This window comes from Ictidomys tridecemlineatus, chromosome 12 (genome assembly GCF_052094955.1).
Source record: "Ictidomys tridecemlineatus isolate mIctTri1 chromosome 12, mIctTri1.hap1, whole genome shotgun sequence".
Lineage (NCBI taxonomy): Eukaryota > Metazoa > Chordata > Mammalia > Rodentia > Sciuridae > Ictidomys > Ictidomys tridecemlineatus.
This window is the reverse complement of record NC_135488.1, coordinates 84,298,642-84,442,820: the sequence shown is the minus strand read 5'-3', so window position 1 is coordinate 84,442,820 and position 144,179 is coordinate 84,298,642. Positions and strand designations below refer to the sequence as shown.

General features: G+C 40.8%; 5 protein-coding genes and 1 long non-coding RNA gene across 8 annotated transcripts; 3 read left to right on the top strand and 3 right to left on the bottom strand.

Moving 5' to 3' along the window:
* The first annotated feature begins 7,950 nt into the window (after positions 1-7,950).
* Positions 7,951-29,372, top strand: Tmem247 (transmembrane protein 247). Its single transcript, XM_040271320.2, has 5 exons — positions 7,951-8,067; positions 8,662-8,979; positions 11,982-12,170; positions 28,940-29,065; positions 29,337-29,372. The coding sequence occupies exons 1-5, from the start codon at positions 7,951-7,953 to the stop codon at positions 29,370-29,372; spliced, it is 786 nt and encodes a 261-aa protein (XP_040127254.1).
* Positions 29,373-39,284: 9,912 nt separating this feature from the next.
* Atp6v1e2 (ATPase H+ transporting V1 subunit E2) lies at positions 39,285-40,138 on the bottom strand. Its single transcript, XM_040271099.2, has one exon. The coding sequence runs from the start codon at positions 40,049-40,051 to the stop codon at positions 39,371-39,373; it is 681 nt and encodes a 226-aa protein (XP_040127033.1). The 5' UTR covers positions 40,052-40,138; the 3' UTR covers positions 39,285-39,370.
* A 17,995-nt stretch (positions 40,139-58,133) lies between these two features.
* LOC144369384 (uncharacterized) lies at positions 58,134-62,409 on the bottom strand. Its single transcript, XR_013428994.1, has 2 exons — positions 61,720-62,409; positions 58,134-59,676 (listed from the first exon to the last, which is right to left on the bottom strand). It is a non-coding gene; the product is annotated as an uncharacterized LOC144369384 (long non-coding RNA).
* A 188-nt stretch (positions 62,410-62,597) lies between these two features.
* On the top strand, positions 62,598-98,123 carry Rhoq (ras homolog family member Q). Its single transcript, XM_005324501.4, has 5 exons — positions 62,598-63,165; positions 63,720-63,778; positions 92,570-92,734; positions 93,021-93,116; positions 94,822-98,123. The coding sequence occupies exons 1-5, from the start codon at positions 63,024-63,026 to the stop codon at positions 94,975-94,977; spliced, it is 618 nt and encodes a 205-aa protein (XP_005324558.1). The 5' UTR covers positions 62,598-63,023; the 3' UTR covers positions 94,978-98,123.
* Pigf (phosphatidylinositol glycan anchor biosynthesis class F) lies at positions 95,175-131,606 on the bottom strand. Of its 3 annotated transcripts, none has more exons than XM_078029266.1 (6): positions 131,448-131,606; positions 129,952-130,200; positions 128,807-128,898; positions 127,321-127,437; positions 108,572-108,684; positions 95,175-95,486 (listed from the first exon to the last, which is right to left on the bottom strand). In XM_078029266.1, the coding sequence occupies exons 2-6, from the start codon at positions 130,177-130,179 to the stop codon at positions 95,401-95,403; spliced, it is 636 nt and encodes a 211-aa protein (XP_077885392.1). In that variant the 5' UTR covers positions 130,180-130,200; positions 131,448-131,606; the 3' UTR covers positions 95,175-95,400. The 3 variants fall into 3 exon arrangements, with proteins under 3 accessions (XP_077885392.1, XP_005324559.1, XP_040126894.1); XM_005324502.4 differs by having other exon boundaries at positions 108,576-108,684; XM_040270960.2 differs by lacking the exon at positions 108,572-108,684.
* A 40-nt stretch (positions 131,607-131,646) lies between these two features.
* Cript (CXXC repeat containing interactor of PDZ3 domain) lies at positions 131,647-141,176 on the top strand. The gene is made up of 5 exons (XM_005324500.5): positions 131,647-131,800; positions 135,724-135,789; positions 136,522-136,576; positions 139,960-140,063; positions 140,269-141,176. The coding sequence occupies exons 1-5, from the start codon at positions 131,785-131,787 to the stop codon at positions 140,331-140,333; spliced, it is 306 nt and encodes a 101-aa protein (XP_005324557.1). The 5' UTR covers positions 131,647-131,784; the 3' UTR covers positions 140,334-141,176.
* Positions 141,177-144,179: the final 3,003 nt, after the last annotated feature.

Here is a 144,179-nt window from a genome sequence, read left to right as displayed (position 1 = left end):
GGGGCATCCCCACCTATCTCAGGCACTTTCCAAACAGGGTCTCTAGGTATTACCTGGACATCTTCAAGCACTGTTGTTTACCTGAAATTCAAATGTGGCTGGTCCTCTCCTATTGTTAGCTCCCAACCCTAGCAATCCTACTTCCAATCCCATGCTGGGCCTACAACCTTGACCCAAGGTCATCAAGGGAGCTAGTGAAAGTGGCTTGGGGCTGCCATGGGAGCCCTTGAAGCTGCAGGAAGTGCATACAGAGGCCTGGAGCTTTCTGGAAGGTTTTTTTTTTTTTTATGACTCATGTGAGGAAAAAGCAGGTTCCCCATGAGCTCTGCAAGCAGCTAGTTCCACAGGAGGAACACACAGGGTACATGGGGAAAATGAGTCTAGACTCAAAGAAATTTGGGAATATTGCATTAAACAAAGGGCACCTGCTCCTTCTTTGCTAGGCTTCTCAGGCCCTCGGATATGCCAAGGTGAGTGTGAATTTCTAGTGAATTCCTAGTAAGGAATGCGGTGTACAGTAGTTTCCAAAGTTACCTGGTCAGGGAAACTCCAAGAGTATTGAGAAATGCCCTCTGGGAAATGCTGCCCTGAGGCTGAACCTGACGTCAATGCCACGTCAAGACTCCCATAAACCCCAGGCCCAGCCCAGGCACTTATTCAATCCCACCAGCAGCGAAGGCAGGCCCTTAGCCAGTAGACAGTCAACACAGCCCTGGCAGATGTTTGGGGTTTTAAGGAGGGTCCCACTTAAGTGCTTGTATTTTAAGCTGCTGGGGGTTCATCATCTTGGGCATGATGAAGGGATCTGGGAAGACTTCCTCTAACTCTCAGCCATCACCTCTTCCACTATTCTACTTCTGCACCTAAAGTTTCATCCTTTGGGTTGAGAGTTCAAATGCTAATACACCTGAGAAGAGGTGCATGGCACCTTGAGCTGTTACCCACCACCAGGACTAAGTGGAGCTACGTGATGGGCTCCCTCTCAGATCACAGCTCCCCGGAGAAGGATACTACTGAGGCTCAATCTAGACAGGTGAGCTTCAGGAAAGGGCAGGTACCCTGCCAGGACTATAGGCAACAATCACAAGCCAAGTGCTTTCAGCATTGGCCACATTCAAGCCTCACATGGAATCTTACAAAAAACCTAAACCCAGGGCTGGGATGACAGCCCCTCCCATCCAGCTACAGCCACTTAATTCTTTCCTATATATTCAGCTCATCTCTGGAAACTCTGATCCTCGTAGGGACCTCTAAGCCACCTGTGAGATTACCCAGAACTATTAGGCCCAGGTCACCTTGGTCCAAGTCACCTCCGTCCAGGCCTACTCTAACCTCCCTATTTTGGTGACTGAGTCCTACTGGCTACCCCACTTTCAAGACCTGAAAACTTATTCTTGTCTCACCTTATTTCCTGAGCCCCATACAAGACTCCCTACCAGACCCTCCCTTTGTTACCATCTAGGGCTGCTGGGTTCATTGTGTTCATCAAAGAACACGGAGAGATCCAGTGAGAAGTAGCTTCACTGCAAAAGAGATACACATTGGAGACAAGGGGTCCCAGAGCTGGGAATTCAGTGGGGGAGTTTGGGCTTATTCTTTTTATGGTCTCTGGAATCCCTCCTGTCCTTTCTCTTCCCCTGTCCACATGCTCCTCACTATTATTGATTGGTGCCCCCTGGGTCCATATATGTTTTAGTTTTACTGTTGGATCCCCTGCTTAGGAGCAGGACTACAGAAGTCCCCTGCCTGTGTCCAGGAGCACTTTTGTCAACCAGAGAGTTGACCTCATCAGAAGACTCCCCCCCCCATGCTCCTTTGTTCCAGCCATGTTCCCCACCCACTCACTCGACATCTTGCCCTGGCTGCCTAAGCCCTTCTGCATCTCCCACACCTTCTTCCTGCCTCAGTTTCCCCCTGCCATGCCCCTTAGTCCCACTCCAAACCCTAGGACCATCCCAGGTATATACAGCCACAGCTCACATGGCCTCCAGCGGTCATGCTCCACCCACCTGATGGAATGGCTGCTGCCTGCTTCCTGCTGATGTCCCTAAAGTCCAATGCCCCGTGGCCCTGTCCGTCGTCAGCCTCACAGGCCCAGCTCCCAGGGACTCCTGTTGATGACGTACTCCATTCCTCCCTGGAACACAAACCTCCCCAGATAAGGATTGCTGTCAGGTAGTCTCTGGAGCTGAAACCCCTTCCAAAGTTCTGTGGGTTCAGCTTTTCTGGGGTGGCCTAATGATTTTGCAAATGGCCAGGAGAAAGAATCCCTGGGAAAAAAAACTGGGCTGAAACCCTAACAGAGACAAGCTGTAGCCACAAGGGGGCAGTGTTGGCCAACACTTGCTTCCAGGAGTTGCGGTGGCTGTCCTACTTACTGCAGGAGGGTGGACAGGCAAAGATGAGGGCAGGACTCCATATGGGAGTACGTTTATGCTAATTTATATAAATGAAAAAAAGGTATCAGATGAAACACTCTAGGAGCCTTTTCTGAGGGAGACTTCAAACCTGTCATCAGGTTGACCCTCCGTCACCTCTACTGGCTGAGCTGGTTTGAACCCCCAGAGCCAAGAAAGTACATTCTAAAAGGTCAGGTGACAGCAGAGCCATAGCAGGTGTGTGACTGTACTCTAGCCATGTTGTGAAGACAGAAACAATGACAGGCCTGTATGACACAGGGCAAGTTAATCGTCCTGGTGGCTTAAATGCAGAAGCTCCACTCTTAAAGGGCTTCAATGGCTTGCCAGTTGGCAGATCTGGGGTCCCCCTGGTACACGCCTTCCACTGAACTCACCGGGCCCCTTCTCTGATCTCAAACAAATCATTGAGCAAGTGGCTACTGAACGCTACTGTGAGCCCTGCCTGGAAGGTCTCCAGGACCTCTTCTAGCCCTAAATGACAAAAGCCCAGGATTTTAGCCTGACACAGGCTCTTCCTTGGGACATTTCTAGGAGAATGCCAACCTAGCACAGGGTACTTCTTCAGGTTTTTCTGAGGTCACCATAAGGGAGCCATGTTTTAACAAACCCACTGTATGAGTAGCCACCGAGTTCTTATAAATTATAAACGAGGAGACAGCAGTTTTGTTAAATTATGCACAGAGTTCCTTTAAATAGCAAAGTTCCCACACCTGTCACCCTATTCCCAAGCATTCAAAAATCTAATTAAATTTACCCAACTTGGATTTCAAAGCAACTTGGTGGGATTCACCTACTACCAACTCACCCACATCAAGGCAGGGAGACGGTGGTTAGGGAACGAGGTCTCTGGTTCCTCTTGGGGAGTCTAGACCCAAAAAAGAGAAGGTAAGTCTCCACAACCCTCTCATCTGCTTGCCTGTGTGACACTCACTAGCCAAAGGGGGGGCCAGCAGCCTCGCCAGGGCCATTGATGAAGCTGCCCCTTCACTGGCAGCTCCTGGAAGCAAGACCTTATGCTCTGCCCTCAGCTGACCTCTAATCCAGTGGGAGACAGTGGACAAGCACCAGCCAGAGAGATATAACGCAGTTTCGCAGGTGGTAGTAGGAGCTGGAGGCCAAAGGGGACGCTCACATGTGGAAATAAGGAGACAGCATTTTCTAGACTGTGGAAACCACCAGTGAAATGGCAGGCAGGCCAAGTGGGTATTTAGGGAGCATTGGGAGGTACTCCCCCTTTCTCCAGTGCTGTGATATACTCCACAGAGGCAAGAGTTTCATATCATCCTTGGTACTTCCCTGTGCAGGGTCATGAACCCAGAAGGGACTTGGGAAATATTGGTTTGAGGTGAATTCTCAAAAGGCAGGGCAATGACACAGGATGTTAAAAGGGAATTGAGCCAGGCACAGTGACACACATCTGTAAACCCAGTAATTCAAGAGACTGAGGCCAGAGGATTGAAAGTTTGAGGCCAGCCTCAGCAATGTAGTGATGCCCTAAGCAACTTAGTAAGACCCTGTCTCAAAATAAAATAAATAAATAAAAAGGCCTGGGGATGTAGCTTAGTGGTTAAGCACCCCTGAGTTCAGTCCTGGTACCAAAAAAAAAAAAGCAGGGAGAGTGGGGGAATTGACTTGCTGGTCTGCACACACTGAACCCATTATCGTTTTATTGCTGCTCAACTACAAATCCACCCTTCATTGCCCTGCTTGTGATTCTGAAGCGAATCCCTATAAACATGTCTCTTGCCTGCTGGCAGGATATTGAGCTTCTTCAGTAGAGGGCGCTAGAGAGACATTACAGGACTAGGGGCTGCTCTTTTGCCTGAAATGTTGCAGTGCTTGGCCTTCGTGCAGAACATCTACTGGCCTTTTAGTACACTTTCACCTCCAGAGAGTTTGAGTAGCACTTTGGGGGCAGCTGAGTTTCCCAAATGAGGTTCTCTCGAGAAATTTCTCAGCTGAGGTTCTCTCCAGAAATTTCTTGATTAGTTCAGTATACCCTAGGTGATCTCCCAGTGAGTTCTGTTGGCACTCCAGAGGGTTTGCCAGATGACCTGCGGTACCTTGACTTCAGTGAACTTATATACCATCTAGTGGCTCAGCCACGTTCTCTTCAACGAGGTCAGACTCTCGGCCTCAGGCAGCACCTCTCTCAATTTGATTCTTTTTTGCATTTCTTAGAGTTCTGTCTGCTACTTAAATAGTCTCTCTCCTGTTCCTAATTAATAATTCTTTATAGTCTACTTTCCCTTTTGGAATTGCTGTGTGGTTTCCATTTCCTGAGTGGGCCTGAGGAATTCACGCACACACCTGCATTTACACATATTCCTGCAGCTCCCAGGAAGGGTCCTCACTGGGCAGCTCCTTGCCCAGGCTTCAGGCTCATTTCCCCTACAAATCCTTGGAGCATCTTGAATCACCTCCTTCTCCCAAATCCCCCATTATCAACAGAATTCAACCAGGAAAATAGATACCATTCTAGGTATTTCAAGCAGAAAGGTATTTAATTCAGGGACTTTAGTGCTTAAATCCTGGTTTGGGTGCTCAAAACTTGGTTTCTCCCAAACTGTATTCCTGTGGATAGGTAAGTTAGCCTTTATAACTGAGTTTCTGTTTCTATGAAAATAGAGATAATGATAGTACCTGATTTATAGGTTGCTCTTAAAATTAAATTAAATAATCCATGAAAAATTCCCAGTGGCTGGTATATGTTTAATGCCCAATCACTGTGAGCTATTATTATTGTCACTACTATAATCCTCTGAACACTACAATACACCTGTGTACAGGATCATGAAGCCACCGAGTCCATAGCTAAAGCAGCCAGGAAGGAAAGAAAAAAATTTGCATATTTCAAAAAATATTTCATCCCTGGTTGAAATACAGGTTATTCAGGAGGGAAGGGGGGACAAAGGGATGGGGTAGATGATGCACAGGTTTGATGTGACTCACAGATCCCTGCCTGTCCTCAACTTCAACAAGTTACACATCCTAGACTTCCTTCACCAGCATCTTCCAGATACCTTTGGGAATTTTAACTGAAACTATAATATCTGAATGCTTTTTAAGTCAGAAGTACAAATGGTATAGAGTTAAGAATAAGTCCCTCCAGCCCAACCCCAGAATCTCCCCACTCCATCCCCTCAGGAACCAGTTTCTCATGTCTTTCCAGATATGTTCTAGACACATGTGTTTTCCTACTTTAATACACACAGGAGCACTTTCTTTGCACCTCGCTTGTTAGTATTCTTGACATCAATATAGGACCAATTAAAACCAGCTCCCTTCTGGTAAAATTTAAATTTTGCTTTAAGTCTCTTGCAATTATAAGCAACATTGCCATAAACCTCTATGCCCATATATTTTTTCTATCTATGAGGCATAAATAAATACCTCTTTAGAGTTGGAGCACCAAAGACCATCTTTGTGGTCTGGTATTAAAACACAGGGGCAGGATCTGGGAAGCCTGGTCACTTGCTGACATCCTGTGCAGCCACACACGCAAATCCCCCATCTCTCTGTGTGACAGAGGCTCCCTGCTTTTTAGGCAGCAATAACTGGACCTGCTTTAAATTGCCCCACAAGGGCATTCTGAGGATCCAGTGAGATGATTTACATGAAAGTTTACGAGTGCTGTACTAATATACAAGTCTATCATCTGGTTATTTGCCAACCCTATAGTTGATCTATTGCTCTATGAATGTGCCCTTTAATCTCCACCCCAGCTGCCCCTGCAAAGGGAAATGAACCCTCCTGCAACTCCTGCTGGTGGATAACCTGAGGTGGTACCATGTGACCCTGGCCTCCCTGTCCTTCCGCTTCCCAGATGACACTGGGCTATCCAGTGGCTGAATGAAACGCCAGGTCATTCTGAATCCTTCCCTTGGAAAAGTTTACTAGGAATCCATGAGTGACTGGGTGAGGACAAACACAACACAAAGGCACAGAGAGAGGCGCATGCTCAGGACCACTAGAAGCCAAAGTTATAGGTAAAAACAGTCTAGGATTCTCATTTCCCCTCTCCCAGGATACATCAAACTCATGGGTTTAGGGAGCTCCCTGGGAAGTTGGAGAGATGAGTGTCATGAGCCTTGGGTTGGGAGGAAGCAGAAACCTGAAGCTATGAGGTAGGAAAATACCCAAGGACCTAGGTGAGAAGTGAGAAGACACAGCAGAAATAAACCAGCCAAGCAGAGCAATGAGAAAGCACACGTGAAGGTGCACAGCCCTAGCTGCCGATCCCCAGGACCTCCTGAATCCAGCATCAACTGTCCCTCTGAAGCCAAGTCATCCCAAGTCCCTGCTGCTAGGCTACTGTGTGACCCTGTCACCCATGTTCCCTCACATGGCTTTACAGCACGTCCCCTTCCTCTAAGGCTCTTTTCCTGCTGCCACAAGTGCAAACCAACCCAAGGCTCATGACACCCATCTCCCCAACTTCCCAGGGAGCTCCCTAAACCATGAGTTTAGGGAGAGGGAAAATGAGAATCCTAGACTGTTTTGTTTAATGAATGAGATGCTGCTTCATGGAGGTCAGCCTCCTGGAAAGGGCAGGGTAGGGAAGAGCAGAGAGTGGAAATGGAGGGGTGAATGGATAATGATCATCAACGGAGACTGCGCCATACTGATCCTTTCCTCTTACTCAAATCCCTCCCACCCTTCATGTCACCTCTTCCACCAAATCTTCCAGTCACATCATCACTCACCTCTTGACTCTTGGGTACATTGCCTGACTGTTCCCAGATATGTCCTCTGTATCCACACCTTCCTGTCCTGTATCTTTGCAGTCCCCTCAACCAAAAGAGTAGAGAACATTTCCCTATTCTTCAACTTTGGGTTTGGCCATTGGATGAGATGGAAGTGATGGTGTGTCAGTTCCAAGGTCTCTTGTGCTTCTTTCGTTGCCTTGGAAAGAATGTGCCCAGGCTAGCCCACTGTTTCCAAGAGGAGGGTAAGAGATGCCCAGAACAAAGCGCCTCAGTCAAGCCCCTGGCTGGGTCCAGTCTAGATCAGCCAACCTTTAGCTAACTGAGCAAAATCAATGTTTATTGTACGCCATTGATATGTTATGGTTATAACTGCTCCCTATGACCTCTTTTTAACATAATAACTTCTGTAAAGATCCTATCTCCAAATAAAGTCACGTTCTGAGTTACTGGGGGTTAATATTTCAACCTAGAGATTGGGAGGAGGGGGTTCAGCGCCAAACAGGGTTTAAGGAGCCAGTTGTGACTTATCTCAATAAAATCCTTTAAAACAAGAAACCAAGAGATTAGTTTTATATGGTGGGATTCTGTATTTCAAGGGGTGGAATTCCAGTTTTCAAAGCAGTCCTTAGGGGGGAGAGTTCTTAATAATAGGCACCTCAAAGGTGTCACACCCTTTACCAAAGGGGCCTTAGCAACTGGTAGAATGTGGATCATTATGAGGGGATTGTGATGGCGACTGGGCTGTGGAATCTGGTGAGGCCAAATGTGACTGTCTCAAAAGATGTCCTCTGGCCTTAGATGGCACCACTGTGGTTATTTAAATGGCAACAGAGGACAGAGAAGTGATGGAAACCCGGGGGGCAGGAGAAAGTTGCCCCAACTTCTCTAAGTTGGTGCCTAGTGACTCCACATCTGAGGGGAAGCCCAGGGCTTCATTGGTAAGAGGGTTGCCCCAGCTGGTTCCATCAGGGGACAAAGGACACTCGGAACAGGGGGTAAGAGATGAGTTCTCTGAGGTCCAGAGAGCTACCAAGACCAATCCCCATAACTGGCACCCCGCTGTCACTAGGGATCAGGTGGCCCTGCGCAAAAGTGTTAAGTCCCTTGAAGCGGGCTTTGGTCTCACCCATCTGAGTCCTCATTCGAAGCCACTCCCCACTCCGTCCCTCTTGTTGGTTCCTCTAGGTTTAGATTCTCAGAATGTTTGAGAATCTTCTATGACCCCCAGAACACCTTGTATCTGACAGTGTGGGCAGTGGGAAGTCCTCCCTGAGGGCTTGAAAATCACTAGGGCTTGCCACTTGAGGGCAGGGTTCCTGTGTGTGCATTTGCCTCCTCCTCTGCAGCCCGAGGGTGCTGATAACTCTGCCTACCTACGCGTCTAATAAGGATGCACACAGTCTGAATCTTTGCAATCCAGGACAGTTTCCCACACCCTAGTCCACTGTGGCTTGGAGCTGGCAGGGCCGTCTGGTCAAGGTGGGGGCAGCCCCCTGACTCCCCACTGGCCCCCACCATCTTCCCTTTCCCAGCCCCAGGAGGCAGAGTCCCCCAGGCCAGACTCCAACTACCTGGAGGAGATGGAAACGGACGAGGAGAGAAGTTCCCCAGAGCCCCCTAAGTCAGTGACCCCAAATGCTGGACCTGCCACCAAGGGTCAGGCGGGTGATGGACCCGAACCGGAGGAGCTTCCCCAGGCCTCGGGGATAGAGCGCAAGGAGATGGAGCTGGAGAAGGCGCGCATGGAGTTTGAGCTCACGCGCCTCAAGTACCTGCACGAGGAGAACGAGCGGCAGCGGCAGCACGAGGAGGCAATGGAGCAGCTGCAGCAGCAGGCCACACCCCGCCCGGTACGTGGGGAGAGGGGCACTGGGCCAGGGGCAGGGCTGACACCAGGGGCGAGGGCACAGAGGCTACCCCGCAGTGCCAGGACAGGAGTGAGTCCACCCTCCCTGTTGGCCGTGTGTCCCACTCTGCAGATCCAGGGTCTCCACTGAGTGGAATGACCATCCCAGAGGCCACCTCCAGCTCTGCTGCCTTGGGTCACTTCCTGAGATGGACTGAGACCACTACCCCCCATAAGATGGCTTTGCTGGGGCTTCCAGGTTAAAGCTGAGAGCCAGCTCTCTAAGGCTAGGAGGGGACCTGGAACCACATGGTCTACTCAACAGCCCTTTTGATAGCCTCAGGGGAAAGTCTTCAACACTTTGCAACACTCTCAATTCCTCTTTGCATCTCATACAGTGTGACCACTGGAAACTAGACCCAGCATCCTCCCTAAAGTCCAGCCCCACCACCTCCCTGACCGGGGCTGTGGTTGCTATAGGATGATAACTGAAATTTCACAAGAAATGGACACTTGATGTTGATCTGTACTAAACAGGGATAAGAACGCCTGATGAGATGGGATGGGAAATACTTAGCACAGTAGCTAGGTCATCATAATCACTCCATAAGGAAAGAGTTACTGCTTCACACAGTTATTTCCTGGGCTTTTGAGTCCATCCTGTGTTAAAATCTTGCCTCTACCTTGTGTAAGCTACTTAACCTTGGGCAAGTTACCGATCCTCATTGAGTCTTGGTTTGCTCATCCCTAAGGTGGCCCCTGCCTTGTAGGGTCATGAGGATTAAAGGAGAGAATGCATGTAAGGTGCTTTGCAATGAGCACAATGCATTAGGTAAGCACTCAATAAATGTTAGCTATTACCATTTTTATGTACTCATGCAATTCACTTCTTGACCCAAATGCAACAACCTACATTCATCACTTTTCAATTTTATTGGGATATAATGTATTAGCTATGCTTCCCAGCTCTGAGTCATCCTCAATTCTGAGAAGCTTGCTTTCTGTCTTTCTCCAAGTCATTGCTCTAATTGTTGAGGAGGATATGACCTAAAGTAAATACCACTAAAAGATCTCACTACAGGTTAGCAATGTTGCATTAATCAACACCCTGGAGTTACATTTTATCCAGCTCATATTTCTCCAGCTTGGCCAAAAAAACTATCCCAAGACACACTGTCAAATGGTTTCCCAGAATTAAGATATTATATTACCTATAGCATTTCTCCAATGGACTGGTCAATTTAAAAAAAAAAACACACAGAAAATAGACTTGGTTTTATATGATTTCTTCTCAATGAACACATGCTGACTTCTTAATTATCTTTTTTCCTCTCACAAAATATCTTCTTAATTATATATTAAATTATGTCACTGAGCCAAGAAAGCTTTATTAAATCAGGACTTCCATATCCATCTTTTTCTCCCTTTTTGAAAGTCTGGAAAATATGTGCCTGTCTTTAATATTCTGGCACATTTCCTGATTTTTTTTTAAATTCTGCAAGTTCCATTTTCACATAAGTTTTCACAGTATCCTAGGATAAAATTTGACACAAATTTGAGCCTGAAACTACTGAAAGTAGGTATGGTGATGTACTGTGCCTTTGGTCTGTCTCCTCCTAACTATATTCTTCCCTTTTTCATTTGAAAATCTTTCTCCTCGCTAGATGAGATGGGAACCCATGGTATATCCATCCTCTGTACTACCCATCCTCAGTCTTATGTTCAAAAGATAGGCCATTGGAAGTGTTTTGAAAAGTCTACAGGGTTTTACAAATGCATGTTTTGTTATTAAAAATCACAGTTACCACCCCACCTCCCACCCCATCAGCATTTCAGACTGAAAACACATACAGACTGCAGAGAGAGGTGGAGCCCACAAGTCCAGAGCCAGTGTCTGCAGAGCATGGCCCCTGCTAAGAGAATGTTGGATTTCTTCTTGGGTCTCCAACCTTCCTAATCACTTTAGAGGCTCACCACCAGAGCCATTCTGAACCTTTCTGAGCTTTAGTCACCTTCACATGCCCTGTAGCAGTTTCGACAGTTGGTGTGTCCAAGCCCTCAGATCATTAGTAATAGTTTCCCAAAGTGTTTTACTTATAAGCTTCAGATCTTCCCCTCTTTTCTTTTTCTGGGAGGCTGGGAAGGAAGATGGTTGAATGGGTAGATTTCATTACATCGAAAATTCTTCTTTGAGTGTATTTATTGCTAGTTCAGTCCTTGTTATCTGCTGCTTTTAAAAATATGACATGATTTTAAAAAATATATTTTAAAGAATAAATCATGTCTGATGCCTTAACTGCAGATCAGAGTCATTGTATCAGCTTTGCTTTACTTATACACTGATGCTCTCTACAGTTAAAATAGGTCTGTCAGATCCCAGTTATACAGATTCCAGAAAAGAGCAACTTAGAGGCAGAATCAAATCACTCAAGCTGCTTTGCCCAAGCCCAGTGCCTTCCCTGTGGGTGTAAGGAGGCCCTAGGGCTCATCTCTCAGCACCGGCCCCCACAAGAAACCAAACCCTGCACTAAATAACATACCAATGGATTGGACAAGGTGGTCTGTGCCAGGACCCAGGGAGTCAAAAAACAGTCATCCATACCCCAGGGGATGCCCTCTCATTCTGCCTGTCCAGAAATCCAGGTTGATATCCAGATGTCCAGAGAACACTCCCAAAACCCAGAGTTCAAATCTGAAAATCTTGGACTGAGAGAGAAATTGCTCACGTGTGCTCCAATGCACAGTGTAGGGTGTGAAGAGGAAATGAGGTGTTGGCCTGGGCCCCCCCCCCTCCCCGCCAGGAGGGATAAAGCAGACTCAAGATGGGAAAATGAATGAGCTCCCTCTATGGGCCAGTGACCTGACCAGGAATTGTCTCATTATTTTTTTCCTTCTCTTCCTCATGCTTTTGGGAAGGGAGTGCTATTACCCTTTCCTTAGGTGAGGCTGATAACGAAGTCACGTTCAGGAAGTGGCGCCAGCTCCACTGTCTTCTTTCCCCCACAGTTCTCGGGAGGCCTCCAGGACCTCCTGCTCCCCCAGAACCAGTTTGCCATGTTCCTGTACTGCTTCATCTTTATACACATAATCTATGTCACCAAGGAGATGGTCTTCTTTCTCTTCTCCAAGCACTACCTGTTCTGCATCGCGGCCATTTTGCTGTGTCTGATTAAAACTTTGTGGTCCTACTTCCAAGTGCCTTTGCTCTCTCCATCACTGGGGACCCCCATGATTGAGTGCTATTAAGATCCAAGTTATGCCCAGCCTCCCTGGCTGATCTCCCTACACAGTGCCTCTTTCCATCAGAACCTGCCCTCAGGCTCAGCTGTCAGCCATTGACACCCGAGTATGAAGCAACATGTCCAAGCCCTTGGCCCTGAGCCTGGTTCTCACTGTGGCTAACCGTGCTATACCCAGCAGGATTTCAGAAGGTTAGGAAGGTATCTGTGGGAAAGAAAGGTTCAGAAAGCTTTTCCAGAATCATAGACTCACACTATGGCCAAGCTGGCTTGGGTTCCACCACGTCTATACACATTCATGATTTTCTGACACGTAGGGAGCCTGTCGTAGGTTTGAGGATAGCTCCCCCTGCCCTCCAACAAAGATGTCTATGTCTAAAACCCCAGCATTGTGAATTTGTTACCTTGCACACCAAGAGACTTTGAGACACATTAAATTAAGGGTCTTGAAATGGGGAGATGACCCAGGATTATTCAGATGGACCCAATGTAATATCGTCCTTATAAGTGAGGCAGCAGGGTGTGAGGGGAAAGTGACCACTGAAGCAGAGGTCAGAGGAATGCAGGGGCCACAGGTCCAGGGATGTGTACAGTTTCCAGAAACTGGAAAAAAATAAGAATATGGATTCTTTCCTCGCGCCTCTAGAGTAAACCAGCCCAACCAGCCCACTTTAGACTTCTGACCTACAGAACTGAAAGATAATAAACCTATGTTGTTTTAAGCCCCCAAGTTTGTGGTAGTCTGTTATAGCAGCAATAAGACACTTATACAGGAGCCAAGACTACAGGCTGTTTTGCAAACGTGTCAGGATAACACTGGCAAGGTTCCTTTAGCACTGGGCCTGAAGCAGAGCAGCACACAGTCGGCCATGCAGACTGGGAGCCTGTCTTTAGACAATATCTGATTGTAAAGGAGAGATGCCAATCTCCAGGGAGCTCAGGATGGGCTTCTCAGAACCTGGTGGGAAGGAGCATCCTTATCATCAAGCAGAAGGGCATCCCATTGGTAAGGCAGGTGGGGCACACTCCTAGGGACATAATAAAGAAGAATTAAGCATTTGATGGGGCCCAGAGGAAGTTATCAGTGGTACTCTACTAAAAAAAAAAAAAGGAGAGGAAAATAGAAAGCAACACACACACAACCCGAGGTGCCCCCCCAACCACCAGCCCAAGTACTCAGTCTTGCAGAAATGCAGAGATGCTAACTCAGAAACCAATATATTAGCTTTACAAACCCACAGATGCAAAGCAAATAAGCAGCTGTTAGCAACAGAGATGTTTACCCCAGCTCCCACCCCCCCACACACCAAATAAACATGCAGCAGCAACCCAAAGGACCACTGTGGACATTAGAAGGCTCAGAAGGAGGCAGGACAAGAAGTTATTCAGCATGTGCACCACAAAGAAGAGGAGTTCAACTCCACTTGCCGCCTCTTCCCTCTTCTCCAAGGCACACCTGCTTTCCGACTGTCAGCTGCTAGGCCCCGCCACCCAGGCCCAGCAAGGTGGGTGGTTAAGACACAGGAGACTTTAATGTGGCGATAATGCAGCAAACCAAACAAGGCTGGGCACAGCTGAGCACTAAGGAAGTCTATATTGACCGTCTCCCCGTCTCCCACATAGGGATCTGCCTTAAGAGGGACCAAAGAATAAGTTTCTGTCTGGTTGGGCTCTGACTGACACTCAGTGTAAAAAAGAAGCCTACTTGGGGCTGCACTGCCATTATAAATTAGCATCATTAATGTCCGTTTCTCATTTTCCACCCAATTCAATGCATCCACCACCGTGGATCACTGTGTGTGACAGGTACTTAACTCAAGTGGTAAAACTGTCACTTCTCATTAAATTTTCTATGTTAGCACTTTTTGCTATGGGTCACGTCTCACAATTGATGCTGCTTTCTGGTGTGGAATTGAGCTGAAAGAAAAAGGAGGAGATTGCAATAGCAAAGGGTTCATCTAGTCACCACAGACAGAAATAGAAGTTTGTAAAACAAACAAAAATCAAAAAGTAAACAAACCCCAAGTGCTATACAGCCATTCAGTCAATCCTCCTGTTGCCAGTATCACTAAATGGAAACACTTCCATTTTCCTTAAAAATCTTTAGAGCAATATTTAGTTAACTCTCTTGAATAATTAAGTTAGCATGGCATCTCACACCCATAGCCAGAGACGTGAACGCTCTCCCTCTATCTTTGCTATTGCGTTTGAAAACTGAAGACAACAATTCAAGATCTGCCCGCTAAGAAAATAAGAACAATTCTTGGTCAACCCTGAAAATTAGTACAGGTCACCTGGTTGAAATGCAAAGCAAGAAAATGAGAGAGAGGGAGAGAGAGAGAGAAAGACATTCAACACTCAAGCACTTCTTGAGCACCACTAATGCACCAGGAACCCCGGTCAATGCTTATGATGGAGGCTATCTTTGCCAAAATCCTGGGAGACAGCAATGTATATTATCACCGTTTCATAGATAAGTATACTGCATTGCATCTAAGATAGTGTTTTGCTTGGGCACTGTTGCAACTTTGAACAAAATTACAATTCAGATAGTATGGGTTGTGGGAGACATTACATAAGCAAATAACTCTGTCCACCATTCCTACTTTCTAAGACCCAGCTCCAACTCCTGGAGCTGCAGAGCCTGATTCTTCCTGGGGTTGAACAAGTGGGTGGAGCACAGCTGCAGCTAGTCTCAGGAGAAGCACCACAGGCCACAACCACATGCCACAGCGGGGAGGTCATGGTTTTCCCTGGACACACGCCTGGAGCCACTCTGTCTTCAACCCTCCTGACCCCTGCCTGAGGTCTCATGACCTCCACCAACAGGCCAGTGGCCTTGCCTGGGGACTTGGAAAGACATGCTTCTCTGTGCCCTTACAAAGCTGCAAGAGGAAGCAAATTGAAGTCAAGCATCCCTCCCTCTCCTGATCCCAGATCCCACAGGACACAATCCAGGCCCAGTTGGGGGATTTGCTCAGCCCCCTGACACTGAGATGCTTAAGACTATAACACGTGGAATGAATTACACTCAGCTTTAGCCCAAATAATGAAGTGCCAATAGTAAAATTTCAGGGCAGGCATAGGGGGAGATAAAGATGGTGAATCTTGCTTGCCCTCCAAGTGGAATCTCAGGTTGCAACCCCAAGCCCAGGGACAGGCTAGAGTCAGGAGAGAGCTGACATCTCTAGGCAGGCAGGGAAGCAGGCTTGGTTCCAAAGACCTTCGATCCCAGTTTAGCAGTTCACTACTAGGTTTTCTTCATTTGGGTGACCTATAAATTATCTAGACTCTAACTCAGTGCAAAAGTAAAGAAATAAGGACCAAAGCCTAGTGTTTGAAAGTGCCCCAGTGGATTCTAATGTACAACCACAGTTGAAAAGCTAACTTCTTGTTCCTCAAAGTGGGGTCTGTGGATCAGCAGCTTCAGGATGTCCTGGGAAGCCACTTAGGAATGCAGTGTCCCAGGCCTTGCTCCAGACCCACTGAATCAGATGCATTTTGACAATCTCCCTGGCAGTTCACAGGCACGATCCAGGCTGGGAAGGCTGTTCCAGTGATGAGACTTCATCCCGCCAGCCCCCTGCTGTGAGGGCACTGCTCTCTGCCTCAAGGGCCTTCTGGGAGGATAAGAGGGGTCAAGACAGAAAAGGAGGAGAGGGACAGTACTGAATAAGGCACCTTAGAGGTGCTCTGAAAGTTTCTATCAACACCAGGCACCAACAAAGGACAGCAGAAGCTTGCTGTGTGACGTCAGGACGCTAAGGCCGGAAGCAGCATGCCACCCCTCTGCGCTCATTCACCTGTGCTTGCTCGGGGCTTCTGAGAAGCCAAGTGATTTCGACCGGCACCCCAGGAATCACCATGAAGTTCTGGAACCCCTCCAGGCCTGTGTCTGCCTTTTGCCCTGTTTTGATCCGGCTCTTGTGTGTGGCTTAGCGAAAATCTTGCTAATATACATTCATTCATTATTTAAAGGTCGCCACTGTTCCTTCAGGAAGGATAAGCATGATTAAAAGACGGGATTTTTCCACAGGGCGCAGCAGAAAACCTAGGACTCACATTTTTAAGCTGTTTTGGCCGGGCCTTGTTGCATAATTCAAAGGCTGTGACTTATTTAGATTTAATTAGCCAAAGGAACAGCAGTGGTAGGTTCATTAGTCAGTATTTATTAAGCACCCTCCGAGGCTTTGTGGGCTCCAAGAACAAATGGAGGACAGGCTTTGGACTTCCAGGTCCCTCAGCTAAACTAGGAGGGGATCACAGATGGTGCAGGGGTAGGCATTATTTGTTCCTCAGAGAGAACCAGAGTGGCCCAGGTTCACTGGGGAAATCCCCACAAAAGACCTGCAGTGGGGGATGTCAGCCCCTCCCAGGGTTGTATTGACCAGCCTTGTGATAATGAGGCCAAAAACCAGCGTGAAGACAGGTTACCCAGAAGAGAGGGATTGGCAGGAGATGAGCTGAGAAGAGAAGTGACTGACCATCTGAATTTCAAAAACTGGGAGAGGTGGAAAGATAGGCTCCAGAATCTGTGGGGCTCAGTACAAGAAGGCAATGCAGGGTCCCTATAAAGAATTTCAAGGCATGGTGCTGCACCCCTGTGATCCCAGCAACTCCTTAGGAAGCTGCGGCAGGAGGATTGCAGGTTCAAGGCCAGCCTCAGCAACTTTTAGCAAGACCCTATCTCAAAATAATAAAAAGGGCTGGGAATGTTGGGAATGAAGCTCAGTGATGGAGTGCACCTGGATTCAATCCCCAATATCACACACAAAAACCATAATTTCCAGAGAGTGACAGTAGAGCATTAAGCCAAACTGTACCCCTGCATGCTCAACTATACCCCTGCATGCGTATTCTTCAAGCCCTGGGGGTAGATGAAGGAAACTGGGATTGGGGACTCTTAAATCCCACTCTGAGAGAAACTGTCCTTGGCCCCTACTCCATCAACAGGAGGGAGGGAGCCAGTTCTGAGCATAATGAGAAAGATGGGGACCACTGGAGTAGGCCCAGGGGTGGAGGACACTGTCTGGTGGTCTGAGGCATGGGGCAAAACCCCTCCAAGTCAAGCAGCCCTTCCTACACTCCCCAGATCTGGAAGCAGAATCTGCCAGGCAGGAGGCACCTCTTGGTAATCGGGTCACACTCAGGGGCTCCCAGCTGTTAATCACAGGGCTAAAGAAGCCGGGAAGTCTCCGCTTGGTGACATTTCCTCTCCTTCCTGGCTTCCGCCCCTAGACCCATTCAGCTGACCATTTTTCTGTGGATTAGAAAATCCAAAAATAGGAGAAGAAAGCTACACTTTTTACCCTCTTGAGCCTCCTGTATCAAATGGCACAGTCACTTTGACTCAAAGTTTTCATGAAAGGGGCCTTTGTAAGATCCTGGGGCAGAAAGCCTTGGAAGAGAGCCATCAGGAAGCTGTACAGAAAGTGCTGAGCAAGGGGACCCTGGGTAGAGGAGGTGGGGTGGGCAGGGTTCCCTCCACCCCAGAAAGTGTCAGTGCCAGATACATCTCCTCCACAGGCAACTCTTCTCTGAACACCCTGCTCTGGCTTCGGCTCCTGGAGATGCCCAGAGCAGCAAAGTGTGGCTTCATAGTCCACCCCACTGCTGGGGACCATCGGAGTCAGCAAAAGCTTCACCATGGCCTAAATGCATCAGAGAATAAAAGAAAAAATGCGACAGGCAATGCCAGAAAGGCCCTGTGAGCTCTAATATTCTGTGCAGGCTTCTAGAAAGGGGAGAAGGGCGAGCCCTCTACCAAATACTTAGAATGTGCTGCACCCTGTCCAGTGTGCTGTGTGGCATTCATCCTTGGAAGCAGCACTGTTACCCGTCCTAGTGTATTAATCTGTTCCAGCTGTCATAACAAATACCATAGACTAGGTGGATTAAACAATGGACATTCATCTTTTCTTCTGAGGCCTCTCCCCTGGGCTTGCAGGTGGCCACCACCTCACTGAGTCCCTACATGGTTTTTCTTGTGTGCCTGCACTCCCGGTGTGTCTCTGTGTGTGCAAATCCCCCTTTTTATAAGGACACCAATCAAACTGGATTGAGGCCTCATTTTAATCACTTTTTTAAAGGCCCTGTCTCCAAATCGAGGTCAAGTTCTGCAGTAGTTGAACTAAGGATTCAACATTTGAATCCGGGGGAACACAGTTTAGCCTGTAACACCCACCAGACGGTTGGGAGTCGCCTGAGCTCACACATTCAGAGCTGCTTGGCTCACATGTGAAGAAACTTATTTATTTCAGGTGATAGACACAATCCGTCTCTCTGTAAGTGTCCTAGGGTAGCAGAAGCTTCAAAGTTGTTCTACCTGTAAGCCTACCCTTTATTCTACTTCTCCCATTTCCCCTCACTGAAGGCTGAAGAGGGAGGAACATGTCTGTTTTAGTTAGCTTTTTGCCACTGTGACCAAAACAGCTGACAACAATAAGTTAGAGGAGGGAAGGTTTCTTTGTGGGCTCTTGGTTTCAGAGGTCTCAGTCCATAGTCAGATAACTTCATTGTTCTTGGCCTGAGATGAAGCAGAACATCATGGTTGGAAGGGTGTAGAGGAGGGAAGCAGCCCAGGACATGGCAACAAAGCAGCAGAGAAAACTGTGCTCACCAGGGACAAAATATATACCTCCAAAGGCATGTTCCCAATGGGCAACCTCTTCCAGCCATACCTTACCTGCCTACTGTTACCACCCAGTTAGTACATTCAAGTGGATTCACTCATTGGTTAGGTTAAGGCTCTCATAACCCAATCATTTCACCTCTAAACTTTCTTGCATTGTGTCACACTTGAGCCCTGAGGGGACATCTCAGATGTAAATCCTAATAGTGTCCTTGAGAGGGGTTAGAAGGCACTTTTTCATTCACGGGCACATCTTTTCTACACACCTCAAAAGGGTATAAAACCTTTTTGATCGACAGGAATGCCACGCTTATATGCCTGAATAGCTTACTCTGGACCCCACATCACATTCTCTACCAGGTTCCCTAGTCAGGACAGTGAGTCTGTAACTGGTAACCTGGGGACAGGGCTCTTCCTTCTTTTCTGAAGACCAGGATGCTATGGCCCATTATTAGATAGGATCAGGTACAGTAATTAGAGCAAGAGAGAAATCTGAGTTCACTCTCACCGACTTTCCCTTCTGGCAAATTTCTTTACCCTCACATAACATACATGCTATGAGCCAGCCTGAGTTGGTTTCTAGAAAATGATATTTGATTGGAAGACTCTGAAAGCACCGTGGGTAGTAGAAAGCTCACCCTGTCAGGTTAACTTGAGAGGAACTCCAGGAGACTGCCCTAAGCAAACCTCATATACCACAGGACAATGCTAAGATCTAAACAGAACCATCAGGGCAAGGGTCACTCATTGCCAGGAGGGCTCAGGTGGGTCAGATAATTAAGGCAAGCTGGCCAGGTAGAGCTGACAGGAAATGAAGAGCCAGTTAAAGTAGGCAGCCCCCACCTTCACCATGTGGAGGTGCAGGCCCCATGCCCAAGTCAACAGTAGCCAGAAATCCAGGCTTTCATGTGATACCTGCTGGTTTTTAAATGTTAGTTCCATTCTCTTTGGCCACTCTGTGCACTTAACATAAGTCTTCAGGGCCACCGGCTCACAATCTGAACTTGAGATGTTATTTCTTTTATGATAGAGTCTCTGTTTCACTCAGAGACATGCTGGGGGATTTCTTTAAACAGAAAACACTTGCAGTACAAAAATAGAACGTGATTCACTCCCTAACAATGTTGAAGCCCAGAAGCAGCAGGAAGGGATGCTTCTTCCCATCCCAAATTGCCTCACCTTGAGATGTTCCAAGAGACAGATCTCCTAATGTATTTCAAATCAGGTTAGAGTGGCAAAAATCTAATTTTCATACAACTTCTTGAAGGGAGATGGGAATTTAGCTAAACCCTAGATCAAGATTAAGGAAGGTGCAAAGCAGAGGCCAGGGAGAAGGGAGCGTGTTAGGGTGGAAGTCAAAAGAATTAAGCTGGCTACCCAGGTTGAGTGATCTGGGAAGGGGCTGGTAAACTGCTCAGTGAAGTTGGTCAGACAAAGACTGGTGGGACTTGGGGATCTGAGGGAGCCAGAGTGGGGGAAGAGGAGGAAGGAGCATCATTAGTTGCCATGGTAACAAAGAAACAAGAAAGGGAGGGGGCGAATGAGGGAGTATCTCGGGAAAGAGCCTATTGCACTGCTCCTGTCTACCCCCTGCACCCTTGACCTTTATCAAGGATTCTGCAGCCCCTCTCATACCTCCCCCACCTGACACAGCTCATTGCTGACATGAAGTAATTACTATGAAATTAAGTCAAGGATGTTAGATCTTAAAAACAAGGAAGATGAATGGGTACCTATTTAGTGAGCCTTTGGGTCTCCAAAAGTCCTGCTGGGTTCAAAATATTTTCTTCCCTGTCCTGCCATAAAGACTATGATTTCACCATTAGGGCAATATTTATTGGACCAAGACTTTGTTCACGTTCAGTTATAAATCCTCATTAGGAGGTTCAATATCTTGGCCATCAATTTTTATCATCATATGAAGCATGGATCTCAGTTTTGGTCTGGGGATGTCCATACTACAGCTTAGGCATATCTGGCTCTGTAAGACCCCAGCTAGGCCATATCCTGGGTTGAATTCCAGTGACATTGCCGTGTGTGTCCAACTTTTGTTTCCCCTTGATTTTCTTTTTGGGAGCTCCTTCTTCCTCAATCTTAGTTCATGAGATTCCAGTGAACTAACTTCCAGTCAAGAGTTGGACCCAGGACTCAGACATGGCCAATCAAAACATTCCATCTTCTGGTAAAAAATGATTGGTTCTGGTGTGGTCACATGACCTAAGCCTGACCAATGAATCTCAAACATAGGACCTTCTGCTGGAACTCTTGAGAAAGATGAACTCATAATCTGGTAAAAATATATGTTTGGAGCTACTTGTGGCAGCCCTGTTCCACCAGGGGAAACCCTCCCTGAGAATAAAGCCAACATAGAGAACACAGAGCCAAGAAATGGAAAGGCATAGATCAGATCGGGGGAGAAAGGAGTTTTCATTGAGCCCCTAGATCCACCTGAAATAAAAGACATCCCTAAGTTTTTTCAGCTTCCATTTTTTCAAACTTTGATTGAATTGGCTTTTTATCATTTGCAATCAAAAGCTCTGAGTCATACAAGGACTTTCCCATTACATGACTTGTCACCTGGTCTCTGCAGCTGCTGATAAAGGAGATATCATACCTTCTGCTCCCAGAGAGTTATACAGAGAAAGACGTGGAGTTGACCCTGAACAAGGGAGTTCCAGGGGCACAGGGAGATGCTATAGGAACACATGTGAGAACACGTACCCTTCTATAGGGAAAGGTGGGGATGTTTTCTCTCACTTCTTGAGAGAAAACAGGCCTGCTCTAATTCTTAGGGGATGGGGAGGATGGACCATTGACAATGGGACCAAGGGAAATAGTGGCAGGGACTGGCTAAGAGATGATGCCCAGGGGGCAACTCCACAGGCCAGTGTGTGTGTGCACTGCCAACATACAGTACACTGTGCTCACAGGAGCGTCCAAAAAAGGCCTAGAAGCAATCCAAACATCCATCAATTGATGGGTAGATAAAAAAATATGTGGGATATCTACATTATAAAATATTATTCAGCAATTAAAAAAGAATAAAGTACTGATTCCTGTTACAACATGGATGAACCTTGAAAACAAGATTTAATATTATGCTAAGTCAAAGAAGCCAAGCACAAAGGGCCACATATTGTATGACTCCATTTATGAAATATCCAGGAAAATCTATAAGTAGAAAGTTACTAGTGGTTGCCTAGGACCAGGGTGACAGGGAGATTGGTTTGTGTGGGAGGTGGAGGTGGTAACAGCTAAAGGGTACGGAGTTTCCTTTGGGGAGATAAAATATTCTAAAATTGATTGTAATGCCAGTTGGCCATACAAGTTTGAATATTAAAGTCATTGAATTGTACACTTCAAAGAAGTGAAATTATATGGCATATGAATTATTTCTTTTTTATTTGTTGCTTTTAGGTATATATGACAGTAGGGTGTATCTTGACATATTATACATACATGAGGTGCATAATTTCATTCTTCTTTATAGCTGAGTAATATTCCATTGTGTATATATACCACATTTTCTTTATCCATTCATCTGTTGAAGGGCACCTAGGTTGCATAGCATGGATATCGTGAATTGAGCTGCTATAAACAGTGATGTAGCTGTGTCACTGTAGTATGCTGATTTTAAGTCCTTTGGGTATAAGCCGAGAAGTGGGATAACTGGGTCAAATGGTGGTTCCATTCCAAGTTTTCTGAGGACTCTCCATACTGCTTTTCAGAGTGGTTGCAACAATTTGCATCCCCACCAGCAACGTATGAGTGTACCTTTTTCTCCACATCCTCTCCAACATTTATTGTTACTTATATTCTTGATAATTGCCATTCTGACTGGAATGAGATGGAATCTCAGTGTAGCTTTAATTTGCATTTCTCTAATTGCTAAAGATGTTGAACATTTTTTCATATATTTGTTAACCATTTGTATTTCTGAAAACTTATCCCTGATAAACAGAGCTACAAAAATTCTTAGTAAAATCTAGGCAAATTGCATACAAAAGCATATTTAAAAAATAGTGCACCATGATCAAGTGGGGTTCATTCCAGGGATGCAAGGTTGGTTCAACATACAGAAATCAATAAATGTTATTCATCACACCAATAGACTTAAAAACAAAAACCACATGATTATCTCAATAGATGCAGAAAAAGTATTTGATAAAATTCAGCATCCATTCATGTTCAAAACACCAGAAAAACTAGAGATAGTAGGAACATACCTCATATAAGCTATATATACTAAACCCAAGGCCGAGTCATTCTAAAAGGAGAAAAATTGAAAGCATTCCCTCTAAAAGCTGGAACAAGACAGGGTTGTCCTTTTTCACCACTCCTATTCAACGTAGTCCTGGAAATCCTAGCCAGAGCAATTACACAAAAGAAAGAAATTAAAGGGATATGAATAGGAAAAAAAGAGCTCAAACTATCCCTATTTGCCTGTGACATGATTCAATATTTAGAAGACAGACCCACAAAACTCCACCAAGAAGCTTCTTTAACACATAAACAAATTCAGCAAAGTAGAAGGATATAAAATTAACACCCATAAATCAGCTGCATTTATATATATATATATATATATATATATATATATATATATATCAGTGATCAGTCAGCTGAAAGAGAAATAAGGAAAACTATCACAATCGCTTCTAAAATATATATAAAATACTTGGAAATCAATCTAACAAAAGAGGTGAAAGACCTCTACAATGAAAACTACAGAACACCAGAGAAAGAAATTGAAGAAGACCTTAGATGATGGAAAGACTCCAATGTTCTTGGATACGCAGAATTAATATTGTCAAACTGGCCATACTACCAAAAGTAGTATACAGATTTAATGCAATTCCCATTAAAAATTACAAGGATTTTCTTCATGTGGAAATAGAAAAATCAGCCGTAACATTTATTTGGAAAAATAAGAGGTCCAGAATAGTCAAAACAACCCATATTGAGAAAAGTAATGCAGGAAGCATCACAATACCAGACCTTAAATTGTACTATAGAGTTATAGTAACAAAAACTGCATGGTATTGGCACAAAAATAGAGTTGAACACCAGTGGAACAGAATAGAAGACACAGAGACATACCTACCTAAATACAGTTATCTTATACTAGCCAAAGGCACCATAAACATACACTGGACAAAAGATAGCCTCTTCAACAAATGGTGTTGGGAAAACTGGAAATCCAAATGTAGTAGATTGAACTTGAACCCCTTTACCTCACCCTGCACGAAACTCAAAGTGAATCAAGGACTTTGGCATTAGAACAGAGACCCTGTGCCTACTAGAAGAAAAAGAAGGCCCAAATCTCATCATGTCAGCTCAGGAACAATTTCCTCAATCAGACTCCTAAACCACAAGAAGTAAAATCAAGAATCAATAAATGGGATGACATCACACTAAAAATCTTCTTCACAGCAAAGGAAATAATCAAGAATGTGAAGAGAGAGCCTACAGAATGGGAGAAAATCTTTGCCACCTTCACCTCAGACAGAACATTAATTCCCAGGATAGATAAAGAACCCAAAAAACTTAACACCAAAAAAACACTAAACTTAATCAGTAAAGGGTCAAAGGAAATGAACAAGCACTTTGCAGATGAATTATTTTTTAATAAAGCTATTTAAAACCAAAACAAAAATACAAAATAAAATAAAATAAAAACAAGGCAACAAGGCTCTGAGGTTCCTGCCCAGTCTGTGTGTGGTGTGGCAAAGCGAGGGTGTCACCCTCCAAAAGCCCAGGCACATGACAGCTGCCACTCTGGGAGGCAGTGCTGGCCTTAGAACTGGACAAGAGAGACTTTACTCTGGGCTGGCACTTTAAGAGGCTTTAAGAAGCCCTTGCTCCGGCTTCCCCTGCCTTGCCCTTCTCAATGGGATAAGGAAACTAAGGGACTCAGTGTATGTGCACACTTTCTTCTTCCTAGACCTTACTCTGAGCCTACAGAACTCTGGAATTTCTTACCCCCAAATACTTAGAACCTGTTTCTAGGACCTGACAGCCTGTTCCCCACCTCATCCTCCCCAGGGAAGAGTGAATTACCAGTGAGTAGACATTGGTAGGGAGGCTGGGGAACTTGGATATGTAGGCTGGATGCCTGGAATCACCTACCTTGGAGGAGCATGCAGGATTGAGGGTAAGAGGAGAGGAGGGCAGGCCCCTAGCTTTGAGTGTAGGCAGCCGGCAGGTAGGAAGGGGGCCTGGAGCTTGCTCTCCTTACAACCACCAAGTTCCAGCAAGGAATATGTGAAGTCTGAGAATTCTAAATTCAAACTTGACCTTCCGGGCCATTAGGAAGACTAATTTGTCAAGACAGGAGACTAGAACACTGGAGGTTTTTAGTTCACTTTATAGTTGCAACATACTCGAACAAAGGGTTTGTGGACCTCCCTTTGTCCTCTTGTTCTGGGACCCCACCAAGGATAGGTGCTGTGATTAAGAGAGAAACTTATCCAAGCTTTTCTTTCTAGTGAATCACGGTGTGAGGTTTTCCCAGGCCACATTTACAGATTTGAGAACGATTTATAGATTTCTTGCTCGGGGCTAATGAGAAGGCTGACACGTGGCTGCCAGTAACCTTGAAGAGCAGTGGTTCCTCTCATCCAGGTCTTCTCTCTTCTCAGCTGAGCCCAAGGAGTTGGACACGTAGTGAGGCACTGACTGAGGCAGGGGTGGTTCCGTGAGTCGTACCAAGGAATTCTGGGTCTGCTGGGCTCTCCTGACTTTTATTTTTTAAAGATCGGATGTCATAGAGTCAAGTTGGCAGGAAATTCCCAAAGAAGCTCCTGAGAACTGTCTTGAGAGGGGCATGCCAGAGAATGTCTGTCCATCCTTTTTCTACATCTTTCCTGAGTGTCCATAAACACTGGGGCATGTGGTGCTTAAAGGGCCCTCAGGTTTAGAGACCTGCAAGACACACGATCTGGCCTCGAAGAAGTCACCATCTGGTTGAAGAATTAACACTGACCCATTAAAACACAAATGTATACACACACACACACACACACACACACACACATACACACAAATGTAATTTAAGGTAGATAAGAAAGTGTTTTGAAGACTAGAATTTTAGCCCAGAATCAACCTCGGCATGAGTGACATTTGGAACCAGATAATTCTTTGTGGTGGCTGTATTGGTGTGTTGGTGGACAGCCCTGTGCTTCATTTTTTTGGGTTTTTTAGGTTTTGTTTGTTTTGTTTTGCCATGTGCTTTGGACATTGGCAGCCTCTTCCTAATAGATGCCAACAGCAGACTCCATGCCCCAGATGGGACAACTAAAAATATCTCCAGACACTGCCCAATGCCCCCAGAAGTTCACTGTCCCCCTCAGTTGGGAAACACTGCTCTAGAGACCCCATCATTTCCAGGGTAATCAATGCCTATAGACTCAAAGTACCACAGGAAGGCACAGAAGGTAGAGGTGATTGTGAGCTGGGGGAGCCTGAACTGGATCTCAAAGGGTGGGGCAGCATCAGTTAATCTAGCCAGAGCGACAGCGCTCCAGAGGTAGAACGGCATGCTCAAAAGCAGAGCAGCAAGGACAACACTCAAATGGTTCAAGTTGTGCAACACCAAAAGGTGTCGAGCTGAGGGGACAAGTGGGGGCTGAAATACAACCCCACCCCACCCCACCCCACCCCTGGCTAGGCCTTGCCTCTCAGCACTGGCTGCGTCGTCTGTCAGGAAGAAGGGGAGCCTTTTTCTTAGTACAAAGGTGTCTTGTGCTCCCCATCCTCTGGGCTCATGGTACTGCATCTGCCTAAAAGGGGCCTTTTTCTAATGGCACAACGGTGCCTCAGAGGCCAGCAAAGTTCACCCCCACCCCAATGAGCATACTCGGGATAGCAAGGAGAGGCAAACCAGCAAAGGAAGAAGGCTTGCACTCATGTAAGGGTCTAGAAGACTCTAGATTTCCTGGCTCCAGTTGACTCCTCTCTGCTGCTCTCTGACTAGTCTGGAGTAAACGGCACCCTGCCCTCCAGAGCCCCACATGGGAGAATGAGAACTGCTTTCCAAGCTCAAATTGGTCGAAAGGAGAAGACAGGCTCTGAGAGAAGTCTGGGTCAGACAGCAGCCGGGTATCAGCTCACTATTGCTTTTGCCCTCTCTGAGGAAAGACCCTGCTGGGATAAGGCCACACCTAGGGGGCGTGGTTACTTAAGCACCTTCCCTCCTACAAACAGACCTTCAGAACCTGCAGCCCTTCGCCTTCCCCTCCTTTGTTAACAGTGTAGCAATGGACCAGTCCAACTGAGGGTACAGGTGCGGGGGGGGGGGGGGGGGGATACTGGAAGATTTTTCCAAAGGATGCAGGTTTTGCCCTGGCTCATTTTGAGAATCACATGACAAGTTCTTAACTTTCGCAAGAGCTTTTTTGTATAGATGGTCTATTGAGCCCAAGCATGTGAACCTGCCTCCCTTTCATGGTCCCCCTCCCTTCCTCTATTTCCTTAAAAGAAAGGTAGACTTACCCATCCCAAATCTTAGCCTGGTGCAGAGACTTGGGGACAAAATGCTTCGTGCAATGAAGGGACAATCTAAATCCTAGTGTCAGGAGAGTAATCTCATGACTGGGTAAATCAAATGGCTTCCAGTTCTCTGCTATCATTCAAAATGAAGGACAATCCATTCTAGTTGTCATATATTGGGGTTTTAATTATCTACTCATATTGGTATGTAATTCAAAGGGAATTTACACAGTTGAGTGACGTTGCTATCACAAAAGTCCTTGTATTCCTTTGTAATTATGTGAAAAAGATTTCTGAGCTTGCCCCTGGTATCAATTAAAACAGAGAGAAAGAAAGAGAAATAACGCTGAATCTTGTCTCCTTCTAGCAATAAATAATATTCTATTCATTCATGGACACATGAACTAACTGGGGTGGAGGAACACTTCATCTCTTTAAGAGATGCACATTATTGCCAGGTGCAATGGCATATACCTGCAATCCCAGCTACTCTGAAAGCTGAGGCAAAAGGATCCCAAGTTTAAGGTCAACCTCAGCAACTTAGCAAGATCCTTTTTCAAAATAAAATATAAAAAGGGATAAGGATGGAGCTCAGTGGTAGAGCACCCCTGGGTTCCATCCTCAGTACCACAATTTAAAAAAAGGAGAGAGATGAATTTTATTTCTATGCTTCCTTATTACTTATTAAAAATCAGGAGCTGGGGATATAGCTCAGTTGGTAGAGTGCTTGCCTTGCATGCACAAGGCTCTGGGTACGATACCCAGCACAAAAAAAAATCATAATAGTATTTGTTTTGGTTAAATGTATACTAGTTATTATGCTATAAATCCAGACAAAATAATCTTTAACACTGGAGTCTATGGTCACAGGAAATTTTAGAAATAAGTTCATTTTATGTAGTTTTGTTGCAAAGAAGTATGATAGGATGGTATATAAAAGACTGTCAGCCATAAGATTATAATTGTGCTGAAATTCTGTAAGAGAAGTAGAATGGAAATATACGTTCAAAGAGAAAAAAAAGAAATGAAAAATGTCCGACTTCTCATGTATTTTTAAAAGAGATGATGATGAAGTATCCAATCACTATAGCATTACATTTAGAAACATTTTCAGAGTACTATAACAGTTTTGTTTTAAAACGTCAATATTTGTAAAGCAACGGAGACTTTATGTAGCTATTTAAACTTATGAAAAATGTTTAAATGTTCTTGCCTAAAAATGTGCCAGGGCGAGTACATAGATTTTTAAAATTCTTTTAGGAGTTTGCGAGAAAAATATTTGAGAGGACTGGGTCATGGAGCCTGGCACTTGCCTGCATGAGGGTCCAGAATGAATGGAAAACCAAGGACTTTGGTCAACCCTGGGCCTTGAAGGTCAGGGTGGCACTCTCAAAGGGGCAGAGCCACACTCTTCCACCAAGGACAGTGGGGAAGGAGGCAAGGGGCTTCCCCTTTATCCTACTAATGCTTTGCTCTGGTCTTTTGGATTTTTTGTTTTATTTTAAGCTTTTCTCTAAAATTCCATTTTCGCACTCCAGATGCTCTGTCAGGTCCTGAGGAGTTCTGCGTTTTCCCGTTCTCCTTCATTCTTCCCTTTCTTCCAGGAAGATGCCTCCAGCAAACAGGACACTCAGCCCACCCGGCTGCCCCAGTCCCCTGTCTTTGGACCAGTCTTCACTCTGCGGCTGGATTATAAGCTTTCTGTCCCCCCGGTCTCTGTTTCCTTGGCAGTAAGATGTGGATGGGCAGAAAGCAGTGAGATGAAATGGGTAAAGCACCTGGCACCGAGCTTGGCCTGCAGCCAGTTGCATTTAGCAAATAGTTGCTAATGGTAGGTTAAATCTCATTTCCCAGCGAATAGAGAAGCCGGGGCTGCGCAGCGTCTTCCTCCTTCTTCTGCTCCGGGAGAACCTAGAAGAGTTCCCAAGCCCCAGGTCTCTCTCCTTTAAATAACTCGCCAAGCTGGGGTGACAGAATGCCCTCCTGCCCCTCCTCCTGCAGCTGCGGAGTCCCCCGGCGCCGGCCCGGGAGCTATGAGGTCATGCTCAGGCCACGTGACCGCGGCTGCCTCTGTCAGCCGCGATACAATTACTAAAACAGTCTGGGCTCTCCTGACATTCAGACCTGCTCCCTACTCCTCCTCCACCTGCCTCTCCCCTACACCGGCCCCTTTCGCACCAAGGGACCGTCTCAAAACTCTAGCAATCTCAAATGTATGGCTCTCAATGCTACAACGTAAGAAAGGAGGAGGAAAAAGTGGTGAAGTCCGAGGTTGCAATTCTTATGGCTGCAGTTTGAAAACCATGCTTAAGTCCCTGTTCTTTAAAATCTTTTCGGCCAAAGCATTTTGGCATAGGTATTAACAGTCTTTGAAAACTCATCATACTATCTTTAACCCATTAATTACAATTCTAGGATGCTCTCCTATGGAAAAAAATCTTTGCCCAAGCGGGGCAAAGATTTAGGTACATACAATTCACTGCCTTGTTAGTGAAATAAACAAAATTATAAAAGAGCAACATAATACTAGGAAGGCGTTAAAAATAATGATTTCCAATTTTTTTTTCTTGACGTGGAACAGGCATTAAAAATGGCTATGGCTAGTATTTGTGGAAAAATTACTATATGCCAGTTTTTCTCCTAAATGCTTTCTGTGGATTGATTCTTACAGCCTTCAGAGACAGATACTATTATTATCTTTCTTCTAAAGACTGTGACCTAGAGAAGGAAATTAACTAAAGCTAACCAGCTTAATCAAGTGTGAAAAATTGAGGCTCAGAGTTTATTCAAAGGGCTAAATGGCAGAGGCTGGATTTGAACTAGGTCTTAACTGTCCTGCCACAATAGTTTACTAGGAAGAAATCACCATATGTCAGGGGCAGTGGCCCATGCCTGTAATCCTAGTGGGTTGGGAGACTGAAGCAGGAGGATTGTGAGTTCAAAACCAGCCTCAGCAACTTATCAAGGCCCTAAGCAACTTAGTGAGACCCTATATCAAAATAAAATAGAAAAAAGGTCTGAGGATATGGGCTCAGTAGTTAAGCATCCCTGGGTTCAATCCCCGGTACCAAAAAAATCACCATATAATATTGCACATACCATCAGGCCAGTGATGTGTGTGTATATATGTATATACATATGCACATGAAGAGAAAAAGAATGAAGAGACAGACTCCATATGTTCACTGTGTTATCAGTGGCACAATTACTAGGGATTTAAATTTTCTACAATGTATATGTATTAATTGAATAATTAGACAAAATGTCATACACAGATTGATTCCGCTAAAAAGCCATGGGCTAATTACAGCTTAATTCATTGTAATGAAAACCTAAAAATAGCTTGAAAGTCAATTACTATTAGACTAGTTAAATTATAAAAATAACTCATTGCAATAGTTTGCAGATATTGGAAATGAAAGTCACAAAGATTCAGTGATGCCATTCTGTGAAAAATCAAGGCACAAAATAGTAGGTACAATATGCATAATTATTTGAGGTTATCATTGTGAAACCTCTAAGGAAAGAGAAAAATTATAACTGGAACAAATGGTGAAATTTAAAACTTTAAAAATTTTGTTTACAAGTTAAAATTTTGAAAAAGCTAAAAGTAGTTAAAATTTTGAAAAAGCTAAAAGTTTTGAAACTTTTTGAACTTCTGTGAGTTTTCTATTTCTTGCATGATACTGTAATAAAAACAATTTTACTAAGTTCAGGTTTAGTATCAAAAGTAGCATAGAACACATGGACTCTTGCTTTTTTAAGAGAACTTTCTGTTTTATCATTTCATTGCCAAAATGCCCCAAGGAAAATAAACATTTATCTTGCATTTACCAATAGGTAAGTTAAGGCATAGAGAAGGTGATTGAATTACTTGGAGTCAACCAGCAGATGAATGGCAACCCTCAGCCATCTCCTGCCCCAGTTCTCTGGCCTAGACACACACTGATTTCTTTATATAAAGGGCTACTTGGTGCTGCTGGAAGAACACAAACTGCTATTATATCAAGACCCCAAACTCTGAGACATAAATGTGGATCTCTCCAGGGCGTGATCCTGGAGGCAGGAAGCATGCCCTATTCATACTGTCTTCATGTGGGAACACCTAAAGCCTGAAGCGTTCTGCCACCTTTCCCAATGCCATCCCCCCCACCCCCCACCCCACCCCGCAATCATACAAACACACAGCCACCTTTGTCCCCAAAAGCAGGCTTTCTGAGAACAAGCCCTGCCCTGCCCTAGGATAGAGGGAGAGGCCATTAAATGCAGTTCATCCTCCCCCACGCTCTTCAGGGTACATCCCTTGGTGCCCACAGCTCTAGTAGGAGGAGCAGAGACCCCATCAGTGACTATTTGTCAAGGGCCAGGAACAAACAAGGCAGGTGCCAGTAACACAAGTGTGGAATGAGAGACCAGCAGTGGTCAATGGTCAGTGACAGCTGGCCAGCAATGGGGGGCAGAGTCTGGGGGAATTGAACCTGAGGACACTGCAGATGTGCTATGGCACAAAAGGCTAAGAGGGAGCACTAGGCCAAGGTTTATCAATCCTGCTGGCAAGGCAGGGTCCCCAGTAAGGAAAAGAGGATGTGGGAGTGTGGGGATGATGGGATTGACAGACCTAAGGATTCTGCCAATGGTGCATTTAAGTGTTTGCTTCCACCGCAGCGGTGGAGCACCTGAACTTTACCAGTTCCTGCTACTGAAAAAAACTGTTGCCTGTGAAGAGACCTGTGTATTGGTCTGAGCTGGCTGCTCCCTGCACACTAGCTTCCCATTTCTGTGGAGCTGGTGAGATGGCTTTTGAGCTAGGAAGGTGAGGGGCAAAATGCTGAATTGGGCACACAGTAAAATGTGGTTATATCCCTTCCACACTTACAAACTCTGAATGGCTTCCCCTCATACTTAAAACAAAACCAAAGGCCTTCAATACCACTCACAGGACCCTGTGAGATCTGACCCTGCCCTTCCCTTCTGTCCTCCACTCACTCAGGGAAGCCCTGAAGGTCACCTTTATGCTTCTCAAAACTGCACAGCTTTTCTTGCCTTGATGCCTTCATAATTCAAGGTGGTTCAGATGGTGTCGCTATCATCTGAATGTTTGAGTCCCCCTAAGTTCTTATGTTGAAACCTAATCACCATGTGATTATGTTAGTCAGCTTTTCATCCCTGTAATAAATACATGAGGACAACAACTTAGAGGTGGAAAGATTCCTTTTGGTTCATGATTTCAAAGGTTTCAGTTCATGGTCAGCAAGTTCAAGTCAGAAATATCATGGTGGAAAGGCATGGCAGAGGAAAGCTGTTCATCACACAGCAACCATGAAGCAGAAAGAGAAAACAGAAAGGGACAAGGACAATATATAATGCCCAAGGGTGTGTCCCCAAGGGCCCATTCCTTCAACTAGGCTCTACCTCCCATAGCCTCCGCCACCTCCCAGTAGTCCTTCCAGCCATCAGTAGATTAATCCACTCATGAGTTCAGAACTCTCAGGATCCAATCAATTCCCCAAAGCTTCACCTCTGAATGTTGCTGTACTAGGGACCAAGCCTTCATCCCATGAGACTCTGGAGGACATTCCAAAAAATGTAAGATTGTACAGTATTAAGAAGTGGGGACTCTGGAGTTGATTAGGTCCAGAGGGCCCTTGCCTCATGAAGGGAATTATTGTCCTTTTAAAAGATAGCCAGGGAAGTGCTGGGGAATGATATTGGCCAAATTATATCATTGCATTGTGTGCACATATGAATCTGTAATAACAAATCCCACCATCTTGTGAACTATAATGTGAACTAAAAATTGTGGAAGGATAAACAAACAAACAAATGCTAGGGGGAGATGGTTGGCCTCTTCTATCATATGGGAACCCATAGAAGGTGCCATCTATGTAGAATGGCCCCTCACCATTCATACCCAGCTACCCTCCTTCTCATCCTCTAGAGGCAGGGGACATTTAGAAAGGAGCCCCACCTGAGCTGGGGTCACAGAAGTCCTCTCCACCCATAAATTTTTACTTAGAGCTTAGACCTAAAATCATCCACTGCCTACCTGTTTAGTGATCCCTGGTGAACCCTGACCCCTCCCACTTGTGCCCACCCCCATCCATATCAGAATTCTCTTTTGTGAAGTCTGGGACCTTAATTATCCTGTTCCCTGCAAAGGATGCAGGGCCAGCAGAATGCCTGGCACTTGATAACAACTCAATAAATATTTGCAGAATGAATGGATGGATCAGAGGTCTGCTGATCTGAATCTGAGAACTCAGAGCTCAAAATCCAAAGGGGCAAAGACAAGAACCTTCATACCCCCTATTGTTCTCCTTCCACCAGCGAAGCCTCTACCCATCTCGTTTCCATTCTTTCCTCCCCTGCCCTCCCCCTCTCTGCCTGCTCCTCCTTCCTTTCCTTCCTTCCCTCCTTTTCCTTTCTAAGGTTCACCCACACCTGGCCCTGAGCCAGCCTGCTGTATGTGGGGCTCAACTTCCCACCCACTCATCTCCTGACGTGCTCCCAGCACTCTTTATACAGGGACCTGGTCTTTCCCTGGCTCCTCAAGTTTGCATATCTGTGCAGTCACCCGCAGGCACTCCATCTCTGTGGGTCCTCACTGTGACTGAGCCCTGAGGTCAGCATGAGGTCTGGGAAGGACAGAAGCAGCCTTCTCCGAGGACCCTCTGTGACCGTGTATTTTCGTCATATCTATCCTGTTGGCCAAAGTTCTCGAGCTTCTATATGGCATGCTTTTCATTAAATGAGTGATGATAACTGAGGTCTTTTCAGGCTTTTTGTTTGTAGTCCCATGAGTCTTATTAGCTAAGTCCTTGCTTCCTTTGGGCTTTGGATTCAAACCACCATTCTGCTCTCAAGTTTCCCTAAAGCTCTGAACCTTCTGTAATCTTCAAGACATGAAATCTGCTCAGGTCTGGTAGTGGCCAGGGTGAGTCCAGCATCACCTTTTGCAGACTCATCTCCCTGTGATGAAGTCTGTGCTCAATTCCATCCCTCCAAAGAAGTAGCTGAGGCAGGCGATGGGTCAAGGGTTTGCCAAGGCTGAATCTCAAGAATTTGGGGTTCCCTTTTGCTGTGTCTGCAGAGAGAAGTAATTTGCCTCTCAATAAAAAGAGCGCTGTCCTGTAGGACAAGTCCATTGGGTGAGCCATGAGCTTGCTAATGAAGCATGACAGCTTGAGAGCAAGGATTCTCAGACTTCAAACAGAGTGTGGGAGGTGGCCATAGGAGGAGACACAGAGGTCCTCTCCCTGTCCTCCAATAGCAGGTGTGACTTCAGGGATCATGAATTGGAAGGGATACAGGGATGTCCTGGGAAAGTTAAGGAGTAGGGCAGGAGGCAGTGTTCCCAAAGAGTGCAACAAGGGGCCATGGTTACTCCGTGGCTGAGAGTAGATCAACTGACCCGCTTCTGAAGTTGCAGTGACCCCGGGGTCAGAGAGAAAGTCCTGCATTTTTGTGCTGCTGGTCTGCTCTCCCTGCCTTCTCTGAGGGCCTGACACATGGTCAAAGCTTCAGTCCCATCTCTGATGGCCAGGAAGTTCCAGATCAGAATTCCATCTATCCTCCCCTCCACCAAGGGACCCTGGCTGAGGGACTTGACCCACAGGTTGGCAGGTGCCTGAGAAGGGCAAGACCAAACCGCTGCTGTGAGTTCCGGTTCTGGCTCCCCCAGCTCCCCAGCAGTGCAGCTGGGAGTGTGTCTTCAACACCACGTTACCACAAGCAGAGCCTGTGCCTCAGCAGCAACAGCTTCCCTTGCACCTCCGGAGGAAGTGTTAATGAGGAGAGCGGATGGGAAGGGCTGTGCCTGGCTGCGGTTGTCACAGTTCCCTCCTTTTGGCTCAGGGGACTAAGGCGCTTACACAGGAACGCGCCTTCTTAAGGGTAGAACATTAACACAAAGAACGCACTCGCACTCGGGTTTGCACCATTTGACTGAATTGCCCAGAGCAAGCATTTCTGTAGTGAAGACCCTGACAGGATGCAGCTGTCCCAGCTCTGCAGCATGGTGACCGCAGCCTAGGCCAGATGGCAAGTCTAGGACAGAAGGCCACACAGACACACGCCCGCTGCTGTGGCTAAGGCCCCTGTGGAGGACACAGTCCAGGCCCATCCCCCCAGAGCGTCCTGCCTGTGCACCCTGCTCCAGAGCAAAGCCCTCCCCTCTTGCTTCCCAGGGAGGGAAGAGGTGCAGTAAGCCCCAGGCACAGCCAGGGGGTCATCAATCCAGGACTGAAGTGACAGCCAGCATATTCTTCCTTGGATTTAGGGGCTGCTCCCATCCACAGTCTTTCCCAGGAGAGTAAAGAATTTTCTTCTAGAAACAAAGATCAGTCCCCAGATCTGCGCAGATGCCTCTCCTCCCCAACCCCCTGCCGACCCCCATATCATATTCTTGCCACTTTCTATGGACCAGAGGACAAGCAAGACCCTGGAGTCCTCCATCTGGAAACCAGGGCCAGGCTCCGGAAGAAGACCAGCAACCAACATTGCTCATCTAGAGCTCCCATGTGTGTACCCAATGTCACGCACCAAAGTGACAAAGCTGCAGGGACACCAAGATCAAAGATCAGTCCCTGCCCAGGAAGCAAGGTCAGGAAAGATCGGGTGGGTGGAAAGTAGCTAACAGTAAGCAGAGGCAGCACGTGAAAAGTCCTCAGGACGTGAAAAGTCCTCAGGACGGGCACAGTCCTTGTGCCCAGGGCCTTGGGGACATCAAGGCTTGATTCACCACCAGGTTGCTGAGGGGTCGTGGTGAAGGAGGAGACTGGAAGCCACAGGTGGGAAGCTGAGGAGGAAACAGAAAGAGAATGTGTGGCTGCTCTGGAAAGAACATCTGGGAAAACAGAGATGTTTGGCTGGGTCTTAGGGGAACGTTTGTCCCATGGGCTTCTACTTGCCACAAAACTTCCGTAAAAACCTACGTGACTAACCATTTTGGTAGGGGATGAATCAATAGCTGGAGCAGATCACAGATAAGGGTGGCTCAGAGGGCCAGACGGGTGCTGGCCAAAACGTTCCTGGGTTAGAGCAGGAAGTAGGGGAACGGTTCCCAGAAGGCAAGGCAGCTGGAGGCTTGGTCAGCTGGGAAGGGGACACTTTGCTGGCTTGGCTAGGAGAGAAGGGGATGGTTCCAAGACTTACAAGAAAAAATTGTAAGTGATAAGACCTTAAGTCCTGAACAAGCGAAGAGATATATGGGGGAGGGAGAGGGTACATAGGACACGGGGTCTGAGCCTACTCTTTCCTAAGAGGCCTAAGTATCCTGGAGTTTCATCTGCCTCAGAAAAAAGCTGGAGGGGGCTGGGGATGTGGCTCAAGCGGTAGTGCGCTCGCCTGGCATGCACGCGACCCGGGTTCGATCCTCAGCACCACATACCAACAAAGATGTTGTGTCCGCCGAGAACTAAAAAATAAATATTAAAAATTCTCTCTCTCTCTCTCACTCTCTCCTCTCTCACTCTCTCTTTTAAAAAAGAAAAAAAAAAAAAAAGCTGGAGGGATTATTCTTCATCTCTCGCTGAGGCTGATAAACAGCCCCCCGCCCCCAGGTCTCTGACTTCTAGTCTCTCCCCTCCCTGATAGGTCCTCCTTCTATAGTGAACTAAACATTCTTTTTTTTTCCAAAGTCTAGTTCTCATTGTTTCACTCTTAAAGTCCTGTAGAGACCCCTCATTTTTCTACCCAACAGAATTACAGCTAAAGGCCTAAGACAGAGACACTAAGTCATCAGGCCCTGCCCATCCCTACAGCCTCTTCAATCCTCACCCTCCATAGCATTGACCTGCCCGTGGGTCCTCTAATACATCCTGCTTTTCACACCTCAGAGCCTTTGCACCCAGGATCTCCCACCCTTGCCTGCAGCTCTTTCCCCCAGCACAATGGCCAGCACCCCAGCAGTATCCTGCAATCCTCCCTTCCTGTCCCTGTATTCCCATGGTGTCTTGAATCAACACTAGGCCGGCACTCGGTACATTGTCCCATTACCACAATGGGTAATAATGAGTGTAATACATTCCACTATTGTCATGTATGTAAAAAATAAATTTAAAAAATCTAAAAAAAAAATTATGTGTTTCTACATCTATGATCCATTAAAATACAGGATGGCAGTCCAGCACCATAATGGCGCTTAGCTCATCAATGACACTTAGCAAGTGGACATTGAATGATCGAGTTTGAAACTCTAAAGGGCCCACACATAAGTCACTCTTTGGGGAGCCCATTCAGCTGATAAAGGCCCCACCCCCACCCCAGGAACTGCAGCAGACACCAACTGGACCCTAAGTGGACACTGACCTAAGCTCAGCCAAATGAGTTCCCTTTCAGGAAAGTGGAATTGGCTCCAAGAGAAGCAAGTTTGTTTCTGGAACTGTCACATGTAAACCTCGGAACTGTGGAGCATCCCTATTTCACCAGTGACACGGGACAGTAGAGAATGTCACTCTTGGAAGAAAGAAAATGAAGTGGCCTTACAGAGGATTTCAGGGGTTGTCTGAGTCCCAGTTCCAGCCCTCTGCTGGAGCCATGAGAGAGTCCTGTCAGGCCCCTGGTTTACCAATAAGTTGTTTCCTACTTCATGATGAGTTCCATGGGGTTTCTGATCCTTACACTGTCCTAATCACACAGGCTACAACCTTTGCCCTAAGAGAGATGGTTGGGATTTCTTCAAAAACCTTAATCTATGAAGCATGTTCAGACACAGAATAGACCTAGGCAAAACCAGCCATATAATTTGCAGGAGCCACTTCGCAATAAAAAAACGTGAGATCCTTTGTTCAAAAAGCAGGAAAACGTGCCAGTTAAGGCACTTCGACACAAAGCGCTTTCCTTTTTCCTGCACTCTCTCCACTCTTCATGGTGTTTATTTCCTAGCTATTGTCTTCCTAAGTAAAGAAAACTTAAAACTGTAAATTGTTAGGATGAATTTAACCATTTTATGCTGTGTAATGCCCATATGCAAAAGCAGCAAAATTGCATGATATGTGTTTCTTGACTTCTTCCAGAAGAGATGAGCTGAAGGCCTCTAGGCATTGAACTCTCTCAGGGAGCACATTACCAGGCATGGGGATACTTTGGTAGGTCATGCACAGACTCTCATAAACTCCTGAGCGTCCTGTCTTGTCACTTGAGCTGGAATCCTCTTCCCACCAGTCACCAGACCTATGCAGTGACTGGGCCTAGGATAGGGATGGCCACAATTAAGACTGGTCTGGAGACTCCAGAGAGAATGCACACCCCACTCTGACCCCCTCTGTATGCCCACTAGGCCCCTCACCAGGGATAGAAGGTGGCAATGTTCACTGGACAAAGAAGAGAAAGGCTGGGCCTCAGGGCTCTAAGGGGGCTAGAAGTGGGTGACTTGGGGAGGTAAGTAGGCTTCAGTTAGGTAGGCTTCATTAGCATGCATGAGCTGAAGCTCCAAACCCTTGGTGCATATTCCAGTGTCCACTGGGGCTTCACTTTCAAAACACAATTCCAAAGATAAAATTAAGGATTTCAAGGCAGTGACTATAGAGCTACACTGCAAGTGCTGGGCCCTTGTGACAGTACTGATCTTATGCCTATGAAGTTGGCCTTGTGTGCATGAGAAAGACCTCAAAACTTTTCACATAACACAAGTTCAGAGACTGAAGCTGAAACAAAAGAATGGAAACACATCACACATGCGTATTGAAAAAACAGAGCACAGAGCCTACAGGTCAAGGATGCAATTCACGTCTCATCCAAAGCTAAGCTAACAAGCAGATATCTTCAGTCGCTGCATCCCAGACTGCAGAATGGTCCAGAAGCTGTTGTATGTGTGAATGAACTGGAATTTAATTTATGAGCATCAACTTGAGCTTTATTCCAAAGTTAAAAACACATAAGGCCTTTAGCTATTCAAAGCGAAAGCTTTCTTTTATGAAAGAAGATAGGACCATATTGGAGCTTTCAAAGAATAGGAAACATTACTAGTTTCCTTTGCCCAAATAACTTACTTTTAATGACTTGGCAGTTTAACCCAAGCTTCACTTTCCAGAGCTTTATATAAAGAACTTTCTGTTGGGATTAGCTCCAAACAATGTCATTCGGATTTCTGGCATCTTTTGCTGGGCTGAGAGATCCAGGCGACTTTCCAGGGTATTGGAAACCATTGTTTTCCGATTGCTGCTATAGATCTCCACCCCTCCAGCGGCATTCACACCCAGGTAATCTTCTTGATCCATGTGGATATCCACATTTCTTTGGGTTACATTCTGGTACTCAGGGATGGCCTTTTGCACTGCAGTCTCCACCAGGAGGAAGTCCTGTGGCCTGCAGCGCACAATCACCACGGGCTCCAGCAATCGGAGCAGAGCCTGGAGCACTAGTTTATCCAGCAAATCCTGGTATACTTTTGGGTCCGCCACGATTCTACCAAGTTTCAGCTTTGCATCCCTGAGCAATTCTGAGATGAGGTTATCTCGGGCTCTCAGGACTTTCAGCCTTGCCTGGTTCCTCATGGTGGACAACTGAATTTTCTTCTGCTGCTCTATCTGCTTCTCCTTCTTCTCATAATACTCCATAATCTTCAGTCGCTGGGTTTGCACAAGACGTCCTTTCTCAATGTTGAACTCCTCCTCAGCCTTGGCATCTATTTCCTCTGCCTTCTCATTGGCTTCCTGCTCGATGAAAGCCATCATGTGCTTGATCTGCTTCTGCACGTCGACATCGCTCAGTGACATGGTGGCTCCCAGAAAGGCAGATAGAGGAAGAGTTGGTGGGCTCTCTGGTGTCTTGGATTTAGGGAAGAGATTCAGAAGTGTCTCTGAAGTTCCACTTCCTCAGCTGTGGAATTACACAGAGAATGAAAGAGAAAGTCAGAACCTACTAGGCCAGAAATAGTGCCTTGGAAAGAGCTGGGAGGTGGGAGAGGCTGAAAATCGTCTTTTTAGTGGGAATGGATTCCAAACCTGTATATACATCTGAATCGCCAGGGAGGGTTCTGGAAAGCTGTATTTCTTAAAGGTTTCCCAGGAGAGGAGTCAATAAGTATGTTCAATAAGCCCAGAATAATGATGAATGAACAATATGAGAATATAAAAAAAAGAGAAAATCTAAAAAAAAAAAAAAAAAAAAAAAGAGCCAAACAAATATTGGGACTGTAGAATCCAATAATTGAATTAAAAAATTGTGGAAGGAATACAATAGCAGATTGGATCAGGCAGAAGAAAGAACCGGTAAATTCAAAGTCAATCCACTTGAAATGATCCAGTTAAAGGAGCAAAGAAAAAAAAATTTGAAAAGAGTGAAAAAAGCCTTAGGGACTCATGAGAAACCATTGAGTGAACCAATATTTGCATTATGGGAGTCCCGGAAGGACAAGGGAGTAAGGAAAGAACAGGAAGCTTTTGAGGAAATAATGTCCCCAGACTCCCCCAAACTGGGAAAAGAATGGATATCTAGACTCAAGACATGCAACAGACTTCATCTAAGATAAAACCAAAGAGGTCCACACAAAGACGTAATTAAATTGTCAAAAGTCAAAGAGAAAGACTTTTGAAAGCTGCATGAGAAAACAAGTCCTGTCACATAGTAGGGAAGATTGTCAGACTACCAATGGATTTCTCTGCAAAATACCTTGCAGGCTAGGAAGGAGTGGGATGATATATCCAAAGTGCTGAAAGAAAAAAAAACTTTCAGATAAAAAATACTACATTCAACAAAACCATCTTTCAAAAAGGAAAGAGGGTCTGTTGGTCCCAGCTATTTAGGAGGCTGAGGCAGTAAGATTGCTTGAATCCAGGAGTTCAAGAGCAGCCTGAGCATCATAGCAAGACCCTATGTTTAAAAAAGAAAAAGAAAAAGAAAAAAAGATACAAAGACTTCCCTAGATAAAACTGAGTAAGTTCATCACCACTGAACCCTACCTGCATTGCAAGAAATGCTTAAGGGAATCCTGCAATTTGAAGTAAAAGACACATCATGAAAACATAGGAAAGTATAAACTTCACTGATAACATTAAATATTTTGGCAAATATAGAATACTATAATAATGAAAAACTATAAATCACTTTTAATTCTTGTTTAGAAGGTAAACAACAAAAAGTATTTAAAAACTATAAAAAATATAAAGAGATCTAATTTGTGACATCAATAACAAAGTGAGTGTGGGGTAAAAAGTACAGTTTTGTATATTATTGAAATTAAGTTGTTATCAACTTAAATTTGATTATTATAAGATGCTTTAATACACTTGATTTTAGTCAAAAGACTGAGAAGTGACACATAAAATATTTTAGTAAGCCCTTGGCTACCATGAAAAAAATACCTACAGAAGAAACACAAAAGGACATCAAATGGCCAAAATGAGAAAGAATAACAGATCTTAAATCTGATTCTTCCTGACTTCAAAACATATTCTAAAGCTAAAGTAATCAAAAGTTCTGGAAATAAAGTCAGAATAATAGACTAATGGAAGAGAATGGAGAACACAGAATTAAACCCACACATTTACAACCAAATGATCTTCCACAATTGCACCGAGACTACACAATGGGGTAAAGGTAACCTTTTCAAAAAATGGTGTTGGAAAAACTGGATATCCACATGCAAAAGAATGAAATTGGACTTTTATGTTACACATACACACACACAAAAAATCAACTCAAATGGATTAAAGACGTAATTAAACATAAAACTTGAAACTATAAGACACCTAGAAAAAAACATAGAGAAAATCTTTAAAACATTGGCCTTGGCTATTAATTCTTAGATATAACACCAAAAACAAACCAAAGCAAAAAAAAAATGGAAAAAAAAGACAAATGGAATCATATCAAATTAAAAAGCTACAAAGTAAACATCAATAGAATGAAAAGGGAATCTCTGGAATGGAAAAAAGTGCAAAGCGTGTATCTGACAAGGGGTTAATACCCAAAATGTATAAGAAACCTCTCCAACTCAATAACAAATAATAATTACTTTTAAATGGGCAAAGGATCTGAGTGGACATTTCTCCAAAGAATATGTCCAAATAAGCCAGGCGTGGTGGCACAGGCCTGTAATCCCAATGGCTCAGGAGGCTGAGACAGGAAGATCAACAGTTCAGAGCCAGCCTCAGTAAAAAGCGAGTGTTAAGCAACTCAGTGAGACCCTGTCTCTAAATAAAGCACAAAATAGGGCTGGAGATGAGACTCAGTGATCGAGTTCCCCTGAGTTCAATCCTTGGTACCAAAAAAAAAAAAAAAAAAAAGAATACATACAAATGCCTAACATGTATACGAAAAGATGTTTAATAATAATTATGAGGAAAATGAAGATCAAAACCACAATGAAAAAATAAAATAAAAACACAATGAGCTATTATCACCTCATATCTGTTAGATGGCCATTGTGAAAGAAAGGATGGAAAGAAGAGAGGGAGTCAGGAGGGGAGGAAAAAAAGAGGGGAAAAGAGGGAGGGAAGGAGGAAGGAAAAGAAAAATTCCGAATGTTGGTTGACAAGGATGTGTAGAATGGGATCCCCTGTGTACTATTCCTGAGAAGGTATGATGGTGGAGCACTATGAAAATCAGTTTGGAGGTTCCTCAAAAAATAAAAAATAGTGGGCTAAGGATATAGCTTAGTGGTAGAGTGCCTGCCTAGCATGCATGAGTTCCCCTGAGTTCAATCCTTGGTACCAAAAAAAAAAAAAAAAAAAAAAAAAAGAATACATACAAATGCCTAACATGTATACTGGTTCAATCCCCAGTACCATAAAATAAATAAGTAGCTATAAAAATGTGTTTAAATTAAAAATAGAATTACCATGTGATCCAGCAATCCCACCTCTGGGTTTATATCCAAAAGAATTGAAAACAGAATATCAAAAAGACAGTTGCACACCCATGTTTATTGGGTGAGTGGGAAACAGCCTACATGTCCCTTGAAGGATTAATGGATATAGAAAATGAGCTATAGTCATAAAATAGAATAGAGTTCAGTCTTTAAAAGGAAGGAAATATTGAACGTGGATGAACCTTAAGGATATTCTGCTAAGTGAAATAAGCCAGTTGCAGTGGGACAAATACTGCATTTTCTACTTACATGAGCTATTTGAATAATCAAAGTCATAGAAGCAGAAAAACAATGATGGTAGCCAGGGGCTGGACAGGAGGAGGAGTCGGAGAGTTGCTGTTCAATATGTGTAGTTTCAGTCAGGCGAGGTGAGGACGTTCTAGAGATCTGCTGTATGACAATGTACATCTAACTAACAACACTGTACTTACACACTTACACACGTGTCGAGAGGGTAGATCTCACATTGTGTTTTTAACACACACACACACACACACACACACACATACACACACTAGCCCTGTTACAGAAAGATATACCACTCACTGAGCTTCACGGAAAATCAAACCCACTGCTCATGATGAAGATCAGGCCCTTGGGTTCAATCTTACACCGTCATTAGAAGCCAAAGAGTACATTTTTTTCAATTCCATCTATTCCCATTATCTTGGGATGTACTTATGTAAAAATCATATTTTTGTAAAAGGAGAAAAATATTATTCTCTGCTCTTAAGACAAAGTCGATTAAATGACTCAAAAAAAAAAAAAATACAGCTCCCTGAGTAACCCTGCTGATCACCAGCTGTGAGAGCCACAATCAATGAAAGCAGAGAAAGTGCAAGAAGCAGGAAGGCCCAGGTTATGTGTGGAGAGGGAAAAAAGCATCCCCAGACAAACCCTTACCATTCCCCAGCCAAGGACTGCCTTGCCCTGGCGCCGGGAGTCTGGGCACAGAATGTGGAACTTGGAATTCACCCTGGAACTTGGCATTGTCACTTCCTTCGTGGTACAGACGACCCTCACAATCTGACCGGCAGTCTGAATCCACAGAGCCAGGCAGTCACTGGGGACTGATGGCCAAATCTGCCAAGAGGAGGCCAGGAGGGATTTCCTTGGCAACCAGGCCGTGACCGGGGCTTTTTCTCGCACACTCCGAATCTCAATTAAGTTGGCCCACAGTGGGCTCCGCTCGGGGGTAGGCTCACCTTAACAGATGTGTGTGTGGACCCAGGCAGCCAGTTTATTAATTTACGAATGAAAAATACAGCTGTCAGGCTGGCAGTGCTGTGGCCTCCTTTCTCAGAATGCGCGTCGCCTGGGAAGCTGAGTCTGAGGGTTGTTTAATGAGAAAACAGCACAAGCAAAATTCACCAGATGGTCTTTAAGAGATTCACACCCACCACTGGGGTGCCATGCTTCAGTCCACGAGAGAGGCACCTCTTCGTGCCCAGACAGGGCTTAAATGGGCATGGCCCACATCCGTGGTGAGGGCCCTGGGGTTGGATTGAAGAACGTCAAGTTCTGCACTGACCGTTTGTAAAACTTTGGCAAAGTAGCCCTGCCCTCAAAGATTCTGTTTCCTCATGTACGATGAGAATAATTGTAGCAGCTACATTGTTGGGTTATTGTGAGGATTAAATGAAAGAAGTGAATGTTTATCAAAATACTAGGCATATAGTTAATCTACATGCTTGGTAGTTATCAACATCACTACTGTCAACGTTACTCTGCTCTGTGTGTAACCAAAAACCGAGAACTTTCCACTTGCTAAGTGGAAACATATCCTAGTCTTGCCTCTGAATCTTAGTAGCCCTGCCTGGATTTTAGGGATGCCCCAATTCTTCATGGCACCTTCACCCCCAGTCTCAGACACCAGCAGCACCCATGATGATGGTGGTTGAATTTCTCCAATTTCCAGGATTTTTGACTAGGGACAAGGTAGAGTCATCTCGTGGCCTGTCGTATATCCCTGTCCCTGATTCTGCAGTCCCCAGTTCTTTTGCCCTCCCTGCACCTCCCCTCTTCTAAACAGCTTTTTAGTGCCAGGACTTGAAGGCAGCCACAGGGAGGGGCAGGGTTAAAAGTCAGGCTTGAGCAAATGCCTGCAGGAATGCAGGTGCCCGTGTAATGTGTCTGGCAGATGTAACTTCCAGGCAGTCTGGGATGGGGATTATGAGGCCACATGGGCCTGTGACTTGAGCAAAACAACAAATGAAACCAAGAAACACATGTCTGCTCTTCCATGTGGACTCAGACCGCTCTACTCCAGTGAGGCAGGTTCCCTGGAAGTGGCATCCCCACTGACCACTTCTGGGGCTGAGAGCAGCAGGTAGGTCCCTCCAAGCCAGATTTACCTCCCACTGTCTATTCAGAAACAGGATTTATTTATTTGACTATTTATATTTTCTTTCTTCTTTGCGTGTGTGTGACGCCCGCCAAGGATTTAACCCAGGGGTGCTTAACCACTGAGCCACATCCCCAGGCTTTTTTATATTTTATTTTGAGACAGAGTCTTGCTAAGTTACTCAGGGCCTCACCAACTTGCTGAGGCTGGCTTTGAACTTGTGGTTCTCCTGCTTCAGCCACCAGAGCTGCTAGGATTATAGGTGTGCGTCCCTGCTCTGCTTCCTTCCACTTGCTAAATCCTACCCTCACATTCAGGCCAGTTTAAGCCTCAACACTTCCTGGGCCTTTGAATACCTATTAAAATAATGACAGCATGGTCGGTTTTCAGAGCTGGATCCAGTGCCCTTTGTTGTTCCACTCTCCTTTGACTTCTTATTGTGAAATGTTCCAACTAATTTTGCTTCCTCCACAAAACACCTGGAAAACAGGATCTCCTTCTCCAGCAGGAGCTGGGGCACACAGATGCTCAGTAACCATGGTTGATTGGATTAAAAGTGTGGGGTTAAGGAGAGAAATCTTTCCCCCAACCCTCTCTCTCTCTGCCTTGTTTTGGGGGGAGGGGTTTGGTTCTGCTCAGATTGTTATAATTTTATGTGTCAGCTTTAAATAGCACTGTGTCCTCAGCCCATCATTTAGCTCTCTAGGGCCTCAACATCCTTCTTAAAATGGAAATGGAAAAATTTCAAGTTGGGAATAAAGTAAGAGAATGCTGATAGTATGTTGGGCATGTTGTTATTGGTAAATAAGTTGTATTGATTCATTTTTAGATAGCTGTTCTCAACTGGGGGACATTTGGCAGATATCTGGGAATATTTTTGGTTTGCACAACTGGGGTTCCAGGGTGGGTCTGTGCTACTGGTGTCCACTGGGTATGAGCCAGGAATGCCACCCAACATTATGCAATGCACAGGACAGATCCTCAGAACTATGGCTAAAAATTATTTGGTCAAAAATTTCAATTGTGCTGAGATTGAGAAATAGTGATTTACAAACAGAACACAACCACCAGTGAGTCACCGCAGTTCCCATTTTACAGATGAATCAGAAGGCAAGCCAGAGTTAGCAACGGTGCCAAGCCCATCTGGGGCTTTCACAAGATCTTGGAGCTAAATGAGTGGTGAATATAAAATCCAGCTGGGTTTGGAGCTAATGAGTGGTGAATATAAAACCTGATCTTTCGGAAGCCAACCACCATCCACCCACTTCCTAAACATCACAGGCATTGCTGGGGACCACCTTACCACCCTCCTCTTCTTGCCCTTGTATTTGGGACCCACTCTCCTTTGACTTCTTATTGTGAAATGTAGTGCACATTCAGAAAAGTTCACGGAATGTAAATGTATGACTTAATGAATTATTAAAAAGCAAATATCCCTGTATCCACCACCTAGGTCAAGGACGAGAATATTGCCAGCAATCCCTTCCTATAACCTTGGAGGAGGTGTTTCAAAACTGGAAACTTTTGTGGTTATAGAGGAACTGGGAACTTTGAAACCTCTTTTTTTGGAGGGTCCTAGCCTAAGTGAGGCTGTGTGCATCCTGGGGAGGTATGAGATCCCCAGCCCCACGGGAGGCAGCCAGAGGAAGGAGGAGTACTTGGTGGGCACAGGGTGTCTGCCAGCCCCAAACCCCTGCCCAGACCCTGAAGCAACTGTGCTTCATTCCAGCTGGGTTTGTAAGCAATTCTGAGGTCAGATTTGTCAGATGTGGGATCCCTCCCCCCCCCAACTTCAGACAAAAGGGAAGCAGAACCAAACTTGGGCCTCCAGACACTCAGAAACAGCATGAGGAAGGCAAGGGGCTTTCCAAAGATGGGAGCATGGGGCCGTTTGTAGGGCTCAGGAAGTGGGTGAAGAAATTTAGGAAATCCTTTTGGCAATTTCAAATATTAAATATGTGGGAGGGGAGTACTCCATTTTCTGTCTTTCAATAAATATTTGGTAAGTAGTGGGGTGGGTTCTGTGCAAGCACCAGAAATGGCAGAGAACAAAGCCCATGCCAGCCCTGCCTCCCAATCCCATGGTGTGAGGGGAGAGAGGAGTCCCTGAGCAGGTAATCCCACCTCAGGTGTGTGTTGGGAATCAGCAATTTCAGGAGAGCTAAGTGAATGAAAGGCTCTAACCCTGAAACCCCCCCTCCCAAGCTTATCATAGGCTCATTTGTAATATTTTATCCTTCAGACAGTTAAATCTTGCAGTGGATGGTTTGGGACATTCTGTTGGTGACAATAAGACTCCAATGGGGAAGCAAGGAGATGATGAAGAATAAAAGAGGATATACAGCAATTTAGGAAAGCTCAACAAGAAATGGAATTTCAGAGAGAACTCTTCCTCCTGCTCTCTAGGGAGAAAGCTGGGGAGAAAGCAAGAGTGAGAAAGTTCATTTGGTTGGGAAGCAAAAGGAGACACCTAGAGAGGAAATCACAAATGCCTGAGAAGCTTTCCCTCTGCTTTTGTACTGATATTAAGGGCTATGTGACAATGTAAGTCCAAGAACTCCACCCCAGAGGCAAAAGAGGCTTCGGTCCAGGCTGGAGGTTCAGGCAGTCAAAGACACATTTCTCCCCAAATAATTTACATTGACAATTTACAACTTCACTTCTCCAAAGACATCTGCAGCTTCAAAACCTTGGGGTTCTCCCTATGGGCAATTTGCTTCAAGTTTGCATAAAACTTTCCAGGGAAAGAAAAGCCCACTTCTATCTCTGTCTCAAGAGGCAAACACTACCCAGGCCCAGGCTTCTGCCACCCTAGAAATGTAGAGTTGGGATCCTAAGATCTGATATTTTAGAGAAGCTAGGAATCTCATTTTAAAAGTAAAACCCATCTATCCTATTTGTTTGTTTGATTGTGTTAAAATATACATATCATAGATTGTGCCATTTTAACCATATTCAAGTATACAGTTCTGTAGCCTCAAGTACATTTACATTTCTGTGCAATCACCCAGACCGTTCATCTCCAGAACTTTTTCATCTTTTCAAAGTGAAACCTTGTGCCTCTGACATTCATGTATTGAAACCTAACAATCTATGCAATTGTATTTAGAAGGGGTCTTCGGAAGGTGATCAGGTGATGAGAATGGAATCCTCGTGAGTGGGAGTAGCACCCTTAGAAAATAAGCCCCAGGGAGCCTGTTTACATTTTCTGTCAGGTGAGGATGCACAGATGGTGTCACCTATGAGGAATGGGTCCTCACTAGACATCGAATCTGCCAGCACCTTGATCATGAACTTCCCCACCTCCCAAACTGTGAGCAATAATTTTCTACTGTTTGTAAATTATCTAGTCTAGGCACAGAACCACCATATGACCCAGCTATGCCACTCCTCAGTATTTATCCTGAAGAATTAATGTCATCATACTACGATGTTTATATACATGTTTATAGCAGCACAATTCACAATAGCCAAACTACGGAACCAGCCTAGCGTCCATCAATAGACGAATGGATAAAGAAAATATGGCATATGTACACAATGGATTTTATTCAGCCATAAGGAAAAATGGAATTATATTATCTGCAGGAAAATGGATGGAACTAGAAATTATATTAAGCAAAATAGGTCAAATTTAGAAGGTCAGGGGTTATATGTTTTCTTTCATATGTAGACGCTAGAAAGGAAAAAGAAATAGAAAGATGGCAGTGGATCTCATGGAAATTAAAGGGAGATCAGTAGAACAGGAACGGGACCAGAGCATGGGAGGAGAGGGGTGGGGTGGGAAAGTGCCAGGGAGTGATATTCAAATTATATTATTATGTTGTGTGCATGGATGAATATGTAACAACACATCCCACCATTATATACAACTATAATGCACCAATTTAAAAATGTGAAAAAAAATTAATGATCTAATGTATTTTGCTATAGTAGCCTGAATGGGCTAGAACAACATGTCAGTTCCATGTTCAAGTTTTTGAGGAACCTCCATACCATTTCCCACAGAGGCTTCGGGATTTTAATCACACCAATAATTCATCAGTGTTCCAATATCTTCACATTCTTGCTAAAACTTGTTATCTTCTGGATTCTTGTTTGTTTTTGCAGTGCTGGGAATTGAACCCAGGTGGGCTTGCTAGGCAAGTGCTCCACCAGGTGCTTACACACCTTGCCCTGGTGTTTGCTTTTGCTAACATCCATCCTCATGAGTATGAAGTGGCATCTCATTATGGCTTTAATTTACATTTTCCTAACAACTGTGATATTAAGCATCTTTTCATATATTTATCAGCCATGTATTTCTTCTTTGGAAAAATGTCTGTTTGGGTTCTTTGCCCATCTTTTAATTCTTTTAATCATTTTTATTTGTTTTTTTCTCTTCTGTTGAGTTGTAGGAGTTCTTTATTCCTCTGTGGTTCTGAACACTCACCTTCAACTTCAAAGTGCTATACTTACCCAGCAAACAGCCTACAGCAGGGTTTCCCACCCAGGATCCTTTAATGGACTGTGAAGTCGTTTTGTAGGTCACCACTGTGTAAATAGACATGAAGCCGAATGGGATGAGAAAATCCAGAATTCACCGCCAGGTAGAAAGATGAAGCAACATTTTGTCACACTTTTGTCATATGTATCTGTATACATATACATACGTCATGTATTCTGGTTCACAATGAAAAAGAAATGGATTCATTCCTGTGATTTGTAGTACAAAATGTTTGAAAAACATTACCCTAAAAGTTATCAGAATCTGCCCTCCTGGAAAACGGTTAAGTAACCATCTATTGTTACTTAAGCATAACTCACCTTGAAGTTCTCATGTATCTCCTTGATCCACTTATCAAAGTACTCGCCCTAAGAAACAGGCCTCTGCTGAGGTGGGGGTGGGGTGAGTGGGAGTGGCCTGCGATTCCGCTACATGGGGTACAAGCAGTTCATAAGAATGGCCATAGCAAGGGTGCCCTGTGCTGGGTAGATGTGGGGCATCGCAGGATGATAACTCCTCTGAGGTAGGACTCACCTCTGCCCCTTTGTGAGAACAGGAACAAAGCTTCCCCTGAGATAGGAAGTGTCCTTTGCCTGGGATGCTGCCTGGGAAGTAGATTGTGTCGCAGGAAGAGCACTGGACTTAGATTAGAGGTTTGAATAGACTGGACAACTTGGATCAAGGTCCACCATCTGCCCAAATCCTTTTTCCAATGAAGACACCAACCTGCATCTGTTGAAACCAAGATATTAATGAGGAGTTAATATCCACAATGAAACTGTCACGACCAAAGGACAAAGGAGTGACCAAGCTTGGGAAAGTGGCTGGTGAATGTCAGATGTTGTTATTCACCAATTACCACTTCCCTGACCTTAGCTCCCAGAGCCCAGGCAGCCTCCAGGGACTGAGAGTGGGGATGAGGTCTGCAGGGAGCCATGGGACTTAGCCCTTGCCCTGCAAGCTTTGGGCAGGGACAGCCTCAGGGAGCGTGCAATGCTCCACCTGCTCAGGGACATATAGGAGCAATGTCTGCCCTAGGTTCTCAGCCACAGGTGATGCATGCAGATACCAAGTTCTGCTTTAATACCATCTTAACTCTCAGCATGTTAGGTTCTGGCAGACCTCACCTCTGCAAGGAGACAGCTCTGCTCCTGGACCAAGGAAGGTTCTGGTTTCCAAGGCAAAGAATATAAGTATCCATCCAGTGCGGTCCCTCACCAACCATGTCTAGGGACTTTCTTGGGGACTTCTTTGGAAAGAGTACTGTTTTCTAATCTCCTTTGCATTCATCTCCACGCCTCCCACAGAGTCCAGTACATAGCAGAGGCCTGATCATCACTCCTTTTGGGGCCCATGGATGAATGGATGAATGGTGAGGACATAGGACACCCCCTTCCCCATAAACTGCTAACCACCTAACAACTTTTTCATAAGGAAAGAGGGATGTGAAGATGAGGTGGTACAGTGGCCTGTCCCAGGGGGACACCTCTTCCTGTCCTGCCCACATTGCTGGATCACAGAACTTCATAAGAACTTTTAAATGTAAGTTATTTAAATGAGTTTTCTTGGGGGTCTTCCAGGTAAGTCTATTCTACTCAGAAAAGTGACTTGAAGGTACATAACTGTTCCAATGATTCTAAACTCTACCTTACTCAAGATGACATGCAATTATTAACAACTCAGTTATTAACAATTGTTGGCCAACCAGAGTGGTCCTGCCTCAGTTGGAACAGGGTCCTGAAGGCCCCCTGGTCAGCCAGGCATTAGCCCTTTAGATGTTGAATCAGGAGGTCAGAGGGAGCCAGGCAAAGTCCTCACGGCAAGGAGTGTTTACCTTGCAAGGCAAAATTATTTCAGTATTTTTACAGCCTGTTTGGTCACATTGTTGTAAAGGGGTTAAAGGTTGGCCTTGGCCCTGTGGCATCTGCAAAAACACTCACCTCTACCTGAAAGTCTCAGGAACACTCTTTGCATAGCTCCTCTGTCTCCCACATCTCCAGAGTGCAGATGCTCAGCTTCAGACCACCTACGCCCAGAACCCTCTCCCTTGCTGAGTCCAGGATTCCCAGGGCCCCTGGAGCATGTGAGGCCAGAGCGGCTCTAGGAGAGGAGGATGAGCTGAACAGAAGCTGAGGGAGGGCCTGGCCTGTGCACAGTGTGGAGATGGGTAGGGTAGTCAGTCATGCCCCTTGATTCTGCCACTATCTCAGGGTAAGTCAATCACCCACCCACCCACTGCTCCAGAACCCAGAACTACCAGCCTCCTCCCTCCCCGCCCTCAGAAATCAAACAGCTTTTTTTTTTTAATATTTATTTAGTTGTAGATGAACACACCATATCTTTATTTATTTTTAATGTGGTGCTGAGGATTGAACCCAGTGTCTCACACATGCGAGGCAGGCACTTTACCACTGAGCTACAGCCCCAGCCCCCTAACAGCTTGTTTTTCCAAGTCCTCAAACACAAAACTTCACACACACTCTCTCTCTCCTCCCCTGGACAGTAGGGCCAGTTGCCCTTGACCCTTCCCTAGTGTTGTCATATAGGATATAACTTTCCACATGGCCAGCCCTATTTCTATTCATTCCAGCTGTTCTTTATTTCTTTTTTTCCTCCTTTCCTGACTTTTTGTTGTTGTTGTTGGTGGTGGTGGTGATGGTACAATTTTTTAAATTGAGGTGAATTTCACATAACATAATATTTCATAATAACATAAACTTAACCATTTTAAGATACATAATTCATTGCATTCAGTACATTGAACACATCTCTCTAGATTCAAAATTATTTTTATCACCCTAAAAGGAAATTCTGTACTCATCAAGTGATTGCTCTCCATTTTCCCTTCCCACCCAGCCCATAGCAACATCAATATGTACACTGCCTCTGTGAATTTACCTGTTTTGGATATTTCATGTACATGGAAACATACGATGTGTGGTATTTTGTGTCTGGCTACTTTTACCTAGCATAATGTTTTTGAGGTTCATCACACTGTAACATCTAGAAAGACTTTGTTACTTTTATGGTTGAATAACATTCCATTGTATGTAGGTGCCACGATTTTTTTTTTAATCCATTTATTCATTGGGCTCTCTCCACTTTTTTGACTCTTAATAGCACTTCTATGAACAGGGTAGACACATAAATATTTAAGTACCTGTTTTCTATTTTGGGGACTATATACCCAAGCAATATTACTGAGTTATAAATTAATTCTATGATTAACTTTTTCAGGAACCATTAAACTATTTTCCAGAAAAGCCATTTTACATTTCATCAGCAATATACTAGGTTACAATTTAATATCTTTACCAGATGTTAATTTTTTCCCCTTCTCTCCCACCCTTAATTATAGCTATCCTAGTGGGAATAAAGAAGACCTCCTTGTGGCTTTTGTTTGATTCATCTAAAGACAATGATAAAATCATTTCATGTGCTTATTGTTTATTTGTAGATTTAGCTTGGAGAAATGTATATTTCTTTACCCCCCCCCCCTTTTTTTTTTGTCTTGGTATCAGGGATTGAACCCAGGGGTGCTTTACCACCAAGTTATATCCCCATCCCTTTTAATTTTTTATTCCAAGACAGAGTCTCACTAAATTGCTGAGGCTGGCTTCCACTTTGTGATCTCCTGCCTCAGCCTTCTGAGCCGCTGGGATTACAGGCATGCTAATGTCGGCTGAGTCCTTTGCCCACTTAAAAAAATTAGATTATTTCCCTTTTTGTTGTTGAGTAATAATAGTTCTTTACGCTAGATGCCAGACCTTATCAGACATAGTATTTATATTTTCTCCATTCTTTACATTGCCTTTTCACTTGATACTGTCCTTTGATGCAGACAAGTTTTTTTTAATTTTGATGAAGTTGTTTATCCTTCTCTTATTGCTTATGCATTTAATGTAATATCTAAGAAACTCTTACCAAATCCAATATTATGAAATATACCCCTGTGTTTTCCCCTAAGAGTTTATGCTTTCCGCTCTTTTATGTGGTTGCTGATCAATTCTGAGTTATTTTTTGCATATTTTGTGAGGTAAGGATCTAAATTCATTCTGTGTGGGTGTGTGTATCTAGTTTTGTGGAACCATTCATTGAAGACACTGTGCTTTCCTCATTGAATGGTCTTGGCATCCTCCTGCATTTTTTGTCTATTAATTCATTTATTTTGTATTCCATTTTATCATCATTAATGGCTTAAAAGCTATACCTCTTTTATTATTTTTATACTAGTTGTTCTAATTTTACAGTGTGCACCTTTGATATTTTCTAGTCTAGTTTTGCTGTGGTTTCAGTGTATGTGTCCCTCCAAAATACATGTTGGAATTTACCCGATGGTTTGAACAGATGAGTCCTTTGGGAGGTGATTTAAGAAAGTGAAGAACTCATGGATGGAATTAATATTCTTATAAAAGCACTTGCTGGTTTATCCTTTTTCTTTTTCTCTTTTTGCCTTTCCATCACCTGAGGATCTAGTGTTTGTTTCTTCACCTGTGGAGGATGAAGCAACAAGGCACCATTGCAATCTTGAAAGCAGAGAATGAGCACTTACCAGACACCAAGTCCACTGGTACCTTGATCTTGGACTTCCTAGCCTCTTAGAACTCTGAGAAATACATTTCTATTATTTACAAATTATCCGGCCTAAGGCATTTCGTTATAACATCAGGAATGGACAAAGACAACTTCAAATACTATCTTATCACTTAATGTATAATGTAAAGACTTTATAAGAGCATATTTCTACTCCTGTTTTTCTATCCTTGTGTTATTGATGTTGTAGATTTTATTTCTATATGTTAAAGCTATGTAATATATTGCTATTATGTTTGCATTAGATTATATTTTAAAGAAATATTTTTAAAATGTCTCATATTTACTCTCTCTAGAGCTTAAATTGCTGTGTATAGATTCAAGTTTCTATCTGGTATCATTTCTTTCTGTTTTGTAAACGTCCTTTAATATTTTTTATTGTGCAGATCTTCTGGTTAAAAAAAAAATTTAGCTCTTTGTTGTCTGAGAAAAAAATTTTCTTTGTCCCATTTTTCCTCCATGGTACTAGGAATTAAGCTCAGGGCACTTTACCACAGAGCTGCATTCTGGACCCACTTGTATTATATATATATATTTTTTTTTAAAAAAAACCTCTTTTTTAACATTTATTTTTTAGATGTAGATGGACACAACACAAGGCCTTTATTTTTATGTGGTGCTGAGGTTTGAACCCAGGTCCCACCTGGGCTAGGCAGCGCTCTACCGCTGAGCCACAATCCTAGCCCCCCTGTATTTTATATTTTGAGACACGGTTCAACCAAGTTGCTGTGGCTGGTCTCAAACTTACAATCCTCCTGCCTTAGCTTTCTGACTTATGTCATGACTTACAGGTAGATATAGAATTCTAGACTGCAGTGCTTTCCCCTTCTCCTTCTGCTTGTTCTTTTCATCATTGTAAAGATATTATTCCATTAAATTCTAATTTGAATTGTTTTTGATGTCTGCAATTATTTCTCCAGTACATAAAGTGTATTTTTCTGCTTTAAATTTTGTCTATTTCTTACTGGGTTCCAGTGATTTGATTATGAAGTGTTTGTTTGAGGTGGTTTACTTTTTTTTCCCTGCTTTGGATATATTGAGCTTCTTGGATTTATAAGTTTATAATTTCATTAAATTTGAAATGTTTGGGGCTATTATGTCTATAAGCCATTGTTCCCGGTCCTTTGTTAGAACTCCACTTTTGTGTGTAATGTCAAATCATTTGACATTGTTTCACAGGTCATTGAGGCTCTTTCTCTCCCCCCCCCTTTGTGTGTGTGTGTGTGTGTGTGTGTGTGTGTGTGTGTGTATTTCTCTCTGTGTGCCTTACTTTGGATGGTTTCATTGTCATGTCTTCAATTCAGATATTTCTACAATGCCAAATTCCTGTTAAGCGCCACCAGTGAATTATTTATTTCATGTGCTGTATTTTTTAGCTCTTGGAAGTACCATTTGGTTCTTTTTGAATATCCTCTATTTCCCTCCTATGTTCATGTTTTCCTTTAAATCCTTTGCATATTAAGGTTCTTTTTATTTTCTTGTCTATTATTTTCATTATCGCTGTCATTTCTGGGCTTCTTTCTATCTACCGAGTTTCCCCCTGATTTTAGGTTAAATTCCCCCGTTATTTGCATGTCTGGTAGTTTTGAACATTCTAAATTTTATGTCTTTGGATGTCTGTATTTTGTTGTCCTTTAAAAAATGATGCCTTTGGTTTGGCTGGCACATGGTAGTGGGGATGAACTTCCTCTTTCTGAGGTTTATTTCTGAACTTTGTTGGGGACATCTTTGGAGTTAGCTCTATTCTAAGGCTAATTCAGTCCTTCTGCTTATGTGCAACACTTATGTGATTTCTATTAAAAGGTCTCTTCACATTGATCAGTTGAAATTCAAATGTCTCTCAACTCTGTGATTCCCAGCTCCCCCGGCAGTTCTTTGACTAGCCAGGTTGAGTTCCACCTTCTGCATATGCAACTTAGTATTCAGCAACTTAGCCCTTCTGCTATCATATTCCATTCTCTATGCTATGCTGCCTAATGATCTTGCCAGCCAAGCAAGACCACTGTGCTCTGCTTGGGTTCCTTCTCAGGGTGCTTCCATTCAGAAAGACTGCCCACAGACGATGATATGGCTTGCCCCATTGGTTCCTTTCTTTTAGCCATCACAGTCCTGTTGAGCAATTTCTGAACATAATGATTTCATACATTGTGTGCAATTTTTAAGTTGTCTGCAATAGGAAAATAAGTCCAGTGTCAGTTACTTGGGTTTGGTAGAAGTGGAAATCTCTATAGTCTCTCTACAAGAAGAACATTCAATATAATGATTTGCTTCTCCAATCCCTTCTCAGGAGGCTGGGTGCAAGCAGCAGAGCTGTCTATGGCTGAAAAGAAATCTTAAAAGGGTCGTAGGTAACTCACAGGACTGTGGGAGAGCTAGGGAAGCTGCTCAAGATAGGAATGGTGTCCAATCCATGACTCAGGAAGGGTTCTGATAAGAAAACCATTTTTGGTACCATTGCTGTCACCAAATTCTAGACAATACATGTGTACAGTTGTCACTTCTGAATCAGAAACTCAATTATACCACATCTGCCACTGCTACCTTCCCTGACGTGCCACTTCCTGTGTCAGGAACTGAATTGTGTACTCACCACTGAAGCTGCCCCTGCAGAGAGGATGCCTTGTATTTAACCCTAGTGATACTAGCTCTCGAGTCTGTCAAGGAAATCAAGAATTTTGAATGTCCAGAGTTCAATAGAAACCTCATAAGTGTTGCATATAAGTAGAAGGACTAAATTAGCCTTAGAAGAGAGCTAACTCCAAAGCCTTGCAAAGTAGAAGATTCTCCTACCTGAAAGGTGGTTCTGATATTCAGTGGCCAAAACATCCATTATGGAGGAATAGGCCAAGTGAGTCTTGGAATTGAAGTATAGGGTAAAATTGATAATTTAATTCCTATAAGGGTGGCTGTGATATATTGGAGTTTATGGAAGGGGACCACCCCTTCGGATCACATATTTCACTCCAGCAACCTCTAGAATGTGTCCTTTCCTATAATTAGTTCAGCAATGGGTTGTGATGCGACCAGTCCTAAAGACTGGTATCCTGAACTCAGGTTGCCTCAGCAGACAGAAATGAAGATGGCAAACCATTTAAAGTGAGGCAAAATTTTTTTTAAAAAAAATATTTTATTAGTTTATTAGGATCTTTCTATATTTATATGTGGTGCTGAGAATTGATCCCAGTACCTCACACTTGCTAGGCAAGCACTCTACCACTGAGCCACAATCCCAGCCCCAAAGTGAGGCAATCTTGTTGAATTTTTTTTCCCAATCATTCTGATCTTTAATGACCATTGAGCTTTAGGCAATTGCTGCAGTGTTTAAGATTACATGAATACCTTAACTCAAAATATTGTACAATGTACATGAAATCTGAGTCTTAAGAGAGGAAAGATGAAGATGGGAGGCATTAGTGGGAAGGAAAAGAGAAAAACGTATGGCATATGGCACAATGCTATGAAGGAAATCCTAGAGAGCCCTGGGGAGTGAAGAGGCTGTAGTTTGAAGATATGGGGCATGAGCGGCAGAAAGAATCATCATGGACAAGTAACACAGCACCAGGGTAAAATGGTGATATTCATTTTATTTACTCATCAATAATCTCTAAGAAAGGACGGCCAGAGAGAGAAGAGGAGGTAGACTTAGAATGAGGGATTTGGAGAGAGCAAGGATTCCAGATATCACAAACTGATATCTGGAACAAACTATGGATTTTACATGGATCCTTCTTACCTTGACATCGGCTTCTTCCTCAGATCCTTTATTTCCATTGTAGCTGGGTGGGGGAGCTACATTGAAAGGTGGGCAATATCTATGTATAATGGATATTGCTGGTTGCCTCCCCAGCATAGATGCCCCCCACCACACACCTGCCACCCGGTTTGCAAGAACCATAGAATCTGGATAGGAATGAAATATCATGCCTGGGTGGAAATGACTGATGGACCAAATCAGGACCAATTGTCACCGTGATGAGTTTAGAGATGGACAGTACCCCTAGCCTAAGGCAACAGCCACCTGACTTTTTGCTGGCCACCATGATTGGTTTAGAGGTGAACAAAGTTGATATGATCAGAGAAAGTCCCAGGCTTTTGTTCAATAGTGGGTCAAGAAACAGTCCTCCTGCAAGTATGGTAATGAAGGTAGTAATGAAAACCCTCTCCACACTGTGATGAAACCCTATGAATTCTATCATTTAAATACAAATGAAACCCATGCTCTCCTCTTCCTGTTCATGGCCATGCTTGGTTCAGACTCACATGATCTCTCTCCGCATCACTCTCCTACTTTCCACATCTATACTTCAGTCCCAGAATGTTCTCAAATGACAGACACGAACTTGCTACTTTCCTACAAAAATTTTTGATCCCTGATCAGTATAGAACAAGGCAAGCAGTATGAGCTTTGACAACATATCATTTTGAAATAGCTGTGTAACTTTGGGCAAGTTTTTTTTCTTTATTAATTTTTTTAAAGTTGTAGATGGACATAATATCTTTATTTCATTTATTTTTATGTGGTGCTGAGGATTGAACCCAGTGCCTCTCACTTGCTAGATGAGCACTCTACCACTGAGCCACAACCCCAGTCATCTTTCCATCTTTACTTCTTTTTGTAATTTAGTTTCATTTTCTTAGCTATTTGGCTATTTCATGAATGGCCATCATCTTCCAGGCCCACATTATCCAGTTTAGTTAGTAACAGAGAGGACACTCTTGTGAATCTCAAATTCAAAATGTTCAGGAAAGGGTTTTGCTTATCTCATCTTACATTAGTACTCTCCTAGGGCCAATCCACAGGTATCAGGGCAAGAAGTATAAAAAGCAGCTTCCATGTAAACCACACAATTACAGAGATGAAATCAGAAAGAACACTGAGCAGAAGCAAATGATGGTGTTCCAGAGAGATAAACCAACAGATCCCCAGGACAGTGGCTGGGTGCAGAACAACGCAACTGCACTGCAAATTCTTGTCTCGTCCATCCATCACATCCTTGCTTTTGCGACCACTGCTTGCCTCGGTACTGCCTTCTCTTGCTAGGCAGTGTCACTCCTCTGGGTAGATGCACACGTAATGGGCACAGAGTTTGACAAAGAGAAGTCACATCTGTAAAAAGAGAAAACTGCTCTTTTTTTTTTTTTAAAGAGAGAGTGAGAGAGGAGAGAGAGAGAATTTTTAATATTTATTTTTTAGTTCTCGGCGGACACAACATCTTTGTTGGTATGTGGTGCTGAGGATCGAACCCAGGCCTCACGCATGCCAGGCGAACGCGATACCGCTTGAGCCACATCCCCAGCCCCGAGAAAACTGCTCTTTATTGTAATGGACACAGCCTTGAGCCAGAGCTATGGGTCAGGGGTGTCCTTTGTCCTAGCCTTCACTTTTGTACAGTGCACAGATCGTCCAACCAGATGGGGTCCTGCCTTCAGGAGGCTTTCATGTGGCTTTCAGAAGCCCCTGGACTGGCTGCATCATATGACACACAGTTACTTACAAATGGTTCCCATGCATCACTAACCCTGCCTTCTGTTCACCTTAGATAGTTCACCATTACCAGGAGGTTGTATTTGCTTCTTGTCATGGAGCAGGACTGACTTCCCCTCCAGGCATTTCCCCCTTTCTCCTATTAGCCTTTTAAAAACCTCAGACCAATGACACTGCTTCTACAAATCCTTTAGCACACCCAGGCTATGCACAACCGCCTCCTCTGCATTTCCAGAAGCCCGTTCTTTATTCTCTACCACAGCACTGATCACATTATGTAGTAATTATCTGTTTGCTCATCAGTTCCTTTCCGCTCCCCTCCAGTGACTGTGGCTTGCCAGCTCTTCATCCCCTGTCCAGGAATAAAGCGTGGCTTCTAGTAGACCTCAATACACACTTGTTAAACAGAATACTGAATGAATCAATGACGAAGAGGAAGGAGGGAGTAGGGGGAAAAGAGAAGGAGAACACCACGTAGAAAAGTTCTCTGTTCTCACACAGACCTGTGTCTGTTTCAACACTTGCAATTCAAACAAAAGGAAAAAGGCAAGCAGAGATCCTATGAGATGCTTAGAAACAGAATTCCTTCCTGTTCCTCAAATCCCAACATTTGAGAACTGCCTTTTTTTTTTTTTTTTTTTTTTTTTTACCAATTGGGGCATCATCTTCTTTGCCCCTGGGAAAGCAAGTTTACTGCCCAGGACTGTTTGGTCCTCCAGCTAAAGCAGTCAGGGGCTGACATGGGGGCATTCCAAATAACCCCTTCTCTACTCCACTTCCACACCAAGATGGGATTGGTCCCAGAGCTCTAAGTATTCCTGGCAGACCATTTGGCATTACTGTGGGCCAAAGGAATGAGGTCACTGTCACCAGTGAAGTCACTACTGAATGATTCATCCCACATCAGTTCCTCATTTGGAGTGCACTGACATTCCCAGAGCTTTTCCCACAGCACCCAGAGCCCAGGGTCCCTGTGAAATGAGCTTATATTTATAGAACAGAAAACTGAGGCCCAAAGAAGGGAAGTGACATTCTCAAGGTAACACTGTTAACTCATGTCAGAGCTGGGACCAAATTTAGCTCTTCTGGCTCAGTGCCCTCCAGAAGTTCCTTAACTTCTGGTAGATCCTCCTTCTATATACTAGCCCTCAAAATGCTGCCTGAGCAAATGGTACTGCAAACAAATAGTGGGACAAGCCCTCCTCTCTTTCCTTTTAAGAAAAAGTGGCAACACTTGAATTTGAGGCATTGTACTTTTCCTGTCATCCAATGCATACAAAGTATCTTCCAAACTCACAGCATTAAGTGCGGCATATACCTACTCTCAGATGCAATGGGTGGGATCTGGAGAGATGCTTAATATGGATCCACAAGAAATTTCCATTAACCCTTGAAGTCTTCCTGGGAGATTGGACATCAATTGGACATCAAATTGTGCATCAAGTCCTTGAGTGCCAAGAGTAGCTGGAAGCCTTTGGATAACCACATCACCTCTCTTAGCAGTTTACTCACCTAAAACCTAAGGGCCATGGTCCAAGTGACCTCCATGCTGCTTCTCAACACAGCATTTTCTAATGCTGTGAATCGATGAAAGGAAGCAATTTCCCTCAAGTCAGCAAGCTGGGGACAGGGGTGCGGTGCCTTGTCAGTGTGGAATGCTCTTACCTCCATTTCCCAATGTTCAAAGCAGCAGTGTTGGCTGGAGAACCAGACCTGGCCAGACTGGTGTTTTCTTGCTTTGCCAGACAGAGGGGCGGGGGATGCTGCTTGGATCACAGGCACGTGAGGGTATCACTTCTCAGACATCACAACAGAATCCCTAGGAGGGACACTTAAGACCTAAAGGGGGCCTAGGAGAATGTCACCTCCAGGGGGAGCACAGGTACATTTGCCGCGACCGGAGTCCCTTTTCTTGGCTGGTTGGGGGTGCTTCAACGGTTCCACACGCTGTCTCTCTTAGTCACCAGTTTTATAGAAAATGATTCAAGCTCGTGCTGTGAAAGGTGTGGGGGTGGTGGAGGAGACTAAGCAATAAACCAGGAGTCCCTGCCTTCCAGCTCAGGACCCCCACCCCCACTCAGGACGCCTTCTAAATTATTTTTTAATCCTCTGGTCTTTGTTTCTCTTTGATTTCTAGTTCCCTTGTGCACTTAGAGGCCGATAGGACGGCTCGTGCCTTCCAGGTGGACTTTCAATATATATGTATAATTTTGCAGGACTCTTGCGTCATCGTTGAAGTCGTCGTGCTTCCCTGAGCGGCCTCCTAGCCGTCTCCGGGCACCGGGTCCTGTGGACGCTTCCCGGCGTGGCGGGCACTTTAGCGAGGAGCCCTCGGTCCCCAGCCAGCGCTTCCCTCCCGCCCCCTCCCCCGCCTCGCCCTCCTCCCTCTCCTCCCGGGCTCCTCCTCCTCGCCGCTCCGCGCCGTCCTCGCGGGGAGTCAAGCTAGGGTGAGCGGCAGGCCGAGCGGCGGCCGCGGCGGCTGGGCGGGGGCGCGGGGCGGGCGGCCGCACTCGGGGGAGGCGCCGGGGCCCGCCCTCCTCCGGGGCTGAGCCGGGCGGGGGCCGGGGCCGGCGCGGGGCGGGGAGAGCCGCCTGGCCCCTCCCCTCCCCTCCGCCGCCCTCCCCAAAGTTGCCGTCTCCCCCGGGGCCGGACAGTCTTATGATCCAGCGGATCCTCCTGGGGAGGCCGGGCCGGGGAGAGGGCGCGGGCACCGAGCGGCGGGGGCAGAGGGCGGGCGCGGCGACCGGGGCCGGGCCGGGGATCCGGGCCACGACCGAGGCGGCGGCAGCGCCCCGGGCCCGCCGCCCCCTCCCCTCCAGTGAGGGGAGCTGCTGCATGGGGCCGGGGGGGCGGCCCTGCTGCGCCGAGCGGCGGCGACGGCGGCGGACCCCCCAGGCGGGCTGGGGCTGAGCCCGGGGCCGGGGCTGGGGCTCCGGGGGGACCATGCCCGGAGGCCGGCCGGCCGCAGCATGGCTCACGGGCCTGGCGCGCTGATGCTCAAGTGCGTGGTGGTCGGCGACGGGGCGGTGGGCAAGACGTGCCTGCTCATGAGCTATGCCAACGACGCCTTCCCGGAGGAGTACGTGCCCACCGTCTTCGACCACTACGCAGGTAAGACTGGGAACTGCTGACTAAGGGGCCGCTCCCCGGGCCGGGAACTTTAGAGCAACTTTGGCGGAGCCCCCTGGCTGCCTCCCCTGAGCGCACTCCCCAGCCCTCCCCCGCCGCGCCCTCCACTAGGCAGACGGCCCCACCCCCGAGGCTGTATGTCCGACCACCCATGGCTGCAGCTCCCACCCCACTTTCTCGCCCCCTCTCCCGCCCTTGCTCCCTACACTTCCCAGTCCCCTCCGCGCCCTCCTTGACCTTCCCACAGCTGCCTCCCCTATTGCCCCAAGCCCCAGGGAGAACCGTTTGAGGGTTCCCGGTGAAACGTGTCTTTGGGACTTGGGAGCAGTGGCTGGATAGCTGGGGGCCATATCACATCCCAACTCCTGCCACTTCACAGCGAGACTTGCGCAAAGGAAAAGGGGGTGACATCTCCCGGGGAATGCCCACATGCCACCAGCTGGGTTGGGAGAGGAGGGTTCTGGTGGGGAGGGAAATTGCCCCAGAGTCCAGATCATTGTGAGCTTCTCTCCCCACCCCCACTTCTGTCCTTGCAGTCAGCGTTACCGTGGGGGGCAAGCAGTACCTCCTGGGACTCTATGACACGGCCGGACAGGTGAGTGTCTTGGCCTCTGGCCGACATCTCCTCCTTTCCCCGGATTCTTTGTGGCTCTGAAGGGCCTTTGGAAACTGAGGTGCCTAGGTGGGAGGGTGTGTCCATCCGGATCAGGTCTTTTCTTAAGTCAGCACATTAGGAAAACAAACAAAAAACACGGAGACGGGCCCGTGTGAACCCCTGGACTGTGAAAGTTTTGCCTGTGTGGGTCCTTCTGTGTGGGTCCCAACTCCTGTTGCAAAGTGGCAGTGGCCAATGGTGAAGCGCCCTTATTTTTAGTTGCAGATGACCAGGTCTCCCCCTCACAGCCTCTGTCTGGTCCCTCATTGGTGAGTGGTCTGCCTGCCGGAGGAGCCTGATTGGTGGGAAATGGCATCATCTAACATGATGGGAAGGCATTTGGTCCTGGTTATGTTTATTACAACATCATTGCACTCTGGGACTCCAGTCCCTGAAAACGTAATTTGTGGTGTCACCAGATACCACAGGGAAAAAGAAAAGAAACAACAACCATCCAGCCACTCCCTGGGGTGGGTGTGAGGGAGAAGAGTTAGGAGTTCAGTGTGAATCTTAGAGGAAAAGCTTTTTCCCCTCAGGAGGGCCAGGTGACTTTGTTTGGGTTTTCTTTGGAGAGATTACTGTGCAGAAGGAAAATGCACACTTCTCCAGCTGCAGCCTCTGGCCAGTGTTTGCAAATCAGAAGTGGCCAGAGGGTGCTCCTAAAGGAGTAAGGCCATTTCTCTCTCTCCCTTTCCCAGCTCCACCCTCCTCCCAGACCCTCTTTTGCTCTAAGGCTCAGATGATTGTGTGATGAAGTTTTGCAGAATCCAGTTCTATGATTTGACCTGAAGACTCAAGCAGAAGTTTTCTGGTGTCAGGCTGACTTGAATTGGTGAGGGTATATGAGCAGCTGAAAGCCTTGAGATCTTTCAGGGTACAGTTTCCTTATCTGTAAAATGAGGTTAAAAAAAAAAAGACCATCCCCCCCTGTAGATACTTTGCGCCATATGCCAGCTGCTGAGCCCAGCACGTACTTGGTACTCAGTAAAAGAAATGCTGTTCTTTGTAGCTTTCTATATTTGGCTTTCAGAATTGTGGTACTTAGGCTTCTGTGTTAGCTTCTGGAAAATGACATGGGGGAGTACCTTAATGTGGTCTTGGCTTCTAAACTGTTAAGATAGAGGAATATCTGAAGATGGAGAACTGCTGGCAGTTCAAGGTGCCAGAGGTTACCCCCTTTTACTGGCCTAACTCCACGTAACAGTTCTTGGCTTCCCAGGGCTCCTTTTAATTGCCTACCTTGTAATTGTTGCTGTTTCTACCTTTGTGAGAAGGTATGGAGGGCAAGAGGCAGAGCTCATTCAATCAAAGAAGACCAATTTTTAAGAAGTACAGTTAAGGGGCTGGGGCAGAGCGCTTGCCTAGCATGCATGAGGCACTGAGTTCAATCCCTGGCACCACATAAAAATAGACAAATAAAATAAAGGTGTTATGTCCATCTACAACTAAAAAAAATTTTAAAAAGAAGTACAATAAACAAAAGGTTGGCATGATTGGTTGAAAGAGAAATGTTTTAAAAAATTGTCTCTAATTTTAACTTCTTTCACTACCTCCTCTTCTCTTATCTCTTTTACCTGTCATTATGATCATATTTTGACCATGTGTCCTATTCAGCTGAACATGTGTATGTCAGAGCTGTTCTGTGCACTCTCAGAGCCAACTGATATTTGCAGAGTGCCTTCTACATGTCACTCTGAGGCAACCACTTGAAAATAATTACCTTATTTACTCCATGAGACCACCTTCCCTTCTGCAGATGGTGAAATGGGCTCAGAGAAGCTGAGTTGCTTGCCTAAGGTCACATAGCTACTGTGAGGTGCTGCAAGGATTAAGATGTGTGTCTGAATCCACACCCATTTGAGGTGGTTATGCACACAGGAAGTCATGAGAAGTGCTGAGATGTGCCCCCCCTCCCCACCCTTGGTTGGTCAGATTGTGTGCATAGAAACGATACCTGGAGTCTTTACAGCCATTCTCAGAATGGGGGCTGTATGCCATCTTTACAGACCAGAGAACTTAAATCCAAACGAATACCCCAAAATGAAGCCCATTCAGAGAACCAGGGATTCCCATATGTCATTCTAATTGCTATTTCCAGCAGAGGATTATAATATGTACACTAAGATCAACATAAGGCTTGTATAGTACTGTTTTTACCCAGTTGTGGGACACCATTCTGTTGGCTCAAATATATGTTAGGCCCCTTCGTGTTTCTCCTAGTGGCTAAGACTTTGTTTTTGGATCAAAGTTAGTGATACTTGATCTCTCTAACTAATAAGCAAATGATAAGACCAAGTGATAAGTGCCTTCTGTGCACCTAATATTATGCTAAGCATCTGGGGAATGCAAAAGGGTAAATTTAAGATAGGGATCTGATGTCAGCATAGGTGGAAGTATCTGAATCACATGCCTGTTCATATGTCTTATGTAGGAGATTTCTGTATTATACTTGATCATAAAGACCCCATGCCTCTATGAATCACTATCAGAAGAATCTTATATAATAATTATAAATAAATACATATACAAACTTAGGCGCGAGCGCGTGCGCTCGCGTGCGCACGCACACACACACACACACACACACACACACATATATAGAAAAATTTAAGCCCAGTAGGCAGCAGAGGAAAGCCCATGGGATTTGAAACTACCAGTCATGTGATTCTAGCTGTTATTTACCTTCTTTGTAAGAGTAAACACATGGATAGTGAGACTCTAAGCTTCAGAGCTGTAAGCTATCTTAAATTCTTTAATGTATATAAAAGTAGTTGACACTGTTTTTCATGCACAATAGATATAAAAAAGATAGTACAAGAAATTATTGTGCTCTACTATGGGCAATTTAATGGGGGAAGGGGCCACAGGTTGAAGAGGACAGTGCATTATGCCTGGAGTGGATAGAAAGTCCACTAGAAGGCCAGGCCTAGAATCTTTTCAGTGGAGGTATGGAGCCTCACCCTGTTTATAGAAGAGAAATGTCCAAGAGTTCTGTGTGGAATTTGAGAAGCAAGTGGCATATGTAGGCTTTAGTTGGCTTATTTTTTCAGGGAGGTGAGATGGGATGAGGAGGAAGCTCAGAGCACTGGAAAGCAGTTGCTTTCTCTCCAAAATGTTGCTTATGCACATGGGCACTTGCTGGACCTGTTTAAATAACCCAGCGGCACCTCCCCCAGGTTGGCCCCTCTTGTCTTCTTGCTTCCTCTTGGCCTTCTCAGTGACTCCAGTCAAGTTCAAAGCTACAACCCAATTTACATATTTGGAATCTACCAATCAAGGAATGATCGAAGTAAGGTGAACTTTTTTCTTCTAGAGAAAACTGCTTTTCATTTGACCTCTGCTGCCTTGGGGGGGGGGGTGATCAGGGGAGAGAGAGAGAGAGAAAAAAAAATAGAGAAAGATTGAGAAACTGAGAAATATAGGCAGACAGACAAAGAGAGAGTATGAAAGTGTGTTGGATATCAGTGCCCATCATTTGCTCTGCCTAGGGACATTCCTCATCGTCCCAACTTACTCACTAGCATCACTGCCAAAGGGAAGTCCTCCCTGCTCTTGGCTGAGCCCATGGGTGGTCCAAAGGCAGTGTGACATTTGGACTGCCAAGCGTTTTGGAGTGAAAGTTAAGGGAAGCCCCTCCCTCCTCACTGGGAGCCTCGAAGGGAAGTCTGGCTTTGGGCCAAGGTCTCCGTGGAGTTTCTCCTTTTTTGCCCAGTGTTTGGAACTTTGGCAGGGGCTCTGCTCTATTCCCACTGTCTTCTCAGGGACTGAGAGGTGGGATTTTCCCTTCTGCCTCTGCCCTACTTGGAACAAGGGGGAAATGGGAAGAATTCCTTCTATCCAGACAAGCCAGTGGGGAGCTGCTTGGCAAGCTGCTCTCCAGCTTGGGCTCCAGGCTGATCTCTTAATCCTTGGCAGGAAGGTAGAACTTGATACCCTGAAGAGAGAAGGACTGAGGTCCAATTTATCCCAGGTCCCAGAATACCCTTACTTAGGAGGATGTGTGTTGGGCTGAGTGTGGGATCCCTAGAATTCCAGCTGTAGCCACTTGTCTCGATTTGTGGAATTCCATTTGTAAGCCTGTGGACAAGTTTTTTCTACGTCTCTTAATTTAAACACACAGATTCAGGGATGCATACACGAGAGCTATAAATATCCTTTACTCCAGTGTCCCCTGGGATAGGTTTTTCAATGAAAGGGGAGATTTGTTTCACACATGACATAGCCCAGCAGCTGTGGCTGCCCTGCCAGCCCTTTGGGTGCCCAGGGAGGCACTTTCCCTAGAGAAAGGAATCTCCACTGAGGGACCCTCGACAGGCCCCTCCTGCATCTCCTGGGGCAGTACCCAAGGGCCCAGCATGATGAGAAAAAGGCAGGAGGAAGAATGAGGGTATTGCCACTTATCAGGTTCCTTTTCCCTTCAAGTCAAACATGCTCACAATATCCTTCAGGTAGACTTTTTCCTGTGGAGGAAACAGTAAATGAGTGGGCTTATAAAACACCAGTCAGAGATGTGATTCTGGAAAAGGTATTCCTTTTTAGATAAGCCCTGCATGGAACACAGGTAGGACTTAGGAAATGCCTACTTGTGTCATCAGGCCCCAGGTGCCGAAAACCCCACATTGTATTCCTGAGGGACCCAGAGAACAGAGTCTGGGAGGAGCCACAGACATTAGCCACAACAGGTGAGATGCTGGTACTAAGCATCCTGGTTTCCCTTAGTAACCTACTGTAGATTTCTCATCGTGTATTTTGCTAACCTTTTTAGAAGCTATTAATATCTCCAGGCTGCACCACACTGGAATGCTAGTTTCCTCATTTCCTCGTTTCCTTGTCTGAATTGGGAAGGTGGATGGCCTTTTTCAATTCCAAAGCCTTTGCTGATCAGAATGCTCTGTGTTCCCTCCTTGGGACTCTGATGTCAGTTTGGGATGTACCATCCCAGACTATGGGCTGGCAGTCAGGGACCTTAAGGTTGGGGCAGTGGACCATCAGTGCTGATGTGCTTCTGGTTGTTTCCCAGCTGTGTCCCATCCCCTTTGAGACCCTTTGATCTATTTGGCTTTTTCACTTCTATTATTGTTTTCCTGAGGTTTGTTGACATTTCCACTCTTTAAACCAAAGCTTCCTAACAGGTACACCAGGCATAAGGGGTACTGAGATGCTCTCCCAACAGCTCTGGAGCACCGAGAAAATAGACTCAAAGGGGCAGAGTGTAGCTTGTCATTGTTGTGTGTGTTGTGGTGTGACAAAAATGAGTATTTATGTATTTACCTGGTGCTGGGGATCAAACCCATGGCTTTTGTGGTTTTTGTTGTGGAATTGGGGGTTTCCGGGAGATGTTACCTTATGGTGTTAAAACAAAGTAACTCTCCGTGGGGGTATCAGTTTCCAGCAAGAACACGTGTGCTGGCAGCAGTGGGTACTACTGAGTGACCTCAGACAGCAGAAGGTGCTGCAAAGGAGGAGGAAGGAGAACAGTTACAAAGAAACCAAATGAAAGACCACACATGGCTTTTTAAAAAAACTAAAATTTATGACCATGGTAGGCTGAATTTCCTTTCGCTGTAGGGGCTTGGTTTTGCCCTAATTTGGCCTGCTTGGATGGGAGAGCAGCTTTCTTTACCCTCAGCAGTTTGCTGTTCCTCTTTAGTGCTGTGCACAGCTGCTCTGCATAGAGGCGTTAGGGTGGTGGCCCAGCCCTCCCTGCTCCCCAGTGGAGATCTCTTGGACTACTTCCTGTCAGATTTTCCCGGGCTAGTTCATGCTCTCTCTGGCCTCCATGTGCCTTTCTCCATCACATCCCAGTGCCTAGCCCGGTCCCTGGTGTGTATGAGGCCTGGAGTGAATATGTTTTAAAATGAATTCATTCTTATTCAGCTGTCAGTTCATTGTGCTGAAAGGCTACCCAGTAACTATGGGGATAGCTGTGAAATAATAGCAGCAGGCACAACCCTTTTCCTGAAAAAGGGTCCAAGGAGTACCAGGCAAGTAGATATGCGGCAAGCCACCAGTTTTATTCCTACACAGGGCTAGTGGCTTTGAGGTTCCCCAGGCTCAGGCTTTTGTATCTTTCTAGAGACCACCTGCTCTTGGTCTTCTGAGCAGGAGGCAGTCTGGCAATGGAAAGACTGAGTTTTGATTTCGCAGATGGAGTTTGACATTCCTTGTTGTAGCTGTGTCCATCGGTAACTAGCTCACCCCTGTGAGTCTGTGTCCTCTGTGTGAGTTGGGGAGATAGTTTCTACCTTGCAGAGTAGCTGTAAGGATTAGAGATTTTCTATGTAGTTATGGTGTGCTGGCAACTGAGAGTGATGTCCTGGGCCGGTTGTGGAGGGAAGTTCTCCACATGACTTCAGTTCCATTGGTATCCATTCCGGTGCCTGTTTTGCATTCAACCTTCTGGGGGAAAAGTGTGATCAGACCAAAAGAAGGTCCACTGCATATCTGGGAATGTGCTTGTGAACCTGGGTGCTGCAGGAGCCTAGATGGGAAGAGACAGGTGGTAGAAAGGGCTGTTTGGAAGATCTGGTCTTGCAGGGAGAGGGGCAGGGAGGAAAGCACTAACTGCCAGTGTGAGCCCCCACATGGACTTCCTTTGTTGGGGGGTGGGGGGGTCTTCCATTTCTCAGTGAGGGGCTTGACCTCTGGAAGCCAGTTTTCTTATCTGGAAAATGGGATTTTTAATAATACTTCTGGTTGTTGGACCAGAGCAGAGTTTCTCAGCTCCCAGAGGAGGAACTTCCTCAGCTCTCAGGGCAGCTGGCCAGGGCCTGGGGCAGCCAGGGGCTCAGTTGTTCCTTCTGGATTGAGCAGTCTACCTCAGTTCTTCCCCATGGCCTCCTGCCCCCACCCTAAGTGTGCAGAATATGGTGTATGATACAGGCAGAGGGTGTGGGGAGCTCATATTCTGGATAGGGGGAGCAGTGTGGGGAAAGCAGTCACAGGGGTGTCTCCCATGTGTCTTGGTGGGCCTCAGATCCCTGCTATCAGTGTCAATATGAGGAGTACGCTTGAGAGCTAAATTATGGAGTTTTTCACCCCGTGACTGACAACTTAGTAATTAGAGAGATATTAATCTGGTGCTGCCTTGCTTTTCAATTTTAATAGAAGGAAAAGAAAGTTGGGGTGGAGGAGGCCTTTATTGTTGTCACTGTTTCTTTTCATGTAGTTGGTGGGAGAAGTGAATCCGCTGCTTCCCAGGACCCCAGATTGCAGGTATACCCAGGCTCAGGGTAGAGCTAGGGGCTTCAGAATGGCATTTTTAGAGTGCAGAGCATGTGCCATCTGGTACCTCCCTGGGGCCTTCACCTGCTCCATCACTAATGGAAATTACTGGTGTTTGTAGGTTCAGGGAGGTTCAAGTGACTTGTTCTAGGCCACACAACTGTTAAAAGTCAAAGCCAAGATTCGAGGCAGGGCCTCAGACTCTAGGTCCTGGGTTCTTTATGTTAACCAAGCTGATTACACTAATCAGCTTGACCAGAGCAAACATTCCCTTATGTTGTTGAATATTTCATGCAAAAAGTGCACTTGAATCACATAGCTTTTCTAGAGGGCTGGTGGAATGGTTTCTTTGGGTGGAATACAAAGGGACTGCTGCCAGAATGGCTCCTAGAAACTGCTGTTGCCCCCATGAACTTGAGGCTGTTCTGTCATTTTGCATAAACCCCTTGAAAGGGACATGCCTGGGGTGGCGCTTGTGCACATTGCTGATGAGTGTGTGGAGGAACCTTGGTGCCATTTGCTTGAAGGTGTGGCCTCATGTCCTATGTTGAACTGCACGTGAACTTTCCTCAGGCCAAGGAGGCAGTGCCCTTTCTGTGCCTTTGGGCTGTTCTATTCACTAGCCTTAACTGATGTAAGCATACTGTTTGGGAGCAAATGATAGGTGTCTTCTATAGCATGGGGGCTACCCCAGGCCTTTCTCTTCTCTCTTTGAAAACTTTCTTATTTAGGAGAAACCTGCCTCTTCAAAAATGTTTGTCCCATTCACCTGAATATTCCCATAATATACCCAGAATCTTCCTCTGCTCTTATTGTTTGCCTCCTGGCCATCCCTGTCACCATCCTCTTGTCATGGGCTCCCAAGTCCTCCTGCCTGGGCTGCTTCCATGGTGGCTGTCAAGACTGGATGAGAAAATTCTTTCATTCAGCAAATATGCACTAAGCACCAAATCTGGGCTGGGACCTGTACTAGGGGCAGAGTTTACAAGGTGGGTCGGGTACAGTTCTTGCCGAGGAGCTCACATTATAGTAGGGGGAGGGGAGCTGGGACCTCCTCATGAGGGCAAGAGGAGGCTGGGGTCCGCTCTTTTGGAGAGATGAACATCTAGTAAGAGCCAGGTAAAGGTTCTCCAGGTGGAGAGAGCATCCGATCGGATTCCCACAGGTGCTGGCTGTTCAGCAAGGGTTTGAATGATGGCACTGGTTCTCAAAGTGTGATCCTCCAGCCAATATGTATCTCCTGGGGAGTTGTTAGGCATCCAAATTCTTAGGCTCCACCCAGATCTCCTGAATCAAAAGCTCTAGGAAATGTCCTCCAGTTGATTCTGATACATAAGTCTCAGAGGGGACTGAGGCAATATTTGTGTGTTTACATACCTTCCCTTACCAAGCAAGCCGCCGGCACCTCTACCCCAGCACACACACACACACCATCCTGAGAGAGCAGAAGCAGATACAAGAGTGCAGAAGATTTATTTATTTTTTAACCCTTTAACGTACCAGACACCCCCTCCCTGCCCCCCCTTCCTCCTTCTTAGATCTTACACATTTGGGCCTCTCTTCATTTGTTGCAATGAATTGAATCCTTCAGCCAGTGGGGCTGCCTATCCAGCCCACCTGTGGAGATGGGCCAGGGCACTGTCAAGAGAAAACAGCAAGATTTCCTGAGGCTTCCTTGGCTCCATCAGAGTGCCATCTGGCTTAGGGATGTGCACACATTAGGCTCTGCAGGTATTCCTTAATGAGGCCTAAATGCCAAACCTTTTTCATTAAGAGACCAGACATACACCCTGGTCATGGTGGCTGAAGCTGGCACCCTGACTGTGATCAGATCCTGTGCCCAAGCAGGATGGTAGCTTGGTTTGTGCTGAATTAGTTCCAAAGCATCAGATGGGCCATGGCATTCCCATGCAGGTCCCACGGAATGGGTGGAGGATGAGGAAGGGCTTTGTTACACTAATACCTTGGCAGTGACTGCTTCTTCAGTGATTGACGGATGTACTCTGTGCCATTCTCCTCCCCTTCCTCTGTTCTCCTGACCCTTTCCTTTAAAATGCTCCTTTTCTTCCTTCTTTCTTTCCTTCCTTCTTTTCTTACTTTCCCTCCTTTTCTTTCCTTTTCTCTCTTTCTCCTCTTCCAGTCTAGAGAAACCATCCTCTTTCAAATGTCATGATGGTTGGGATTATAAATGAGTTGGCTCAAGGTAGACTCTCTCCAAGAGGCATTTAATTCTGACTATCCCATTCAATTAAAATTCCATTACTCTAGTTTAATTTTCCAAGGGCTTTGCTCCCCAGCCAGCCAGGTCAGGACTCACACTTATTAACCGGAAGGTGTTTCTAACAGCCTCCTTGGCCCCAGAAGATGGCGATAGAATTGGTTGTGAGGAGGGGACAGAGGTGGGAGGCAGAATTTCTGCTTCCTCTGACTGTCTTCGTTGTCCAACAGGCAGGAGCTTCAGATCTTCAACCAGCTTTCATCCAGAAAGTGAGAAGATCATTCTGAGGCTCAGGGACCCATGGCCTTCTCCCCTCTAGAGGTCGATTCCTTTTGTGAATTTCAACTATGTCAATTGTGTCTGTGCTCCAATCTGGGAGCTGGTTTTATTCGTGCATAGATCTGTACTTTATGAGGATGAGAACCCCTGAGGGCAGAATGCAGGTGGCACATTGCACTTGGCATAGGTTTTAGAGCCTTGGTGGGAACTAGGTGAATTTTGGCAAGAATATTATGGAAAAAAAACTTTCACCTAACTTTATCACCTCTTTAAGTGACTTTCTTATCAGCTCATTGGAAAGGGGGTTCTGACCTGTCTAGACATTATTGAAGAGCTTTAAAATCAAGTTATAAGGAAGGTTTTAATGCGTTGTTCATTTGAGTGCAATGGGACCTACTGTGGGGCTGATTTGCAGAAAGCTATCTGGTCCATTTGTGTGAAATACTGGTGGTGAATATGTGCTGTGCCAGGAGCTCTAGACCTGCAGGAATCCGTTTCTGTGTTTTATGTCAGGTGTGCCTCCAGAGTGTCCTGTCACTGTGACAAGTGGGAAGGAGGGAAGGTGGAAGGTGATGAATTGCTGGGCTGTGCCTTGCCAGGGAGGGAGACCTGTGTGTCTCTTGTGATCCAGATGGGCACATGGAAGCATCAGCATCTTGGAAGTGCCCCTATGAAGAAAACGATTAGACTGGGGTATTCCTGGTTGTTGATGTGTACATTTCCTCTTCCTTCCTTTTTAAAATTAAGATACAATTTATAGAGCATTTTCATTACCCCCCCAAAGAAACCCCATACCTACTAGTAGTCACTCTCCATTTTCCCTTTGCCCATCTCCTGGCAACCACTAATCTGCTCTCTGTTTCTATGGATTTGCCTATTCTGGACATTTCATATAAGTGGAATCAAGCAATATTTGCTCTTTTGTGTCTGGCTTCTTTCATTCTGCATAATGTTTTCAAGGTTCATCTGTGCTGTGGAGGGTATCAATATTTCATTCCTTTTTGACTGAATTTTCCTTCTGATTCCTTGTGTCAGTCTACGCCCCCCACCCCGTGTCCCCCCCACCTTGATACTGGAAATTGAACCCAGTGCTTAACCACTGAGCTGCATACCCAGCCCTTTTTATTTTCTGTATTGAGACAGAGTCTCACTAAGTTGCTTAAGTCCTTGCTAAGTTGATGAGGCTGGCCTCGAACTTGTGATTCTCCTGCTTCAGCCTCCCCAGTCACTGGAATTACAGGCATGCACCACCATATGTGGTGTGTCAGTCTTTCTTCCATAGTCAATCTACCAGCAGATCTAGGAATCATGGTCGGGGTTAAGATTGAAAGCAAAGTTCTGCTCCTGAGCCTTGGGATCTCCCCTCTTCCTTTCCAGTATTCTTATTCCCTCTGTGCCTGTATTCATAGTCTCTCCCCCATCCACACCCTAATTCATCAACTTAACAAGAATCTGTTAAACACAGGTGAGGCAAGGATCACAAAAATCCATCCTCTAGGGTTTGTTTCCTGTAGGAATGGTTTATAGAGTCCATTGGGAAGAGAAAATGTGTATAGTTGACCAAAATGCAAGTAAAAAATGGGACATGTTATAATGATAACATGTGAGAAATGTTATAAAGGTGCCCAACTTCCTGCCTACTTGGCCGGGTACTACCCGATACTCAGGGTCTCCATAGGGCCACCTTGATTCTGAAATGGTTTTATTGGAGCATTATTGGATCATTAGATACATAGGTGTGATTTATGTTATTTCATAAGAGATTAAAGTATAAATGAGGTTGCTAAAGGGTATGTGGCCCTGTTGGAAATATGAACAAAAGATGTTAACTAGTAGCTCACAGAAGAAGAAAAGCAAATGGCCAATGTAGTCACACTCTGCAAAGATATGCAAATAAAACCTTTTTTTCCCTATCAAGTTATACAAGATGGGAAAAATTAATACCAAGGAGACAGGAAAGTGGATACTGTACACTGTTGTAGGTAGTAAAAACTGACACGACCAGTTTGAAGGTTAATTTAGAAACGGCTCTTGAATTCGCAGTGGTCCACTTCTATAAATTTGTGCTAAGAAAACATTCAGAGTACAAAAGATTTACATAAAATTGTGTTTTTCACACTGTTATGAATAATAGTGATAAATCTTAAACACATTGATGCATAGTAAAAAGGGAATTGTTAAATCATAGAATGATGTGCTTTAGAATAATAACAGCCATTGAAAGCTGTGCTTTCAACAAATATTTGAAGGAATATAAAAGGCTAATGAAGCGTTAAGTGTGAAAAAGCATGAATCAGAACTATATATATATAACATGATACAACTTTGAAGAAAAGGTACATGTATAATAGGCAGGGAATAAATTGGGACAAAATAGTCAAAATGTTAAAGTTGTTGACTCCAAGTGGTGATATGAAATAATTCTAGAAATTTACTTCTACTTCATTCTGATTTTCCTCCAACTAAAAAAAAAAAAGTCATTGTATTTTTTTTTAATGAAAGTTATAATGCAGTTAAAGAATTAGCAGTTCTGTTAGGTCCTATGTGAAGACACAAAAGATCTCTCTCTACTCCCCCTACTGAAAAGAAGTGACCCACTCCCCTCAGACATCCACTTTTGACTCTTGTTTATTTTGGTAACAGACACCCTGTGTTGACTCCACACCCTACACCAAGGATGAGGCTTTAGCTGTCTTTCACTGGTCCCTGCACTTCCCATCCACCCGGTTCCAGTAGCTGCATCGTATTTTCAGGCTGACTGATGGTTGATTTATATATATATATATATATATATATATATTTTAAATATCTTTATTTTATTTTTATGTGGTGCTGAAGATCGAACCTAGTGCCTTACATGTGCTAGGCGAGCACTCTACCACTGAGCCACAACCCCAGCCCCCACCCCTCCCCCAATCTGATTCTTGATTTGTCTCAAGAACCTCTTTTTCTTCTCTGAAAACTCTTAGGATCTGCTATCTCATCCTAAAATTTCACAACATGGACTTTAGGGTGGGGTCTAGCTGGCTATTGTGGCCCTTGCAATCTGGAAATTCATGTCTTTTGGTTCTGAGAAATTTTCTTGGTTCATTTCTTTGGTTACTTTACTTCCTGTTACTTCACTTCTATTACCCAGATTTAGAGGCTGGAGTTCCTGGTATGGTCCTCTAATTTTCTTACATTTCCGCTCACTCTGTCTCTTTTTGTTCTATTTTGGGGAGATTTCCTCAATTTTGTTATCTCCACCTTAATATTCTTTTTTTTTTTTTAAGTGTGATTCTATTTTTAATGTACGAGAGGTTTTCCTGTTCTCTAGATCTCTCCCCCTGCACCCCCTTTTCTATTTGGCTTGTTTTTTTGATGGACTATCTTCTGTGATTTCTCTGAGTATTTTGATAGTTCTTTCAGATTTCTGTAAGTTCTAGGATAATGTTATAATTGTTCTATTTTCTTAGCTATTATCTTAAACTCTTAGTATCTAATTTATAAATTAAATTTTATTATGTATATATAGGAAAAACATAGATTATATAGGGTTAAGTATTATACATAACCTCAGGTATCTTCTGGAGTTTTGGAATGTATCCCTTGCAGATAAGGGAGGACTACTGTGTAAGTATGGAATCACTAAATCTAATTAAAGTCTTTTTTCAACTAAGTCCAATGTCTATGTTTCTTCAAGGATGGTCAGGGTAGATATGTATTGGTCTTTTGAATGGACCTTGTTTTCTTGTTTCTTTGTTTTGTGATTCTTTCAAAGTTTTCATCTCCCTATACAGTCTCTCATTTTTATTTCTGCCTTTTATGAAGGTTGATTTGACATTTCCACATGTTTATGAGAGATAATGTCATCATGTGAGAAGTGGTATATGAGTGGAATGGTTGATTTTGGTCCTCCTTGTAGATCATGGTTTCTCAACTCATCATTGTTGATGTTGGATGGATTATTCTTCATTATCGGGAGCTGCCTTTCGCGCTGTAGGATGTTTCTTGGCATCTACAGACATTATCAAATATACCTGTGGGGCCATATCACCCCACATCTCCTCCACTATTGTATTATGATATGTCTAAACCTGTTAATTGGGCAAACCTGTAAGGTCAGTATGTGTAGATCTTTCCTCTTGGGGTGATCATATTCCCCAGAAAATCATCTTATATTCTTCTGCCTCAGGGGTTTATGCGAGGCTGGCAATGTTCAGGATAAGTAGAAGAAGCAGGATGGGGAATCTCAGTTTTCCTGCCTTGTGTGTTCAGTATGTTCAACTGGACCTTGTATCCTGCCATCTGGGTAGCCTTTGTTCTGCCTCTTCCAGAGAATAAATATCCTCTGCTTTTCACCAGGATTGGGGAGTTTATCACAATAGAAAATGGGATCTGGGGTTAAACTGCTTCATAAGTAGAATTTGAGTCTACCCTTGGTTTGTGACTCTGCCTTTGTTCCATATCCAGGACGTGCTGCTCCAGTTCCCCTACCTTCAGAGCCTGTTATGCAGAATGAGCTACTACTTAACTTGCCCTCATTGCTGGCTTGGGCATGGCTCCCTAGGTTTACTAAGTCAGTTCATTCATTCTTTTGTCCTCTAGCTTCTAAATTTTTCTTGCTGTTGTCTCCTTTCCTGTTTGTTTTGTCCTTGTTTTTTTAAGCTTTATGCTTAAAAAAATTACTGTACGTGTTACAAGATTTTGGAGGGATCAGAGATAAGTGTTTCTGTTCAGTCAGCTGGGATTTAACTGAAGTCTTCCCCACTTTATATTATTAGAAACATAAATACAAAGAACATAGTTATAATGGTGGCTCTTCTGTTCAGGGCCTGCCTCGAGATATTTGGAAAAATGAATTTGTAAGAAACTTGCTGAGCCTTCAGGCTTTGGAGCCAAACAAGTTGGATGTCATGGAGGGGGTTTGTTTCCTTTGGGGCCTGGCAATGCATGATGGCCTTTTTCTTCCTATATTCTGATGACTGGGAACTCTGTCCACTAATCTTGCCATTGGGCAAAGCTGTATGGTGCCAGTATTCTAGTTATCCTGTGCTAGATTCTGTGTAGGGTCTGTATGGACAATGACCTTTCAGTCAACATATTTTTCAGACAGGCCAAAACAGGTTACAGCCTTCTTCGGTTGCATTTCAGTCACTTTGATTAGATTTGGGTGTTTTCTTATGTCTCAGTCTCCTTAATATGACCCACACTATGGATGTGGGTCATAACTATATGGCTTGATTTTTATTAATGTAATTCTCAAAATGTAGTCTTGTCTCAAATGGTCAGGTGTCTTCCTATACACTACCCCTCAGGACATGGTGACTGTACCTGAAGTGCAAGGACACTGACTGGGAGACAGGAAAGAACACGTTCTGCTTTGGTGTGAGGGCAGGTCTGGACAGTCTCCAAGGTGAAGAAATGGCACGGGTGTATGGGTTTGGGGCGGGGAGGAGCAAGTATTGTGGGCTAAGAGGCATAAAAGAGATGCACAGGAGAGGTTGGGGGGAGCAGCCTGTGTCCGTTTCGACAACAGAGTGGGTGGCATCAGGGAAGCTGTTGAAGCTAAGGTTGGCAAAGAAGCTTGATGCCAGCTGTGACTGGCCTGGAACACTCGGCTGAAGAGTATGCTTTCTGAAGGGCGCAGTTGGGAGCTAGTGACATCTCTGAAGATTGGTGCCATGAGGGGAGGTAACAGAGAGGCACATCCGGTGGTTTCTCTGTTTAGCCTTTTCTAGTCCTCAAGAGTTCTGTGGCACATAGCACCTTTATCTTGTGTCATTAATCTGAGCTTGCATTTGAGGACTTCTTGAACCTGTTTATCCTATTTAATTATAACATGACCCATGAGATTGGTAGTATCATCTACCGATCCTTGCCTTTTTTTCTTTTTCAATAGGTTAAAAAAAAAAAAAAAAAGCAGGCTCAGAGACACTGCAGAGACTTGCACAAGGTCACATATGTGGCCCTTGAGAGTCAACACGAGGTCTCAGACCAGGCCTTCAACTTCAGATTTGCATCCCCCTATTTAGTGACTTCCCCTTGCTGCCTGGATCTCACCAGATTCCTTAAGTAAGCCAATGACTCTTTAAAGAGAGCCACTGTTTCATTTTCCAAGAGGCACAGAACCCAGGCTCCAATGATGGACTACAGGCTTCCATAGACTTGCTTAGTGGGTAATTCAGGGCTTGGCTCAGAGCTGGAGCTAGCAGGCTGCTGTGCAATTTGGCCAGGCCACAGGCCTCAATCTCAAACTTGAATCCACCCCTGTGGGTGCAGCTGCCCCAGGGACTGTTTCACCACCACTTCACCTAGTTCCTGGGCTCAGCTGCTGCTCTCACTGCCCTGAGGAAGGATGGAGGCAGGGATTACTGCACCTGTCCTGGTGCCAATGCCAAGGGTTTTATGGGACAGCACACAAGGGAACAGGCTTGAACTGCTGCACGTATGAAAGCAAAGTTTGTCTGGTGCTTTTCCAGTCAAGTATTGTGGTTCCTGGTTTTCTCATCATCTGAGCGTTGCTTCCCTTTGATTTCGCTTTGCAGGCTCCTGGTTTGCTGTGGTTAGTGCAACATGCTTCCCTAGCCATCTTAGAATAGATGATCAGCTCCTGGATTGCCTGAATTTGAAGACAGAGGGTACTGGGGTTAATGAGTATCCTTTCAACCACTGAAAATGACTGTGACTGTGTGCAGCAGGAGCCAGGGGAGGACCTGTGGCCTCACCATAGCCTGTGTGCACCTTGACTCTTCACTTTTCCATGAAGTTCTTCACTATCATGTTCTGAGCACATTTTTGAGGTATTTTGGTTTTGCTGTTTTCTAGCTAGCCATGTAAATGTGCATTTATTTAAACTAGCAAAACTTCTAGGTGTATTTTTCTCAAAGTCAATGTCATTCTCAGTTCTCATTTTCTGCCTATTTATTCCTCTGTCCCATATCTGGAACAGAGTGGAGAAGGAACACACCTGGGCAGGTGTGGTTATAAATTAACAGCTATCACATGGGCTAAGTGCCTTTCATGCCTCAGTTCAGTTACTCTTCCCAGTAGCTTAAGGGGAGGATCCATCAGTAGTGCATTTGATAGATGAAAGGAACAGGAAAGGCTTGCTGGAGGCCCTACAGCAAGCAAGTCTGACTCAGATTCACAAGGTCCATGCCTGGGATCTATGCTATGCTGCCTGGTTAAAGGTGAGAGTTAGGAGACCTGCCAACAGCTCCACTTCTGCACAGCTGACCATGTGACTTTAGACAAGCGTTGAGCCTTCTTGAGATTTGATTTCCTCATCAGTAAAGTGGAAGCCTTCTTGAGATTCAGTTTCCTCATCAGTAAAGTGGAAGCCATCCTATCTCCTGAGCTAATAGTGAGGGCCCAGTAAGATAGTTGGGGTTCATGTGAAAGCAGGAAGCAGGTAGTCTCCTAGGGCTGTGAAGTTGAATAGGCTATAGTAGTGTGATGGGGTTTCTTGTTCCAGGGCTGCAGGAGCTCTGCGGGGAACTACTGTAGTACAGAAAGGCCAGAGCTGGAGAGAGAGAGAGATGAAGGAAGTAATTCAGAACGGGCAGGGGGAGGGGAGGAGATCAGACCTGTGCTGGAGGATAAGCCACACTCTGCAGCATGTAATTGGTGAGTTATGCAGTGTGTGAGGGATCAGTGTGGGGGCCCCCAGCTCTTCCTACAGGGTGATTCTGCTGTGTTCAGCACCTTTCTAAGTTTTTAAAGAAATCTATATGAGTGTTTGGGGGAAGGTACCTGCAATATCACACTGTGCACACTTGTGTATATATACATTTTTTTTAAGTTTGAGGTTAGAATTCATGCAATGTAAATTTAATTATTTTGAAATATACAATCCAGTGGCATTTAATACAGTCACAGCATTACACAGCCACCACCTCATCTAGTTCCAAAACATCTTCACTGCAATAGAAATTGCATGTATTTTAAGGGGTCTGTCCATGCAGAAGTATCTGTGAGCTGTGTCAGGTCATCCCAATCTTGCCTACCTGCTCAGAGCTCTCCTCACCCACAGACAGTGGATCACACTCATGGTTTGGCCTGCAGAGTGTGACTCATGTTCTTAGATGGGTTTGTTAGTCACAGTGTAACTCCTCCACGTTGTTTGGCTGCATCATCTGTACGTGGAGAAAAGCAGCATTTCAGGCTTAATCAGAGAGTACCATTGATCCTTGGTCTCATTGGGGTACCATTCCAGAACCCCCCAGATCCTCAAGTCCATGGATGTTTAAGGCCCTTATATAAAATGGTGTAGGATTTGCATATCTCTTATACTCTAAATCATCTCTAGATTACTTATGATATCTAATAAATGTTAATTGTCATTTTCCGAAATTTGACGAGGAAAAAGGTCTGTCCATGTTGAGTACAGACAATTTGGTGTGTATGAATATTTTCTATCCATAGTCTGCTGAACCCATGGCTATAAAGCCCCTGGATAAGGAGGGCTGGCTGTTGTTGGAGTCTTCTCCTGGCCTCTTGGCTGCCTGTCTTCTCAGTACAATAAAAGGACAGGTGCAAGTGTGGGAGATGTCAGTCTCTGCAGACTGGGTGTGGGTCAGGGTGAGAAGACTGTCCCTGGGCAGTGTCAGGCCTGGTACTTTCATTGCTAATTCTGGAGATTGGTGTGGGTTCTGTGACTGAGCTATTTTTGTATACACCACTGGTAAAACAGACCACGGCACTGACCTGTGGGTGCTCTGAACAGTCTCCATGAGCTGCTTATAATGGGCCAAATCCTTGAATGCTGAGGGGAGTGTGAGAGAAGCTGAGGGAAGTATAGGCTGCAGAAGAGGCAGTGGCTACCTTGGACTATCCAGGAATGCTTTATTCTAATTGGGCAGCTTAGGTCACTTATCTACCCAAGATCTGTGCCTACCTCTGGGAAGGATGGGGAATAGATGCTGATTGGCTTAATCCAACCATGGATTAAGTCAAATATGGAGTCAAGGTCTCCAGGGCCATGTGTCTGGATGGGCCCTGTCTTAAGTCAGGACTTTGGAAAGGAGGAAGAAGAATACTGGGTAGAGAGCCAACAACGCCATCCATATTAGGAAAAATAAATGTGAAGACAAAAAGGCTGTGGTGGAAAACAGTCACAGGAACTAAAATGTGAAATTAGTTCACAGTAGAGTGAGTTTACAGCTGACTTCATTCAGGCAGGTGGGTTGGATCCATCAGTGTGCACAGAAAAAAATAACTGTGATCACAGGAACCAGTTTGATTTCTCACTGAAAATGACAATAGCAACCTGAGAAATTAGCCTGTCACTGGAGAACTCAGACACTTGATCCACCCTCTCCAGCGGTAAAGGGGGTGTAGGCCAGCACAGGGCAAGCCACCAGTGACCTGGCTGCAGCCTCCCTTTCGACTTAGTCTTCCAAATGCTCCCCTCCTCCATTCAGCAAGAATTTAATAAGCAGATACCAGAAGCCAGGTATCTGCTTATTAAAGACTAGTCCCCTGCCCTCAGAGAGTGTGGTGGAGGAAACAGAAAAGAAAATAGACACTTCGTATTGGAAACGGAGGCGAACCCACAGTGCTAGGGAAGTAGAGTGTGTGGGGGTGCTTGATCTGAATTGGGGTTTCAGGTTAAGATCTGTTTGTTGTAGTTAGCTTTTTCACCACTATGACCAAAAGACCTGACAAAAACCATTTCAGAGGAGGGAAAGTGTATTTGGTGATCACGGATTTAGAGGCAGACCATCATGATAGAAAGGTATGGTGGAGGAAAGCAGCTCAGGTCATAGCGATCGGGAAGCAGAGAGCGCCTAAGCTGGGCTCACCAGGGACAAAATGTATACACCCAATCCACATCCCCAATGACCTACCTCCTTCAGCCACATGCTATCTGCTTCAGTTACCTCCCAGTTAATCCATTCAAGTGGATTAATGTACTGATTAGGATAAGACTCTCAAAACCCAATCATTTCACCCCTAAATTTTCTTGCATTCATAGATGGGCTATTGGGAGACACATCATATCTAAACCATAACACTGCTGGACAAAGCAATTTTTAGACCAAAACCTGGAAGATGAGTAGGAGCTACCCAAGTAAGGAAGTGGAGAGTGGGAGACGAATGTGAGGATGGGCAATTGGCTGGCTGGGTACGCATGATGGGGTGAAGGGCTCCTGCTCTGTGTCCACTTGAGGTTACTTGAGGACTTCCAGGTTTTTTTGGGCTGCCTGATTGGGTAGAAATATCGTTTCAAGATGGTCAACACAGGAGGATTTCAGGAGAAGGTGGAGTTGAGTTTAGAGGCGTGGTGTCTGAGATGTTCTGGTTCAGCCTGAAGGAGGCATTGAACAAAAGGCTGGGTCTGGAACTTAGGCAGCCAGTCCCTCTCACTGCTTGATCTCTCCACCCTAACCCACCCAGCATGGGCCTCAAATATTTTCCTGAATGTGCTTCTCTCCATCCTCTGTCTTTTGCATCTCTGTAAAAGATTCTGCCAGCTGCACAAGCCAGAACCTGGATTCTTCCTTTGCCCCACATTTAGTCCATCACCCCAGCCTGAGTCCACTTCCTAAACAGGTCTAGAAGCCTCCATTTCTCTACCTGTCAGCTGCTTTCACTTAGTCTAAGCCACTGCCTTCTGTCCCCTGAGTTCCTGTAGCAACCTCTGGTCTTATGTTCCTGTCCACTTCCAGTGCCTCCTCAAAGCATCCTGGATAGTCTTTTTACAAAGTCAAATGATATGGGTCCCTTGTCTCACTTGTGATGACTTCCATGGCAGGCCAGCTCCATCTCTAACCCCACCTGCTACTCTGGCCCTTCCCAGGGCCTTTGATATCTCTCAGGGCCTTTTGTGTTGGGGCTTTTGCAACTGCATCAGGACTGTTAAGGCCCCCGTCAGTTCTCTGGTTAGAGGTTGTCCCCTCAGGGGAGTCTGTCCTGACTGTGCAGAGGCAGCTGGTCCTCATGGTTTTTCTTTCCTGGTACCTGGCTCTTCCTTAACAACACCAATCCCACTTTGCAATTATGGTCACTTCTGTCCCAGTTTTGCCTACCTCAGGACATCAACTATATCTGAACCATCCACCTACCCTTTTTCTTATCCTTTTAACCTTTATCCTGTTTTTTTCTTCCAAGTGAAATCTATATAGTAGAAACCCCCTCCTCAGACACATAATTTTAAATCAGCATAACATCCTAGCAATAACACAAAATAGAAGGAAAGGAAAGCAATTCATTATAAAAATATTTATTTCAGTAGTAAATTCCTAAATTCCCAGGGCTTATTATTCCAGAAATCATGTACCTATGGGTATAATAGGTACAATTATCATGAATGTACTAGCCACAATTTTTTGTTTGTTTGTTTGTTTTTTGGGTTTTTTATACCGGGGATTGAACCCAGGTACACTTAACCACTGAGCCACATCCCCAGATCTATTTTATATTTTATTTTTAGATAGGGCCTCACTAAGTTGCTGAGACTGGCTTTGAATTCTCAATCCTCCTGACTCAGCCTCCCGAGCTGCTAGGATCACAGGTGTGCACTGCTGCACCTGGCTCTAATATGTTGACCCGACATGTTGTATTTTATTGGTGATTCAGAGACTAAAAACAGTATTGCCAGTGGCATATGACTTTTTTTGTGATGGTAAGCAACTCCTGAGATGTTTTAAACAAAATATAGTCTCCTTAATTTGCACTGAGATTGGCTTTCTAGAAAATTCATTGAAACCAAGCTTAAAAAAAATGTGTTTATATATTCAGTTGAGTCAGGCCCTGGATTCATATAATTATGAAAGTTTTTTTTTTTTCATGTTCTTGAATGCCTGACAGAACACTCAATAATCATGCAGGGTCCAGAACTATTTTTCAGTGTACCGGTTGTGTAGCCCCCAGCTTCCACCCCTAAATGCCAGTGGAGTTCCATTCATTTTGACAATCAAAGGCACCTCCCAGATTTCCAGACACAGAGCCCTACTGCTGCTGGAGAGCCACTTTCCCACTCCCCCATCATGAGCTAAATTCCAGGAGGGGCATTGTCCACGTGTACTTTCCACTAGTGTGTAGCACCATTTTTGCCAGATATTTTTAATCTGGCAATAAATATGAATGGTGATTTCATCAATGTGAAATTTGTGCCACAAAGTTAGGAAAGAAGTATACCCCCTGGAAGCGTGACCTGGCATTTGCCTTCTTTCTGTGTGCCTTAGGCCAGCCGACCTTTGTTTTAGTGAAAGAGACTTATAATTATAGTTCCAGACATTGTAGAATTTCAGCTCTAAGTCCTTTTACAACCAGGGGAGGCACCTCACTGTGCACAAAAGAGAAAGCACTGGCTCTGAAGCTGTGGCTTTTCTTTTTTTGGAAAGGCAGCCTTGTCTGCTACAAGAGCTCAAAGCACTTGACCAGCTCTCTTCTCTCAACATGTGTATGCTATATTTATTCTCCCTTCACAGATGGGGAAATGAAGCTTGCCTGAGGGCCGTATTTAGCTAGGTCTTGATCCTTTGCCTTGTGGGGGTCAGCTTAGATAAAACAGACTCCCAAGATTTGAGTGTCATCCAGGAGTTGAAATCTCCTCCCACATTCAATCTGTTACTAGCACTGCTCACAGGGTAAAAAGTTAGTTTGAGCATTTTCTGTTTGATACGTGACAATCTGCTAGTTTTCAGATGAGGAAGTGCTCATTCCTAAAGACACACAGTAAGATGACCACAAGGCCAGTCCCCTCCCTGGTTGTCTTCCTGCCCCATCAGATGTACATTTCCTCTCCTTTTTCTCAGACTAACCTAGAGAGGAGTTATGATCAGTCAAGTAGCTGAAAGGAAGGTAGGCACCGAAACAGCCCACCATATGGGTCCCCAGCTCCTGAAGAATTGGAACATTAACGAGGAGACTGACATTAAGAATCATGTGAAGATGACAGTTGCTGAAAGTTAGAAGCTAAACCTTCAAATTTTGAGAAGTCTTTTACTAAGAGCTAATCAGGCTTGTGGCATAAATACTATTTCTCAACCAAAATGAAGATTAAAAAGAAAAAGAAGAAAAAAGACCAAATAAATGAAAAATTTTGAAAAATAGTTACCTCTTAGGAATTTATAGCACTTTAAAAAAAATATTTTTCATATCCAAATGTTCTTTGGTCCAACAGTAGTGGGAGGGAGTACGAGGTCGTGGACAAAGTCAATACATTTGTTAGTGATGAGCTCTGAACCAAACTTATCAAAACGGTTCCCAAAGGGACTCAACTCAGCTTCTTTGCAAAACAGATTTTTGCTGTTGTTTTGAGGTGTTGGGATCAAGCCCAGGGCCTTGCCCACGGTGGGCAAGCACTCTGCCACTTAGATATAGCCCCAGCCCTAGAGTTATTTTTAAGGAGGTTAAAAAGTGATGTTTTCATTTCCCATAGGTGAATATAAAATGAACTGAAAAGTGGCAAAATGACTACACCAAGGAAACGAGGTCTCACTGAGTACCATTACCACCGATTACTATAGAAATGTCTTTAACATTGAGTTAGACCAGACACTTTCCATCTTCAGGAACTTGTTTCAACACGTATCCCCTTTGAGGCTGAGGTGTTTCAAGAGCTGTGGCTTGATACCTATTTTGGGCTTCTCACTGGAAACAGATGTTTTAGAGATCGATTTCTACTGTGTGCCTTAGAAATGACAGAGTTGCTACTATTCATACACCACAAAGCCACACAAAGCCACCAGTTGTCAGGGTATTCTTATTTAGTTGTCGGACATTTTATATTGTCTCTGAAAGTAGCCAGCAGCCTTTTTAGACTCTGGAAGGCTGGGCTTGCCTATGAAAGAGTTACTTAATTGTGGTCCTACTTTTTCTCATGCTGGGTCATTGCAAAGACTTGGATAAAATACAGAGGAAGACTTTTAGAGGCTGTGATTGATGACTGTTTCTTAAATCGACATGCTGGGTTATTTGGGAGTATAATACATTCTTATAGAACTTTCCAGTTTTCAGAGCATTTGTCAGTGACATCTTCCACTTTATAAGCAGAGTAACAAAGGCTCCCAGAAAGAAGGGACTTACCCAAGGACACACTGATTGTATATGTTCTAATCCTCTCCATTCTGCAAGGCCCAACTCAAATGCCTCTTGAAGAAGTCTTTTCTTGGGGGCCTAACTACCACTTTTGGCATGTACCACATTCTAACTTGTAATATGTGTTCACGTTTTCTTCTCTTACAATGAACTTCCTAAGAGCAAAGACTGTTACACACTTGAGTATATCTCCCCACCAATCCGAATTCTTCCTTGATGGTACTAACCTTAAGGTGTCCTTCCATAGCAGCTTGCAGTTTCTTCTAGGCTTTGGTTTTGTGGTCTGCAAAGCCCTGAAGAGGTGTATAAGCACATTGTGGGTACAGTTACTCATTGGAGCTCCTTGCTTTATTTTTAACAGATATCTTATGTTTGCAAAGTGTTTTTCAAATTAGATATTTGAATCTTGCCCTTCCTTCATGTCCCTGGTGAATATGCACCATTCTGGGCACATAGTAGTGGCTTAATAATGATTGTCAGATTAAGCATTTATCTGTTCACCTTCTCCCACCTCCACCTTTGTCTCTCCTGTTGTTTGTGTCTTGTATTCCCAACTGAACTATAAGCTCCACAGTGTGCAATTTTGTCTTATCTGTGTGTATGGAGTCTTATCTTCCAATAAATCCTTATTGATTACTTTCAAGTGGCCCATGTATGGTAGCACACCAGCTAACAAAGCACAACCAAGGCTAGCTTGTCCAGCGTGAATGGGTTTATATTAAATGTACCTTCTAGATGGGTATTTTAAATAGACATCCACAACCTGAAACATGTATTTTAAACAAAGACCAGCAAAGTAGAAGGGAATGCTCAAATCCTCATGAATTGGGCATAAACACACTCATGGGCCCCGCTAGCTAGCCATACATAAATAGGGGTCATGACTCATGGGAATCTGCTGTTTCTCCCTGTTGTTCCTGGAGATCTTTTTATTTCCTCTCAGAGTGCATTTCTTTGGTTCCTTGTCTGTGATTTTTGTCTGGTGGTGTGTGATATTTTTAAGGGTTATGGTTGTCATCGTCACAGATGGAGGATTCTTGACAATATTGCAGAGCCTCATCACTGAGCTACCGGAACTCATACCTCTGCTACTTAAAGAAGAAAGAAGCTAAAGAATTAACTAAGTGGCCAGTAAACACAGTGACCACACTATTTTTTTGAAAAATGATTTCGATGTCAGACAGTTGTCTTTAATATTCTTTTATGTACTCCTAAGAATGTTCCAGTTAAATGTTTAAATACCTACTTTTTAAATTAGAACTAAAATATCTAATTGGTTTGTTAATTAGGAGGACACTGGAGAGTTGTCGGGAGAAGTTATGACTTTGATAAGGAGTCATTTAAAAAGTAAGGGCAGTTCCTCCATTTTAAATCTTTTTGTGTTATCAGATTTAAAATACATAGCTCAAAATGATTCTGTAAGCTTCCACCTATTTATTTCCAAATCTGACATTCCACATTAAGTTCACTCAAGATATGGAGCAGTGAGTAGAAACAACTTTCTATGATGCTGGTACAGTATGCACAGGGGATAATTTATTTTTTAAATTTGCTGTCTATTATTAGACTTCTAATTACTCAGGCTGGATAGAAGCAGAAAGGTTTTATTCCTATAATAACTGCCAGTTATTTAGCTGGAGGTGACAGGCCAGAAGGAGTTCATTTAGGTAGCTCAGACTTAGGAAGTAACGTTTCTTTCCAAAGAATTCTAAATGTGTTTTTGGTTTTGTTTATAACCCCAGTTCTTCACATTTAATTATTTTAACAAATCTGCAAATTAGCAGATCCCTGGAAATGGTTGGCCTAATTGCCCTCCCCCTTTGTGCTCACATGTTTCTCAGCCAGGAAAATCAGGGTTCATTGTGGTTTGGAGAGGAATTTATGTAATATACCTATGTTCTGTGGAATATTTGGATTAATATTATTAAGTATTAATTCCTAGGGAACTTTGAATTTAGCTTTTTGAAGTTTCTTGTCCTAGCCTCCTAGAGAAGAGAGTGCCCAATTCTGTTTCCCGCGTGAGGTAAACTTGCTTCAAAAGTAAAAATTTCATTAAAAACCTAATTTGGATTCTTTTTAAAAAAATTTTTGTAGTTGTAGATAGAGAGTGCCTTTATTTTATTTATTTTATGTGGTGCTAAGGATCGAATCTAGTGTCTCACACATGCTAGGCAAGCACTATGCCACTGAGCTACAGCCCCAGCACATAATTTGGCATTCTTGAAAAATATGAATCTTCCTTGGATATGTTTTAGGTCATCTTAAAGCTGTTGAATTCCAAAATGACTAATTAGTACAGTCAATCTATATCATTCTCTTTTTATTAATCTGAAAATTATACTGTCTTCAAGAGACCTTCGTTTGTGTGTTTTGTTGGGAAGGTAAATTTTTTTATTTCTCAGTAAAGGAGTTTCTTCTGGGGTTGGAGGGAGATACAAAGCTGGGAAGGCATTGAACTCCTGGAACCCTGTGTGGATTTGCAGAGGAATGGGAGAGTCAGCTTGCCATTGGGTAAATAGTTTTTGTTAAAGCATTAACAGATTCTTTCATATGCCATGGGAGATGCTGAGTGCTTTATAAAGTTGTATTATTTCATTGATTCCCTCAAAATCCTATGGGATAGTACCCCCATTTCTGTTTCTGTGAAAATTGGAAATCTAAAAATGGACAAGGAGTGATGTTTAATAAGAACATCCCATTCTAGGACCAGGCCAATCACAGGATTGCTGGGTAGGATGCTGAGACTAAATACTGTTCTTTTTGATTCTTTTATGGATTTGTAGTTTGAAATAGGCAGTAGTGTGTAAAAAATATATTCATTACACCTGATCATACTACTTGCCACTCAAACTGGAGTTTAAAACATGTTATGTTTTTTGATATTAGTTCTTTCATAGTAACTGACTGAGGTGTGATGTGTCCCATACCCATTCTACTTGATCTCTTCATTAATAATGCCTTAACACCAGGGAACAGCTTTAGTAAAAACCAACTAGAGACCTTCACTTTAAAAATAAAGGGTGTAGAAGCTTGGGGAGAGCATTTCTCCATTGTCACAAGATAGCCATCACCTGAGAAATGTTTCAGTACCCACGACTCCAGGATATAGGCGTAAACCTTTGCAATAAAAACATAAGGGTTAACCTCCAAGAGTTTAAGATGAATACAGTTAGCCTCCCATATCTGTAGGTTTCATGTCTGCAGATTCAACCAACAGAGGATTGAAAATATTTGGGGGTAAAAGAATCTGTACTGCACATATGCAGACGTTTTCCCCTGTCTTTATTCCCTAAGCAGTACAGTATAACAATGATTTGCACAGTGTGTGAATTCTACTGGGTATTATAAGCAATCTAGAGATCATTTAAAGTATATGGGAGGATTATGGAGATTATATGCAAATACTGTGCTATTTTGTTTAAGGAACGTGAACATTTGATCATCAGGGGCCTGGAAACAGTCTCCCACAGATACTCGGGGATTATTGTATGCTTGAGTTGAAAATTATAGTAAAAATTATCAGATGATAATATGAAATAAAAACTGTCCTATGAAGGAAATAGTACTGCTAAACACTGAGTGGAAGATATTTTAATGTTCTCTTAGTTTTATGTTTGTGGTGTTTTGTACTTAAGAAGGTCATTTAAGAGGGCAGGTGTCCTAGGCCAAAAAGTTTCCTTGAAACCAGATGTGAGTCTACCAATGAAAAAAGTGGAATTCTGATTCTGTTCCCTCACTAGAATGTAAAAGCAGAATTTTGTGCCACACAGAACAGTCTGTGCAAAATGGGACATTCACTGCCTTTTATGACAGAGACTAAAAATCCTTCCAGAAAGATAACTAAGCAGCAGCAGTTTAAAACAATGTGATGGTCCAGGGGGGTCTGTTTGGAGAGATCTCCAAGATAGACTCCGCAAGGGAGATATGTATAACATGTGCTGTGTGATCTAGTTTATGTCCAGATGACTGAACATATATAGTTGCAGGTATATATATATATATATATATATATATGCTTAGAAAAAGAATTGGATGGATATACATGAAAAAAATTAGGAAAGGTTATGAAAGTTGGGGAGAAAAGGGAGGCTTTTAGGATTTACAGTGTATATTTCTCTTTAAATTCTCTTACACACACACACACACACACACAATTTTATGAAAACTACATAGAAAGCTAAAATTGCAGGTCTTATTGGAGGTGTATAGATAAGATGAGGCTCTGGAGTCAAACCTGCTAGGGTTTGAATCCCAGTTCCTTTACTTATGGCTGTATATCATTAAAACAAGTTACTTACCTTCTGTGTCTCCACTTATACAAAAGGATAAAAAATAAATAAGGGTACTTGTGTTATACAGTTGTTACAAGGATTAAGTAATCTATGAAAGACCCTATTGATCAGTACTTGACATATAAGTAAATTTTCAGGATATGTTATTAAATTATGATATGTAGTGTCTAGTTCTCCTCAATTCTCTATGTAGACTTTCCAGTTAAAAAGGTTCCCAGTGACAACTTTAGTAATCAAAATGAATTTTCTTTTTTCATTGAATCTTTTAATGATACTCTCATAATATTACCCCACTGGTTTTCAGGACTTCAAAAAGGGAAACAACATTAAAAAAAAAACCCAAAAAATATAATAAAAAAAATTTAAAAGGGCTGGAGTTGTGGCCCAGCGGTAGAGTACTCCTCACCTAGCACTTGTGAGGCCCTGGGTTTGATCCTCAGCACCACATAAAAATAAATAAATAAAGGTATTGTGTCCAACTACAATTAAAAAAATAAATATATAAAAAATAATTTAAAAAAGAGAAATAACAAAAACAAGTGGAACTATCTTGCTTTATGTAGAATGCCATACATTGCATCTATGGAGTACGCCTGACTTGCTTCCTTGGCCATGGGACCTGATATACATCTCATTGTGGACTGTAGACATGTAAATGTGAACAGTGAGTTTTGTCTTTCTTCTCCTTAGGAAGACTATGATCGTCTGAGGCCTTTATCTTATCCAATGACTGATGTCTTCCTCATATGCTTCTCTGTGGTAAACCCAGCCTCATTTCAAAATGTGAAAGAGGAATGGGTACCAGAACTTAAGGAATATGCACCAAATGTACCCTTTTTATTAATAGGAACTCAGGTATGTCTCCTTTGATTTTACCAATGTTTGGGGGTTGCTCTCAAATAGTCCAAGATTTCCAAATAATATATGTGTGTTTATCTCAGCTGCAAGTTAATAAGCCATTTCTTATTTTTGGAAAAAGTAGTGCCAAATGAAAACAATTATATTGGTAGTTTTTAAAAGTTCAATTATTTTATTGATTGATTGATTGGGGGGGTATAGGGGGATCAAATGGGACTATATGCATTGATTTCTCTTTAAAGACTTGTAATATTGTGGGACATTATTGATTTTTCTTAACTAGATTGATCTCCGAGATGACCCCAAAACTTTAGCAAGACTGAATGATATGAAAGAAAAACCTATATGTGTGGAACAAGGACAGAAACTAGCAAAAGAGGTAATGGAATATTTGCAGAATTTAGAAATAACTGTAAATATCATAGTAAAAGCTAACTCTTAACTGGCATTTACAGTATGCTGGTTCCTCTGCTGATTGATTGACATGCATGATCTCGTTTATCCTTTGTGCCAACTCAGCGAGCCAGGTTTGACTGTTCCCCCTGTTGTAAAGAGAAAGCAGAGGCTTGGAGATGGCAGGGAATTTGCCCAAGGCCCCACAGCAGTAGTGGCAGAGTCAAGTTTCACTCCAAAGCCTGACTTCAGGGACCAGGCTCTTCTACCTATGCTACCCTGCCTACAGTATTTTCTTTAAAAGGCACACAGGAAGAGGCATCAGAAGCCGGTGCTGAGACTTCAAGCCCCTAATAATTACTTAAACATCTGAACTGTGCCAGATCAGACTGTTTCCAGTTAAGACTCTGGAGTTAGGTGGTAGAGTGACAAAGAAAGCCAATTTAAATCTGTGGCTACAATCATAAAATTATGTCCCGATTTCTAAAAAATATATAACATACATAAGCCTTTTAACTTACATTCTTCCTCATCCTGAAGCCAGGTTTGCTTTTTTTTCCCAGTCAGTCCTACCATTATTGGATTCTATTTTTTAAATATTATGACTTTAATAGGACTTCTGTGGAAACAGAATCTAATAAGGCCTTTGAAAATGTACTATTAGGAGGCAAAAGAAAGCAGGAAAACTTTCTGGGGGACAATTTTTTCTCAAAGAAAAAATGTAAATGGTGTCACTAACAAATCATTTTAGGAATTCCTTATATTCAATTTCATACTCATGGGGGAAGAAAGAATTTCTAAATACCACAAAGATAAAAGTCATAAATTAAGTTATTGATGATTTAGCTACACAAAAATTTAATACTATATCAAATACCAGAAATTAAAAGTCACACAGCAAACTTGATGTATGAGGCAGAAAAATTCATTAACTTTCTTTAATATATAGGAACCCCTTGTATAAAGTGAATTCATCAGAAAAGTAAATATATCCCTATAGAAAAACAGGCTAAGGACATTGATAGAAAATTCCCCCCAAAATGCAGATTACCCTGAAGATAGGAATGTTCAAATTCATTTAGGAGTCAGATGCAAGTTCTTACAATCGAATCTCTTACACTCCCTGATGCGTTCTGCTGCTACTCTGGCTCCCTCACTGTTCTGGAATGCTCCAAGCCTGCTTCCAACTCAGTCTTTGTGTCTGTGGCCCATCTCTCTGAAGCTGTCTCCCTTGGTAGGCCTCACTGCTCAAACTTGGCCTGTTGAGAACCTTCCCCAACCACTGCCATCCTCAGCACTCCCACCTCCCTCACTCTGTTTTTTCTGCATTTACCGTCATCTGCTCTATTTTCCTTTCTTTGTCTGCCTCTACTCCATGGAAGATGTAGGTGCCACACAGCAGAGCACCGTTGCTTTTTGGTTCAGTTCACTGAAGTATCTCTAGCACCCAAACAGTGTTTGACACATAGTAGGTAACCATAAGTATTTGATAAATGAAAGAATTTTTCATAAAGAACATCTGGAAGGACATACACTAGTATGGCTACCTCTTGGTATTATAAATATGGATAATGAGTTTATCATTTCTGTTGCATAGCTATATTTTACAATTTTCTGTATAATGAGATGTGTCATACCAATTGCATGTAATACAATTTTATATATTTGTAATGTATTTTTCTCCTTCCCAGATAGGAGCATGCTGCTATGTGGAATGTTCAGCTTTAACCCAGAAGGGACTGAAGACTGTTTTCGATGAGGCTATCATAGCCATTTTAACTCCAAAGAAACACACGGTTAAAAAAAGAATAGGATCAAGATGTATAAACTGTTGTTTGATTACGTGAGACACATCTTCAGTGGCCAAGGAAACTCAATTTCTCTCAGAAAGTGTGTGAAATGGTACAGCTTATCAGACTTCTCATAGATAATGAAGCAGTTTAAAACTTGAAAGAAAAAAACAACTGTCCTCAGAATTCTATCAAGTTCATTAAGAATGTTTCTTAAAGGTCTAAGAAGCAGCAAACAGCATCTGAAGCCACAATCTATTATAAATACTTTATTTCAACTAGAAGGTACAATCTCTCAGGGGTTTCATAGTTTAAAAAGCTACAATCACATCATGTTGAAACTACATTAAAAAAAACAGTGCTGTAAATGGACCTGCTTGGCTTTGACCACACACATTTCTGCACAGCCCTGTGGAATCTGCACAAAGAAATATCTTCTCCCTTTGCTCTAATTAATTGTTCTTGTATGTAAGTTGCTTTCTATTCCAGTATATCCAGAGTGGTGAAATAACAAGGCCAGCCACGTAGCCAAAGGTCGCTCCAAGCGTACAGGAGATGGGCCAAACCTGAGGAAAAAAATGTATGAGATCAAAAAAGAACAAATGTTTTATTATTACTTGAGCACAAGTTAAGTGTAACCTAAATATTTCTATATTAAAGCTTAATGTGCTTTCTTAAAGAATGCCAAAAGTGTAATAAGGTCATAACTGCATTATCATGACACTAAAAATGTACACATTTTAGTTAATGTGCATTAAACTGTAACAAGGCTTCTGACAATTGTAGATTTAGTTTGATGCTCCCCAAACTGCATGAGAAACATGCTGAAATTACAAATTAAAATTTTGGGTCAGACTTTGCCATAATCCTGGACTCAATTTAGCTCTCTGAACTAGGTGGTAATTTTTTTAAAATTCCTACATTGGCTGTATACATCAAATGAAATAAGAAGTATGTATGCTGACCAAACCCCAAGGAAGTAAATTGTATTAAAGAGGAAAGACCTAGAATCTAAGCATGTTACATGGAATTTATAATAGAGCAGCTGCTTCCACAATAAAATTGATATCACCTTTCAGATATAGATATTGGAACCATAGCAAAAGTTATAAACCACAGCTTTTATGTACACACCTAGAGTGTAAATTAAACAAAATAGTACTGGCTTCCAAATACTCACTTTCTCCAGCTGTATTACATTTCACAATATAACATTAAGCCAGTAGTAAATAATGTTGACTTGTTTAATCTGCAGCCAATATGTTTTAGTCCCTAGGTGAAAGGCTCTGCTTAAAAAAAAAAAGAAAAAAGAAAAAGAAAAAAAAACAGTTGGAAACAAATCTTCATTTTCATCTGTAAAGCTTGGTGTACTGGAGCCATTTCTAATCTTGTCTGTGGAAACAGGCCAGAGAACTGTGGTAGAGGTGAACCATCTTATTAACTGATTGTTACCTAATTCAACTTCCTTGTTTGGTCTGCTATGGATCTGCCTTACTCCAAATGCCATGCAACCGACAGTAGTGTTAGACACAGCTTCAGCACGAACCACCTAATGCAGTTTAGAGAAGCATAATCTAATCTATAATTTTTCCCCTGGCCTTTCCTACATTTAAATTTGCTGTTGCCTAAACTATGCTTTCTTTGTCTTTGGTGGGTTTCTGTTAACTTCCAGGATTTATGCTTAAAGCTCTGTCTAGCGCACCGATTGGGTAATGGAACACTATAAACATTTATACTTGAAATTTACAGCCTTAAATGCTCATATCAGTCACAAATCTAGAATGTACTGTCTTGTATGTGAGCTTTGTAGAGATTTTTTGAAATATAAGCATCATCTTCCTCTTTGAAGAGTGGAGAGTCTATTGGATAACAGGCGTTTTCTCGTGGAATTGGGTATTGATTGGATGTCTTCTTTCTTACAAGAAATAGTGGTTCACATTGTCATGGCCTTATGTATTGAATGGAATATTCTGTAATTTTCTCATTTAATTTTCATCCTTTTAGTTAGAATCAAAAGGGATTGTATAAATCAATTAACATATTAGTTAAGTTGCTAGACACATGGTATAGAGGAATTAAGACAGTAAAGTATTATACACTTCCAAGTTGCCTTTGGGGATTTGATGGAGATTTTTTTTTTTCCAAATTTACATCTCTGAAACCATTCACACTTGGTTTACTTGGCATTGAAAGTTAAAATCTAGAATATATTCTTCCCTAAGAGAAATGGATTAGGAATCTGGAAATGCAAGCTGGTGTGTCACCTGTTTCTTGACCGGGCCTCAGTTTCCTCATCTTATTATAAATATGGGAAGTAGAACAGATGATCTCCAGTGTCTCTCCCATTTATCAGTTCTTTTCATTCTCTTCATTCTAATTCACAGTAATCTTTGTTGGACATCACCTTTTCACTTCACATTCTCCAGATGGTCAGAATCATGTATATAGATTATTAGAACTCTAAACAGAGATGACTGAATCATCCGCACCTGAGGTGCCTTAGGTACTCTATTGACCTTGATGGGGTTGGAGTTTCCCATTGCTTATTAAGAGCTTTTTAATTGTTTTGGTTATTTAGTATTTCTTTTTGCAAAGCCCTTCCTGTCACTTTAACTAAAAACCAAAGATTTGTTTTCTATTCATAAGCAGATTGTAGAAAAATTGCCTTATTTTCAGAAGCATGTCTTCATTAAAGCGTAGGTTTTCAATAGAAATTGAGACAAATCTCTGGAGTGACTATTCAAACTAGTGATCTGGGAAATAATTCAAAAATATTTTCTTGACATGAATTTTGCAAATGCATTGCTTCAAATAAGGTCATGTATGAAAGAACTTCAAAGAAATTTGTGTTAATCAGTTTTTGCATATAGAGAACTAGTTTTAAGGTTCTTAAAGATAATTTTAGAGGCTCCCTGAAAACTTATTTAATACTTTGCTAACATATGCCCTTATTCTATCTCTACTGGTTCATTTAAGTTACCCATGTCGAATTATCATATTTCCAATAATTAGAGCTTGAATTAATGGTGTTTGTCATGAATTATCTTAGTTACTTTAAGCACTGCTCCATTTGATTTTTAATTATTAATTTTAAATACCAAATTAAATGCTGGTTTGTTGACTGTCGCTTTCTAATTGATTGTTACTTTACAGTGTCCCTTCTTAACACATGGGGTTACAAATAAAATGATCTGTATAGTTTACTCTCTATGTAAAGCACTGAACTTCTTACCTTAGTAGTTTTTATTTAATACCCTAAGAAAACATTTAGAAAAATACTGTTTCCCCTCTTTGCTCTGCTGTAGGACTGCTCATCATTGGCAAAGTGTGAGCACGTGCCCTCAGTTAAAAAATCTCACTGTCAGAGTGTATAAAGAATAATAATTCCTCATGAATTCCAGCCAAATTCCAATTTGGGTTACTAAATTCTATTTTAGTCACTTTGTAATTTCAGTATGGCTCTTTGTTCTCAAACACATACATACACATTCAGCTACATTCTTTGAACAGCTGCCATACTTCACCTCTAATGGAGTGCCAAAAATGAAATCATGTTGGTTAGAAAGTTTTGTCTAATGAGGGGTTAAGGCTTGGAACACTTGTGTTTCTGTGTTATGTCAATCTCAAGAAATCAATGCCATCTGCAAATTAAAATGTGCACTGGCTTTTAAGACAGCAAGTGATAGAGCAGGCTTTGTACTTAAAAGAGAACCTGGGTGACTTTCCTGAAATAAGTAGTCTTTTTCTTATCTAAGGGCAATTTTCCTGCTTTTTGTAGACCATGATAGGGAATGGGAAAAGAGGTAGCTGAGGGAAGTTGCCCACTAGTAAACACTCCTGAGCAATTTCTTCCTGCTTATCATTGCTTTAAAATTTTAAAAACTACATCATGGCAATATAATTCACAGTAACATAAATCATGTTGGTTTGATTATGTATTTTAATAATTAGATCTTAAAGTTTGCTATTTAAAATTATGTCCTTGTCTTACATACAGATGTTTTTGTTTAATACTGTTTATGCCATAAATAGGAATTAAACAAAACAAAACATGGTGTCAAACAGTTCAACTGCATAAGTACAAATATTTCTCCAAATTATGGTAATCTAAGATGGCTCTATATAATTGTTTTGTTTAAGGAAAGTAGGAAACTGAGAACAGACATTCAGGTAAAGGAAGTCATTCACAGGTGCTAGCCATTGAAGTGACAATTATTTTATCCACTTTCTTAATTTAAAATGTTTTAATCACTATATAGAAGAAATAATTCATATTACATAACCAAATATAATACAATACAATTGGTTATAATTATTAAAATTGCCATTAAAAAGAAAAACCTATTTAAAAAGGTAAGTGGCTAGAGCATATGAAAAAAAAAAATCACGCCTTATTGTCCTTTCCATCTAACCTTTCTGTGCTTTGGTTTTTCTCACCTGCAAAGTGAAGACTGCCATAAGTCACCTTGGGGGTTTGATCTCTAAATCAAATGTCTCCTTATGTATTTTTCATCACTTAAGCCAAAAAAAGTCCAGTGTTCTCTTAAAATAAACAACAGTAATAAAGGTCTTATATTCCATAGAATAGGGTCTGAGTACACAGTACTAGTAATAAGCTTTTTTCTCTTAGAAATAATTTTCCTTCCTAAGCTAAAAAACATCATAATACATAAACTATCTATTTGTTTTCTCTGTTTTATACAAATCAGTTTTATCACTTATTGAAAAACACTTCAAAATTATAAAAGTGTATTTCTACCTGAAGACCATACTGCTTGTTTTGTTATTGTTTTGTGGAGTTTTTTTCTTTTTGTGTTTGTGGTGCTGGGGATTGAACCCAGGAGTGCTCTTCCACTGAGCTACATCCTCACCCCTTTTCATTTATTTGAGACAGGGTCTCGCTAAGTTGACCAGGCAAGCCCTGAACTTGCAGTTCTCCTGCTTCAGTGTCCCAATAGCTGGGATTATAGGCATGTGCCACCAGGCCTGGCCATACTTCTCTTTTGATCAGACATTGCTACAGAACTTTCTGCTTACACTTTGGGAAAGGAAAATGCACCACATATCTATGCACTTTTTAATATTCCTCAAAGCATATTCTAAGTAGTACAGAACAGTGGTTAAGAACACTGATTTCGTACTAGACAGTGGATTTGAGTTTTGGTGTTTATTAAATATGTGACCTGGGGCAAGTCATCTCAACTTTTTGTGCATTGGTTTCCTTATCTGAAAAATGAGGACTGCCATAAAACTTACCTCAAAGTTGTTATAATGATGAAATGAGGTAAATGCATATGCATTCTATAACCATAATTATAACTGTATCTGGCATATAGCACAAGTGACCAGTATATCTGAACTCTAATTTATCATAATCTTTTACTTCTTATTCCTAATAGGCACATTTAAATTGCCACCACAATCCAGAGTAGCATTCTTCCCCAAATATACAACCTCTAGAATTGCTCCTATAAGTACTTTAAAAATACTTTTTATAATTACACTTACCAGAATTCTTGATTCTCACTTGCCAAATATAATTCTCAGATAATAAATTTGCATGTATTTTCAGGGGTTCACAGACCTCCAAAGCTCATCTAAGGACTCTTGGTTAAGAATCCTTGTACTCTACATCATTCTACCATAACAAGTACAAGTATTTTTATTAATAGTGACCCTTTACCTTTGGGTTTCAGAATTTTAAGTCATGAAACTGCATGATTTAAGAAGAAACCAAACAGATTTAAAATTTTTTTTTTAGTTGTGGATGGACACAATACCTTTGTTTTATGTATTTATTTTTATATGGCACTGAGGATCAAACCCAGTCCTCACATGTGCTAGGAGTGAACCTAGGAGTGCTCTACCTGCACTCTCTCTCTGAGCTACAACCCCAGGCCCCAAACAGATTTTAAAACTTGTGATATCCACAACTTTTGATCCTCTACATAACAGTGCTTTGGTATGTCATTATTGACTGTGGCAGATATAAGCTGACACAGGTTTCCTATAATTATGATTATTTGAAATTATGAAATGATAATATTTTTGAAATTAGTTTAATGTGTTCCTGAGTTTCAGGGCCAGTTCAGCCATATGATCTTGGCCAGATCACTTATTGTGAGACTTAGTTTCCCAATCTACGAAACAGATGTAGTATTACCTATTGTACTTAAAATGTAGACTGTTTTATTAGATGAATATTCTGCAATGTGTCATGAAAAATGTAAAGTACCATGTGCCACTATTATTATAACTGAAAGAAATTGAACTTTCATGAACACGTATTTCTTAGGTAACTGACACAGCTAGCTAATAAGTAGAACCCTCAATCTAAAGAAATAAAATAGTTCACAAGTAATGTTATATTGTATGGTAGGAACTATTCCCTTACCCTTTTATGTAATCATCTTTAATACATACCATTCTTCACATTAACTGTCTCAGGAATATAAGGCTTACAAAAAAAATTCTCAGCTATACAACATACCAGCAGTATGTTAACCATCTGAAGCTTCATTTCAAAAATAGAGAAATTCCCTGCTCTTTTTATCACTTTTTATAAAAGTTATATTTTTTTTCCTCAAACATTTAGGACAACTCAACCATTAAGATTAAAAAGTTATTTTTCAGGAGCTGGGGTTATGGCTTAGGGATAGAGTGCTCACCTAGGATGTCCAAGACCCTGGGTTTGATTCTCAGCACCACATAAAAATAAATGAAATAAAGGTATTGTGTCCATCTACAACTAAAAAATATTTTTTAAACAGTTATCATTTTTCAAACATTTGTCTTTTTTTTTTTTGAGACAGGGCACCACCAAACCCAGCTCATTTTCCATAAGTTTTAAGAAGCAAAATTAATTATTAATATGGGGCTTAAACTAAATACTTGTAGACATTTGTGTTCTTTCTCTTATTTTGCTAATTGCCCAGGCTGGCTTTGAGCTCCTGAATTCAAGAGCTCCTCTTGTCTTAGCTTCCTTAGCACCTACAAATAAAGGCAGGTGCCACTGTTCTCAGCATTGTATCATTTTTAAAGTCTCATATTAATGATTTCGTTCACTCAAAATTAAAAATTATTTATTGATCTATAATCCAAGCAATTAAGGTGAAAATTAATATTAAAGCATTTAATTTGGAGTAAATTTTAGTATAAATTCTTAACAATATGTGCTCCAATATAATAAAGTACTTACAATTGTGTGGGGGAGTGGGTTATATACCATTACAAATAACAAGGGAAAGACCTGTCAGCTGATGAGCATACCTCAAAACATTTAGGACAACTCAACCATTAGGATTACCTGCTTTCTTTTCTGATAAAGGAAGACAAAACCCAGGCAGCTAGTTCTAAATCTCACATGCCACTTTTCAATATGGGTGTTTGTTTATTGTGCTTACTACAAACTTGATTTTGCATGAGTGATAGCATTTGTCTTTCAAAGCCTGTTGACTTTATACTGGCTTTAAACAATCATTATATTTTCCTTGGAATTTGGTCTTGAACTAATAAAGCTCAAGAAAATGCTGTTGCCTCTCTGATGGAGAAATACATGTATGGATGAATCTGCTCACTTGGCTACATTTCTCTAGTTATAAATCTACTGATCTGTCCACTCTATGACAAAGACAGATTTAGGAAGAATTATTTGTGGAGAGATGTGTAGTTACTGGACTGGAATTCTTGTTAAAGGCACACTAAATGGTCTTGGCCATGTACATATAAAGAGTTAACCTGGCCAGCATTATTCTCTTTCAGAGGAGAGTACTACTAGCAGAGCATATTAACACAATTACCCTACAGTAAACATACTTTTTAAATCCAGAACCATCTCTGTAAGTTTATTATACATTTTCCCCATGCATGAGACATATAAATCAAACTAATGAATATTTTATTTTTGTCTAAGATGGTATAATACCTTTGGTAAAAGTAATACCTATTAACCTAAAAACATACAACTCTTCAATCAATCAAATCCATAATCTTAGTTTTATCCCTCCCTCTAGCATTTTGTAATAATTCGTTATAATCCCGTAAGATCTCTAGTTTCAAATTATAAGAGAATTATCTGTGATTTTTTAAAATGAATATATGTTTCACAAATAATAAATTTTTGATCTGGTAAAACTGAAGGAAAAAAAGAGAATTTTTAGTGGGCTGGGGATATAACTCAGTTGGTAGAGTGCTTGTCTGGCATGCAAAGGCCTTGGTTCAATCTCCAGCACCCCCTACCCCCACAACACACATACACACAAAAGGATTTTTAAATATAACAGAGACTCATTTATCTGTTATCTACTGGGAAGAAGGGCAAATATTTTTAAACAATTTAAAATTGTTTCAATCTCCAGCATCTAAAATTTAAAAGTTTCAAATTCTGTTGTTTAGAATACATTTTGCTTTTTAAAAGTAAGTATATTACAGGAGACTGTATCTGGTTCAATTCCTTTTAGAGATAGTTGCACTGAAGTCCACAGTATAAAGGCATTTGTGGGGTTCTCAGGCACAAAAGCATTGCATGTTAGCTTTGAATACTCTCCTACAAATGTATTAAATTATGTTCTAAAATACAGATATCACCAGAGTGCTCATGGCATTTAGAGGAATCAATGTGGGGAAAGAAAGCAATTTAAAAACTACTCAAGCTATTACAAAGAGACCAAAACTATGACCATTCAAAAAAAAAAAAAAAGCTGTTTCAGTCTCTAGTACTCTAGTAGTGAAGAGAAGAATCATGCTGTAGTGGCGCTTGTGTTTGAATCCTAAGACTTCCTCTTAGCAGCTTAGTAATGTCAAAAATACTTTTACTCCTCCCCACCACACTCTGACTTTCCAGCATGTAAAAATGGGACTCAAATTTATTTGCACTACAGTTCTTTGGATCAAATTATTCTGTGACAGTGCCAAGCCTTCTGTCTGGTACATAGAGAGATCTATAAACATTATGTGTTTTTTTTTTCTACTGTTATCTGAAATGTCAGACAATATTGAAAATTATGTGAAAACCAAATACCCTAAATTGGCTTAACAAAATACCTGAGAAAGAGAGAACTTAATAGTCCATTCTAACAGCTGGTGGACTGCTGGGCAGGAAGAAGACAATGACAAACTGAGACACATGAGGCACTAACACATGAGAACTCAATAAATAATAGAATTTGCATTTGTTTGGGTTGCCAAAGAAACAATCTTTAAAATACTCATTTTATACATCAGAAATGCCTAGAACATTAAGCAGTAACTATGTGTCAATGCTGAACTAAGAATTTCAGAATTTTATTATTTAATCTTTATCAGCAAGTGGTACAGACAAGATTTGAACCCAGTAATATGATGCCAAAACTCTTAATCATTGTCTGCCTACCTATTAATAACACATGTGGGTTTTAAAACCTCATAGTTAATTTTCTTTGCTGGGAATAACCAACATTTATTAACTTCCCACTGATGTTTTACAATATGAAATACTAGCTCATGCTTGATAAAGAATTAAGACATTTTCCAGGCAAAAAACTCATGGCTAGGTCTGGGGCTGTAGCTCAATAGTAGAGTGCTTGCCTAGCATGTGTGAGGCACTGGGTTCAATCCTAAGCACCACATAAAAATAATGTGTCTATCTACAACTAAAAGAAAAATTTAAAAAACCTCATAGCTACCTATTCTACAAAATATATAAAGCATATTAAATCTGAATCTAATTATTGTTATCAAATCATTAATTCCAGTCCTGATAATATTAAAGTATCTTGTAATTCTTACATAAAGTATATGCCTTGCACATAGTAATGTATTTATTGATTACTTAGTTACAGCAGATAAAGAATCAAAATTATAATATAGAAAGTTTTCTGCATTCTGAATATTTATCAATATCTACAGCTTTCTCTAGCAGTGAAGAGGGTAAGATTAATATTGAATATTAAACAAAACAAAGATGGCCAGTGATGTAGTGGGTACCCACCCTACCAGTCTCTTTCACCAAACCCTCTTGTTTTCTTCCATAATGTGAAGGCTTCCTCCATCTTTAAAGATACCTACTATCTTTCATCACTCGTCATTATTTAAAATCACTTAGAATTCATATTAAGTGAAAAAACATTTACATATTTTCAATGGGTCTTTCCAGTCACTTAATAAAGAAACAATTAAAAAAAACATGCTTGAAATTTCTCATTATGGAACTCACATTGTAACCTTATGCTTGGCCTCAGGAACATTACATGAGGTCAGATTTGAGTTAAAGGTAGAGAAAAGGGATTAAAAGTTTTTGTGGGGCTCCATGTGTGCATGTGTTTTTTAAAGTGTAATTGATTAAATACTCCTGTTTCTCTGACTAGAAAAAAACAGATCACAATCCAGAAAAGCTTGCTTTACCACAAATATCAAACCTGTATTGGGCTACAAGGAACAAAGGACTAAGATCTCTTTTAATACATGTTATACTTTAGCTAATAAAGAGTATACAGTATTATCTTCTCATGAAATTCTGCTCTAGCAAAACCTCCATTTTTATGGAATGTCATATCCCCTTATCTGATTTATTGCTTCTCTGGCAGATTCTGTCAGCTTTATGAGCCACATTAAGCCCTTGTTCTGTATAGCCAGAATTTTTAAATAATAATAATAATAATAATAACAAAGAATACACACAGAAAAACTTGTCTGCTAAAAGTAAAAAGTGAAAGAAAAATGAAACCTCATAATTTCTCTGGTTTATTAGTAAATAACTCCTAGAAGAGGGACAGGTAAGTATTAAATGAACAAAAGATTTTTAATTACACATCAATTCATCATTCCCCATCAGTATGTATCACAATTTAAAAGTATGATGGTGAATATGTGGATTGTTAACTTGGAATACTCTAAAAACAACACAACAGTAATAATAACTAAATAGCCAGTAAGATTCCAGCTGAAGGAAACATCTTAAGGATGAAGACCAACAACTTGTTACATATTTAAATTGGTTAGCTAAATATTAATCTTTTTAAAAGATTAATATTTCAAGTGGAAATGTTATATTAACTTAAAAAATCTGATATATCAATTTGGATCCAGCTTACCCATTATTGTAAACAAGCACTGAGGCTGAAATATGGGCCAATTGCTAAAAACCTGAACAATCCAAAAATGGATAATTGGATTATAAATGATTAACATACATTTTCTAAGCAAACCAAAATCCACATTTTACAGATCATAGCAACTCCCCATGATTCAGTTTGTATTTCCATATAGTCTTACAAACAGAAGATGTGTGTAAAACATCACACGTTGACACTCTAAAATTAAAATATTCCATGTATATACAGACTGATAAATTAATTATACATTATTTTACTAGCTTATTAAAGCTGATGGCCCATGGTGTATTTGTTTTTCAGTCCTTTGTATTTAGGTTTAATTGCATTACTTGAAAGTAATCAATCTACTACAGTTCAAAACAATTTTCTATGTTTACTTTTCAATATTGTTGTCCTCCAGTTTAGAAATCACTGACACTCTACTGAATAAAATCAAGTATGAATGAAGTCCAGTAGATGCCAACTTGATCACTAAGATGGCCAAGAAAATATAAAGGAAACCTTCATTAGTATTAAAACCTTGGGAAGGGTATCAGCGACACTACATACTCCAAACCTCCAGGGATAGTGAATGAATAATCGGAATAGGGAAAGTATAAACACCAGAATTACAAAGTGTGAAAGAACAACTCAATGTTTGGAGATACAACATCTGCCTGAAAGCACAAAGAATGGACCTAACAATAAGCAATGAAGAACACAACACAGAATCCAGACCCCACAAATATGCAAAGATAAATGGTTAATTATGACAATAATCACAATAATAATAATAATAAATTAACAGTGAGCTGGGAGCGGTGGCACACACTTATAATCCTAGTGGCTTGGGAAGCTAAGGCATGAGGATGGCAAGTTGGAAGCCTACCTCATTAACTTAGCAAGGCCTTAAGTAAATCATCAAGACCCTGTCTCTAAATAAAACATAAAAAAGGGGCTAGGGATATGACTTAGTCTTTAAGCACCTCTGGGTTCAATCCAGTACCAAAAAAAAAAAAAAAATTGTAACAGTGAAAACAACCTAAATGTTCATTTGTTTGAGAAACTGGTATATTATTTTATGCAAATACTGGAGTATTACATATGTGTAAATTTTCATTGACATGGAATGAGTTCCATAATATACTGTTGAGGTGGGGGGGGAGAAAAATAACATGTACATTATGAACAATTATACACATGGAGAGAGAGATGCAAAAATTACCATCAAGATACTAATGGTGGTTTCCTTTGGGTAGATGAAAAAATTAAATAGTAATTTAAATTTCCTTCTTTCTAATGATTCATATTGCTTAAATTTTAAAAATAAGTATATATTCTCTTTCTGATCAGAAGAAAAGTTATCTTCATGTTAGAAAAGAGTATATTTGGCCTGGGGTTCAGTGGTAGAGTGCTTGCCTACCACATGTGAGGTACTGGGTTCAATCCTCAGAACCACATAAAAAATTTTTTAAAAGTATTGCATCCATCTACAGCTAAAAAAAAATTAAGAAAAAAGAAAAGAGTATATTTATTTTTTAATACTATAATTCAATCTGGTACAAATTACCCTAAAAAAATAGAAAAATTCATGAAGCTACAGACTCAAAGACATTTATCACAACAATCTTTTTATAGAAAATATTAGCAATAATCTAAATGATCAATGGTAAATTTAATAAACTAAATTACAGCATGCCAAAAAGTCATTAAAAATTAAAAATACATCCATCATCTCGAAGCTCAGTTACTTAAATGTTCTCTACAGGTCAGTTTCCTTGTCATTAAAAAGGGGGATGTAAAGAGATCTTACTTGGTTCTGTTTTCCCTAGCATATCAGCTTTATCCTATCATAATAAAAGAAAAATATGATGTTTGTGAGCTTCCTCTGATACCACATATTTTAAAAATTACTTTGCTATCTGCTTTTGAAATATATTTCAAGATGAACATTCAATTTGCCATCAAGCAAGATAGCCATCCGAATTTAGGCTTAAAGAGAAAATAAAATTATGCTACAGTGAATATAAAAGGTGAAAACAGAGCTGGGCTTGGTGGTGCACACCTGTAATCCCAGCTACTCAGAAGGCTGAGGCAGGAGGATCACAAGTTCAAAGCCAGCTTCAGCAATTTAGTGAGGGCCTAAGCAACTCAGGAAGACCTTGTCTCTAAAATAAAAATATTAAAAGGGCTGGGCAGGTGGCTCAGTGTTTAAGCGCCATAGGCTCAATCCCCAGTACAAAAAAAAAAAAAAAAAAGTTGAAAACAGGGAATGTCTACAACTTCTAGATTAATGGTGAAAACAATAAACAAACAAAAACCCTCCTATATATATTCACAAAATAAGTTTGTTTATTCACCTCTACATGTAGCAAAATAGTGTTGGAAAACAGATGAAGGTCAACCTAGATGCCCTGGTACTGGGACAGGCCCCAATAAGAAACCACCTAGATTATACTAACAGAAAAATTGGTATCCCTACTTAACTGAACAACAAAATTAAATATTTACATACTAGTTTTCTTTATTACTTTTATTATCATTATACCAAAGTATATTTTGTTGCTTTAAATAATTAAAACCAACCTGCCATGGTCTTTCCCAATCCAGTGGAATAGGAAATGCTCCAAGCCAAGCTCCTACAAAACTAGAAATTGTAGTGATCTGGAGACTATTCTCCCAAATGGATGTAACTCTGTAAAACACATAGATACAAATCATTGGTGGTCTATATCTTAGCTGCTGGAGAACCAATCAGATAGCACAAATTAACACTATTCATACATTTTCTGTTCATTTAAAATGAGCATCTCAAATTGATCTAGATATTTACCATGAACTATTAAAAACTGGTAAAAAAATGTATTTCCATTGGAAAGGTAATTGGAAAGGTACAGTAAGAGTCAAACAATACAAAAGAACATTATACAATGACAACAAAATCTTCCCACCTGTTATCAATTTCTGGTTCCTTTCCCCAGAGGCAACTGCTATTTCTAAACGACTACATAACCTTCAAGAGATATTTTATACATGTACAAATATACACACAATTTTGTTTGAAGGATTTATGCATATTTGCATAAATGAAGTGTAATTGTGTATGTAACCTTTAAAACAAAACTCAAAACAGGCATTATTATTTTATGTAAATATGTGACTGTATGACCAATATGATTCTACAACATGTACACTCAGAAAAAATGAGAAATTATATCCCATCAATGTATATCAAAGTGCATAAATGCATTCTATTGTCATGTATAACTAATTTTAAAAAATTTTTAAATTTTTAAAAAGCAAAAAAAAACCCTCAAATGCATCATATTATAGACCAAATTTTGCTTTTTTTGTTTTCCTTTGTTATTATATTATAATATTTAATATTATAATATTTCAGGTGCATCATTTCCTGTATTCCAATATAGAAGAGTCGTATATTACATACAGGTTAGTCGACATTTGTCAGCCACATATAGTCAAAAATTACTAGTCAGTTTCTTCAATTAGCATTCAGCAGAACAGAGAGTTCTTCCAATATTAGAGAAAGAAAAGAATTAACTGAGTTGAATATAAAAAAGAGAATTATACTGCTCAGGCAATGTTAAGAATTCTGTAGAGTAATTTTTGCCTACATGTGGCTGACAAACAGTGCCTAGCCCCCATGTCACACATGACTGACTCTTCCACATTGCAATACAAAAAAAAAAGTGAGGTGCCAGGAGACATAAAGTGTGGGAGAGACTGAAAGCAGAGTTTCCCTTTCTGCTAGGAAGAGTTTACTTTTTCTGTTTTATGAAAAAAGAGAAAAGTTCAGCTGAATTTGAAAGAACAGGTAGGGTTAGACCTTGAACTGGAGAAAGAGATGCAATGCAAACAAGAGAACATACATAAAATTGGTAGAGGCCAAGTGGAAGAACAGTAAATAAGCCTGGAAAAGCAAGTTAGAGTTGGAACTTTTAAAATAACATTTTTTTATTGGTTGTTCAAAACATTACATAACTCATGACATATCATCTTTCATACATTTGATTCAAGTGGGTTATGAACTCCCATTTTTACCCCAAATACAAGTTGCAGAATCACATCGGTTACACATCCACATTTTTCCATAATGCCATATTAGTGTCTGTTGTATTGTGCTACCTTTCCTATCCCCTACTATCCCCCCTCCCCTTCCCTCCCATCTTCCCTCTCTACCCCATCAGCTGTTGTTCAATTCTCTCCCTTGTTTTTTTTCCCTTTCCCCTCACCATCTCTTATATGTAATTATGTGTAACAATAAGGGTCTCCTTCCATTTCCATATGGTTTCCCTTCTCTCTCCCTTTCCCTCCCACTACTCGCCTCTGTATAATGTTAGTCTTTTCCTCATGCTCTTCCTCCCTGCTCTGTTCTTAGTTGCTCTCCTTATATCAAAGAAGACATTTGACATTTGTTTTTTAAGGACTGGCTAGCTTCACTTAGCATAATCTGTTCTAATGCCATCCATTTCCCTGCAAATTCCATGATTTTGTCATTTTTTAGTGCTGCGTAATACTCCATTGTGTATAAATGCCACATTTCTTTTTTATCCATTCATCTATTGAAGGGCATCTAGGTTGATTCCAGAGTCTAGCTATTGTGAACTGTGCTGCTATGAGTTGGCTCCGATCTACATATTGTGCGGTCGGGCTCCAAATTCCTTAATAGGACGCCCATAGCCCAAGAGTTAAATACAAGAATAAACAAATGGGACTTACTTAAACTAAAAAGTTTTTTCTCAGCAAGAGAAACAGTAAGAGAGGTAAATAGGGAACCTACATCCTGGGAACAAATTTTTACTCCCCACACTTCAGATAGAGCCCTAATATCCAGAATATACAGAACTCAAAAAATTGAACAATAAGATAATAACCCAATCAACAAATGGGCCAAGGACCTGAACAGACACTTCTCAGAGGAGGACATACAATCAATCAATAAGTACATGAAAAAACGCTCACCATCTCTAGCAGTAAGAGAAATACAAATCAAAACCACCCTAAGATACCATCTCACTCCAGTAAGAATGGCAGCCACTACGAAGTCAAACAACAAGTGCTGGCGAGGATGTGGGGAAAAGGGTACACTTGCACATTGCTGGTGGGACTGCAAATTGGTGCGGCCAATCTGGAAAGCAGTATGGAGATTCATGGGAAAGCTGGGAATGGAACCACCATTTGACCCAGCTATCGCCCTTCTCGGACTATTCCCTGAGGACCTTAAGAGAGCATATTATAGGGATACTGCCACATCAATGATAAAATAACATCTTTATTAAGTATAGCACAAATGCCAGAAAAATCCTTTTTCAGTCATACTATTCACCCACTTAAAGCATACAATTCAATAGTTTTTAGTATATTCACACAGTTGTGTATAACCATCACCACAGTCATTTTCAGAACATTTTCATCACTCCAAAAAGAAACCATTAGCAGTCACTCTCCTCCCCCCTCTCTTGTTCCCCAGGCCCAAGCAACCACTAAGCTACTTTCTATCTCTGTGAATTTGCCTATTCTGGACATTTCAAATAAATGGAATCATACATGCTGTTACTTGTGACTGTTTTTCTTTGACTTAGAATACTTCCAAAGTTCATCTGTGTTGTAGCATACATCAATGTTTCATTCCTTCATACGTTTTGGCTCAATCATATTGCCCTATATGGATATTACACATATTATTAATCCATTCAACATCTAATGGACATCTGAGTTGTTTCTGCTTGGGGCTATTATAAATAATGCTGCTACGAATATTCATGTGCAAGTTTCTTCGTGGATGTGTGTTTAAATTTCACTTCAGGTTATTCTTAGGAGTGGAATGGCTGGGTCATTTGGTAATACTGTCTAATCAGTTGAGGAACTGCAGAATGTGTCCCAAAGCAGCCGAACTATTTTATGTTCCCACCAGTAGTGTAAGAGAGTTCCAATTTTTCCACATCCTTCCAGCACTTGTTATTATTATTTTTTGATTATAGTCATCCTAGTGGGTGTGAAACGATATCTCAATAAAGATTCAGGTTTAAGATTTAAGAAAAGTCAAATGCAATACTAAATGAGACATTGAAGGTTTTAAAAGAAGACAGCAATGTGATCATGCTGTTTCAATAAGATTTATGTACATATCTTCTCTACCCTCTAGGCTCCAAGTTTACTGGACTAAGGGCAAAACACAAATTTTCATATTTCTCATTGTTCTAGCACACTTGTGGCTAACTTATGTTTATTAAAATAAAAATGCAAACATCCAAGAGGTTATCCTCTATTTTTGTTGTATGGTATATTCAAGAGTATTTATGATCCTACATATAATGAATATAGAAAAAATGGAAGCAAGATCTAGTTTAAAAAATACTCCAAAGCCTATCTTTTTAAAATAAAAAATTATATTTATAGAAACAGTATATGCAATACCTTTGAAGTAAAGGACAATTAGACTAATAATAAAAATATTCTCCCCTTCCATCTCTCTCTACTCCTGACTTCTAAACCCAAAGCAAATACTTTCAATTCTTCTTGCTTTTCTTCTATTTAACTCAAATTTTAAAATATACTTTAAGTGTTTGATTTTTTTCAAGATTTAGTTACTTCCTGAATTTTACTACAGGAGATGGCTTAGCATTTTTGGCCTGTACCCCACCTCCACGGACACATTTCTCCCTGACTCTTTGCCCCTACTTCAATGGTAACATCTCTCCTTTTCAGCTGAATAACAGTGTTTTCATGGCCGTGATTCCACAGATGCTAATCACAATGAACCACAGAGTAAACCACAATTACATTTCTTTTTCTCTTGTTATGATGATTTTAAATATGATTTTTAATTGTTCTTGGATGTTAAAAACCGCCTCTCCCCTCTCCTAGCTGTTTATGTACTTGTCACTAAATCATCTTCAAATATCAAAAAAAACCAACACAATAGTACTTCTGCTAAATGCTCTCTCTTCCTTTCCTTCACCTGTTCCTATCTGAACTGGCTTCTCTAGGCCTGCAGACTTGCTGGGGTCCTAGGCTGTCTCTAGACCATCATCTTGTAAATTCCCTTTGCCTGTCTTGGTTCTGGTTCTCCTGGATTCCAAGTCTCCTTTCTCTCCCTCCCTTCCTTCTTTCTCTCTTTCCTCACCCTCTCAGTTCATTAAATAGATTACTCATGTAGGGTGAGCATCCAGTCAGCAGTTCAGATTTTTAGAGATTTTTTAAAACTGAAAATGACTTTACTCTAGTGGTTGGAAATAACTTTGCCTCAAATTTTTGAAAGCATTACTCCATTGTTTTCTGATTTTCACCTAAGAGGTTCCATGCCATTCTAGGTCCCCATCCTCTATAGGTAACTTACTCCTATTACTCTGGAAGCATCTAGTATTTCACAAAAATGTATCTTGAAGTATCTTTCAATCATTATATATAAAATTTATGGGCCTCATTCTAGAATTTCAGTTCTTTTGGTTATTGAAATTTTCCTTTATTTAAAAACTTGGACCAGGAGCAGTGGCACGCATCTGTAATCCCAGCAACTCAGAAGGCTGAGGCAGAATGATCACAAATTCAAAGCCAGCCTCAGCAATTTAGCGAGGCCCTAACCAATTTAGAGACCGTATCTCAAAATAAAAAATAAAAAGGGCCAAGGTGTGGCTCAGTGATTAAGCACTCCTGGATTTAATCCCTGGTACCAAAAAATAAAAATGACCAGGCACAGAGGTACCCACCTATAATCCCAACAACTGAGGAAACTAAGGCAGGAGAATCTTAAGTTCAAGGCCAGCCTCAGCAACTTAGTGATGCCCTCTGTCAAAAAATAAAAAGGGCTAGGGATATAGCTCAGTGATAAAGTAATCTGGGTTCAATCCCCAGTACCAAAAAAGCAAAAACCAAAATTCTTGTTCTGCCCAAAACGTTTAGAAATTTTGCTTTCCCTACTCTTGCTGGAAATACTATTATTTTGAACTAATCTCTGCTTGTCTTACCTTTCCCTCATTTTTCATATCTTTCTCTTTTTTGCTTGAAGAACCTTTTCAACTTTGTCTCTAATTTTTTTCTATAATATTGTGATAATTGTACAACTGTGTCTATACAAAAAAAATCACTGAATTATAATACACTTAAAACAGGTGAATTTTATGGTAGGTAGTTACATCTAAATAAAGCTATTTTAATACAACAACAAAATGAAATACTGAACAGCTGACTAGATGCTCGCCCTACATGAGTAAGACGACTCATTGTACAGTATGTAGAATTTCACTTCATCTGTTCCCTAAAGAGTTTGAACAAATATCTTAGCTTCTAGGGATAACCAGAATAGTTGAGGATATGAGGAATACAAATATATTTTCTCTATCTCTTCCCCCATGGTACAATTTTTATTGCTTATATTATTTTTATAGTATTTACATTCTGTTCTATGATGCTAATTCATTTGATTGTTTTCTTGACATAGTAAGCCCCTTTAATATATAAATTGAACAGCTCCTTCATTTGGACAATTGTCTTCTATCACATCTTTGAATTTTTTGTTTTGTATTATAGGGGCACTAACTGGTCTTATGTTTGGCTCTCCTTTATATCTTCTCTATATCCATCATATATTCTCTAATTACTTTATTCCTTCCAACCCCTTCCCTACTCATCATTCATTTTGATTAGTGCAAACCTTTCCTCCATGGTAAAATTTAATTTTCTAACTTGTCTATTTATTGATGTTTATAATCTATGATCTATAGTAAGGTGGTTTGGATTTTCAATTTATCTCATCAATTTTGCAATCTCTTCCTCTCCTTAATTTGTTTCACTTTTTCATGTTTGCCTTTATTTAATTGAATTCATCATATCATCAATAACATTTTTTTGAGGAGTTCTTTGTTTATTTTTGTTCCTTGGGTAGCATTTTCCCTCATACTGAATTCTTTGTCTTGCATAACTTTCCCCCCACCCTTTCTTCTATGGTGTGTTTTAAGGCTGTTGTGCCATTTCTATTCATCTTTTTCACACTTCATGTTGGCAGGCTGTCTAGACCACCTATTTGCTCAGATGAGTGAATTATCTTTAAAGCTGTCTTTATGTAACTGGTGCCAATTTTTGCTGTCTCAAAGATGCATTTTGAGAACTGGATGCTATTTTCTATCCAGTTTTCTGTAACTTGGAGGTAAAGTGTGACAATGGAAGAGATAGGGCAAGGTTAATGTTACCTCTGCAATTCAATCAGTAATATTCAGCTGACATTTACTAAATGGTGGCTCCATGAATCAAACTTTTAAAAACTAGCAGCCAGCCAGGGCTATGCCTTCCACTAGAAACCAGTATCACATAGTCTTCCTTCTCAGTAGAGCCTCAGTAAGAAGCTGCTCTGTTTTGTTAAAAAGTGAACAGGCCTGATGGTCAGTGAGGGAATCAGCACTCTATTGGTAGATATCTATGTAGATATATACACATTCTTCAAAGTAAACTGAAGTTTCATAGTACCTATGAACTTCCTTTGATTTCCAAACTCCAGGAATAGAGTTGACAGAAATATTTGCACAGGTATATAAAATTATATGGAACAGCCAGGTGTAGTGATGCACACCTGTAATCCCAGTGGCTCAGGAGGCTGAGGCAGGAGTTCAAAGCCACCTCAGCAAAAATCGAGGCACTAAGCAACTCAGTGAAACCCTGTCTATAAATAAAATACAAAATAGGGCTGGAGATGTAGCTCAGTGGTCGAGTGCCCCTGAGTTCAATCCCTCGTACCCCCCCCAAAATTATATGGAACAAAGATGTTCATAAAAAGATTATTTATAATCATGAAAATCTGATAACAACATTCAATAGCATACTAAATAAATTGTAGTATGTGGAACAGTCATAATGGAAATGAACTGCTCAATATTTATCTTATCTCTGATAATTAGGCTAATTCAATCATGGTGATCCCATTCTTCCTAATGTAGAGTTTAGGAATAAGCAAGAAAGGTAAACTGCTTTCATCTCCTTCCCATCCTGAGGATCCAGGAGAATCCCTAAGAAGCATAGCCATACCCTAACTGAATTTAGAACCACCCAAACTGTTACCGACATAATCAGTTCAAAACAATATAGGCTGGACTTTTATGTTACTTAAGGATGTACCAACTAATGGTACTATGCAAGAAGTGGTAGATTATACTTACACAAATAAAGATGTTCATAATGGAACAAAAAGTTATAAGCAGTGATTAGATTTGCCATTTTGTTTTAAAATTACATTTGTTTTATGCATGGATAAAATTAGAAGAACATATAAAATCTATTTGTAATCACTGACTCTTCAATAGGATTATTAGGATCTTTAACTTTCTATGTTTTATGATTATTGGAAATTTTCACTTGAAATATATAAAAATGAATAAATTTTTACAATATGTAGTAAAAATGCATGCATTCTTTTGTAGTAAAGAATGAAGATAAAATGAAACAGATAAATTTGACTTGATTAACTAATTTCTTACAGCAATGACTTTGTTTATTCTCATTTCATAGGTTTCCATAAAAATGTCATTTAAATTGTATGGTTATTGGCTAATTTTGTCACAGTAATGGAACTTGTACATAGAGCCAATAGGTCTGAGAAAGAAATGGTTTGCTGTTCTACTGTGAACAAACTTAAAAAGTGATTAAAATAATGTTACAAATCAGTATTCATGACAATGGGGTCCAAGTACCTGTCCAAATTATTTGACTGCTGAAATTCATTAGACCAATTCTAATTAAAATAGGCCATTTTGAGTACCTCCTATATGCCAGACTGTGTATCATGCACCTGAGAGTAGTTAACAGTAAATGCCTGTGGCTTAGATCTACTCATGAAAATAGAATTTGTTTGAATGGATTTGATCCTCTTAACTGTTGATTTTTTCATCTGAAAAAGAAACTCTACAACTCCTCCCAGTGGCTAAAGATATTTGATGCAATTCTAATATGAATTTCCATTTCCCACTTAATGAATATTAAAATCAATGCTTCTTCAGAACTAAATTTTTGTATCCATATTCAGATTAAATTGCCTTTGTTTTTGAGGGCAGGGCAGGGACCAGGACCTTCTACCTTGCTCAGGCTGGTCTCAAACTTGTAGGCTCAATCTATCCTCTGGCCTCAGCCTCACAGGTATGCCACCATACCCAGCTCTAAATTACATATTTTGTATATGGTCATTCACTATCTTTTCACTCTTACTGGCCACTGTGGTTTTTCAATACAAAGTGTTTTTCTCTATAAAAATGGATCTGAGTATTTTCACCTTCCAAAATCCCAGATTTGTGTTTAATCCTATTCAGAAACTTTCTCAGTTCACCAAAGGTAATCAATCAGGTTCTAACTTACACATTCACAAGAGCAGCATAAAAGAACTAATAAATCCAAAAGCAAACTTCACTGAATAACAGGTCTATGGTAAGCAAATTATTACTTTCCTTTATAAGACAGTCTACAAATGAAAAAAGAAAAACCTCACACCAATTATAACACTAAGGCAAGAAAAAAAACTGAATTATACTAGTACAAATTGAGTATATTCGGTAAAAAAAAATATATCAATAAGAAATTGGCAGAATATTTTAAGAAGCTGAATGACTTTCCTACCTTCATGTTTCTTTATGATAGCATTCTTTTGTTCTCCTGGAATAACTTTACATTTACTTTAAGGAAAAATCTTGTTAAAATATTGTCACTTAATTCTATATTAAATGTCAAAAGTATCATAATTGATCCTTTATTCTTACAACATTGATTACCACAAAGCTTACAACTTCAAAGTTTTTATGTTTTCAGTCTTCATGATTTTTAAATTTCCTATAAATATGCAAATAAATACATTAAACAGCATAACACATTTATATTGACTCAATATTATGAGATGTCATGCCAATTCAAAATTGGCCTGTTCCTACTGAAATCTTATTTCAATATTGCAACGCTGAAAGAGCTAGCTTTAAATTTTAAAAACTACAAAACTCTACTGTATGTATTCTACTTAAACACAGTATAAATAATATTTAATAATATTTAAGTCTCTAAAATCTGCAATCAATACTTCAACATATTTAAAATACCTTCAAACCATAGCATGAGAATTTTTTAAATTAGAAATTAATTTCTGCTCTAAATTGTTTGGGGGTAAGAAAAAGAATGCATTATTCATCTATTTTGTATAACTTCCTTAAGTAACAATAGAATTCTTTGGAATTAAAGTTGAAGTTCAAGCCAGGCACAGTGGTGCATGCCAGAAATCCTAGTGGCTCGTGAGGCTAAGGCAGGAGGATTGGAGTTCAAAGCCAGTCTCATCAATGGTGAGGCGATAAGCAACTTGGTAAGACCCTGTCTCTAAATAAAATACAAAATAGGGCTGGGGATGTGGTTCAGTGGCCAAGTGCCCCTGAGTTCAATTCCTGATACCAAAAAAAAAAAAAAAAAAAAAGTTGAAGTTCTATATGAATAATGGTAACAACACAGTGGGACAAGTGCAATGCACCACACAATTAAATAGGTTTTGTATAAATTTTATATTATCATTACAGAACCATCAGATCTTCAATTTTTAAAATATTTTTTCATATAAGTGAACATTTAAACTGAAATAAATACACAAAAATAGTCATCTGGCCCTTGACAAAGGTGCCAAAAGCATACACTGGGGAAACAACTAATGCTAGGAAAACTGGATATCCATATGTAGAAGAATGAAACTAGATCCCTACCTCTCACCCTGCATAAAAATCAACTCAGAGTGGATCAAAGGCCTAGGAATTAGACCACAAACAATGAAACTGCTAGAAGAAACATAGGGGCAACACTCCAAACTTTGGCAACTACTTAATAAGACTCCTAAAGCTAAAGAAATAAAACCAAGAATCAATAGGTAGGACAGCATTAAATTAAAAACTTCTGTACAGCAAAAGAAATAATTAAGAGTGTGAGGACAAAGCCTACAGAATGAGAGAAAATCTTTGCCAGTTAGTCTTTTGATAGGGGCTTAATAACCCTAGTATATAAAGAACTAAAAAAAACTAATAAGCCACTCAATAATTGGACATAAGATCTAAAGAGTCACTTCTAAAAAGAAGAAATACAAATATTCAACAAATACATTTAAAAAAAAGGCTCAACATGCTTAGCAATCAGGGAGATACAAATCAAAACTACACTAAAAGCTCAACTTAGAATGACAATCATCGAGAATAAAAATAATGATAATTGCTCATGAGGATATGTGGAAAAAGGTACACTTGCACATTGTTGTTGGGACTGTAAATTAGTACAACCACTTTGAAAGCAAGACTAAGAATGGAATCACCATATAACCCAACTATCCCACTCCTTGATGTTTATCCAAAATAACTAAATCAGCCTACTATAGTGCTATAAACATCATACCAATGTTTATAGCGGCACAAGCCACAACAGCCAAGTTATGTAACCAACATAGGTGCCTACTAACAAACAAATGGATAAAAAAAATGTACATACATAATGGAGTTGTACTCAGTCAAAAAGAAGAAGGAAATTATGTCATTTGCAGGTAAATCGATAGAACTGCAGAACATCATGAAATAAGCCAGACTCAGAAAGGGTCAAATGTTTTCTCTGATATGTTGAAGCTAGAGGGAAAAAAAGAATAAAAAGGGGGGGAATCTCACAAAAATAGAAGGGCAATCAGTAAATAGAAATAAGGGGATGAAGGGGCAGGGAGGACAGGAGGGAAAGGGAAGAACAAGGAAATGAAGTTGACTAAATTATGCTACATGCATGTAAGAATATACCACAATTCATTCCAATTTTATATGTAACTATAATACATCAACTTAAAAAGTAAATAAATAGAAGGATGATCAAGACTAGCAGAAGGAGATGGGCAGAAGGAAGGGGGTAGTACTGAGGATTGAAACGGAGAAAACTATCTTATATGCATTCATGAATATGTCAAAATGAACTCCACTATTACATCTGACTGTAATACATACATTAAATTTTTAAATAAAAAAAAATTGAAAAATTTAAAGGGATGTTAGCGCTCTATCTGAAGTGTGAGGAGTAAAAATTTGTTCCCAGGATGTAGGCTCCCTATTTACCTCTCTTATTGTTTCTCTTGCTGAGAAAAAACTTTTTAGTTTGAGTAAGTCCCATTTGTTAATTCTAGTTATTAACTCTTGTGCTATGGGCGTCCTATTAAGGAATTTGGAGCCCGACCCCACAATATGTAGATCGGAGCCAACTTTTTCTTCTATCAGATGCAGAGTCTCTGATTTGATATCAAGGTCCTTGATCCATTTTGAGTTGACTTTTGTGCATGGTGAGAGAAAGGGATTCAGTTTCATTTTGTTGCATATGGATTTCCAGTTTTCCCAGCATCATTTGTTGAAGATGCTATCCTTCCTCCATTGCATGCTTTTAGCCCCTTTATCAAATATAAGAAAGTTGTAATTTTGTGGATTGGTCTCTGTGTCCTCTATTCTGTACCATTGGTCCACCCGCCTGTTTTGGTACCAGTACCATGCTGTTTTTGTTACTATTGCTCTGTTGTATAGTTTGAAATCTGGTATCGTTATACCTCCTGATTCACACTTCCTGCTTAGAATTGCTTTTGCTATTCTGGGTCTTTTGTTTTTCCATATGAATTTCATGATTGCTTTATCTATTTCTACAAGAAATGCTGTTGGGATTTTGATTGGCATTGCATTAAACCTATAGAGAACTTTGGGTAATATCGCCATTTTGATGATATTAGTTCTGCCTATCCATGAACAGGGTATATTTTTCCAGAGTATACAAAGAACTCAAAAAATTGAACAATAAGATAACAAATAACCCAATCAACAAATGGGCCAAGGACCTGAACAGACACTTCTCGGAGGAGGACATACAATCAATCAACAAGTACATGAAAAAATGCTCACCATCTCTAGCAGTCAGAGAAATATAAATCAAAACCATCCTAAGATACCATCTCACTCCAGTAAGATTGGCAGCCATTATGAAGTCAAACAACAACAAGTGCTGGCAAGGATGTGGGGAAAAGGGTACACTTGTACATTGCTGGTGGAACTGCAAATTGGTGTGGCCAATCTGGAAAGCAGTATGGAGATTCCTTGGAAAGCTGGGAATGGAACCACCATTTGACCCAGCTATTCCCCTTTTCGGACTATACCCAAAAGACCTAAAAGAGCATACAACAGGGACAAAGCTACATCGATGTTCATAGCAACACAATTCACAATAGCTAAACTTTGGAACCAAACTAGATGCCCTTCAATAGATGAATGGATTAAAAAAGTGGCATTTATACACAATGGAGTATTACACAGCACTAAAAAAAAATTACAAATTCATGGAATTTGCAGGGAAATGGATGGCATTAGAGCAGATTATGCTAAGTGAAGCTAGCCAATCCCTAAAACACAAATGCCAAATGTCTTCTTTGATATAAGGAGAGTAACTAAGAACAGAGCAGGGAGGAAGAGCATGAGGAAGAGATTAACATTAAACAGAGACGAGAGGTGGGAGGGAAAGGGAGAGAGAAGGGAAATTGCATGGAAATGGAAGGAGACCCTCATTGTTTTACAAAATTACATATAAGAGGTTGTGAGGGGGAAAGGGGAAAAAAAACAAGGGAGAGAACTGAACAACAGCAGGTGGGGTAGAGAGAGAAGATGGGAGGGGAGAGGAGGGGGGATAGTAGAGGATAGGAAAGGTAGCAGAATACAACAGTCACTAATATGGCATTATGTAAAAACGTGGATGTGTAACCGATGTGATTCTGCAATCTGTATTTGGGGTAAAAATGGGAGTTCACAACCCACTTGAATCAAATGTATGAAATATGATATGTCAAGAGCTTTGTAATGTTTTGAACAACCAATTAAAAAAAAGAAAAATTTAAAGGGAAAGAAAAATACCTGGCAATGCCAAATATTTGCAAGGAACTCTTATTCATTGCTGGTAGAAATGCAAAATAGTATGGCCAATTAGAACAACGATTTGGCAATTTCTTACAAAGGCAAATACAATCTTACCATACCAGCCAGCAATCGCACTCCTAGGTATTTATCCAATTGAGCTGAAAACTTATGTCCACACAAAATCTACACACATGTTTATAGCAGCTTTACTACAATAGCCAAGTCCTGGAAGCAGCCAGGATGTCAATAGGTAAATGGATAAGCAAACTATATTCCATACAATGGAATATTGTTCAGTGACAAAGAAATGAAATCTTGAGTCATGAAAAGACCTGAAGAAAACTTAAATGCATATTTCAATGAAAGAAGCTCTTCTTCAAAGGCTATATGCATACTATATGATTCCAATAAGATGCAATTTTGGAAAAGGAAAAGCTATACAGATAGTAAAAAGATCAGTGGGCCAAGTGTAGTGGTATACACCTGTAATCCCAGCTATTCAGGAGGCTGATGCAGGAGGACTGCAAGTTCAAGGCCAGCCTCGGCAACTTAACAAAATAAAAAAATAAGCAGAGCATGGTGGTTGCACACCTATAATCCCAGCAGCTCAGGAGGCTGAGATAGGAGGATCAAGAGTTCAAAGCCAGCCTCAGCAACTCTGCAAGGCCCTAAGCAACTCAGTGAGACCTTGTCTCTAAATAACATACAAAAAAGGGCTGGGGATGTGGCTCAGTAGTTAAGCATCCTTGGGTTCAATCCCTGGTACAAAAATAAATAAATAAATAAATAAAAAGAGTTGGGGTGTAGCTCAGTGTTAGAGCACTTGCCTAACATGTGGGAAGTCCTGGGGTTCAATCCCCAGTACAACAAAAAGTGATATATAGGTGAAGCACAGAGTATTTTTAGGTCAGAGAACCTATTCTGCATGGTACTGTAATAATGGATACATGACATGCATTTATAAAAATCCACAGAACTGTAAATGAACTTTAGTTAATAACAATGTATCAATATTGGTTCCTTAATTATAAAAAACATACCACACTAATGCATGACATTAATAGGGGAATCTGCCAGTGGAGGAAGTATATGGAAACTCTGAACTATCTGCTCAATTCTGTAAATCTACAACTGTACTAAAAAATAAAGTTCAGAATTTTTAAAAAGGTGAAGATTAAAGAAGGACACTCTAGGGACTGGGGTTGTGGCTCAGTGATAAGAGCACTTGCCTCCCACGTGTGAGGCCCTGGGTTCAATCCTCAGCACCACATATAAACAAACAAATAAAATAAAGGTATTGTGTCCATGTACAACTAAAAAAAATATTCTAAAGAAGGCTACTCTAAAGTTAAATAAGTTAATCTACCACATTAGTTATTTCCTAGATAATTAAATAATTGACATGTTTTCTATACTAAATTTTCCTGATAAAAGTGCTAAGAAGAAACTCAACTATCACTAGTTAAACTATTATGTATGGTGGAGACATGAAGACTGAGGCTTCTCTCTCACAACAAAGTTCAAATGAACTTCACACTAAATTAACTGAAAAAAAACATTACTCCTCTGTAGTTGTCTGTGGACTATTGTCCTTGGTCTGTTATCTGACCTAAGAAGTACTGAGACAAACCCATTAGGATTAGAAATATGACATATAAAGATGCTCCCTGACATTTGTTAATCCATTTGGCAAACATTTTTTGAGCACCTACATTGATTTCACTTTTTAGCTTACTCAGTTCTGACAATAACCCTGCTAAGCACATATTCGTTTTATTCCTAGTCATGTTATGCATGAGGACCTGTGAAGCTAAAGAGCTTGTCAAAGATCATTTAAGGGGGAGAGAATTGAACAACAGCAGAGGAGGTAGAGAGGGAAGATGGGAGGGGAGGGGAGGGGAGGGGGGATAGTAGGGGATAGGAAAGGTAGCAGAATACAACAGTCACTAATATGCCATTATGTAAAAATGTGAGTATGTAACAGAAGTGAGTCTGCAATATGTATTTGGGGAGTTCAAAACCCAATTGAGTCAAATGTATGAAAGATGATATATCATGAGTTCTGTAATGTTTTGAACAATCAATAAAAAAAAATGGAAAAAAAAAAAAGATCATTTAGCCATTGAATAGTGAAGGCCAGTAACACAGGGTATTATTAGGTCAGAGAACCTATTCTGCATGTTACTGTAATAATGAATACATGACATGCATTTATAATTATAAATATTTTTTAAAAAGATGCCACTTTTGGCCTTTAGTGTGGCCTTTTTTATGCATTTATAATTATATGCATTTATAATTTGTAATTTACATGCATTTATAAATATTTTTTTTAAAGATGCCACTTTTTTGCCACTGCTCTCCTTGGGCTGTTTGTTTCCTCCAAATCACACTTTCTTTTTTTTTAAAAAAAAGGCCATTCTGAAGTCTGACTCCTAATTATTAAGAGTCATCTAACTTGTATATGGTATATCAGATGATCTAGACTCAAGTCTTAGTTATATCAGTTATTTGCTATCACTTATTAGTTTTCCAGCACATGTATAAAACAATGAAAATATTTTATGGCATTTCTCGATTGCTCTGAGAAATGCCATAAAATTCATGAAAATGCTTTAAAAGTTACTAAAATATTTTCATATTCTTACCATTTCATGTCATGTCCTATATGATATTAAATGTTTTATATTACAAATTGATTATTTTTAGCACAGTCCTAGCTACTGAATTGTTCTCTGATCGTATGTTGGAAATTTTGGAAGGATAACTTTTGCAGTCTACCAAAGCTTAGGTAGCACCCAAAAATCCTGTAGATACACTGGTGTATTTATTCCCCCCTACCAACTTTTTACATAGGACGGTAGCGTCCCATGCACATTTTTTAAAAATATATTTTTAGTTGTTGACAGACCTTTATTTTATTTATTTGTATGTGGTGCTGAGAATCGAACCCATTGCCTCACACATGCTAGGCAAGCGCTCCACCACTGAGCCACAACCCCAGTGCCCCCCAATGCATATTTTTAACTGCACTGTTTTTCTACTTAACATAGAGTAAATAAACAAAAAATTGAGAGAGAATGTGTAGGACAGTATGTATTTGTGCTGTGTAATATTTCAAGGTGTGCATTAAATGCTATTTAACGGTACCCTTTTCTAATGGACATTTAGGCTATTTTTAATGCCACAGCGAGTAATCTTATGCACTCAACATTTTGTAGATGTGCAAGTATAACTACTGAATAAAGTCCCAGAAGAAGAATTGCTGGGTCAAAGATGTTCATTTGAAATTTTTATAAATGTTACCGAATTGTACTTCACAGAGTCTGAACCAATTTACTCTCCAGAGAGTTTGACACTTGCTTCTCCATATTCCTAACATATGTTTTCCAGGCTAGCCTCAAATTTGTGGGTTTAAGGGATCCTCTTGTCTCAGCCTCCTGACCAGCTGGGACTATTAGCGAATACTATCATGCTCGAGCTTCAATGCTATTTTTTAAAAAGTCAATTCCCAGCAACCTCAGTTTACTAAATATATCAAGTCTTACCCATCCACATCTGGTGTTAACTTTGGCTCAGATTTCCAACAACCATTCTTCACCACTTCACAGTAACTCACAAGGGACAATTCTTCCCATATCTACTTTCAAAGGCAAACTTCAAATCTTTTCTTAAGAAAAGAGCTATATTTGATTTGATGCAATATTTATGTATTTTGTAACTATTTAACATGTGTAAAATGGTGCTACCATTTTCATTAAGTTCATATCTTCATTCATGCCTGTAATCCCAGCAACTCAGGAGGCTGAGGCAGGAGGATTGCAAGTTCAAAGAAAGCCCTGAAACTTAGTAAGGCCCTAAGCAACTCAGTGAGACCCTTTCTCAAAATAAAACACAAAAAAGGCCTGAGGACATAGCTAAGTGGTTAACAGCCCTTGGGTTCAATCCCTGGTACCAATAAAAAAAGTTTATATCTTCTCTTTATGTGTCACTGGCAAAGTGTTACATCCCTAGCCCCATCTTTCTCACAAGGTTTGTGATTTTTATTGTCCAATTTTGCTAAACTCAGTGATTTTTATGGACAAATACACCCTTTTATACCAGAACTAACTGTAAAAAATCAAATGACAATATCCTCTCCAAATACATCTATTAATTATTAGAAAAATTCAAAGCTTGATAAATCAACAATACAAACCAATAAGATTTCAACCACTTTTCACTGTTTAAAAACTGCAAACTAAGAAGTTAAAAGAAATTAATTTCAAATGCTAAGATAATAATGTGGAAAGACATTTTCAGTTGTTACACTTTTGTTTTCTGGAGTTTTTAATGAATACAAGATAGTTCTTAAGAAAAAAAACACAGTCATTTCCCAAGGACTAAGGCAGTAATTTATGGAACCAAACTACTCAGCATGCATACCCTGCTCTCCTTGGGCTTCTTGTTTCCTCCAAATCACACAAAAATACCAATTTCAATTCAGTTTTCATCCATTCCCCTTGCACAAGGTATCTTTTCTTCTTGGTCTCATCAAATCATTTATTCCCCTCACCAACTCCATTCTTCCCTATCCCTCTGAGTTCCTACAGCCCTGATTTTTGTTCAATTACATAGTTTTAGTTTCATACTATTTGTTCATTTCATTCTTATCCCTTGAATGTGCAAGCTCCTCAAGGGGGAAAAAATCTTCCTAATATTTTGAAATCCATACAGAGCTTAGCATGTGGAGCAGAGTAAGTGCTCAAGAAGTTTTTGCTGCTAGGTAACAAACAAGACAAAATTACAGGTACCAAAATATCTTCTGGTTTTCTTAGTTAGAACTCCACCACCTCTGGTATTTCAATGTCTTTGAAGAAGCTAAAATTTTAACTTGGCTCTGCTGAAAATATTTATGGTTGCTAAGGAAATAAAATCTGTTCAATCTACACTCCAATATTTTATCACGACAAAGGCCAAACAAGAAATTCTTGTTATTACACGAAACATTTTTATAAGTAGGCATTTGCATATTATGCAATATATGTAAGCAATTTTATTTTGAAGCACTTTATCATAATGTCAAATTATCCCAGTGGTTTTTAAAGTTTTCTTTTGGTAGCAGAAAAAAATTTTTTTCTTTTTCCAAACAAAAAGCATAGTAGAATTCTACCATATGGAAAAAAACCCAAAAAATATATCTTGCTAATGTGGTGGGAGAGGGCTGTAGTCTGCCTGCTTGGGTCCCTCTCAAACCATCTCTGCCTCCATTCCCCAAATGCATTGGCCCCTTCTGGCATCTTTGAGAACCACACAGTGCTGAGAAACATTCATGGAATAATCAGCAAACTGCCAAGAACAGAAAAACAATTCTTAATTTTTAAAAAAATTACTAATCAGTAAAATATAAAATTAAAACTTACCCATTTCTACTGAAAACTCTTAGCCATGCTTTGATGTTTGGTCCTAACAAACATAAACAAGGTACGGTAGTAAAAGTAGACAAAAGAACCGCAAATGAAAATGTTTCCAACACCAACCTAAAACAAACAAACAAGCAAGCAAAACTTCATTAATTTCTTAAAAAGTGTTAAAGATACACATATACATACATACAAAATCTTTATCACATGAACATATTTAATATAAAAATATTTTCTGATATTTTGAAAAGTTACATGAGTCCCATCAAAATGACTATAAATAATCTTACTGCTAAAATACAAACTTTAAAAGCCAATCTAGGAAATATCTAGTTTTAATGATAAATGTCAAAAATGTGAAAAACCCTAAGATTCATACTGAAACTTCCATTTCTGGATGTTAGCTTTCTTCCTCAACAGTCTCTAGAATTTTCTCTACAACCAATGATTCAACTCTTATTTCTAGTTTGTGCTGGGTCAGGCAAATGCTATCATGTCTGATGACAAAGATCTTGTCCTCTCTCTGAAAAAAGAATAAATCTGTTAGTTTAATATATATATAAGCGGAGTGCAGTGGCACATGCCTGTAATCCCAGCAACTCAGGAGGCTGAAGCAGAAGGACAGAAAGTTCAAAGTCAGACTCAGCAAAGTGAGGCACTAAACAACTCTGTGAGACCCTGTCTCTAAATAAAATATAAAACAGGGCTGGAAATGTGGCTCAGTGGTCAAGTGCCCCTGAGTTCAATCCCTGGTACTGCCTCCCCCCCAAAATATGTATATATACAGTTATATATAAATATATATATAACTATTTACATGGTTATAGATGTGTGTATATGTATGTGTTTATATATATATATATATATATATATATATATAAAAGTAATTTCATCATGATCATTAATCACTGCTAAAGTTTTCCAAACTGTAATAAACATTATGTAAGAAATATTTATTAATCTCCACTGATTTGAAATTCGTTAGTTTTTAAAAAGTATTGAGTTTAATTTGACCTATAAATATTAGCTTATTAACTATTTTAATATAAAAACTTATTGACTTTCCTTGGGAAAACAAACTCTTTCAACTAATTCAGAATCACATTTGTTAAGAACTGATATGTTATAACTAACTTACACATATCATGACAGTGAGTTCCCTTAGAGGTCTAAAAGAGACACATTAGCATATTAATACTAATTAGTGTTTTAAATATACATACACACACAGTTCCTCACCTGCCCTTCCTCCTCCCAACATGTATTTGGGCAACAGAGGCTAAATAATAGAAGCATTTAATGAACTAAGTTATGAATTGTTATTCTACTTTTTAAAATACAGTAGAATACAATACTAAAGAAGAAAAATTATGTTTTTTCCTGCCTTGATTCATTAATCACACCACAGTTTTTCTATTATTGCCAACAGAGTTAACATATTAAGTTTTTTAAAATATGAAGTTAAAAGTAAAAATTTCAAACTTACTCTATTAGTGGTGCTCCATATAGAACAAAAATCACATGAAAGGAAAAGCAAGACATAAGAAAGTAGATACAACATTTCAAAATTCTGGTTACCTAAAAAAGAAATGAATAATTTGAAGACTCAAGAGACTGACAAAGGACAAATTCTTCCATTTTATCTACAAATACAACTTTTTCCCATAATGTGTGAAATAGCTTAATGTTCTAAAAGGTAAATACCATGCACACCCACATTCTACCCACCCGTGAGTCAAATGGATTTCTGTTTCTGTAATATGTATTGAGCTATGCTATTAATCCATATTTATGAAATACTTGTTGATAACAGAGTGCTAGAATATAAAATACACACAGTACTTGTTATATAATAATACATGAAATCACTGCAGAAAATAACTTTTTGTTTTTTCATTTTAAAACAAAACTCCTGGGACAACTGCAACACAAAAACAAAATACTATATAATTTTCTAAGCCACATTCATATTACTGTATGAATCATATGAAAAAAGACCTGAACATCTACAAATAGCACACGTAGGACTCACTTGATTTGGAACTTAAGAAGGTATAATTATAAAATACACATTAAGCTTTTAAAACCATATGGCAGTAAATATGTTAAATTAAATTACCTAATAGAGAGCTTATATATGATATTGAATGTTAAGTGAGAACTTTATTAAAGTAATAGTCAAACATAGTGAATATTTCAGAAAATTGATCCTCATATCTGAAAACTGTTTAGTCAAGGAAGACCATGTTTGAAACAACAGTTACCACAGTGAATTCTTCTGTAATTTTTGAAAAGCCCACTTTCTTTCAGAAATGTAAAAGTAAATGAAAATGAACTGCAATGTCTTTAAAAAATAAGGTTTCAAGGCAGCCATATGTACTTATCTTCAATGGTGATGTAAAACAATGGATTATACAAGCTCACAGTGATATAATATCCACTGAAGAAGTCATAATTTCACAATGAATGCACAGTAAGGATCTATCAAACATAGTGGGTACAGCAAGCAACAAGCTACTGATTTGAAAAAAAAATCAGATTTCTTTACATGCTAACGAGGACAAATACTTTATTCTTTCATTAAAAGAAACACAACTTCCATCCAAAACTTGCTTAAGAAGTAAGCCTTACCTTATGTGATAATGAATTTCTTTTAGAAGATATATTTGGTTTCACTACCAAATATAATACTAGATTGACAGCAGTTACAAAAACAGAACAGATGCACAACCACATCAAGTGTGTTTCCAATATTGAGAAGTTTTCCAAGAATACTGATGGAATGAAGATGCTTAGGATAATTGAAAATATGCACAAAAGATGGGCATACAGTAGTCTCTTGATATCTGTATCTTTCATGGTGTTTTCCTTGGTGGCTATCTAATAAAAAACGAATTAAGAAATATTTAATATTTAAGAAAAACATGTAAATGATTTTCCCATTGTTCTACATGTTTCAACCTCCAAAATAAGCAATGAGCTATTTACTGTGTTTAAATACATATATTTAAATTACAGAGAGCTTATGTATTATATTGACTAGTATTAAATGAGGACTTTATATTAAGTATTTGTCAATAGGTTACACTGTGGTGAACATCCCAGAAAAAAAAAAAAAAAAAAAAAAAAGCATCCCGGAAAAACCTGGGATTTGTCCTAATGGTTCTCATTTAATTCACACAAATCATTTTTCAAAGGCGCATACTTTACTGATAAGGAAACAGGATGAACTAGTTAGGTGCCAGATACAAGGTTTCACACGCTAGTCATTTCAACTCCTAGCCTCTTTAATATGATGATACACACCAGGGTTTGGGAAAACAATGGATGGTAAAATGGGACAAAAAAGTTTCTTCAAGATTCTACGCCTCCACTGATGGCGGGTAGGGCAGGGGAGAAATCAGGAAACTCCTGTGTAAACAGACTCCTTCTGGGCCACCCTTGGAATCCCAGCTACCATTTGCAGATGTGGACCCAAAAGAGTGAACAGTTGTGTACAACGAATCAAAATGCATTCTGCTGTCATATATACCGAATTAGAATAAATAAAGAAAAAAAAATAAAAGAGCGATCATTAAGCACCCAGGCTCAGAGGCTTGCTGGATGGAGTCGGTGAAATGTGCACCCTTCCTGTCACCGGCACTGTCAGGCCTGGGAGTGCCTCCGAGCACGCCTTCCATCGCGAGGCCGCCGCCTCCGCGCCACGAGCTGACCCGACCCAGGTCTACAGGTGTGGCAGCGGAGAAAGCGCTTCTGAGCTATCCCAGAGCAGCCTTCGTGGGGATGCTGGACCTTCAGCAGTAGACCCACCTCAGGCTGGGTCGCTCGGGACACTACCCCAGCCTCAGCCGGCCGGCTTATAAACAGAGATAAATTAATGGAGGGGCAACAATCTAAAAATACAGGCGCTGGACACAAGGGAAAACTGAAGGACAGAGACAGAAACTCGGATTCGAAAGAGGGTCGCTTATCAGAGCAGTCCTTGGGTCACGCCGGAAGGGTGGCGCTCAAGCGGCCGGCCGCCGAGGGCAGGCCGGATCGCGGAGGTTGGCGGCCACTCCAGCAGTTGGCGGGGTGATGTGCAGCCGCGAGAGGTGAGTGTGCCGGGGGCGTCCAGCAGGGCTTACCTAACTGTCCCGCCCGCAGAGGGGAAGGGGAGGCACTGCCTCCCACTGTCAGGTGCGACGGGCTGCCATTGACCCTCGCGCAGGCGCCGGACCCGGAGGTGGAGACCCAGGGCCACACAGCCAATCGCAGACGGGAGTGGGTGGAGTCAATAGGAAGCCCCACCCACCTGCTCGCGTTTATTCCTCCCGCGGTTTTCCAGGTGTAGAGTAGGCGGGAATCGAGGGCTTAGAGACGGAAGTAGGTTGACGTAGCCGGAAGGGGACTCCTACTCCGGCGGTAGTGTTGATGTTTTTGAGTTGCTGCTGCTTCTGCGACTGAGGAACCGTAGACAGAAGGATGGTGTGCGAAAAATGTGAGTTAAGGACCCGCTTCTGAGGAGGAGCAGGCTAGGAAAACCTGACTGGATTTTATTGGGAACTTGGCTGAATCTGTTTTCTCACGGGGCTCCGAGTCTAACCTTTGTCCTCTTGCGGTGCCCCTCCCCAGAGTCCGTTTAGTCCTATTTATTTTGTGTTCAGAGTGGTCTCTGTTCTGCACCTCTATTTCCGTTTCCTCCCCCTACCCACGAATCTCATCCATTTCAGCTTGTTGACTAGCGCCCTCAGGCTTCAAACGAACCTTCAAAATCGCTTCAGTGGCATCGGGAGTTGCAAGATACAGCAAGGAAGAATCCCGGATGCTCAGTTGACAGCAACGAATGATTTTTTAGTACTAAGTGCCCCGTGCAATAGTTGAGACGGCTCTGTGTGCTGTTTTTAACTTCAGTAAGTGCCTTGTGCCGTACAGTATTTAATTTAAAAATTGAATACCTGAAATTTAAATTTAGCTGGGCATCCTCTATTTTATTTGGTAACCCACAGTCAGCATCCAGTCCAATGTCATATAAACGCTTGGCATGAATCCCTACAGCACTGGGACAGGGGAGCCGGGAAGTCTCACCATCTTCAAAGAAGACTATGTTTTTGTTTTGTTTTGTTTTGTTTTGTTTTGTTATTGGGGGAGGTTACTGGGGATTATACTCAGGGGCGCTCGACCACTAAGCCCCATCCCCAGCCCTATTTTGTATTTTATTAGAGACAGGGTCTTACTGAGTTGCTTAGCGCCTCGCCATTGCTGAGGCTGGCTTTGAACTCGTGATCCTCCTGCCTCAGCCTCCCTAGCTGCTGGGATATTAGGCGGGCGCTGCCATCCCTTGCTTTTGGAAAGGTCTTTCCCCCTGTAGTTAACCACTCATGATTCTATTGCAAACTGTTTGAGATTTTTAGAAAAGATTGGATTTTTTAATCTTGCAATCTGTTTATGTTTAAAAACAGCTTTCATATCTCCAAGTCTCTGTTTCCTCAGGCTAGATATATCTGGCTTTTTTGTGACAAAGTTTCAACTCCTCTTATTATGCCATTTACTGTCTAATGAACATGATCCATTTTGTTGATATCTCCTCAGTAGGTAAAACTTGAGACATAGAAACCCATGGTTTTCAGTTTTGTATTAAAGAATGTCTCAGATGAACCACTTTTAATATTTCTTGGACCTCATTTTCTCACCTGAAAAACATAATTTATGTCATTTTGTGAAAATTAAATAACTTAGATAATGTCTAATACAAAATGGTAAGCTTAATATGTACTCAAAAACTGATTATTTCTATCATAACCTATTCCTTGTGTATGTGGCATTCAGAATTAAACTGCACCATTCTGTGTGGACATAGTGGAGATAACACTTTCCTCTCTTTAGATTACATACCGTATACAATTATCATCTTACATTAAAATTTAAAGCCCAGACACAGTGACGTATGCCTGTAATCCCATCAATTTAGGAGGCTGAGGCAGGAGAATCGAAAGCTTAAAGCCAGCCTTAGCAATTTAGTGAGGACCTAAGCAACTTAATGATACCCTGTCTCAAAATAAAAAATAAAAGGGACTTCAGTGGTTAAGTACCCCTGGGTTCAATCCTCAACACCAAAAAAATTTTTTTAAATAAAAATAACTGATGTAATTAATACACCCTACAATTCACCCATTTAAAATGTGGTTTTTAGTATACTTGCAGAGTTGTGCAATCATTACCACAATTTTACAACATTTTCATCACCCCTCACATCATGCTTTTTGGCATTGATACCTTTACTGCACTCTTAAGCAGTTTTGGGGGGGGGGTTGTGTGTTAGATTTAATGTGGCTTAAATGTCTTTAGATTTTATTCCTGCTCTGGTGTCTTTTATGTTGTAGAGTTTTTAAATATTTTTTTGTAATTTTTGTCAGTTTTATAATTTTTATTTGAGGAGATAAGAATTCTGCCTGGTTTTATTTGTTTATAAATCTTTTTATACTGTAAGTACTTTGTCCCAAAGGAAATTAAGAATCTTGGGGAATTTTTGAGAGTTAATTTCTCAAGGCACATAAAATTTTTGAGAATCCAAGATCCAGAGCAGTTATTGAAATAAAATTGATATATTTTATTCTAGAGTATGATGTGTGTTATGAAGGTCATTCCCTCTTATTACTACTTTCTACCTCTCTGCTTTTCTGAAAAGTCTAACATTCCATTGTTTTTGATCTCTCAATCAGTTCGTTCCACTCACCCTATAAGTAAACTTAGATTTCTTTCATACATTAAACAAAACAAAACAAAACTACACTTTTTAGCTTTCCCTTTTACATTCTTAACTGACTCTTTCCTGGTACCTTAATTTTTTTAAAGACTTGGTTTTGTTTATTGTCTTCACATTTTCAGAATTATTTCTTAGCACTTTACAAACTGACTTTCTACAAAACACTGAAATAACTTTCAGAAGTTTTTCAGTGATCTCCTTATCACCAAGTTCAAGAGCTTTTTTGGGGGGATTCTTATTTTATTCTCCAACGTGTTTGACTTCAAGTAGCATATCCATTTTAATGAATGTCTACTTCACATCTCTAGCCTGACTTTGTTCATTCTTATGCAGGAAGAAATAATCCTGGCTATTTTGGAGTCTCACATTCAGGACTCTTTCCAATAAAGCCCCAGCATATCTCTCTAGCCTCATATTCACTGACCCTTACCCTCTTCACACTTGAGCCAGCCAAACTACTTCTGTGTTCGTGTGTACCCTGAACTTTCCATGCCTTTCCTTAGGATGCATCCTTTTTCTAGTTTAACTTCATCCTCTTGCTTCCTTTTTCACCATCCCATTTCCATATATTGAAACCCTCTCTGTAATATTCTCCACAAAGCATTCCTGAGCTTCCCATAATCAGGGTTATTTCTTCCTGCATGGAATTTCTCTTACTACTTTAGTACTTAATTTATTTTAGCTCACAATTATACTTTTTATTTTCTAGCTTATATTTTGGGTTGAAGTGTTCTTAACTATTTGGAAGTCTCTGGTCCCCTGAGACTCTGGTGAAAGATATAGACGTTTACTGAGAAAATATATATATAAATGTATCAGTTGCAAAAATTTAAAAAGTCAAAATTGTAAAAAAAAAAAGAAAATATATATATACACATAAAAGGTGTGTGTGTGTGTGTGTACCTTTTGTGTATATATTTTTTTCTAGTAAAGATCTATATCTTTCCTACACACACACACACCACAAACACAAACTTTACTTTGTTCATTTATCTCCTAATGTATGCCTGTGGAACTCAAATTAAGGACTGCTGTTAAAGAAACTAATGAACTTAATTAAATATAAGTTACCTGAAATGTAGAGCTTTGTCCAATTCATGATTTATTTTTCTCAGCACTTTGTGTAGTGGCTTGTAGATCATAGATGCTTATTTAGTAAATGTCTACGAAATGAGTTGATTTATCAAATTTCTTTAAAGTATAAATAAACAGTGAAAGTCTATTATAACCATCTTGTTCTTGGGTGCAGTGGAGTCCACCAGTAATCCCAGTGACTCTGGAAATTCTAATGGCTGGGGAGGCTGAGACAGGAGTATGGCGAGTTCAAAGCCAGCTTCAGCAATAGCGAGGCACTAAGCAACTCAGTGAGACCCTGTCTCTAAGTAAAATACAAAATTTTACTTAGAGGGGATGTGACTCAGTGGTTGAGTGCCCCTGAGCTCAGAAAGAAAAAAGAAACATCTTGTTAGTTTACAAATTTTACTAAGGGTCAGTTATCTATTGGCTACAATTGATATCTTGAATCTCAATTTACTGGCCTTTACCATTCACAGACTCCTACTATACTATGACTTTTGTTAACATTGTGACCCTTAGGCATGATGTAGAATATTTATTAAATAGTAAATTCTACTTTCATTTTTATTATCTTGTAACAGGTGAAAAGAAACTTGGTACTGTTATCACTCCAGATACGTGGAAAGATGGTGCAAGGAATACCACAGGTATTTTTTTCTTTTAGAAAATAGAAATTGAATCAAGTACTTCCTATGAATATGTTTTTAGCTTTTACATTATTTGTAATATGAAATGTTATGTGTTTAGTATATTTCATCTGTTGAACACTAAAGAATACTGGGTCCCTCAATAATTTAATATCTTTTCATTTAGTTCTCTGAGTTATATGTATAGAATAATATAGTAAGCAAGAGATAGCAAAATTATCAAGTGATTTTCAAATGATGATTTCATCTCAGTTTTATATTTAATTTCCCCCTTTCACCTAGTTTTAATATTTTTTAACAAATTTAAACTGTTTTCATCTTTATTATCATTAAATGCATGTAGTGAAATATATTTTCAAAGAGAAGGAAAAGAAGTACTTTCACTGTATTCAAGGTCTATGACACCATAGTAGAAACTTATAGATTCTGTAGTAGACAGAGAAAATGGAGAACCTTCTAAAGGTACTACTTTGATTAAGAAATAAAATTATTGCATTTTATATAAGTTTTCAGTTTCCTTAATAGTTGTTTTCTTTTTAAATAGTGTCTTAAGAACTTGGCTATTAAATAAGTATTTTAAAAATTTAGATATAGGCCATTCTATTGATAAGAGGTCAAAGAATGAACTTTTAAATTAATTATTATTAATTTATTTTATTCTAATTATTATTAGATATTATATGTAAAATGCATAGAAATAACTCACTAAAACATATGTATATTTTGATACAGAAAGTGGTGGAAGAAAGTTGAATGAAAATAAAGCTTTGACTTCAAAAAAAGCAAGGTAGGTAAGATCATACATAGAGGAGCTGTAAATTTCCACACTCTTTTACTATTATACCTATTGAAGTAAATATGTCATCCATCACTCCATTATGGTAAAACAGAGTTAGGGAGTTCTTGGTATCCAGAGACAAGATAGCTGCTCTAATCTGCTAGTTTCACTGTATCTTTACTGTATCAATATATTAAGATATTAGTGCTACTTCTTTTATATAATTTTATCAGAAAATATGACCTTTTTATCTACTTCTTAATTATCCAAAGATCATAAGAATTAGGGAAATGTGGAAAGATCATAACCTTTTGAGCTAGAACTAAATTTGAGTGTAGGTTCTATCACTGTCCTGCCCTGTGACCTTAAGTTAAAACATTTTCTTAACCTTTCTGAACTTTTACTTTTCTATTAGAGAATGGGCATAAAAATATCTCCTATCTTTAAAAAAATTTTTTTTTGACATTATGCTTTATTATATCCAATTTTAAAAATTCCATGAACTCTTCCAGGTGCCACCATTTGCTTGCTTCAAGTCAGAAGTTTTCAGAGGCCTTATCTGGATACTTTCTGAATATCCTTCAGTTCTATTCTCTCCTACACCCATTCTAGTTATGCTTTCATCCCCACCACAACCTTAAAGCTGCTTATCAGGGTCAGAAATGACATTTAAAGCTAAGAACCATTTAACCATTATTCTTATCTTACTTCATAAACCCATTAAGTTCCAAGTTTTCAATTCTAATTCAATTTCAATTTTAATTGAATATTTCAGTTAAATTGACAAGATGGATTAAGGTGGTTGGGAATCATAATCTAGCCATTATATATTTTTTATTATCATTAAGAACCAAAAGTACATTGTCCTATAAATAGGATATTGAGACAATATGAATATCTTTTTTATATTTATAAAACATTCTATAACACTTAGAGAAAATATATCTGGTATATTGGGACAAAATGGGTTAATAACTCTTTTCTGGCAACACTTTATTCTCTTGGCTTTTGAAATACCCCATTCTCATGGTTTTCCTTTCAACTCTTGCTATTCTTTCTCAATTGAGTAACTCAGGACTCAGTATTAATAGTTGTTTCCCCCATTTATAAATTTATAATCTATCCTAGCATGACTTCAGTTCTTTGGCAATTGCTTACCTGAATCACCTAATTTGATGTCTAACAGAGAGCCTCTTTTTTCTTCAGTCTTCTCATCATAAACTGCCCAATTCAGTCGTTCAAGCCTCTTTACCCCCAATTTGCATATCCATCAGCAAGTCCTGTGGATCTGCCTCTAAAATATAACTCGAATCTGTTTCTGTCCATTTCACTGTTACTGTACTATTCCGAACCACTATATTTCTTGCTTACATACCGAAATAATACTCTAGCTATCATCCTGCCTTTTCTCTCATTTTCTGCAGTTGTCTTATAGTAATCATAATGGTCTTGTAATTTCTTTGCTTAAAATTCTCTAATCATTTTCTTTTTCATGTAGAATAGAATCTAAGTTCCCTACCATGTTCTTAAAGGGTGCTCCATGATGTGACCTCTCCCTCACTCTGGACTTTCTGTTGTACCTCATTTCTCTTCATTTATCATATACCATTCTCATTCGATATTACAAGCCCACTCCCATCTAAAAAGGTTTGTACTGCTGCTCCTTCCTTTGCTCCTTTCTCAAAACTTACATATTTGTTTCTTGAGTCGAAGGTGAAATGTCACCTCCTCACAGATGGGTCCGTAATCAGCATCTAAACTAGTCTTTGCTCTTTCCCTACATCTCCACTACAGTATTCTGTTGAATTTTCTTAATAAGAGTCATTACTGCTTGAAAAACACTTGTTTTATTGGATTATCTGTTACTACTTATTATTCATCACTTCCCACTAGCATATCAGTTTGGTGAGAGCAAAGACTTTATTTGCTAAGTGAATAGATATTTTTTGACATTATCCCAAAGATTAGAAATAATAAAAATAATAAAGCTTTTCCTACATACAATATCTGGCACATGCTGGGTACTTATTAAATAATTAATACAAAACAACACAGTAGACTTACTCTTCAGTACAGCATCAAACTCTGTATAGTTGATCAACTTATTAGTGTGTACTAGGATCAATTTCTCTTGACTTAAGCTATTTGCTTAGATTGTATAGTTTTATATACTTTCCTTTATGATCCCAAATTTAACTCTATTATCATTAAAAAGTAGCTATTACTTTTTGGAATGTGTACCACTATATTGCATTGAATCTACACTAGCATTATTTATGAGGTGCATCATTACTTTAATAAAGAAAAAACACTGCCAAGTAATTGTAAGATTTCAGAGATTAAAATATGTATTTAGAATTATAAAATACAATTTTTTTAAAAAGTAATCTCTAGGTGTACAGGTCAAAACAAAGAGCTTATTGAAAAGAAGAATAATGTCTGTCTTGTGAGGAGTAAAATAATAATCTTCTGGGTTTGGAAAAGTTAACCTCTGAAAATTAGCTGTTGGGCTGTACCCTAGAAAAAAGCACCAGCATCTAGGACACTGTGTGAGGATTTATAAAAAATCATTTTGTAGTTAGAGAAGCAGTTATAAATCAAAGTATTTCTTGTCAATTTAAGAGGAACTATTTCTTCTAAGGTTATTCTGCACTCCAGTCACTATTTTTATACAGAAGAAGCCCTGTTATCCAAAGGTATTAGGCCAGTTAATTGAAAATGTCAATCAAAGCAGGCAATCATTAAAAGATACCCATACGTTATTGGTAAGTTTAGGTGCATATAACTTATTTATTTATACGTTACTTATTTATAAGTATAGATGAATTCATCCATCATTTGGTGTTGAGAAAAGACCTTTGGAGTATGATTCTTCTGACAAGTTCTACATCATCTACCTCACATAAGTCATAACTGAATTTTTTTTTTTTTTTGTATTTTTAGATTAGAGCAAAAATTGACACTTGGAAAATGTGGAGCCCTTTCACTTACGATTTCCCCCAGTTTTAACAGTTGTTTACTCATACCTACTTTCATAGCAAAGTTAATGGTTCACATATATCCAGTCATCCTAAAGTACATACTTGGTTTTTATGGAATCAATCACTCCTTTGTATTCACATTTTATCAGTTTTCATAATATTTATGTCACACAAATAGAATGACAAATTTGACAGAACCACATTTGAGAATAAATACAGCTCTTCCTAAGCATACAGCTTACATAGAAGGAGCAGAGATATTAGACCATAGTCATCCAGGAGAGGTCTGCCTGTCAGCTATAGAATCTGAGAGAAGGAATGATGAGCATGAATTAATCCTGCATATTGCTTAAGCAAGTTGAAAGTTTCTATTGTAACATACAATTTTCTTTCTTTAAAATCAAACTCTAGATTTGATCCATATGGAAAGAATAAGTTCTCCACTTGCAGAATTTGTAAAAGTTCTGTGCACCAACCAGGTTCTCATTACTGCCAGGGCTGTGCCTACAAAAAGGGTAAGTTTTTTAAAATACCATTTTTCTATTCCTAACCTACTTCATGACAAAATAGAACTTAAAGCATGTTCATGATTAAAAGTAGATATTTATTTTTCAATTTTCTGATGCTGGTAAATAATATTTTAAGCTTCAGGATTAATGGTAAATAATCCATTCAGTTGGTATTATGATTTGATTGCTTACATGTTTTCTTTTGTTTCAGGCATCTGTGCAATGTGTGGAAAAAAGGTTTTGGATACCAAAAACTACAAGCAAACATCTGTGTAGATGTATTGATGAAGTTACTGGCTTTCTGTGATTTTTCTTTTCTGCTTTGAATTTTCAAGGCATAAATAGATGTTCAACTTAAAAATAACCTATTTCAGGACAGTGATTAAGTTTTAGCCAGGAAAGTTGATCAGTATTCATTCTTTTGCTCTCAAAATGTTCTAAACAGCAAAAATGTAACTAATATGTTCCTTTAAGTGGTTATTTTTCTTATGAGCATTTTTTAACTAAAGTGGCAAATTTAATGAAAAAGTATTTCTGAGTTCTGTATGCACTTTTTAACTTAACATTGTTTTATCTTAACCCTCCATCTACTCTTATTTATAGATATTTTAAAAGTGAGGAGATTATTGATACTTTGCCTTGAACTTGGCATCCAGAATGAGAATTCATACCTCATTCCCTTACTGATGGCATAGTTCTTAAGAGTCAGCAGTCCCTTAATGAATTGTAGTTTCAGAGGATATTTAAATATTTCAGGCCACTTGATTGCTGAATAGTTCCTTAGTAATTAATTCAGACCCAAATCAAAGACAAGTTGGATTTGTGATTTTAAAAAAAATTGTTTTTGAAGTCAAAGTGCCAGTTCCTTTCATATGTGAACAAGAATACAAGGAGTACCTGTGTGTCTATATGAATACACTGGTTTTCCGAAAACATATTACACATATTAATCGCTTGAATTCAAATTGATGTGAAAGCTATGAGAACGGTGTTCATCCATGTTGATGTGTATTGAACATGAATCCCCCCTCCTTTGGAAAAGCTCTTTGAAGCAGATAACAAACTTTCTTTTTTTAACCTCCTTCCCACCCCTCAAAGAAATAAATAGAACAAAGCAAACATCTCGTCTCTTTTTTATAATGTAGATAACTTTTTAAAAATTTTTTATTCTAATTTGTTATATATGACAGCAGAATGCATTATAAGTCATATTAAGCACATATGAAGCACAATTTTTCATATCTCTGGTTGTATACAAAGTATATTCACACCATATGTGTCTTCATACATGTTCTTAGGATAATGATGTCCATCTCATTTCACCCTCATTGCTACCCCCATGTCTCCTCCCTTCCCCTCCTACCCCTTTGTCCTATCTAGAGTTTGTCTTATCTTCCCAGGCTCCCCCCGCAACCCCACTGTGAATCAGCTTCCTTATATCAGAGAAAACATTCAGCATTTGTTTTTGTTTTTTTTTTTTGGATTGATTAACTTCACTTAGCATCACATTCTCCAACTCCATCCATTTACCATGATTTTTTTTCTCTTTTATTGAGGAGTAATATTCCATTGTGTATATATACCACATTTTCTTTATCCATTCATCTACTGAAGGGCATCTAGGTTCACAGTTTAGCTATTGTGAGTTGTGTTGCTATAAATAATGAAGATAAATTGAGAGATTACTTTGAGGTTTCAATAAAGTTCTTCCTTATATTGCCTTCACAAATTCAAAACTTCTCCTTTTAAAACTTGCAACCTACTATAGGTGACCAAAAGGATATTCCCTATTTCCAGTAGCAGTATGTATAAATTTGTGTCACTATAAAATATGTAGAATATTGTAGATAACATGATAATTTCTATGGTAAAGACATTGCTTTTATTGTCTTAAAATTACTATGAAAGATACTTAAAGTTTTAACTGTACATTATTTTTCAAATAGTATTTTTAAGATACATTGTTATTTTCCCAGAAAGATAACAAGAATAATGCAAAATAAATAGTATCTCTGAAGCAAGAAGTATTCTCCTATGCTTTAATCAATTTGAGATTTTCAATTAAAATCATAGCACAAGGAACTTGTAGTTATACCCAGTTAGAGAGTGTCCCACATCTATTAAAAATTGGATTGGTTGACTTTGAAAAAAATAAATTTCTCAGGAATTATCTGAGACATGGACTTGTACAACTCACCTTTTTTTTTTTTTTTTTTTTTTTGATACTAGGGATTGAACTCAGGTACCATGAGCCACATCCACAGCCCTATTTTGTATTTTATTTAAAGATAGGGTCACTGAGTTGCTTATACCTTGCTTTTTTTCCTGAGGCTGGTTTTGAACTCCCCATCCTTCTGCCTCAGACTCCTGAGCCTTTTATACACACTCCTTGAGTAGCCTCTTTCTTTGGTTCCAGTGGCCAGACTGTGGAGTTTTTTGTTAGTATTATACCTCAAGGCAAAATATGTTAATAAACTTCATATTATCTAAAAAAAAAAAAGGAGTAATGTAACTATTGTAAATTGAATAAAAGTAGCTACTAGATGAGAATGAAAACCCCAAAACAATGTGAACATAAAATGTGCTTTTGTTAAAAAAAAAAAAAAAAAAAAAAACAAGCAAAAATTTTAGAATTAAGGCCAAACATAAATTATCAAGGTAAACATAAAAGTGATGAAAGAGCCTATTTTTAAATTTCAATTTATTTTGTGGTGCTGGAGATTGAACTCAAGTGTACTCGACCACTGAGGTATATCACCAACCTTTTTTATTTTTTTAGTTTGGAGACAGAATCTTGCTAACTTACCTCGGCTGGTCACAAGTCGGCAACTTGTGATCTTGCCTCATCCTCCCAAGTAGCTGGGATTACAGGTGTGCTTGGCAGAGCCTAAAGTCTCAGATTATATTTTTAAAATCCTGGCACAAATACCAGTAGAATACTTCAGTAAATTTTTATATTCATCAGAATATATAACCACCCAAATGATGGAATTACATGTGTGCAGAAATTTAATGTTTCCCATATTCATCATTTACTCATCTCATCATATATATATTTTTCCTTGACCCATTGGAGAGCATGCTGCAGACATCATACCCTTTACCTTTTAATACTGCATTTGTACTTCATAAGAAGCAGACTATGTCCAATTGGTTTTTAGTTTTCATCTTGGGTTTTTTGTTGTTAGTTTGTTTTGTTCTATATGTTTAGTTCCCTTGGCCAGTGGGAATATTGTAAGAGATGTATCCCCTAATGTTTCCAATCCAGAGGCACAGAAGTTACCTTGGCTCCTTATTGTTGATTGCTAATTTTGGTCACTTGAGTAACATATTGTCCAGTTTCTCCACTGTGCAGTTACTGTTTTTCCTTTTGCAACTTTTAGGTCATTTGTTAGGAAGAATTTTGATACTGTGTTGATAATTCTATTCCCATCATATCTATCCCTTTTAGATTTAGCATCTTTTGATAATTTTAATCTGAATAATTTTTACTAGAATGTTTGTAAAATTTTATTTTTCTAACTTTCTGTACTTATTAGTAGTCATTCAGTAAGAAAGATGTTTCCCCTATCTGTCATCAGTTTAGAATAAATGCTTTCTTCTGAACCATTTGAATATTCATTATAGACATAAAATGTCTTCTTCCCCCTAATACTTAAGAGCAAGGATGTTCTCCTTTATAATCAGTAAAATTACCAAATTGCAATATTAATATCAATGCAATACTTTATCTGATTTTTCCATATTTCACTGTTGTTTCAGTAGTGTTCTTTGTAAGAAAAAAAAATCTGGTCTGGGATCCAGTCTAGGATTATACATTACATTTGATTGTCATGTCTCTAGTTTCCTTTAATCTGAAACAATTATTAACCAGGTTTTCAAAAATGCCAAGATCAAGAAACACATGGGTCAGTTATTTTATAGAATGTTCCTTAATCTGGGTTTTTCTGATATTTTTCAAAATCAGATTGAGCTTATGCATTTGGGGCAGAAGTGACCCTATCCTTTTTACAACATCTTATGGTATTAGTTGTTCTGTTAAAAGGATTTTAATTTTGATAACTTGTTTTAGATGGAATCTACTAGATTTTTCTGATGTAAGTTTCTGGTTTTTCTATTATA

Coding starts and splice junctions, on each gene's coding strand:
- Tmem247 (XM_040271320.2), top strand. CDS start 7,951: ATGGCAACAGAGGACAGAGAAGTGATGGAAACCCGGGGGGCAGGAGAA. Junction 12,171..28,939: donor CTTTGTGGTCCTACTTCCAA/GTGCCTTTGCTC, acceptor CCTTTCTTCCAG/GAAGATGCCTCCAGCAAACA. Junction 29,066..29,336: donor CGGTCTCTGTTTCCTTGGCA/GTAAGATGTGGA, acceptor CTCCTCCTGCAG/CTGCGGAGTCCCCCGGCGCC.
- Atp6v1e2 (XM_040271099.2), bottom strand. CDS start 40,051: ATGTCACTGAGCGATGTCGACGTGCAGAAGCAGATCAAGCACATGATG.
- Rhoq (XM_005324501.4), top strand. CDS start 63,024: ATGGCTCACGGGCCTGGCGCGCTGATGCTCAAGTGCGTGGTGGTCGGC. Junction 63,779..92,569: donor TCTATGACACGGCCGGACAG/GTGAGTGTCTTG, acceptor TCTTCTCCTTAG/GAAGACTATGATCGTCTGAG. Junction 92,735..93,020: donor TTTTATTAATAGGAACTCAG/GTATGTCTCCTT, acceptor TTTCTTAACTAG/ATTGATCTCCGAGATGACCC.
- Pigf (XM_005324502.4), bottom strand. CDS start 130,179: ATGAAAGATACAGATATCAAGAGACTACTGTATGCCCATCTTTTGTGC. Junction 127,438..128,806: donor TATGGAGCACCACTAATAGA/GTAAGTTTGAAA, acceptor TGTTTGTTTTAG/GTTGGTGTTGGAAACATTTT. Junction 108,685..127,320: donor AGAGTTTTCAGTAGAAATGG/GTAAGTTTTAAT, acceptor TGTGTTTTACAG/AGTTACATCCATTTGGGAGA.
- Cript (XM_005324500.5), top strand. Junction 136,577..139,959: donor TTGACTTCAAAAAAAGCAAG/GTAGGTAAGATC, acceptor ATCAAACTCTAG/ATTTGATCCATATGGAAAGA. Junction 140,064..140,268: donor GGGCTGTGCCTACAAAAAGG/GTAAGTTTTTTA, acceptor CTTTTGTTTCAG/GCATCTGTGCAATGTGTGGA.